Raw genomic sequence first — 144179 nt, 5'->3', positions numbered from 1 at the left:
TGAAATTGCTTCCATTGGTAAACCATTCTGCTTTGGGATTGGCCAGGGGCTCATCCTTGAGTTCGGGCCTACTTAGTAAACTTGTTCAGTAGTCTCCACACAGGAGTGAACAAGAACCCTTGGGGTAGGGTGTTTGGCATTAGAGTAGCTGGGTTCAGGACTTGGCAAACCTTAAGAGTTATACGTGGGGGGCTTCCCTGGTGGCACAGTGTTAAGAATCCGCCAGGGGCTTCCCTGGTGGCACAGTGGTTGAGAGTCCGCCTGCCGATGCAGGGAACACGGGTTCGTGCCCCGGTCTGGGAGGATCCCACATGCCGCGGAGCGCCTGGGCCCGTGAGCCATGGCCGCTGGGCCTGCGCGTCCGGAGCCTGCGCTCTGCAGCGGGAGAGGCCACAGCAGTGAGAGGCCCGTGTACCGCAAAAAAAAAAAAAAAAAAAAAAAAAAAAAAGAATCTGCCAGGCAGTGCAGGGGACACGGGTTCAAGCCCTGGTCCGGGAAGATCCCATATGCCGTGGGGCAACTAAGCCCGTGCGCCACAACTACTGAGCCTGCGCTCTAGGGCCCACGAGCTACAGCTACTGAGCCCACATGCTGCAACTACTGAAGCCCACACACCTAGAGCCTGTGATCCACAAGAGAAGCCACTGCAGTGAGAGCCTGCGCACTGCAACGAAGAGTAGCCCCCACTCGCTGCAACTAGAGAAAACCCGTGCGCAGCAACAAAGACCCAATGCAGCCAAAAATAAATAAATAAAAATTTTAAAAAGTTATGCATGGGATGTCAAGTAGGAGGGCTTGGTTTGTTTATTTATTTATTTTTATTGAAGTTTAGTTGATTTACAATGTTGTGTTAGTTTCTGGTGTACAGCAAAGTGATTCATATGTATAGTCATTTTATACATGTATATTTTTCATATTCTTTTCCATTATGATTTATTATAAGATATTGAATATAGTTCCCTGTGCTAACAACAGTAGGACCTTGTTGTTTGTTTTATATATGGTAGTTTGTATCTGCTAATCCCAAACTCCTAATTTATGTCCCCCCATGCCCCCTGCCTTTCCCCTTTGGTAACCATAAGTTTGTTTTCTATGTCTGTGAGTCTGTTTTATAAATAAGTTCATATGTATTGTATTTTAGATTTCACATATAAGGGATATCATATTTGTCTTTGTCTGACTTAATATGATAATCTCTAGGTCCATCCATGTTGCTGAAAATGGCATTATTTCATTTTTTTTATGGCTGAGTAGTATTCCATTGTGTATGTATGCCACATTTTCTTTATTTGTTCATCTGTTGATGGACATTTAGGTTGCTTCCAAGTCTTAGCTATTGTAAATAGTGCTGCTGTGAACATAGGGGTGCATGTATCTTTTTGAACTGTCATTTTCTCCAGATATATGCCCCAGGAGTGGGATTGCTGGATCATATGGCAACTCTATTTTGAGTTTTTTAAGGAACCTCCATACTGTTCTCTATACTGGCTGCAGCAATTTACATTCCTACCAACAGTGTAGGAGGGTTCCCTTTTCTCCACACTCTCTCCAGCATTTATTGTTTGTAGGCTTTTTAATGATGGCCATTCTGACTGGTGTGAGGTGATACCTCATTGTAGCTTTGATTTGCAGGAGGGCTTGGTATTTAAGGAGTCATCCATCTGCCAGCCACTGGTGTCCTTTTGCTCCTAGGACTCCTTGTGCCTGGTGAGGTAGCATTTCCAGTGATGGTCCCAGGGTGAACTTGTTGGCTTCTTCTACCAGCAGAGCAGTGGTAGCCACTGCCCTAAGACATCCTGGCCGTCCAGTGGCCACCTGATCAAATTGTTTTGAGAAATAAGCTATTGGTCTAGGGAGGTCCCCCAGTTTTTGGGTGAGGACACCTAGGGCTACCGTTGTCTCTCAGCTATATAGAGGGTAAAGGGTTTTTCTAAGTTTGGGAGACCTAACACAGGAGCAGTCCCTAATTTTTATTTTAGAGCTAGGAACACCTGTTGGCAGTTTTCATGCCAGTTGAGGGGTTTGTGTTCACCTCCTTTTAGGGCCTCATAGAGAAGCTTTGCTATGAGCCCAAATCCAGGTATCCAGATCCTGTAAAATCCTGCCATCCCCAAAAAGGCCCTCAGGTGCCTCTTAGTCTGGGAGAGTTGAGGGGTCATAAGGCTTCCTTTTGGTCCTGGGCTAGAGTCCCTGTCCCAGGGTTGAGCATGTGTCCCAGGTACTTAACTTGTTGGGTGGAATATGGGCCTTGTGAGGAGAGACTCAGTATTCTCATTCCCCTAGGAAGCTAAGGATCTGAATGATGTTTTTTTTTTAATAAATGTATTTATATTGTATTTATTTATTTTTGGCTGCATTGGGTCTTCATTGCTGTGCACGGGCTTTTTCTAGTTGTGGTGAGCAGGGGCTATTCTTCGTAGCAGTGTGCGGGCTTCTCATTGCAATGGCTTCTCTTGTTGTGGATCATGGGCTCTTGGCACGCAGGCTTCAGTAGTTGTGGCACACGAGCTCAGTAGTTGTGGCTTGCAGGCTCTAGAGCACAGGCTCAGTAGTTGTGGTGCATGGGCTTAGTTGCTCCACGGCATGTGGGATCTTCCTGGACCAGGGCTTGAACCCATGTCCCCTGCACTGGCAGGCGGATTCTTAACCACTGTGCCAACAGAGAAGTCCCTGAATTGATGTTTTTATCTGTCTTCCCTAGTGGGACTGGAAATTAGGAAGTCATCCACATACTGTAGGAGAGACCCATTCACCAACTGTAATTCTCTTAATTCCTTTGCTAATGCATTTCCAAACAGGTGGCGTCTACCCCTGAAGCCTTGGATCAGCACAGTCTGGGTTAGCTGGGAAGTGTTATGAGTGTCTGGATCTGTCCACTCAAAGGCAAAGAGATGTTGGGAGTCTGGCTGCAGGAGAGTGCAAAAGAAGGCGTCCTTTAGGTCTCGCACTGTGAACCAGTTTGCGTTTTTCTGGAACCTAGGTCAGTATGGTGTATGGATTAGGGACCATCGGGTGAACTGAGATCACTGCCTCATTAACTGCCCTCAGGTCTTGAACAAACCTGTGTTCTCCACTTTCCCTTTGTATGGGCAGAATGGGGGTATTACACACAGACTGGCAGGGTAGTAACAGCCCATGTTTTAAAAACTTGGTTATTAAAGGCTGGATACCTCACTGGGCCTTGGGCCTCAAGGGGTACTGTTTTTTCCACAGGTCATCAGCATTGGGTTTTAATGAAATCTGAACTGGGGGCACATTAGTAGCTTTGCCAGAACTTCAGCGTCCCAGGCAGAGGGGTTTACTTGAGAAACAGTATGGGGTAGAGGGGACACCTCCTCTGACTCGTGACTGAGGCAGGCTTCCATGGCCAAGAGCAATTGTTTCTCCTGGTGGGTGTCTTCTCTGAGGAGGGTCTCTGAATTGAACTGTTATATGGAATTTAGTGAGCACATCCCTTCCCAACAAGGGGACGGGGCACTCAGGCATGAGCAGGAACTGATGTGCAAAGGTAAAACTTCCTAGTAAGCAGCTAAGGGTGGGTTGTGAATTGTTTGGCTTTGGGCTGTCCATCGATCCCCATTGCTATACAGGATGGGGAGGAAGTAACTTTCCTACCTGCCACAACGGGGGTTACCTGAGGCTCCTTCAGGGAAATGACCGGGTGTCCTTTGGGAGCCAAAGGGTCCCGGGCCCCATAACTCTTCAGTCCTCTTGGCCATCCTCGGTTTGGGAGCCCCAGTTCCTCTTCAGGACGGGGGGCGGTCCCGCTTCCAGTGGTCCTCTCGTTTGCCTGTCAAGCAGGGTCTCGGTGGACTTTTCCTATACAGAGGGTATTCATCCTTCCAGTGGCCCTCCTGGCTGCATTGAAAACGGGACCCTTCTTGGCGAGGCAGTGACTCTGACCCAGATTTTCCGGATCCTGCCCCTGCCCTGGGCTTTTACAGGGAGGGGAACCCTGGTGGTGCAGGGGCCAGGGCTGCCACCAGTAATCGTGCCTTTTGTTGTTGTCCCTGAATCCTTTCTGCTTCCTCAACCCTATCTCTATTGTTAAATACTCCAAAGGTGAAGTTCATGAGCTGATTCATGGGGGTTTAGGGTCCCCTAGCTGCCTTCTGTAATTTTCTCCTTATGTCTGGGGCCGATTGAGTGATAAAATGGGTATTTACTAGGACCTGCCCTTTGGGGGTGTCAGGATTAATATTGGTATACTCTCTAATGGCTTTCATCAGACGGCCCTGGAAGAGGGCTGGATTCTCATCTTTTCTCTGTGTTAATTCTCTGACTTCATCATAATTAACAGGCTTAACAACACACCTTTTCATCCCTTCAGTGAGGCAATTTATCATGTGGTTCTTGTGTTCAAGCCCTCTACCTTCCTGTTGGTAATCCCAGTCGGGGTCCTGGTTGGGGATTGCATCCCCTCCTGTAAGGTAGGTTATAGGTCCTTAATTTGGGGCTGCCAGTTCATCAGCATGTGCCTGGGCTGCAACAGGGATCTGGCTTTTCTCTTCAAAGGTGCAGCAGGTAAACAGGAGGACCTGTAGGTCCCCCAAGTAAGTTCTTAAGACATTGTCAGCTTGGTGAATTCTTCCACGAACCGACTGGGGTCCTCAGAAAAATGTCCAGGTTTCTCTTTGCAAGTAGTTAGGTCACCCATAGGAAAAGGGACGTGGACTCTGTTCCTGGCACTTCCCTTAAGGGACAGAGTTTGATAGTAGGAGGCCGGTAGGTAACCCTGTTTCGTGTAGTATGGCACTGGTAACAGGTTATAGGACAGGGCTGGATAAGGTGGTGGGGTTTCCAGCAGCCCAGATGTGGCGCTAGGGGTAGACTCCAGAAGACTGTCCTTCCTCAGAATTGGGGGGGTGGTAGGAGTTCCTGGCTGTGGACCTCAAGGAGGTGAACTCATAAGGGGATCATCTAAAACACTGGGCTCCTGTGGGGGAAGAAGGCACTTTGAAGGGTTGTGAGCCCGGCACATTCAGGAAGAGTTTTTTAGATCTGGATCTTGGAATAGGGTCATGAACATTTGGACATATGGGACTTCCCCTCATTTACCTTCCCTTTTGCAAAAACAGGTCCAGCTGCAAGATGGTATTTTAATTCAGTAACCCATTTTCTGGCCAGATCTCTTGGTCCCCTAGTTTGTATTGGGGCCATGCAGTGTTGCAAAAGAAAATTAATTTCTTGTTTCTTAAGCCATCCTGTGTAAATTTACCCCAGTTAGCTAACATGCATCCTAACAGGGAGTCCTTTGGGGTGCTTGTAGTCACCCCCATTTTTGGTTTGGATGTCACAATGAGACGGGTCTGAAGTGTGAGGATTTTCCAGGAATTGGGCCACTGCCCACTTTTTGGCCTTTTATGATCTGTCTCAGAACTGTCATGGCATCAGGGGAAGTGATTTTTAGTATTACAATGAAGGTATAATGAGCTAACAGTCAATGACCCAGCTGTTCTTGAAGCCACCTTTGTCTCAGCTGGTTCCAGCCAGTCTTTATTGCATCCCAGCAGCTGCTCCCCCTCTTCATTTATCTAGCGTTTGTGTCCTGCCACTTTCCCTCCAGCCTCAGAATCTCTGCAATATATTCCCCAGCTTGTGGTTTGCCCGACGGAGTTGGGGAGGGAGTATGGGATTTGATTATATCTCGAGTCCACCCCTCCTCCTACCCGTCTCATTGTGGTTCCTTCTTTATGTCTTTAGTTGTAGAAGATCTTTCCTGGTAGGTTCCAGTCTTTTTCATCGATGTTTGTTCTGCAGATAGTTGTGATTTTGGTGTGCTTGTGAGAGGAGGTGAGCTCAGGGTCTTTCTACTCTGCCATCTTGGCCCAAAAAGTCTTCACTTTTGAGGACTGCATCGTATGGGCTCTCTCGGGTTGCCTCCAGGCCTTAAGCAACAGTGAGAACAGTGATGCCAGAGCAGGCCCATCCTCAGAATCACCTGGACATCGTGGGTGCCACCCAGGCTTCTGGCGTCAGAACCTAGGGTGTGGGACTGGAGAATCTGCATTTTTAAGAAGCCCCTTCAGGATCAGCATTTGGGAGGGGCTGTTTTGAAACCCTCTGGGCTGCCGTAAAGCACCTACATAGCTCCTTCTAGGAACTCACAGAGTTGAAATGTCACCTGTTAAGTCAGACAAAATAATGTCTACCTTGTAGAATCTCTGGGGAAGACAGATAGATTGCTGGTGGAGCTCAGGGTCTGGCATATTTTAGGTGCTCAAAAAATAGTAACTTCTAGTTCCCAGGGGAAGCCTTTGCACTATATCCTGACAGACGGACACTCTGTTTCTACACTTACCCCTGGGAAGGGCTTTCTGCCTTAGGACCCTGTTCCCCACATCCTGCTTTGCATAAATACAGAATTTATGTTCATCCTTTCAGGAACATGTCTGTTGTATGGCAGACATCAAAAACAGTCAGAACACATTTCCACGAGACAGGATATATATAATTAGGACTGTCCCAGAAAAACAGAGGCTATATGGCCATAGATGAGGACCAGGGGAAGCCAGGGGTGATGGTGGTTTCTAAGCACATGGTGAGCGGCTCTCAGAACCCCTTTGCCCATCCAGTCAAGGAGGTGGTAAGACTGTATGAAGGAAAAGAGGGAAATGACCGTTTATGGAGTGTCTGCACCAAGTGTAGTGTGTTGTCTGGTATAAACCATTTGTCACCAGCTGCTGATAAGTCCGGAAATTGAGATTAAACACACATTTTTAGAGCCATTTGATATCACTACAGTATTCAACAGTGTGATCATTTTTTTCTAGTAATTCATGTTTGTTGTACTTTATAAAAGTATTGGTCTGTGACTGACTGAATTTTTTCAAAATTGGTCACTTACAGAAAATTTCAGAGGCCTTGGTTTAGAGACTGATGTATGACCTCTTACTTAATCTTCACACAGCCTCTGCACAATCTTGGATTAGGGGTTCCTTTCTCTTCCCCTTATCCCCCCTCCCAGGAAGCCAGCATCCCCATGCTTGCCTGCTAAGCTTCAACCAGAGGAGGGCGGCTCTGTCTTTGAGTCTCCTGACCCACCCCAATCATGAGGCAGGGGCCAAGACTCCCCGGGAAGATCCCAGGGAGAGTCTAGGTGCTCCTGATTTGCCCAGGATATGGGGGTGTGAGATGCTCAGGGCAGACTGACTTGGGGACTGCCATGTTCCTGAGGCCTCAAAGGAAGGAAATTCCCCAGATAACCTCCGTCCTGCATTTGGAATCATGGGTCCATGTCAGAGAGCTTTCCCTCCTATCCGACCCCAGTCCTCAGTGCTGTAGCTAATCAACTAATTAGCGAGTTATACACTACTAAATACTGAGTCTGTGCTAGCTGCCCTGGGGTGCACCAAATGAAGATATTTTTGGTAAACACGTACTCTGATTAGCTCATTTAATTTTCACTGCGACCTTGTGAGATAGGTCCTATTTTTACCTTCATTGCACAAGAGAATCTCAAGGAGGTTAAGGGACAGGCTTAAAATCACACAGCTGATAAGTGGCAGGACTGGAGCCTCACCCCCCCCCCCCAACGAAGGCGCTGCCCTATGCCAGGCCCTGAGCTCTTAACATGTGTGAGGCTGTGGAGCTGCCACTGAGGCACTGACAGTCTAGTTGGGTCTGCGAGACCCTTGAAGAATCCTAGAAGGGTCAGATAGTCCTGACTATGGCCCAGGAACCTGGAGGAGGGAGGAAGACTGGGACAGAGGCCGTGGAGGACTTCAGGGAGGGAGGCTGCCGCTCTCAAGGCCCGCCTCCCCCGGGAGCTCGCTCACATCCTGTGTCTCTGCCCCCTCCCCAGATGTGATCTCACTCCTCCTTGTCCCTGGGGACTCAGAGAAGAGGCTATTGTTTCCTCCCACACACCAGCACTTGGGGACCTGAAAGACCCTTCTCCCCTGTCGGGGCAGCTCAGGCTCCCCACTGTGACCGGGATGGTAGGCTGTCACTACCGCATTCTCCTCGGCCCCTGACAGAGTACCCCCTCCTCAATTTCTCCCATGATCTCTCAGCCTCCAAATGGCATCTTCTGTGCATTTTCTTCCTTTGAGAAGGATATGCGTTAGGAATCCCGAGGGAAGAGCCCTGCTGGGAGACCTTCTGCCTTCCCACTCTCCTGGATTTCCCCTCTCTTATCTCTGGTGTTCTCTGCTCTCCGGGTGGGGCAGAATGGACCAGGCAATTGGTGTCAGGAGTTCCAAGCCAGTATCTGGCTGCCCAGATCTCTCAGTGGCCAGTCATTTAAAATGGGGGTGGTCATGAAGATTAAATGGGAAATGGCCGAGGAAGTTCTTTGCCAGCTCTCAGTGGCTCTCTACCTAGTTTAGCTTCCCTCCCACTCAGTTTATTCCAGTCTTGCTCAGCCTTCAAAATTCAGCTCCAGCCCCCTGCCTCCCAGAAGACCTCCTTGACTACACCATTGTGGACTGAGTCCTCAGACTGGAAGGGTCATCATCTGCACTTGGTGATCCGTTGTGTGTTCCTGCAGCCCCAGAGCGCAATGTGAACACCAGGCATCACTCTTATGACCATGTGTTGGACTCCACCATGCTGCCCTCACATCACCAGACCCAGTACAAGCTCAAGCTTGCTTTACTCATAACTTCCATGCCATAGAACTTCTCATTTTCCAAGTGCTTTTACCAAGATGGTCAGATGTAGGGGATCTCTTAGCAACCCAGGCAGATGGTTTGGGAGACATTTTTGGAATTCCCATTATACTGGTGAGGATGGTGATGCTGAGAATGCCCAAGAGACCCAGCCAAGGTCACAGGACTGGGTAGTCGATTGCCAGATCAGGATTCAAATCCAGGTTATGATGTTCTCATCACTCCCCAGGTGGCCACATTTGCTCAGGGCCCAAATAAAACCAACAAAGAACCAAAAGTGGGTGCACTTGGGGCTCATATGACCTCTTAAGTGGGCTCTTGCCTTTTTTTGGCTTCCCCCTGTTCCCTTCCCCGGTATCTCTGACCCCTTCCAGAAGCCACCCCTGAGCCCCACCAGAGAGCCAGTCCAGGCCTGGGCTGGCAAAGACAGCCCCAACAGAAGGCCATAGGGGCACAGAGCTGCAGGGGCCCCAGCCGCTAGAGCAGGTCCTGCACGCTATATGCGTCCAGATCTGGATCCATATCCGGAATGAGGCAGGCAGAGCTTTGCTCTTGGCAGGACAAACAGTCCCGGTTCCTCAGGGCCTCAGAGGCCAGGAGAGGGTTTTAAATAGCCAGGGACAGGCCGATTGTGAGGCCCGGTTTAAATTGATTGAATCAGGTTTAATTGTTGGTTGGTGCTGAAATGAGGAATGAGGTATGGCTTTAAATAGGAACCATAAGTGTTTTAGCCTCGCCCTGGCAAGAACTTCAAGCACAGATCTGGTCTCGTATTCAGAGCGGGGAAGCAGTAGAGAAGGCGGACCGAGTGGGGCTGGCCTGGGCTGGGGGCGCTCAGGAAGATGAGGTCTAGCGGATTCAATCCACCAATCCATCTGTCCCTTTCCTCACTGCCCTTTGACCGAGCGTACTTATTCCCACCTGCGTCTTTGCGGCTGTGCCCGGACCCGTCTTCCTAGAGTCGACAGAGGAAGAGGGGGGCACAGCAGAGCAGAAAAGGAGCTCGAGGTCCTGCATTCGGGCCTCTTGGGAAGGCATCTGAGTTCTCTGGGGCTCATCTTGCACATCTGGAAACCAAGATGAAGCTTGCCCTACCAGCCTCCTCCAACGAGCTCTGAAAGCTGTCAGCCGGGCCATTACTGCTGGCAGATCCGCATCTCCCCTACCTGGCCCTGGGCTAAGCTGGGTGTGTGGGGTGTGTGTGTGCCCTCTGGGACCCGAGGGCTCTCCCCCCACCACGGGTCACAGCCCACTCTGCGGTGCCTTCCTCGGTGTTTCTGAACATTTCCAATTCTCTGGGCCAGGGCAGGAGTCCCCATCCATTCCTCTCACCTGGGGCCTGCCTGGCAGGCTCACCTTCTTGCACCTTTCACTTCAAGCTTCCCTTAACTCCCACGCAGAGCCAGGTGGGGCAGTCAGAAGAGAAAGCCAGAGGAGGCCCACAGAGCCAGTGTTCTGATGGCCAGTCTCCTTGGGAGGGTTCCCAGCCCCACCCACGCCCAGTCCTGGGACAGGATGAGGGACCATCTGGAGCCATTTTCCCATCTCTGAAGAATGGGTATGGCCAAGGGCAGAGATCTGGATTTCCCCTTTTTTCCTGGAGTTAGATTTAGGACTTTGGGGACCTGTGAGAGAAAGTGACAAGAAGGCAGATTTTAGCTCACCTGAAAGACCGTTTAGATGAAGCTTTCTCAGGGAACACCAGAGGAGCTCAGCCAAAGCCTGGAGGGTTGCAGAAGGGACACCTCCTGGGCTGGGACAGCTGAGGCTGGTGTCCGAGTTGGAAGACCCCATCCTGGTTCGACCTCTGACCTACTTGCTCCATGACCTTCAGCCAGCTGCTTCACCTCCCTGAGCCACAGGCTCTGCTTTTGTGAAAACGGGGAAAGAAGGCTTTTCTGAAAAAGGGCAGTATGAGGGTTCTGAAATACGAACGCACAGATGCAAAAGTACTCCTCGCTTGGCCCAGGATTGGCATTGGATAAGTGCTGGCTGACTGTGAATCTAAGCCAGCTAGGGGTTTGGAGCAGGCGATCCCCCTGCAACTCTGAGTGTCGATGACTTTAATCAGCACAGGTAGTCAGATGCCCCGGTGAGGACACTGCCAGTTGAAGGGCCCACAGGGTTGAGATAAGAGCGGGATAGGATAAGAGTGGGTGGTTAACTGCAGCACCATGCCCTCAGCTTGACTTCTTTTTGGAGGGGGAACATGGAAGGGGTGGGCAAATCTTATCTGTATGAAGTGGAAATAAAGCTCTTATCTCATTTCCTTCTCCAAGCTGCATGTGATGGCTATGCCTGTGCCATGGACGTGCTGGGAGGATAATGGGAACTAACGGGGTCTGGGCCACGTTCTCTGGGTCCTCTTCCCACACAGCCATCCAGAGCAGGAGAATCGGACTCTCTTTGCGGTGCCAAAATAAACTTGCATTGTTTCCAGCAACACAAGAGGCCCTGAGTGAAGCAGCTTTTGCCAAACCCTATAAGGAAGCGGGGTGGGGGGGAGCCTGGAATGAGAGATCCCCCCTCGTCCCCCCACCTCCAGCTTTCTCCTGACTTCCAGATAACTCTGTGTAGGCAAGCCCAAAAGCAAGTCCCGGAGGGCACTGTGGGAATCTGGGCTTTGAGGGGAAAAAGAAGGGACTGGAACTCCCATTTCTTGAGTGTCTTCTGTGTGCTCAGTACTTTGCTTATAGTCATGTCAGTGGGCTGGGGGTGTACGCAGACCTTGGTTCAAAGGCTGATCCTGTCACTTGCTAACTCTATGGTCTGGGCAAGCAAGTAACTTCTCTGCGCTTTCGTTTCCTCATAGGTAAAATGGAGCTAATAAAAGTACACTTCAGAGGGTTGTATTGAAGGTTAACTCAGGTCGCATAGTAAAATGCTGTCTAGTGCGTGGCACAGAAAATGCCCTCAGTACATATCAGTTGTCATTACTATTAAATAGTTGCTGTTAATAATAATAATAATTTTCAGTACAATGCCCAGAGGCAGGTATTGTTATGTAACTATTGAAGCACTTTTTCAGGGTCTGACAGTTTCTGAGTGGCAGACTCAGGATTCAAACTCGGGTCTGCCTGGCTCCAAGGCCCACACTTGTACCTGCATCTGAGATGGGGCCCTGGCTGGGTTTCTTGATGCAGATGCCAAGCTGCTCCGAGGCTGGGGAATGGGCAAGCAGTGAAATCAGAGCCCGTCAGGCAACATTTTCATGGCCCCACTGTCCCCTAGACTTCATAGGCTTGGCCACTGTCCAGCTGGGCCTGGCTGAACACTAAAGCCCAGGATCCCTTCACCAGGACCCAGGGCCCCTTTGTCTTTGAGTGAGTGTCTGCAACTTGGGCCCTGCTCTGAGTGGCATCTGCACGATTAGACCCCAGGCCCTGCCCAGTAGCCTCCCATTCCTGCCTGGACAGCTTATTGAAGCTGAGCCAAAGCCTCGTGGGATGTAAATCTGACTCTGTCACTCCCTAGCTAGGTGACTTGGGTTTGTTACCTGCTCTCTCTGAGCCTCAGTTTTCTCCTTTCTAACACTAGAGCAATATTACCTAGCTTTCCGTGTCTCTGTGAGAGTTACAGGAGATAATGAATATGACAGTCAATGTTTGTGTTTTGAGACAAGTGCTCCGTGGGACCATGGGACCTATTTTTCATCCTTAGATATGGACTCTCTGCATGTCATCCTTAATGAAAAATGAATAACTCATGTGTTCATTTCATTAAATGCTGCCCCGCAGAAGTGTGGGCTTATGCAATTCTCCAGACTGTCAACTGGAAGATAGCTCAGAATTCCTTATAAATCAAAAGGTTTCATTTTGCTGCCAAGACAGTCAGCTTTCTCTGCCTTGAGTCAGGCGACGCTGGGCTGGGATTAGAGTCAGGAGACCTGCCGGCTGGTCCGGACTCTGCCAATTATCGATGTGGGAAAGGGTGGAAGCAGACTGCTTCTTGTCTCTGTGGCCTCGGTTTCCTCCTCTGCAGAATGGCTGGGGTGTGTGTTGGGACAGTCCTACTGGATGACCATCCTTCTCCTCCTCCAGTTCTAAAATTCTGGAATTTGATCTTTCTTTCTCTCTGCTTCTGTGTACTCTCTCCAGCCCCCTTCCCAGCCTCCTTCTTCCCCTCATCCCATGATCTCTCTCTCTCCTGTCAATCAGGCCAGATCAGCCCAGGGCAGAGACTGTGGAGAAAAAACATCTATGTGTTCCTGGCAGACAACAATTTTCTAATGCCCCTTATTGCAAAAACAGCTCTTCTTTAGGGTGAAGAGAAGGACAGCCAAAATCTGTTTCTATTATGGGGTCCAGAAACTGGGGCATTTGCTCCTGGAGCTGAGGATGGATACATTTAGAAGTAACAAATGGCCCCTTCTCTGGCTGTGGTTGGGAAGGGGTCCCAGGCCAGCCCAAGGGGGCTTCGTGGCCACCTGGTGGAGCAGATTCCAGGCCACCCAGAGGGGTCAATGGACTGTGGGCATGGATGGAGAGTAGATGGGGTGAAGGGCTCAGAGGGAATTCAGCCTCCTGAAAACCACAGGCAGTATTGTCCCTCGGGGAGGGGAGGGAAGGATAGGTAAAATGTTTGGGTTTCTTTACACTGGGTCCAGCTGACTGACAGTAGGAGAGAGAAATAGGGGACTGGAAAGAGTGCCGCGTGCAGGGGTGGGGAAGGAAAGGGGGAGTGAGAGAGAGACAGGGACAAGGGCAAGGACGGAGAGAGGCAGAGGGGACAAAGAGCATCAAGGAAGGGAAAGGGAAGAGAGAAAAAGAGAGAAGGACAGGAGGAGGGGAGAGAGGGAGGAAAGCAGGCAAGAAGGAAGGGAACAGGAAGGGGAGAGAGTGAAGAAGGAAGCTGTCTCCCTGCACTATGTCTTCTGAGTGCAGCCTCCAAGACTGAGGATGCATCAAGCAACCAACCTGCACATGGGGTGACTTTCCGATAACCCCCTTCCTGGGTCATCCCTGTGCCCCTTGCTCTATAGTTCCCCCAACAAAGGCAGGTTTTGAGAAGCTCCTCATTGCACAACTCAGGGAGTGCTATTTACATAAACACGAAGTGAGTAGGTGCCCTGCAGCTGTGCAAGGAAATAGCAGGCCCTGTGTGGCTGGCAAGTCGTAGAAGCAAGTCTTAGCGGCATAATTAGACAGGGGCATTGCTGAGTATTCAAAACACAGCGTGTGTTGTCCCAGTCACTAAATCATTAAATATAGTTCATACTATACTCCGTTTATACTATACTTTTACACATATAAAGCCACTCTATTCATAGTGTTTAGCTGTAAAACTCTCTTCACTAGTTCTGAAAATAAAATCCCCTATTCAATAAAGACCTGCAACCATTAAGCTGTCTATCCATCCATCTGTCCATCCATCCATTCCTCTGGAATTTATCCTCTCAGCCAATTTTTCATCGAGTATCTACAGTGTGCCAGGCACTCAGCTTCACTGGGCCATCCATGGAAACTTCTCAGTCCTTGCCTTCAATGGGCTCACCCTTTATTGGGGAAACACACATAACTAATTTAGTATATATGAGTATACCTTATAAGTGGGATAATAAAAGTATTACCAATCGTTATCTGGGATAAACAAAACAAGACAAATCAATGGTGCCAGGCAACTGTTGCAGGTAATCTGCAATGTGGGCCCCCTGGCTTCCACCGTAGAAGACTTGTTGGCTAGTGTGCCCTGAGTTCAGAATCGGCATCTATATTTTTCTTATGTTCCTTTTTAAAAATGCATAAAACTTATTTATAGCTTAAGGAAGGACTATAAAGCAAATATCTTTGTAAACACCCATGAGGTCAAGAAATAGTACCTGTGAAGTCCCCCCTCCCCCACCTCCACCTCTTTCAGTCAAATCTCCCTCCCTCCTCCCCAGAGGGGTAACACTATCCTGACCTTTCAGTTCATCATTACCTTGCGTTCCTTATGATTTTACCATCTGTGTATGCACCCTAAACAATACTAGGGTAAACTGTAGGAAGTTGCCATTTTGTCTTAACAAAAATGGTTGAATAACAGTATCTGATAAACACTCATCCCTCAGTATTGATTGGTTCCAGGAACCCCACAGATACCAAAATCCTAGGATGCTCAACTTCCTCATATAAAATAGTGTAATATTTGCAAATAACTTATGCAATCCTTCTATTATACTTTAAATCATCTCTAGATTACTTATAATACCTAATACAATGTAAACGCCATGTAAATAGTTGCCGAAGCACAGCCAGTTCAAGTTTTGCTTTTTAGAACTTTCTGGAATTTTTTTCCCTGAATAGTTTTGATATCCAATTTGTTGAATCCACGGATGCAGAACATATGGATACAGAGGGCCAACTGTAGTTTAAGGTAGTAATTTAGTCTATTTTTAGGCTTGGTAAATAAGTAATATACTATATGCATTCTTTTTTTTTCCTTTGGCTGCGTTGGGTCTTCGTTGCTGTGCGCAGGCTTTCTCTAGTTGTGGCGAGTGGGGGCTACTCTTCGTTGCAGTGCGTGGGCTTCTCGTTGTGGTGGCTTCTCTTGTTGCAGAGCACAGGCTCTAGGTGTGTGGGCTTCAGTAGTTGCAGCACGCGGGCTCAGTAGTTGCTACATGTGGGCCCTAGAGTGCTTGGGCTTCAGTAGTTGCAGTGCGTGGGCTCAGTAGTTGTGGCTCGCGGGCTCTAGAGCACAGGCTTGGTAGTTGTGGTGCACGGGCTTAGTTGCTCCACAGCATGTGGGATCTTCCCGGACCAGGGATCGAATCCATGTCCCCGGCATTGGCAGGCAGATTCTTAACCACCGTGCCACCAGGGAAGTCCCTGCATTATTTTTTTTTAAATTGAGATATAACTGACCTTGCGTAGCCTGCCATGCCTCCCTCTTCTAGGACCTGTGAGTATAATAAATCCTTTCATTTCATATGCCTCTCTAAGTGTAATTTATGTTGGAGTGATCCTTAAAGATCCTACAAGGGACTTACTCCTCCCTTTCAACACATTTCCCCATAACTCATTTTTCAGTATCTTTTTTTTTTTTTTTTGCGGTACGTGGGCCTCTCACTGCCGTGGCCTCTCCCGTCGTGGAGGACAGGCTCCGGACGCACAGGCTCAGCAGCCATGGCTCACGAGCCCAGCCGCTCCGTGGCATGTGGGATCCTCCCAGACGAGGGCACGAACCCACGTCCCCTGCATCGGCAGGCGGACTCCCAACCACTGCGCCACCAGGGAAGCCCCAGTATCATTTTTAAACTCTTTTCTTTCCCACTGCTCTGTAATCCTACCTCTATCATATATCAAGTATCCATATATGTGTGGATCTGTTCATGGGCTCTTTATTCTCTTTCATTGATCTATTTCTCTATGTCTGTGCCAATGCCACACTGTCCTAATTACTATGGCTTTGTAGTAAGTCATGATACCTGATAGGACAATTCCTTCACCTTGTTTTTCTTCTTATTATACTTTCATATGAATTTTACAATAAGCTTGCCAGATTCCACATGTAATAATATGTTGGGATTTTAATTGAGATGTACTGAATCTATATATAAATTTGGGGAAAATGACATCTTTACAATACCAACTCATCCATCCATGAATATAGTATACCTCTGCATTTCTTAGCACATCCTTTAAAATGTCTCTTAATAAAGTTTAATAATGTTTTATAGAAGTTCAGCATAAAGTTTGTTAGACTCATTCATAAATACTTCATTTTTGTGGTAAATGTAAGTGATCACTTTAAAAATTTTTCTTCTTTTCATGTTTATTGTTATATATTGAAATAGAATCATTTTTTTGAGTGTTAATTTTATACCCAGCAATCTTGCTAAACTTTCTTACTAGGCCTAATACTATTTGTAGACTCTTGGATGTTCTATTTACACAATAATATTATCTGTACATATTTAAAGTTTTATTTCTTCTTTTCTCAATTTTAGCTGTTACATTTTTTCTTTCTTTATTGAAATGAGTAGGATTTCCAGTACTATGTTGATAGAAGTAGTGATAGTGACCATCCTTGCCTTGTTCTCCATCTCGAAGGCAGTGATTGGGCAAGTTGATCTCTTGAGTCCCTTCCAGTGCAAAGATCTTGATTTTCCTCATGATATATTCTTTCTGGCTAAGGCAGGTACTCACTGTCTTCTAGAGCAGGGGTCCCCAACCCCTGGGCCATGGACCTGTGCCAGTCCGTGGCCTGTTAGGAACCAGACCACACAGCAGGAGGTGAGCAGTGGGTGAGCGAGCGAAGCCTCCTCTGTATTTACAGCCGCTCCCCATTGCTTGCATTACCGCCTGAGCTCTGCTTCCTGTCAGATCAGTGGCGGCATTAGATTCTCATAGGAGCATGAACCCTACTGTGAACTGTGCATGCAAGGGATCTAGGCTGCAGGCTTCTTATGAGAATCTAATGCCTGATAATCTGAGGTGGAGCTGAGGCGGTGATGCTAGCGCTGGGGAGCAACTGCAGATACAGATAATCATTAGCAGAGAGGTTTGACTGCACAGAGACCATAATAAATCAATTGCTTGCAGACTCATATCAGAACCCTATCCGTGAGTGGCAAGTGACAATTAAACTGCATCTGGTGGCAGGCTTTATAGTGGCAAGTGAGTTGATGTACTTCAGTTGTACAGCTGCATCTGGTGGCAGGCTTTAAGTCAGAATCCGACACTTATTTCAGTCCGTGCATGGCCTGCTCATTATTTTATTTACTACTTCTGTCTGGGCCTCTTTCCCTCACTGCTCACTTGTCTCAGTCACAGTTTTGGTAAGCCCACAAGTTAACCCTAACCAAAATGAGTAAAAAACAAACGTCCCTGGAGCTTCTTTGAAAAGAGGGAAAGACCCAATGATGAGACAGCAGAAGACTGTACGACTGCCAACAAAAAGAAAGCTGCATTTACAAGAAAATTCCAAGAGTCGTACTTAAATTATGGGTTCATCGCAACAGGTGATTCACGTTCTCCAAGCCCGCTTTGTATAACATGTGGCGACGGACTATCCAGCGAAGCTATGAAACCTTCAAAACTGCTTCATCACATGGAGACGAAGCACCCTGCATTAAAAGACAAGGCTTTGGAATTTTTCAAAAGAAAAAAACGTGAACACGAAGAACAGAAGCAGTTATTGAAGGCCACCACTTCATCAAATGTGTCTGCACTGAGAGCATCATTCCTAGTGGCTAACCACATTGCTAAGGCTAAGAAGCCCTTTACTGTTGGTGAAGAGTTGATCCTGCTGCTGCTAAGGACATTTGTCATGAACTTTTAGGAGAGGCTGCAGTTCAAAAGGTGGCACGCGTCCCTCTTTCGGCAGCACCATAACTAGACGAACTGATGAAATAGCAGAGGATATTGAGGCATAATTGTTAGAGTGGATTAGTGAGTCACCGTGGTATGCAATCCAGGTTGACAAGTCTACTGATGTTGACAACAAGGCAACAATGCTTGTTTTTGTGCGATATATTTTTCAGGAGGATGTGCATGCGGATATGTTATGTGCACTTCTGTTGGCAATCAACGCCACAGCTGCAGAACTATTCAAGTCTTTGTGTGATTACATATCAAGAAAACTGAATTGGTCATTTTGTGTTGGTATATGAACAGATGGAGTGGCTGCCATGATTGGATGGCTTTCTGGTTTTACTGCTCTGGTCAAAGAGGTCGTTTCTGAATGTGAGTCTACACACTGTGTCATCCATAGAGCAATACTGGCTAGCCAAAAAGTGTCACCTGAACTTAACAATGTTTTGCAGGATGTGATTAAAATTATCAACCACATTAAAGTACATGCCCTTAACTCACGTCTTTTTGTGCAGCTCTGTGAGGATGCAGAACACACACGTCTTCTCTTACACACAGAAGTGAGGTGGCTTTCTAAAGGTAGATGACTGCCCAGGGTTTCTGAGATATGAGAGCTGCTCCAGAGATTACTTTTAGAAAAACAGTTACCACTGGCAGCACATTTCAGTGACACAGAATGGGTCACAAAACTTCCTTACTTTTGTGACATATTCAACCTGCTCAGCGAACTCAATCTTTCACTTCAGGGGAGAACGACAACTGTGTTCAAGTCGGCAAATAAAGTGGCTGCATTCAAAGCCAAATGAATTATGGGGGTGACGAGTGAACATTGGGATTTTTGACATGCCTCAAACAGTAGCAGAGATTTTGAAAGAGACTGAGCCAGGGCCTTCTTTCTCCCAGCCGGTGCATGATCACCTATCTCAGCTTTCAAAAGAGTTTGAGCATTACTTCCCAACCACAAAAGACCCCCAGACAGGGAAGGAATGGATCCGCGACCTGTTTGTGAATAAGCCAGGTGAATCGACTTTGTCCATGCTAGAAGAGGATCAACTGCTTGAGATCACAAATGACGGTGGCCTTAAAACTATGTTTGAGACAACTTCAAATCTCCATACATTTTGGATTAAAGTCAAGGCGGAATATCCTGAGATTGCCACAAAAGCACTGTAAAGCCTGCTTCCATTTCCAGCGTCCTGTCTTTGTGAAGCAGGGTTTTCTGCAGTGACAGCAACCAAAACGAGATTACAGAGTAGACTGGACGTAAGCCACACACTTCGGCTGTCACTGTCTCGCATCACCCCCAGATGGGACCATCTAGTTGCAGGAAAACAAGTTCAGGGCTCCCACCGATTCTGCATTATGGTGAGTTGTATAATTATTTCATTATATATTACAATGTATTGGGTGGGCCAAAAGGTTCTTCCGTTTTTTTCTGTAAGATGGCTCTAGTAGCACTTAGTTGTCTCTAACTTCATTTGAAACAATTTTGTTAAATTGCATGTGACAGCTGTCATATCAGCGTGCATTTAAAACAAGACTTATCAAAATTGGTGAATTTTTGTGTGGCCATTTTAATATTGAAGATGGAAGAAAAAGCAACATTTTCTGCATATTATGCTTTATTATTTCAAGAAAGGTAAAAACGCAACTGAAACGCACAAAAAGATTTGTGCAATGTATGGAGAAGGTGCCGTCGAACATGTCAAAAGTGGTTTGCAAAGTTTCGTGCTGGAGATTTCTTGCTGGACGATGCTCCACAGTTGGGTAGACCAGTTGAAGTTGATAGAAATCAAATCAAAACAATAATTGAGAACAATCAACATTATACCATGTGGGAGATAGCCGACATACTGAAAATATCCAAATCAAGCGCTGAAAATCGTTTGCACCAGCTGGGTTATGTGTGTCGCTTTGAGTTCCACATAAGTTAAGTGAAGAAAACCTTCTTGGCCATATTTCCACATGTGATTCTCTACTGAAACATAATGAAAACGTTTCGTTTTTAAAACAAATTGTGACGGGCGATGAAAAGCGGATACTGTACAACAACGTGATGGAAGAGATCGTGGGGCAAGCGAAATGAACCACCACCAACCACACCAAAGGCCGGTCTTCATCCAAAGATGGTGATGTTGTGTATATGGTGGGATTGGAAGGGAGTCCTCTATTATGAGCTCCTTCCAGAAAATCAAATGATTAATTCCAACAGGTACTGCTCCCAATTAGACCAACTTGACGAAAAGCGTTCAGAATTAGTCAACAGAAAACACATGGTCTTCCATCAGGATAACGCAAGACCACATGTTTCTTTGATGACCAGGCAAAAACTGTTACAGCTTGGCTGGGAAGTTCTGATTCACCCGCTGTATTCACCAGGCACTGCACCTTCGGATTTCCATTTATTTCGGTATTTACAAGATTCTCTTAGTGGAAAAAATTTCAATTCCCTGGAAGACTGTAAAAGGCACCTGGTACAGGTCTTTGCTCAAAAAGATAAAAAGTTTTGGGAAGATAGAATTATGAAGTTGCCTGAAAAATGGCAGAAGGTAGTGGAACAAAAGGGTGAATACGTTGTTCAATAAAGTTCTTGCTGAAAATGAAATATGTGTCTTTTATTTTTACTTAAAACACCAGGACTTCCCTGGTGGCACAGTGGTTAAGAGTCCATCTGCCCGTGCAGGGGACACAGATTCGATCCCTGGTCCAGGAAGATCCTACATGCCGTGGACAACTAAGCCCACGCGCCGCAACTACTGAAGCCCGCGCTCTAGGGCCCTCATGCCGCAACTAATGAGCCCGCGTGCTGCAACTACTGAAGCCCGCGTGCCTAGAGCTCGTCCTCAGCAACAAGGGAAGCCACCGCAGTGAGAAGCCCGTGCACCGCAAAGAAGTGTAGCCCCTGCTCGCCACAACTAGAGAAAGTCCCCAGGCACTTTTTGGCCCACCCAGTAATAATAATAGAAATAAAGTGCACAGTAAATGTAATGTGCTTGAATCATCCCCAAACCATCCCCCCGCCTCCCTGGTCCATGGAAAAATTGTCTTCCATGAAACCAGTCCCTGGTCCGAAGAGGTTGGGGACCGCTGTTCTAGAGTCTTTCTCCTGATCCAGAATAAGAGTCATATTTGTATTGGGTGACCTTTAGTAGTTGCATATCTCTAGCCTGAATCTAAAAGATCCTGGAGTCTGATCTCTTATTCTCCAAAATTTCATACTTGTAGGGTCATTTCCTCCCCAAACTCAGTTCCTATTGGAACTCTCAAACCACTTCTGGCTCACATTTTGAATCATGACTAATCTTAAAAATACTGTCATGGCTGAGAGGTTGGTTTTTTGAAACTCTCCCTGATCTCCTTCAAGTTGGGAGGGAAGGGCAGTGACTGTGCTCCCCCATCTAAACCCTGCCTGAAAGACCTAGGCGTGCTGTGCTGTGCTGTCTTCTCTGGGTGTTTAAGCTGCATCCAGCTGTAAGAACACCAGGTATAGCACAACTGAACTCACCTAATGAGCTCCCTTTTATAGAGAAATGCCTAAGGTTCTAGTACTTTTTTGGACAGTTGATATAACAAATATCTATTGGAAGAAGGTTTGTAAAACAAGCATTGAAGTTCCCACCCCTGTCCTCTGTGGAGGAGAGAGGGCTGGAGGTTGAATCAGTTGCCTCTGACCAGTGATTTAATTGATCGTGTCTGTGTGATGAAGCCTCCATAAACACCCTTTTGGGACAGGGTTCAGAGAGCTTCTGGGTTGGTAAGCACAGGCAGATGTGGGGAGCGTGGTGTGCCTGGAGAGGGCATGGAAGCTCCCTGTCCTTTCCGCATACCTTACCCTATGCATCTCTTCCATCTGGCTGTTTTGAGTTATATCCTTTTATAATAAACGTGTGATGTAGTAGGTTAAAAAAAAAAGCATTGAAGATGGTTTTCACTATGTTGTTCAATATTCCTTGTATAAGGACCCAGAGAATACATTTCTTTGGGGGTTTAATACAGCATAGTTGGTTTCTCCTGTTGAACTAACATGTTTCTGCAACAGGGTTAACAGTCTTTGAAATTATTTTTAAATGAATTTTCACATCCTATAAATCTTATTGTTCTGGGATTTCTTGTCCACTGAAGCAATGTTTGGAGCAGGAGGTGAGGGGAAGGCAGATAGAATATTAGATCAGTATGTTCCGATTAGATTTTTCCTGGGTCTGTAGCAAGATTTGTGGATGGAATGTAATCATTGTTAAGAGAAAAGGTTTTCTGAATTCCTTTAACTCTCATAGAACGTATCAAGAGTTAGGCCTGCCTGACTAGTTCTTAGAAAATGAAGAGAGGAAATCCTCTTTCTTCTCCTCTGATAGATAGTGGGAAGGAAAAGGGGGATGGAGAGAGAACAGGTAGATCAGGCACCAGGGTTTTTCTCTGCCACTTTCTTTATTGCCTCCTCCTCTTTCCCTACCAATATGTCAGGGCACAACCTATTGGAGTGTTTGAGGCATCTAGAACATGTGAAGGAGAAAGTGAGTGTCTGGGCTAGTATTCTATCTGCCCCCAGGCACATGGGGAAGATGACAAGTCCAGGAGCACCCACAGGATGTGCAACAGGAGTGGTAGGTGGGGAAGCCTGAGACAGCACCCAAGGAGGTGCTGGGAGAGCCAGCAGGCGGCAGAGGACAGGAGCAAGTGCTCATTTGGGAAGCTGGTGGGGACCACAGACTTCACCGATGCATCCCAACACAGCACCCTGCAGAGCAAGATGGGGCCTGTCCCACCGCAGTGGTCCATCAGTTCAGGGAGAAGGCTGGTCCAGCCTCTGGCAGTGGAGAGCAGTGGGGATCCGGGCACGACCCAGGAGCCCAAAGACCTTCTCCTGGGCTGCCACGAGGATCTTGTCAGAACCATTTGCCACACTGGGTTCAGGAGGCAGAGAAAAGAGTCTCCCATAGGTTGAGATTCAACGGAGTCATCCATTACTTAGAAAGACAATTTTAGTACTGAATCAGATTGGAAGTTTATCAAATTGGACAAAATTTAGTCAACCCCCCCCACCCCAGCCAAGTAGGAGTCAGCTCCCTGGTGGAACTGATAAGAAATTGTTGATTCATTACAAAGAAAATGAGAAGACTACATTTTTTTCCCCACAATCGCATTGTAAAATAAGGACACGTGCCCCACTACACATCCTTCTTATGAAACTGAGAATTATTTATCTCATCATGCTCTCTCTCTAGTTTCAGAGCTGACTTGCCCTTGATACTCAATAACAACAAATATTCTCACTCACAGGTTTGGAGCTAGGCAGGTCAAAGTCTGGGGCTGCATGATGACTTTTGGGGCACTTTTACATTTGTAGGCCCCTTCCTCCATTAAAAAATAGTAAAAATTATATTTTATGATTATGTTGGTATAAAAAATATATTTTATGATTATGTTGGTATATATTAACATTATATATTAAAACATTTTCTTCGACCTAAACTTTTTTTTTCTTATTCTGATTTTGAAAGAACCTTTAATACATTTTTTCACGGGCTCCTAAAGCATCACGGCCCCGAGCCCATCGTGGCTTGTACTTGCACTTGGCCTGGGCCCGCCTCTTTGCTCTTGCCTTTCTCATCTGTAAAATGGGCTCGTTGGATTAAATGACTGATGGCACTCAAGAATTTGGCCCATGGTGATCATCAGTGTTGGTTTCCTTTCTTCATTTCCATGGATTTGATTTTCAATTTTAGTGATCGTGTTGCCTATGTGGTTTTCACTGTGAGTCACCTTCAAATTCTTTGGGGAAGTAGGTGGAGTATAACTTATAAATAAAAATTCCTTTTTACTTCCTCAGCACTCAGCACAATGCCTTGCTTTATAGTCTCAGTCCTTGTTTGTTGACTGTGCCGGTAAACAGCTCGTTCCTTTCCCAGCCTCCACCCACCACCCTGTCCCACCCCAGGCCTGACAGACCCTAAAAGCGTCCTTCTTTCCTTTCTTCTCCCTCCTCTCTCTCCCTCGAAATTCTTTGCGTAGTAGCCTGTACTAGGTGGGCTCTTAGAGTGAGGAAGGCACCCACTAAACGGTAGATCTTTGAACGGGGTGATCTCCCCACAGCCCCAAGGGGTAGCCCGCGAGTTGTGCTCCTTCACTGAGGAAGCTGTGGTTCAGAGGGCATCAGGAATTTGCTCAAAAAATGACAGGACAAGGATGTGAACCCAAGCCTATCTGACCGTGACTTGGCGTCATGTGTGAAGCCTCCATGATTTGCAATTTCTAGAGAGTTACTTGGAAAACTAATGCAAGGGAATGTCTTTCCATTGCTGAGGGAGATGTTTTTTTGATAATTTGAGGGGTTTTCTTGGTGCTTCTCAAATCAAACCCTGTAGGAAAACATCTGTCCCTTTAGGTGTGTGCTCACCTGTCACTCTCACCTGGGCCACTCATCAAGTTGAAAGTTTGCACTGAAACCCCCTCCCTAAATGTTAGAGAGGAGTGAGGCCAGAAGTAAGGGGGGACAGTAATGAGTCACCAAGACCGAGTTGGAGTTTAAAATGGTGTGCCCATTAGGAGGGTAGAAACTAAACACGATTCCTTGCTAGCCAGATGTCAGAGTGCTTATTATCTGCCAGGCGTGGGGACATGAAGATGGTATCAGAACGTCAGTGAGGGAGTGTGTGAGATCCTGAGAACAAACAGCACCTGACATAAACATTGGCCCTCACAGAACCAAGTGCATAATGCGCTGGGCACCTCCTGTGCTGCGTGCTGGGGAGATGGGCATGAATAAAACATCCTCCCACCGATTCAAGAGAAGACAAAGCAAAGATTGCCCCGTGATGGGATAAAATCTGCAAGTAAAACAGAGAAGCATGTGCAAGTTTATTTATGTCCTATTACACAAGCGCCTCCGTTCTCCGCCTACACCCCACCCCCTCAATCTGTCACAGTCAGGGATCTGCAAATCTGAGCATTAAAATGAATTAAACAGATTCAATGGCAAGTCGTGAGTAGAAGGAGGAGAAAAGCAGAAGGTGGAAGAATGAGCTGGAGGGAGATGTCAAAAAGACAGCAGATATTGGAAGTCAGTACATGGACCCCCTGGAGAAGGGACTACGGATCAGGCAGGGACTTGGAATGTTCCATTGGAACACTCATATTATTCATGATAGTGACAGAGGCTCACATTTACTGAGTGTGTCTGTTCTAAGCCTGTTACATGTATTAGCACGTTTTCCCTCTAGTTACCCTGTGAGGTAGCTTTTCTCACAACCCTGTATTACTGATGAGAAAGTGGAGGCTCCGGGAGGGGCATTGACTTGACCCGGAGAACTAGCCCCTGAGCCGGCACGGTGCTGTGGGTTCTGTGGCCTCTGCACAGGTGCCTGTGCCTGCGGGACAGGTGAGGTCGGGGTGGTGGTGCAGCACTGCTACGGCCTCACTGGGGTTTGGCGCGACCGTGCGGTCTGCGTCCTGCTCGCCATGACTGCCTCTGTGGCCATGGACCAGTTCCCTGCCCTCTTTGTGTCTCAGGTTCCTCGTATATGAAATGAAGATGATGATGATGATGGTGATGCTGACACACCTCATAGGGTGTTGTAAAGATTTAAAGCAATTCTGCACGTATAGGTTTCAGCACAGTGGCTGGCCTGACAAGTGCTTGATCGTGGCAGGCGTCTTCAAGATTAGGGTATGCTTCCTGGGAGAGCTCCCTGCCAGCCCCTCGCAGGACTCCCTGTGGACTCAGCATCAGCATCCGGCCTTCAGCGCTCTCACACGCAGGGGCTGGAGGACGTGGGGAGGAGGCCTGCCCAAGACACACAGTGGTGACCACGGAGAAGAGCCTGGCCCCAAACTGATGGCCGTGCTGGGAAATGAGGATGGCCGCACCTGAGCCCCCTTGGACGTGGGACATGAGAGGCCTGTGCCTGGCCACAGGGCTGCTGAAGGACCTGGCCTGGTCTCCACCTCCCAGTGGGGCACAGTCTGGCTGGGGGCTCACAACTCTCCTATGTGAACCAGTTAGTGGACCAGGTGGCGTCTTTCCAAGGACCCCACAGTCCTGGCCATCAGAGAGCAGGTGTGGGTGGAACAGACGTGAAGAAGGCCTTGGGGCTGCAGAAGGCGTGCGTGCGTGTGCGTGCGTGCGCGTGTGTGTGTGTGTGTGTGTGTGAGTGTGTGAGTGAGTGAGTGATGCTGACTCAGAAATCCCAAGGGCTAGCGTCGGGTCTTTCCTCCCCACCTGTGGTTGGATCTCTCTCATTGCCCGCCAGCAACTCTGTGGCCACAGGTGAGGCCCAGCCAAGGCTGAGGTCCTCCTTCCCAGAGCTGCTCTAGGCTGGGCTCACGATGCAGTCTGAATGTACAGGGCTCATTCTGCAGGATGCCAAAAAACGCGCCGCTACAAGACTTTTCGAGATGTGTTGGTGCAGATGATTCTATCCCACCTGTCACAAAGGGAGGCCTGGCAGCCATCTGTTAGAGTCTTTATTCCCACTCCTCCCCTTTCATTTTTAGCCATAGATTTTCACAGTTTGCATTACTTATTTAAATCTGTTCTTTAAAAAGACACGTATGTTGCTAAGTAAGGCAATAGCAGCTTTTGCCCATTGAAGCCTGTTCTTTCATTCTCTGTAGCTGGCCGTGGCCCCAGGGGAGACCCTCCTGTGCCAGCATGGTTCCCTCGACCAGGCTGGATTTAGGACTGTGTCTACCCTGGACTACCCACTCTGGCTGGATTTGGGATTTAGGACTTAGGACATGATGCTCAGTACTTGAGTGGGGAGTGGGGGGTGGAAAGCCAGATTTCAGCCTTGGGGCTTGGTGGTCGGTTCTGCTTGTCACCTACTATGAAATTTAACGTGACACATATTTAAGACTAAGAATATGACCCTGGTTTCTTGATCTCTACTATGGAGGATACGGATCCCCACTGTAACCCATGGACGATACTGCAGGTTTAAATGTAATGCCTTTCAAGTCATGCTTTACCGTCAGGCCATTGATTCAGTTATTCAGCACCTACTATGCACCAGACACTGTGTGCCAGGTTCCAGCGACAGCTCTGGACAAGAGACAAAGTCCCCACCCTCACAGAACTGACACTTTAGTGGGGAGACACCTACGAGAAAGCCAAGGACCAATTGTGTTAAGTGCCGTGAAAGGAACAATGGGGGCGCCGTGATAGAGACAGAAGGGCCCTGGGGGAGTGACATGGAAGCTGGGAGTTGGAGGGTGAGAGCCGTTAACAACACTCCATGCAAAGGGAGAGCCTGTGCAGAGGCACAGAGGTGAGAAGAGTTTTACACATTTGAGAAGCAGGAGAGTAATCTGGCCTGCCTGCCCCTGGAGCTCTTAAGAGAAGGAAGGACCAGACACTGTGCTTCTGCCCATCCGCTCGGAGCTCCCCGGAGGGCCAGGCCTCCCTGCACACCCGGTAGTTCCAGGCCCTACCTGTGCCTGCACCTGCCCAGAGTCGCAGAGGGGTTCTGCAACCTCCTCCCCCGACACCACCACCATGCTCTACCCGACTCCGCCAGAGTCGGAGCTCACCAGCCCTGCCGCCTTCCCAGCGTCTCTGCTGTAGCCACAAGGCACCATTCATGCTCCCGTCCGCGCCCACTGTCAGGCTCGAGCTACTGCCTCTCCCTGCTTCTTCCTGGTGACATCTGAGGACTCTCCAAGGCCTCTTCAAATGCCACTCTGTCTGCACCCCCATATGCGTTCCTTCCCCCTTTCCTGTAATGCTTATCCTGTAGTTAGTATTTTGAGTCTCTCTCCCCAGCTTCCCACGGGCAAGGTCTGAAGCACCTTTATATTTGCATTATTAGTATCTGATGCAGAGTAGATTCTCACTAAGGTGTGTTGAATGAATCCCTCACGAGCCCCCGAGAATAATAATCTCCCTCATTTATACAGCATTTACCAAAGCTCTTTCAAAACTCTGCCCCATTTTCTGCTCACAACACTCTATACAAGTGGTGGTGACCCACTGCACAGGTAGGAACGTGGAGAAAGGTTATATGACTTACTCTTAATCACACACAAATTGGTGGCAGGGCGGGCACACCGGCCTAATCCAGCCCGCCTCACCAGCCTCAGGGCACTCAGAGCTGGAGCCCGAGAAACCCCAAGTTTCTCAGGAATAAGCCTTAAGGTGTAAGTTGAGTGTACACACCTGTTATGACCCAAACTTTTTAGAATTGCATCTTATGTTATGAGGTAATGCAACCTTTCAGTCATCCATTCAAGAAGCATTTATTGAGCACCTACTGTACACTGAGTTCTGTATTCTAGGAGACACAAAAGAATTACAAGTCTCTCCTTTGTAGCAGTCAGTTATTCAGGGAAAGGATCCAGAGAGACAAAACAAATGGAGAATGGGTGTCAGTGAAAGGTAGAATACAGCCAGGTGAGTGCAGAAGTCTGGCTGGCACAGGGTTATTCCAGAAAGGCCTGTGGGGAAGAATCCAGGCCCATGGGGGAAGAGGAGTGAGAGCAGAGGGACGGGAAGGCACAGTGGGAATGGAGGCAGCCCAGGAGATTTGTGGGGATACCTGCCGGAGACTTGCTTCTGGGGACTTAAGATGGTTTTCCTGGTGTCTTGTCCATAAGTAAAGCATTTCTCTTCTTCATTTGCCAGAAGCAGTTCTGAGGAAAACAAACCCAATCTCTGCACAGAATGGATGCCTCAGCCCAGGGGAGCCTATGAGGGCAGGATCTGTCTTTCCAACTCCACTTAACTCAGCTCAGCCCAGTTTAACTTGGGCTTCGCACTACCTGCCAGTCTTAGGTCAGCCCTCCCTATCTTCAACTGCCACAAACAGAGCTAGTGAAGTAGGTAAGACACACAAGCAGAGAAGTTTTCTGTCTCTTCTCTGCCCCAAACTCACTCACAACAAGCCCTTCCCCTGTACTCCACCTACCCCCATCCCAGTCTCTCCTACCGAGACCAAGGGCCCAGCTCCTTTCGTGAAGTGGCCCTGGGTGATGGTTGGCAGTCTCCAGCACTGACGGAAGAGCCTCTGGAGGACACTGAGCTCAGCCTAGAGCGTGACTCCTCTTTTCCCCTTACAAACCGAGCCCACAGGGAAATGGGCAGAAGGAGAGAAGGGGTCATTGTAGGCCCATGACCCCACCTGACCTGGCCTTGACGTTGTGCTAGAATCCCAGTGAGGCTCCAAAGTGCCCTAGATTGGCTTTAAAGGTTGCGAGGAGGTTCTTGAAAGACCCAGCACATGTGAGTTTCATGGGAAAGGAGGTCTAGTGAGGCCCTTCTCTATTCCCTCTTTCAGAGTCAGGCATCAGGGCTGGTTGGGTGCCAGGCAGGGCTCTACTTCTTCTCATTTTGTCGTGGGTAGCACTGATGCATCTCAGCAGCTCTGTAAACTCATAGACCTGTGGGTTGCTGTGGAGTACATCACACACAGAGCATCTCTGGCTGAGCCCACTGGTCTCATCACATGTCCTTGAGCTGTTCATGGCTTGTAGAGGCCATCAAGTAAAAGGTCATATAGTCCCACATGGCTCCTCGTGGGTCAACACAGGAGCCAGTCACTGATGAAAACATCTATATATTCCAACAGATTTCCTGGGGAAAGTTTCCCCATCTCTTTTCATAACTTCTCTCAATATCTGACACCCCTTGTTCAGCTCTAACTTGAATCTAATCTCTTACTACAACACAAGTCAGTTCTTTTGGTCAGGTCCTCAGAGACAGACCATTTAGTGAGAAAATGCAGGCTCTGTGCCATTATACTGGGAGTGGAAGGGTGGGGGAAAAAGAGACAAGAGAGGAAATTCCTACAGCCATTTCAAAAAGTAACAAGCAGAATTGTGGTAGATGCAACAATAACCATGATAGCTATCATTTAGTGAGCACCCTCTCTGTATTAGGCACTCTTTATTTATTTATTTGGTTGCACTGGGTCTTAGTTGTGGCAGGTGGGTTCCTTAGTTGCAGCTTGCTGGCTCCTTAGTTGTGGCTCGCAGCCTTCTTAGTTGTGGCATGTGAACTCTTACTTGCAGCATGCATGTGGGATCTAGTTCCCTGGCCAGGGATCAAACCTGGGCCCTCTGCATTAGGAGCGCGGAGTCTTAACCACTGCGCCACCAGGGAAGTCCCTAGGCATTCTTTATGGGTTTTACGAACATTTCATTTGACCATTTCTACCTTGAAAATAAAACAATCACTTATTTTACTAGCAAAATGGGTTTATTTGGGAATAGCAGAGGAATTGCAATCCTGGACACGCAAGCTGTGGCAAATCATGGGCAGGTCTGGAGAATAAAGGAGAGGAATGTAACTTCATAGAGAAAAAGGAGGAAGTTGGGAGGGACTTCTTTGAATGAAAGTCCATCGGAGTAAAGTGAGGGTTCTGGGTGGTAAGTTGTGGTACTTACTCATTGGCTGGGCTTTTGCTGGGTGAAGAGAAAACCTTCCTTCCTCTTACTGGGTTAGTAAGATAAGCATCTTCCTGCCCAGAATTGTAAAATAAAATGCAACGGGTGGTGTGTACATGAAAGCTCCCCCTTCCAGGCTTCTCAGTTCCATTTAAAATGAGGCTTTCCTTTATTAATTTTCACAATCATCACGTGTAGGCCTATTGTCTATTCTACAAATGAGGAAACTGGAGCTCAGGGATGAAGTTACTTGCTTAATGTCATAGTAGTCGAAGGCAAAGTGCATATCTAAATAGAGGCTTACAGTTTCAACCTTATAACATTCATCTATTCAGAAAACATTTGTGGAGTATCTGCTACATGCCAGGCACTGTAATAGGCACTGAGAACATGGACAAATACAAACACACAGACTCATTCATACAAACACCCCCTGCCTCATTCATTTCAGAGACATTCACAGAATCACAGCTGCAGTGGAGACATAAGCAGCTATGTACAGATGGGTAGGAGAGGCCCATAGACACTGAGCGGCATGCTCTTGGTCACTCAGGAAATCTAAAGGCAGAGCCAGGTGTCCTGTCTCTTGACCTCTCCTTGCTGTCCTTCCCATCTTTGGAGGTAAACCTTTACTAGGCAGTCAAAAGAACCTCTTATTTTCTGGATTCCTTGCCCTGGAAGTCCTCCTCACTGCTTTGGAAGGGTTTTCCTAGCCTTGGACCACTAGGTTCAAGTCCTGGGGACCCTGGTGTGTCAACCTCTGTTGTACAGAGCTGTCCAGGTGCCTGCTGCTTACAGAGGGCTATGTTCTTTGTCCTAGACCTTCCTCTTTTGGAAGGATGTAAATGCACGGCATTAATTTTTTTAATGCATGGTATTTATGAGGTTTTTTTTCCCCTGGGGCTGCACCGTGTTCTGAAATGTGAAAATGGCAAGCAGGATGGATACATTTTTAGATCAGTAAGTGCAACCAGATGTGTGGATGGGGCTGAAGAAACACAGTAAGCCTTTGAGAGGGATGCAGAGCCCTTAGACACAGCCTGGGGAAATGAGTTCATAACTGGCAAAAACTCCACGAGGTGTTCTCTGAATAAGAGTACCAGCTCCATGTACTGCCTGCCACGCTGGGGCCCTACGCTGCATTCATTAACCCATCTCTCATAACTGCAGATAGCAACCGGGTGCTGACACAATTCTCTCGCTCCAACAATCACACGCATGACACTGAGGAGGAAGCTGAGGCTCAGTTTAGCTAAGTAACTTGGCCAGAGTCATACAGGTGGGAAGCAGACAGGGCTGAGATTCAGACCAGGATGGTTGGGCTCCAAAGTCCCTTTTCCTTCAGACCACCACGTTGTCACTCTAGAGCAGTTTCTTTCCTCCGGGAGCTGGCTGACCAGGGGCAGGAGACCTCTGGGGCTCCAGGATGCTTGGGAGGCCCTATCCCAGGTGATGGATGATGGGAAATGCCTCTTGGCGGTGTCGGAGCAGGTAGTGACGAGGTTGCAGGGGGATAAAGTAGTACTCATCCCTGAGGAGTTCACAACCAAAGGGGAGGCAAGACACAGATGCACCCATACATTATGAAGGACACATGTCAATATATGATAATGCTCATTTCTGGGGAAACATACAGTGAGAGCTTAGATCTGAACTGTGACCTGGAGTAACCTGGAAAATGTTCAGGATGGAGGGATTCAAGCTGCACCTTGAAGGATGAGAGGAATTTGGAGAGGCAGAGGGGTGTGAGAAGTGAAAGAGGCTGAGTGTGTAAAGAGGGTAAAAAGAGCAGGAGCATAGAGGGAAATTCAAGAGGTGAGGTTGGGGAGACGAAAATAACATTTATTAAGCACCTGTTGTGTGCCATGAATGGTGCTGGGGGGCTTTTATATATTATCTCATTGATTTAAATCAACTATATTTAGTTTTAATTTGCATATAAAAATGTACACATTTTAAGTGCACAGCACTGTCCCAATCACCCATGCAATAATAACAAGCAGTCTAGTGTCCATGAAATTGGACTTCCAGAAAGATGGAAGAGAGGAGGAAACAGAAAAAATGTTTGAAGAAATTATGGCCAAAATTTTTTGCCAAATTTAATGAGAACTATAAATCTACAGGTCAAAATGTCTTACACCATGACACAATATGATCATGTTTCTGAAAAACAGTGACAAAGAGAATATTTTTAAAGCATCCAGAGAAGAAGACACATTTTGTACAGATGAACAAAAATAAAACTTATCACAGATTTATTATAAAAAACAGTGCAACCCAGAAGACAGTGGAATGCATCTTAAAGTGTTGAAAGAAAGAAAAAAAAGTCAGCCCAGAATTTTAAATCTAGCAAAAAAGTAACTTAAAAGTGAAGGTGAAATGATGACTTTTTCAGACAGACAAAAGATGAGAGCATTTACAGGCTTGAACTTAAAAAAGTATTAGAGTTCTTCGGGCAGTAGGAAAATGATGCCAGATGGAAACTTGGATCAACACAAAGGCCTGGAGAGATTGGGAAATGGTAAATAATGTAGGTAAAAATAAAAGACCTTTTTCCCCCCTTATAAAACAATTTAAAAAGAATAATGATTTAAATCCAAAGAATGTATTGTGGTGTTACTAGCATATACAATAGGAAAATATATGACAGCAAGAGCACAAAGTACAGAGTGGAAACATGGGAGCATATACTGTTGGAAAGGTTTTATATTATATATGATGCAGTAGTATAATATTGGAAGGTACACTGTGATACGTCAACTATGCATATTTTATTTATTTATTTATTATATTGGCAACCTTTTTTTTTTTTTTTTTGGTTGTGCAGTGCAGCATGTGGTATCTTAGTTCCCCAAACAGGGATCAAACTGGTGCCCCCCGCAGTAGAAGCACAGAGTCTGGACCGCCAGGGAAGTCCATATGCGTATTTTAAATCCTAGAGCAACTACTAAAATATAAGACAAGGTGATATAGTTAGCCAATAGTGGAGATAAAATGGAATACTAAAAATTGCACAATTAATGTAAAAGAAGACGAAAAGAATAAAAAAGGAACAGGGGCAAGTAGAAAATAAGTAGCAAGATGGTAGATATAAACCTGACTCTATCAATAATTACATTAAGTGTAAAAGATCTGAACCCCTTCCCTTGATGAGCAGATGTGTTTCAGAAATAGACCTCCCCACTCTCCTTGAACTGGCTCAGGGAAGAGGGGTTTACTGCAAGGATCTGTGAGGAAGGGATGGTGACCCCTAGAACGGGAGCCTTGACTCAGCTAGCTCTCCAGGGAGCTGGGACTGAGATGGGAAAGCCATCCCAAGCTAAGGCCACATTCCCCATCTTGCCAAGAACCCGTGGCCTCTAGTTGTTGCTATTGTCAGGGTCTCCTCCGTGCCCTCATCTCGTGTGTGACCATAATGACGATCACCTGCTTCTCTCCCCTTTCTGCACCACAACCTTCTGGTTTGGTTCCCATTTCCAAAATGTCAACAGCCTCTCAGTCTCCCCTACTTATGGCCTGAAGGAGGAATCTTAGTGGCTCAGATCATCTTTTTCACCGGGCCACAACTCAGCAGGCTGCGGAGAGGTACCCTAGGTCAGAGGTCCACCTGGTCTAGGCAGTTGTACCTGAGATGGGCAGAGCGTCAGCTTCTCATGGGGGTGAGGCTGTGAAGGATGAAAGAAGATTGGCCAGCTGACATCTTTTCCCTTAGTGGAAGAAAGGAGGAGACAAAAGCCATTCTTTTGCGTTCAGAGATGGGCTTCTTACAATACTCTCCAAAGAGAAGAAAAATGTCATCTCTAAAATCCAGGTTAATTTCATGGCAATTGGAATGTTAGAGCATGCACAGAGAAAATGTTTCCGTGAGGCAACAGCTAGACTCAGAACTTGAAGGTTTGAAAAGGAGCTAAGAGAACATTAGTTCTCATTGTCATCTTTGCCATCTTGGAGAACTAGGCCTAACAGTGTAACATTCATAATTGATTCTCTTATTAAAGATCTTCCTTTTTGTCTGATTCCAGCAGAGGAGTTTCCTAATTTGCTTTGTTAAATCCTCACTTTCCTGGGAGGAAACTGAGAAGGTTAGAGTGAAATGCTGGTCAAGACAGGCTGTAATTCCCGGAAGGTGGTGGGCATGAGAAAGAGGCAGGAGTTCGAGCAGACAGGGCATTGGGGGACTTCCCTGGAGGTCCAGTGGTTAGGACTCCGTGCTTCCACTGCAGGGGGCGCGGATTCTATCCCTGGTCGGGGAAATAAGTTCCCACATGCCACGCAGCATGGCCAAAAAATGAAAAAAAAAAGGGGGGGGGGTTGGTCAACCCCTACCCCCTGACCTTTGCCCCCTAAAGCGGGAGACCTCAGGGCATCTCTGGGATTCTGAGTTCTCCCGTCCATAAGGCAGGCCCCACTCCACATGGCCAGGCCCGGGAGGATTTGGAGTCAGTGGGGATGGGCCAGGGCCCCTGCTTCCAGCTCCACAGCCAGCCCTGCCAGCCCTTAGAGATACTCCCTGGCCTGGGACCACCCCTGGGAATCAACAGGCTGAGGGCTCTGATCCAGGGCATCAGAACTGCTGGAAGGGTCACAGGATTCTGCCAGAGCTGAAGTTGACTTGGCCACAGAGCAGCTCACCTCGCCCAAGGTCAGGAGAGCAGGAAGCCCAGTCCTGTTCACAGACCCTCTGAGAGACTGAGCACACTTTATTATTATTGCTTTCATCCTATTAACACAAGGAATAACAAGCATTTTCAACATCCTACACATATATTTGGAAGCTGCAGCAGGCCATAAAGATACAAAACCTACAAAGAGTTGGCCATTTGTCTGTGCTTTGGGAGGTTCAGATGGACCTGAGACCGGTCACACTTGATCCTGAGCTGGGCCCCAAGTCACCAGGTTGCCCGCCCTTGGCAAGGCCAGACACTGGCCAAGTGCTAATGTTCTGTCCAAATGCTGCCATCTCCAGAACCACTTGCAAGAACTAGGCTTGGAAATCTTCCTGGTAAAGAGAGCTTTCTTTTAGAAAGTTCAGCTAGCTGCAGTAGGGGCCTGAGAGGACAGGTGTGGTGGAATCAGTGTGAACAACACTGCCTGGGCCTCTGACGTCTGCATCCAGGCGCTGGTTCTCTGCCCCCAGGGGGCCAGCCCTGCCCACTATTGTCATAGTGCTGACTGGCCCCCTGGAGGGGCCGCACCCCCAGGCATCCTGCTGAACTCCCCACTCTGTCTTGCTGCAGGAGTGAAGCCACACGCCAGGCTCTGGGAGCCCCCTCTCACCTTTGTTGGTGTTTGCCACTTATAGCCGGGTCACCTTGGGCACATTAGCCAACATCTCAGAAATGGAAATACTAGCCCTGCCTTTCTGACTGCAAAGGGCTATTTTATCAGCACAAAATGAAAGAGCTATGTAAATGGTCAGGCACTGAAAAATGTAATGATGGCATTTGTTGAAATGACATTTAACCTGGAGGACATATTTTACTACCCACAGAAGTCTAGTCTCCTCTAAGGAGTAAGGACAATGGAAATTCCAGAGGAAAAATGTAAAACAAGAAATACTGGGCCAACAGCAAGCCAGAAAATGGCATTTCCAATTCCATCCCTTAAAAGCCTTGACTGAGCTGAGAGGGTGACTGTGGCCTCTGGCATCTGCTCTGAGGCCCGTCGGCACAGTCCCCTTTGCTGGCCGAGGCAGGGTCTCACCCCTGATTCCCTTCCCACCACCCTGCAGACTCCCACTGCCCCCCAGCCTCCCACTTCAACCCACACATCCTCCAGACTAGGCTCATGCCAGGCCCCCTGCCTGAAATGCCATCCTCTGACCTCACAGCCCCATCCTGTCCCTCCTTGAGCACCCCCCCACCAAGGGTCTCCCAACTAGTCCGGGCAGAGGGGTCCACTGGCTCAGACACCTGGTGCCTTTGGACAGGATTGCTATCTGTCCCAGTGTGGGTGCCCCCCAAAGCAGGCTCTAGACAAGAATTTGGGTACAAGTCGTTTATTGGGAGATGATACCCAGAAGCATGGTAAAGACCTGAGGGAAAGAGGGAAGGGAGGACACCACTCAGGGTTACGTCACTGAGCTCTGGGCTGGAGCTCAGGCAACTGAGAGGCAATGCTGCCGAGGACCCACAGAGGGTGAGTGTACAACTCACCGTGGAGTCACCCCACTGAGGATGAGGAGGCTGGAACAGCGAGGAAGCTGGGGTATCTCCACCCACTCTGGTCCTTTGTGGGTTTTGTTTCGTTTTCTTTGTTTTTTCTTTTTTTTTTAACATCTTTTTTGGAGTATAATTGCGTTACAATGATGTGTTAGTTTCTGCTTTATAACAAAGTGAATCAGTTATACATATACATATGTTCCCATATCTCTTCTCTCTTACGTCTCCCTCCCTCCCACCCTCCCTATCCCACCCCTCTAGGTGGTCACAGAGCACCAATCTGATCTCCCTGTGCTATGCGGCTGCTTCTCACTAGCTATCTATTTTACGTTTGGTAGTGTATATATGTCCATGCCACTCTCTCACTCTGTCACAGCTTACCCTTCCCCCTCCCCATATCCTCAAGTCCATTCTCTAGTAGGTCTGTGTCTTTGTTCCCATCTTACCCCTAGGTTCTTCATGACATGTTTTTTCTTAGATTCCATATATATGTGTTAGCATATGGTATTTGTCTTTCTCTTTCTGACTTAGTTCACTCTGTATGACAGACTCTAGGTCCATCCACCTCACTACAAATAATTCAATTTCGTTTCTTTTTATGGCTGAGTAATATTCCATTGTATATATGTGCCACATCTTCTTTATCCATTCATCCAATGATGGACACTTAGGTTGTTTCCAGCTCCGGGCTATTGTAAATAGGGCTGCTATGAACATTTTGGTACATGACTCTTTTTGAATTATGGTTTTCTCAGGGTATATGCCCAGTAGTGGGATTGCTGGGTTATATGGTAGTTCTATTTGTAGTTTTTTAAGGAACCTCCATACCGTTCTCCATAGCGGCTGTACCAATTCACGTTCCCACCAGCAGTGCAAGAGTGTTCCCTTTTCTCCACACCCTCTCCAGCATTTATTGTTTCTAGATTTTTTGATGATGGCCATTCTGACTGGTGTGAGATGATAGCTCATTGTAGTTTTGATTTGCATTTCTCTAATGATTAATGATGTTGAGCATTCTTTCATGTGTTTGTTGGCAATCTGTATATCTTCTTTGGAGAAATGTCTATTTAGGTCTTCTGCCCATTTTTGGATTGGGTTGTTTGTTTTTTTGTTATTGAGCTGCATGAGCTGCTTATAAATTTTGGAGATTAATCTGTTGTCAGTTGCTTCATTTGCAAATATTTTCTCCCATTCTGAGGGTTGTCTTTTGGTCTTGTTTATGGTTTCCTTTGCTGTGCAAAAGCTTTGAAGTTTCATTAGGTCCCGTTTGTTTATTTTTGTTTTTATTTCCATTACTCTAGGAGGTGGGTCAGAAAGGATCTTGCTGTGATTTATGTCATAGAGTGTTCTGCCTATGTTTTCCTCTAAGAGTTTAATAGTGTCTAGCCTTAAATTTAGGTCTTTAATCCATTTTGAGCTTATTTTTGTGTATGGTGTTAGGGAGTGTTCTAATCTCATACTTTTACATGTACCTGCCCAGTTTTCCCAGCACCACTTATTGAAGAGGCTGTCCTTTCTCCACTGTACATTCCTGCCTCCTTTATCAAAGATAAGGTGACCATATGTGCATGGGTTTATCTCTGGGCTTTCTATCCTGTTCCATTGATCTATCTTTCTGTTTTTGTGCCAGTACCATACTGTCTTGATTACTGTAGCTTTGTAGTATAGTCTGAAGTCAGGGAGCCTGATTCCTCCAACTCCGTTTTTCATTCTCAAGATTGCTTTGGCTATTCGGGGTCTTTCGTGTTTCCATACAAATTGTGAATTTTTTTGTTCTAGTTCTGCAAAAAATGCCAGTGGTAGTTTGATAGGGATTGCATTGAATCTGTAGATTGCTTTGGGTAGTGGAGTCATTTTCACAATGTTGATTCTTCCAATCCAAGAACATGGTATATCTCTCCATCTATTTGTATCATCTTTAATTTCTTTCATCAGTGTCTTATAATTTTCTGCATACAGGTCTTTTGTCTCCTTAGGTAGGTTTATTCCTAGGTATTTTATTCTTTTTGTTGCAATGGTAAATGGGAGTGTTTCCTTAATTTCTCTTTCAGATTTTTCATCATTAGTGTACAGGAATGCCAGAGATTTCTGTGCATTAATTTTGTATCCTGCTACTTTACCAAATTCATTGATTAGCTCTAGTAGTTTTCTGGTAGCATCTTTAGGATTCTCTATGTATAGTATCATGTCATCTGCAAACAGTGACAGCTTTACTTCTTCTTTTCCGACTTGGATTCCTTTTATTCCCTTTTCTTCTCTGATTGCTGTGGCTAAAACTTCCAAAACTATGTTGAATAAGAGTGGTGAGGGGCTTCCCTGGTGGTGCAGTGGTTGAGAGTCTGCCTGCCGATGCAGGGGACACGGGTTCGTGCCCCCGTCTGGGAAGATCCCACATGCCGCGGAGCGGCTGGGCCCGTGAGCCATGGCTGCTGGGCCTGCGCGTCTGGAGCCTGTGCTCCCCAACGGGAGAGGCCACAACAGTGAGAGGCCTGCGTACTGCAAAAAAAAAAAAAAAAAAAAAGAGTGGTGAGAGTGGGCAACCTTGTCTTGTTCCTGATCTTAGTGGAAATGGTTTCAGTTTTTCACCATTGAGGACGATGTTGGCTGTGGGTTTGTCATATATGGCCTTTATTATGTTGAGGAAAGTTCCCTCTATGCCTACTTTCTGCAAGGTTTTTATCATAAATGGGTGTTGAATTTTGTCGAAAGCTTTCTCTGCATCTATTGAGATGATCATATGGTTTTTCTCCTTCAGTTTGTTAATATGGTGTATCATGTTGATTGATTTGCGTATATTGAAGAATTCTTTTTTTTTTTTTTTTTTTTTTTTGCGGTATGTGGGCCTCTCACTGTTGTGGCCTCCCCCGTTGCGGAGCACAGGCTCCGGACGCGCAGGCTCAGCGGCCATGGCTCACGGGCCCAGCCGCTCCGCGGCATATGGGATCCTCCCAGACCGGGGCACGAACCCGTATCCCCTGCATCGGCAGGCGGACTCTCAACCACTTGCGCCACCAGGGAAGCCCTATTGAAGAATTCTTGCATTCCTGGAATAAACCCCACTTGGTTATGGTGTATGTTCCTTTTAATGTGCTGTTGGATTCTGTTTCCTAGTATTTTGTTGAGGATTTTTGCATCTATGTTCATCAATGATATTGGCCTGTAGTTTTCTTTCTTTGTAACATCTTTGTCTGGTTTTGGTATCAGGGTGATGGTGGCCTCGTAGAATGAGTTTGGGAGTGTTCCTCCCTCTGCTATATTTTGGAAGAGTTTGAGGATAGGTGTTAGCTCTTCTCTAAATGTTTGATAGAATTCGCCTGTGAAGGCATCTGGTCCTGGGCTTTTGTTTGTTGGAAGATTTTTAATCACAGTTTCAATTTCAGTGCTTGTGATTGGTCTATTCATATTTTCTATTTCTTCCTGATTCAGCCTTGGCAGGTTGTGCATATCTAAGAATTTGTCCATTTCTTCCAGGTTGTCCACTTCATTGGCATAGAGTTGCTTGTAGTAATCTCTCATGATCCTTTGTATTTCTGCAGTGTCAGTTGCTACTTCTCCTTTTTCATTTCTAATTCTATTGATTTGAGTCTTCTCCCTTTTTTTCTTGATGAGTCTGGCTAATGGTTTATCAATTTTGTTTATCTTCTCAAAGAACCAGCTTTTAGGGCTTCCCTGGTGGCGCAGTGGTTGAGAGTCCGCCTGCCGATGCAGGGGACACGGGTTCGTGCCCCGATCCAGGAAGATCCCACATGCCATGGAGTGGCTGGGCCTGTGAGCCATGGCCACTGAGCCTGCGCGTCCGGAGCCTGTGCTCCACAATGGGAGAGGCCACAACAGTGAGAGGCCCGCGTACCAGAAAAAACAAACAAACAAAGAACCAGCTTTTAGTTTTATTGATCTTTGCTATCGTTTCTTTCATTTCCTTTTCATTTATTTCTGATCTGATCTTTATGATTTCTTTCCTCCTGCTAACTTTGGGGGTTTTTTGTTCTTCTTTCTCTAATTGCTTTAGGTGCAAGGTTAGGTTGTTTATTCGAGATGTTTCCTGTTTCTTAAGGTAGGATTGTATTGCTATAACTTCCCTCTTAGAACTGCTTTTGCTGCATCCCATAGGTTTTGGGTCGTCGTGTCTCCATTGTCATTTGTTTCTAGGTATTTTTTTATTTCCTCTTTGATTTCGTCAGCGATCACTTCATTATTAAGCAGTGTATTGTTTAGTCTCCATGTGTTTGTATTTTTTACAGATCTTTTCCTGTAATTGATATCTAGTCTCATGGTGTTGTGGTTGGAAAAGATACTTGATACAATTTCAGTTTTCTTAAATTTACCAAGGGTTGATTTGTGACCCAAGATATGATCTATCTTGGAGAATGTTCCATGAGCACTTGAGAAAAATGTGTATTCTGTTGTTTTTGGATGGAATGTCCTATAAATATCAATTAAGTCCATCTTGTTTAATGTATCATTTAAAGCTTGTGTTTCCTTATTTATTTTCATTTTGGATGATCTGTCCATTGGTGAAAGTGGGGTGTTAAAGTTCCCTACTATGAATGTATTACTGTTGATTTTCCCTTTTATGGCTGTTAGTGTTTGCCTTATGTATTGAGGTGCTCCTATGTTGGGTGCATAAATATTTACAATTGTTATATCTTCTTCTTGGATCAATCCCTTGATCATTATGTAGTGTCCTTCTTTGTCTCTTGTAATAGTCTTTACTTTAAAGTCTATTTTGTCTGATATGAGAATTGCTACTCCAGCTTTCTTTTGATTTCCATTTGCATGGAATATCTTTTTCCATCCCCTCACTTTCAGTCTGTATGAGTCCCTAGGTCTGAAGTGGGTGTCTTGTAAACAGCATATATATGGGTCTTGTTTTTGTATCCATTCAGCCAGTCTGTGTCTTTTGGTGGGAGCATTTAATCCATTTACATTTAAGGTAATTATCGATATGTATGTTCCTATTCCCATTTTCTTTATTGTTTTGGGTTTGTTATTGTAGGTCTTTTCCTTCTCTTGTGTTTCTTGCCTAGAGAAGTTCCTTTAGCATTTGTTGTAAAGCTGGTTTGGTGGTGCTGAACTCTCTCAGCTTTTGCTTGTCTGTAAAGGTTTTAATTTCTCCATCAAATCTGAATGAGATCCTTGCTGGGTAGAGTAATCTTGGTTGTAGGTTTTTCTCCTTCATCACTTTAAATATGTCCTGCCAGTCCCTTCTGGCTTGCAGAGTTTCTGCTGAGAGATCAGCTTTTAACCTGATGGGGATTCCCTTGTATGTTATTTGTTGTTTTTCCTTTGCTGCTTTTAATATGTTTTCTTTGTATTTAATTTTTGACTGTTTGATTAATATGTGTCTTGGCGTGTTTCTTCTTGGATTTATCCTGTATGGGACTCTCTGTGCTTCCTGGACTTGATTAACTATTTCCTTTCCCATATTAGGGAAGTTTTCAACTATAATCTCTTCAAATATTTTCTCAGTCCCTTTCTTTTTCTCTTCTTCTGAGACCCCTATAATTCGAATGTTGGTGCATTTAATGTTGTCCCAGAGGTCTCTGAGACTGTCCTCAGTTCTTTTCATTCTTTTTTCTTTGTTCTGCTCTGCAGTAGTTATTTCCACTATTTTATCTTCCAGGTCACTTATCCGTTCTTATGCCTCAGTTATTCTGCTATTGATCCCTTCTAGGTATTTTTAATTTCATTTATTGTGTTGTTCATCATTGCTTGTTTCCTCTTTAGTTCTTCGAGGTCCTTGTTAAATGTTTCTTGCATTTTCTCTATTCTGTTTCCAAGATTTTGGATCATCTTTACTATCATTATTCTGAATTCTTTTTCAGGTAGACTGCCTATTTCCTCTTCATTTGTTAAGTCTGGTGGGTTTTTATCTTGCTCCTTCATCTGCTGTGTGTTTTTCTGTCTTCTCATTTTTCTTATCTTACTGAGGTTGGGGTCTCCTTTTTGCAGGCTGCAGGTTCTTAGTTCCCATTGTTTTTGGTGTCTGCCCCCAGTGGCTAAAGGTGGTTCAGTGTGTTCTGTACGCTTCCTGGTGGAGGGGACTAGTGCCTGTGTTCTGGTGGATGAGGCTGGATCTTGTCTTTCTGGTGGGTAGGTCCACGTCTGGTGGTGTGTTTTGGGGTGTCTGTGGCCTTATTATGATTTTAGGCAGCCTCTCTGCTAATGGGTGGGGTTGTGTTCTTGTCTTGCTAGTTGTTTGGCATAGGGTGTCCAGCACTGTAGCTTGCTGGTCATTGAGTGAAGCTGGGTGTTGGTGTTGAGATGGAGATCTCTGGGAGATTTTCGCCGTTTGATATTATGTGGAGCTGGGAGGTCTCTTGTGAACCAGTGAACTGAAGTTGGCTCTCCAACGTCAGAGGCACAGCACTGACTCCTGGCTGCAGCACCAAGAGCCTTTCATCCACACGGCTGTTTTTACTGTTTGCCAGCCCAGGGAGAAGGGGCTGCAAGCCTGCAAGTTGTATGAGGAGATTGGGCTGTGGTTGTCAGTGGCTGGGCTCCAGGAAAGTGTGGCTGTGCTCTCAGTGATTTCCTCAACGATCACTATCCCTGGTGGGCCTGGGGGACCTGCTAGTGTTGCAGGGTCTCCTGCAGAGGCGGGGGATGGCTTGGTTTCACCGTAGGGACAAGGACACTGGCAGCAGAAGTTCTGGGAAGTACCATCCTTTGTGGTTTGAGGGGTGGCCCTGAAAAGAACTAACTCCCCCAAACCTTCAGTCTGACCTGCCCACAGGCAAAGTGTGCTCAGGCCCAGACAGAGCCCTTGGGCAGAGTCTCAGGTGCTTGAAGCAGGAAGTCATATGCACATACTGCCCTCTGAGCCCGCAGAGGACTTCCCAGTGGGCCAAGGCGGGGGCACAATGCCACCGTGACCAAGGCCCCCAGGCAGGCTCTCACAGCAGGCACTGATGTCATCGCTGGTGACTTGAAAGCTGGCTCTGCCCCCAGAGCCAACCCTGAACAGCTACCCCTACCTCTAAGCCTCGCCCTCCGCTTCAGTTGAAATGGAGGTACTCATAGTCCCGCTCAAGAACGTTGCGAGTCCTGAAGGAGGAAATGGATGAGAATACTGGAGAGGGCTCTAGGAAAGTAAATGATCATGGACAATAAGCAAGTCCCCAACATCTGAAATAAACAGCAGGATGTCTGCCACCCTCCAAGCGGTACTCCTCCCCTCAGCTCTGAACTCCACTGCCCAAACCAGACAAATATTCTGAAATGGCATTGCTGTGTGGTTTTTGAGATAAATGCCACGTGCCAAAATGTGTATCATTCATTTACCACATGATGCAGTTACTATTACACTCGTGAGCAACCATCATGGACGTTTCAATATTAACAAGAACTCGTGTGGCTACACCTGCATATTCCTGCTGATTATCCCCGCCAACATCTCACATGCCTGATTTCAAATGTTTTTCTGGTCTCCAGCTCCTCCTGTTCCTTCTCTTTTCCCCCTTACTAGCACATCCTGCGCCCTTCCAATAAGGAGACTTTCCTAAGATGTAGTTTCACCCTAGCATTTGCCTGCTGGAACATCAAGAGAGTTTTCTTCTTTCTTTTCTTACTGTACTAGACACCAAATGAGCTGCCATCCTGCTCACTTTGTAGAAAAGGCCTCCTACCAACTCATTTGGTAAAAGCAGTTGGTACTGGTAGCCCTTTTATGCAATAATGCATGGTTATGGTTAATTGTTTCAGGAGTGGGCCAACTGGCTAGAAATTTAGAATATGGACTTAGCAAGAGAGAAGTCAGACTGTTTCTAAGTAGTTAGATGTGTAACATAAACTCAAGAGCTGGAGAGCAGCCAGAGGCCCATGTTTTCCATCTGCTCCCCATTCTACATTGGGGCATTAGACCATCAAGGCAGAACCTGCAGAGGGGGTGGACCAAATGTGCTCCACCAGCATAGTCTCCTCTTTTCTTTTATTCCCCCCAGCAATGTTTTGTAGTTTTTAATTTTCCTTGAACATTTTTTGTTAGATTTATTCCTAGGTGCTTGATGTTTTTTATCCTGTTGTAAATAGTACAATATTGTAAATGGTATTTATCAATAGTTTTAACAAAATGACATGGATTGTATGGAAACCTGGCAGTCTTATCTCTGACTTTTGGGCTAGCAGAGGGGTTTGGGCCAAAAAAGAGGAAGCAGGTTCTAATGCTGCCTAGTCACTCCTTTTACTTCATTCCTTTCTGATGATTTGAATTTCACTCTGATATCATTTCCTTTTGCCTGAAAAACTTCCATTAGCATTTCTTTGTGAAGGTCTGATGGTGTCAAATTCTCTTAGTTTTCTTTTATCTGAAAATGTCCTTATTTTACCTTCATTCTTAAAGGATTTTTTTTTTTTGCTATATATAGAATTCGGGGCTGACAGATTTCCTTTTAGCACTTTGGAAATATTGTTCCACTCTCTCCTGGCCTTCATAATTTCCGATAAGAAGTCAGCCATTTATTGAATTGTTTTTCCTTGAACACAATATGCTATTCTTTTCTTGCTACCTCTGCAACGTTTGCCCTTTGTATTCAACTTTCAATATTTTGACTATAATGTGCTTTAGCACAGCCTGCTTGGTGTTCTTTGAATACTTTGAATCTATAGCTTTATGTTTTAAACAAATAGAGGAAATTTCCAGTCATTATTTCTTCAAGTATTTTTTTTTCTGCCCTATTTTTTTTCCCATTCTGGAATTTCAATTACACACATTTTAGACTAATATTATCTAAGAGATGCCTGAGGCTTTTATTTATTTATTTATTTATTTTCAGTCTTTAAAAAAAAACACAAAAAATTATGTTCTCCATATTGGATAGTTTCTATTGCTCTATCTTCAAGTTCACTTACTTTTCCTCTGTTATCTCCATTCTGCTTTTAAATGTATCCAGTAGATTTTCTAAAAATTCAGCCATTATATATTTACATATAATTTTTTAAGAATATCATTTTTTCTATTTTTCTGCTGAAATTTTCTGTCTTCATTGTGAGCATATTTTCTATTACTTCACTGAGGATAGTTATGATAGCTGCTTTAAAATTTTCAGCTAATTCCATATCCCATTCACCTCAGGTTTTTTCCTCAGTTGATATTCTTTTCTCTTGAGAATGTGTTCCATTTTTTTTGTATCTTTTTATTCTGAGTAATTTTGGACTGTATCCCAGGCATTATGAACATTAATTTATGGAGACTCTGGATTATGGATTATGTTATTTTACCCTGATAAGCACTCTTTCTTTTCTTTTCATTTCTTAAACATTTTTTCTTTCTTTCTTTCTTTCTTTTTTTCTTTTCTTTTTAAAGCAGACAGTTATCTTTGTTGGACTCAAACTGCAGCAAATCCTTTTTTTGCCCACTACCTCCAATCTCAATTCAGATCTTTTGTCCTCAACAGAGCTGCTTTGAGTTTGTTCTGCGTAAGTGTGATTCAGGGGTCAGTAGAGATGTGGGCAGGCAGAATTTGGAGATCCCTTCTCCAGCTCTCTCTCTTCTGGGAGTCCCTTCCAGCAGCTGTGGTTCCCCCGTGTTTAGTCTTCTGGTTCCCCAGAAAGACAGCAGTTGTTCCACCAGCAGTCCCACTGTCCCATGTGCCACACTGACTGTCTGGCTCTAGACTAAAAGCTGTGGAAATGGCAACTCATTCCATACAACTCCCCTCCTCCAAGCATGGAGTCCTCACCAGAATCTGCCTGCTTTTGTTCACTCACCAGTGCCTTCAGATAGCTGTGTTCTACTTTAGTTATCATCTGCATTCTGTTCAGAGTTTATAGTTATTATCTGCAGGAGGGCTGGTCTGGTAGGATCGTTCTCAAGCAATACCAGAAGTGAAAGTTCTTGAGTTAAAATTTACCCTCACTAGTCTCTAGCTTTGTGACCTCACACTAGCTGATTAACTTCTCCAAGCCTCAGTGTACACATCCCTAAACTGGATAATAAGAGCACTTTCCATACAGGGTAGTTGATGAGGATTAAAAGGGATAACAGGCATAGCTGGTGCAGAGCAATAAAGGGAGCTATTTTTGGACTCTCCATGCTGCCACATGGTGGCAGTTCACCCTTGGCAATGTTAACATCTTCCAGTCTAATTAGATGCTCATCTATTGAGCCACTGCTGTGTGCCCAGCGTAAGAGAGGAAGATGATAGTAAAGACCTTGTTCTCAAGGAGCTCAAATCCTAGTTGAAACTCATGGAGCAGAGAGCAGCACAGGGTCTTAGGAAACACAGATACTAAGTACTGAGGAGAGGAGGAGGCAGGGACTCACACCTGAGCACCTGACACTCCCTCAAGAGGTGCACAAAGCTCTCTTTTCTGCTTCAGCAGGCAATTTTACCACAAGGTGTTAAATAACAGGCTAGTGGCATGGAGTTACCAGTTTCATAGTTTGGCAGCAAATATGTTTGTGCTGGGTGAGCTTCTCAGACACATTTTCCCACACCTTCTCTGTTTCCTAGTCCTAGTGAAAGGGCTGCCTTGGAACCTCCCCGCAGCCCCACTTGATAAGAGTCAAACATCAATCATATCCATGAAACCTGTAGATGAGGGAGACTTCCCAACTTCAGCTTCACACCAGCACTCAACCCCAGTTTCCCAAGGCTTACTATATCTTTTTGCTTCAGTTTACTAAGCTAATACTAATACCCTCAGAGCCCAGGAAAAGGGTTGAAGTAATCTCATTTTTACCCTCTGGGAGCCATATTTAACCAGGTGTATGAGCAGGTGGCCCCCTGCCTTAGTTCATTCAGGCTGCTCTAGCAAGGTGCCTGAGACTGGGTAGCTTAAAAACAGCAGAAATGCATTGCTCGCTGTTCTGGAGGCTGGAAGTCTGAGATCAGGGTGCCAGCATAGTCAGGTAAGGGCCCTCTTTTGGGTTGCAGACTTACTGTTATATCCTCACCTGATGGAAGGTGCCAGGGCTCTCTCTGGAGTCCCTTTTATAAGGGCATGAATCCCATTCATGAGGATTCCACTCTCATCACTTAAGCACATCCTAAAGGCCCCACCTCCTAATACCATCAACTTGCGGGTTAGATCTCAACAGTAGGAATTTGCCAGGGGAGGGAGGGGACACAAAACATTTAGACTACAGTAACCCCCATATGCCATGACTTGAGGGCATTGAGAGGCCTACTTCTCCCTCCGCCATATCTCTTCCCGCTAGCCTGAAATTGAGTTACCACTGGGTTAGAAAAGAAAGGTATAACGTTGCCTATTGATGGGGGCTCTAGTCATTAATTTAGTGACGTTTTAGTACTTGCTTATTAGATGCTGGGCATTGGAGTTGGCATATGATTTGTCTGAAAGTCACTCTCTAGACTTCTCCCATTTGTTGGAGATGCTTTGGCCAGAAGGAAAGAATTAATATAAGCAAACAAAACAAGACAAAAACAGTTCCCTCAGCAGAGCTGGGCGGGGGCTGTGGTGGCAGGAGGGCATTCACTCCATTTTCTACATGCAGCAGTGACTGAGGCCCGCTGTGTACCAGGCGCCGTGGCAGCGCCGGTGATCAAAGGTGAACCAGGTCCTGCTCTTGCTCCTCAGGCATCACATTCACGTGAGGTGTCTGGTGTGAAAAATGGATGGTCTCTAATGCACAAAACCTGGTTGTAATGGAGTTACGAACAGAGTAGAAAGGAAATCCAGAGCAGGTGGGAGGAGTCAGAGGAAAAAACAGAGGGAGGTAATGGGGCAGGGGGTTAGGCAGGGCTTTGCCAGGCAGGTGGGGGTGGGTGGACAGAGGGAAGGGCGGTGTGAGGACAAAGAGGAACAGCGGGCACAAAGGCAGAGCTGAGAGAGTGAGTGATGTGTTCGTGGCTGTGAGCGTTCCAGAGCAGCTAGAGACAGAGTGCGTAGGTGGGAGAGGGGCTCAGGGGCAGTTAGAAAGGTGGCCAGTGCTCAGACCACAGAGGTCCTGTATGCCAGCCTGTGGGATCTGGATTGCATTCTGTGGTCCTGGGGAGTCAGTGGAGCAGCAACTGTAGAAGATATTCAGGAGCTGTGGTGAGAGCGGCAGGATGGTGAGAGGCAGGCCTGAGTCACCAGGCAGGGCACAGAGAGGAGACGTGGGAAGAACGCTGAAGGTGCCTCTGCAGGGCTTCCAGTCCAGCCCAGGGCTGCCCTCCCACCTGGGCTTCACGAAAGGAACACCTATTTCTCATGACAAATTTTTGGGGTGTCACATTTGCTTGTCCTTGTTTTATATAAAAAGCCTTGCCTAAAATAAACATTTCAAATCATAGTTTAATCTACTTCTCGGGACTCAAAATAACCCATGTGTCAATATAACACAGAACTTGGGACCTGGGATGTTAGAAAAAGAACAACCTTAGGGATCCTCTAGTCTAACTCCTTTGATGGAAGGTCTTTCAGAAAAGGCTTGACCTTGCTTGAGTTTCCTGCAAACAGATCCAGTTCAATCAGACCCTGGTCCTCTGCACTGCACACGAGTGTAAAGGACGGAGTGTGCTACTAAATAGAGGCGTCAAAACTAAGGCTTACACCAGGCACTGCTGAGAAAGTGACTTTCAGTCTTCCAGATATCATATTTTTGAAGTTACAACTGGAATATTTTCCATTCTTACCAAGAATTACTCTTACTTATGATTAATATTACTGAGGCCAAAACAGTAACGCTAGGTGCAGGGATCTGAAGCTGAGTATAACTGCTGGACGTCCTGTTCTAAATAAACATTATCTCTTGAGAATTCCCTGGTGGTCCAGTGGTTAGGACTCCATGCTTTCACTGCCAAGGGTGCAGGTTCGATCCTTGGTCAGGGAACTAAGATCCCACGAGGCGAGAAGCGTGGCCGAACATAAAAAGTAAAATAAAAAATAAACATTATCCCATCTCCCAGTCAAGTTTTGAGAGCCTGGTACCAACATTCATAGCTGTGTCATATGTAAGTTACAGCTAATGCCTACAATTACCAGTAAACTAGTTGATTGTATATGTTTATATCTTGCCCTACTGTTCTGAACAAATGGTGCATATTTAGGATCTTAGTATCTCCAAAATGGTCAAAAATTACATAGGGATTAGTGGGAAAAATAAATAATTTTGCCATTATAAAAATTTTTTGGCAACAAAGGTTTGCATTAGGGGGAAATAACAGCTATATTTAGAATATAGGTTGAAAACACAATTTGGTGATAATTTGTAGGCAGTGTACTTTTGAATGGAGAAAGTAATTAATAAATATATGTATACATGGGCATATGTACATATACATAAATGTGTACACATATACATAAACATGCATATATATATATATATATTCTGCTCTGGATGAGAGAATGTCACAGGTTAGACTCTCCACCATCAGATACTGGGGCAGAATTTGGAGTGCAAGATATTCTTAGGGATCCCACCTGTGAGAAGAAGCAGAAAGAAGCATGGGTCAGAAGGAGAAGTTGAATTGCGTCAAGGCCTCAGCCAATCCAGCAGGGAGCTTTGGAGCAAATACCATTCTGCAGAGTCATCTAGGATGGCTATGCCTTTACATCCCTGCCTCTCTGTTAAGGATGCAAACTGCCCTGGGAAGGGTATGACCTTGAGCATGGTAGCTTTTTGCAGTGAAGTGGCTCTTTGTGGCTGAGGCCGAACCTGAAGGAGCTGACAGTTGGAGGCTGACTGCCAGTGCTTCCTGTAGATGGGTAGCAGGTCCCTTCTGGGATGGAGATCTAAGCAGTGCATCTGGTCTACCACAGACAATGGTGTCCTGATGCTCTTGGTCATTTTATTTTGACAACCTCTTTTGGCTATGACTCACTCTGGAGTTGCCTCCCCCATGTCCCTTGGTTTACTTTCTATCCTCCTGGCTCAACTAAAGGCAATTGGAGGGTAGGAGGGAGAAGAAGAAAGAACTATTCCAGTCCTTTCCCTTCACCTCTCCAGCTCTGGATGTGGCTGTGTGCAAATATTTACAGTCCCAATGACCTCCAATCCCTCAGGCTTGGCTCCAGCTTCCAGCTTCAGTTCCTTAGTCCAAACCATGAATCCCCTGGAATGAGCCTCCACCCTGTCTCTATACATCACCTTCTCTGTGAAACCCCCAAATCTCTATTCTTATTGCTCATAACCTACATCTGAGGCAACATTTAACTATACGTCCTTTGTTTCTTGCAGTAAGTATTTGCAAAAATTAATTGAGAAGGAGGAGTATGCACCTGTTTTATTCCCTGAAGTACCTAGTTAGTATTGGGTGCATGGTACTCATGTATTTTGTATTGAATTGAAGGAAATTTCTTTCAGAAGGAATGTTCAAAATATAAAGTGATTAAATTCCAACCATATACAAACATTTCTAGCTGCTTCAGTTTCCTATTTGAAGGAAAATTAGTGATTATGAAGGGATCTGGAGGATTAGCATGTGGGAATTTAAATTCATAAATTTATCAAATAGCTATTTCTAGCTTCTTTACCAGAACTGACTAGGCTTCCAGATTCATACTGCAAAGGTGGAAGGAGTTGCTGGATCTAAGTTTGAATCCGTGGCTCTTGGACTGTTAACCTTGGGAACCACTGATTATTTCATTCAAGGCATCAGTAAATCCTAAAATCTAATTTAGGCTTTTTAAGGTGCATCAAATAAAGAAAAAGTATTATACCTCACCCCCTTGGCATATTTAAGATAATTTAAATGCATTAAAAACTGATGGCTCCCTAGAGTGTAGTCTGGGGGGTCCTGAGGGCTCTGAGATCTTCTAGGAGGTCTGTGAGGTCAAAAGTAATTTATAGGGCCTCCCTGGTGGCGCAAGTGGTTGAGAGTCCGCCTGCCGATGCAGGGGATACGGGTTCGTGCCCCGGTCTGGGAGGATCCCATATGCCGCGGAGTGGCTGGGCCCGTGAGCCATGGCCGCTGAGCCTGCGCGTCCGGAGCCTGCACGTCCGGAGCCTGTGCTCTGCAACGGGGGAGGCCACAGCAGTGAGAGGCCCGCATACCGCAAAAAAAAAAAAAAAAAAAAAAGTAATTTATAATAATGCTAAGACATTATTTGCTTTTTTCACTTTCATTCTCTCACAAGTATATAGTGGAGTTTTCCAGAGGCCACATGGTGTATGATGACATCATTGTTCTGGCAAATAATGGAAGATGTGCTTTGTGTATTCTTGTGTTTTCCAGAATTTTCTAAGGTGTTAGGTTTAGCGTATATGTGCATTTTCAGAGATTAACTCAGTTTGTTCATAATATTTGGACAATGTTCTTACTATCTTTCCTTACACCTGCTATAATTTGTATATCTTATTGTCCAATGTATTGTTTTGAAATCCTGAAGTTTTCCTTGCATACATTTGGAGGCTCAACAAGAAATAAGTATACTTTGTTGTTGTTGCAATAATATTTAAAATTTTTTCAAAAACTTCAAATTAAGAAATTTAAGTCTCAGGCTTCCCTGGTGGCACAGTGGTTGAGAGTCCACCTGCCGATGCAGGGGACGCGGGTTCGTGCCCTGGTCCAGGAAGATCCCACATGCCACGGAGCGGCTGGGCCCGTGAGCCATGGCCGCTGAGCCTGCGCGTCCGGAGCCTGTACTCCGCAACGGGAGAGGCCACAACGGTGAGAGGCCCGCGTACCGCAAAAAAAAAAAAAAAAAAAGAAAAAGAAAAAGAAATTTAAGTCTCATATGGTTTCTTTAGAATTCATTATTTTATTCTAAATAAAAAGAAATAGGGAATTCCATGGTGGTCCTGTGGTTAGGACTTGGCGCTTTCACTGCCATGGCCCGGGTCCAGTCCCTGGTCGAGGAAACTAAGATCCCGTAAGCCATGTAGCATGGCAATCAATTAATCAATCAATCAATAGAAATATCTATAGGACACTTTTATTATCTTTAAGGATGGATTGTTGGCTTAAAAACAAGAGATGACTCACTTTCTCAATCCACTTATGTAGCATCTATGTCCAAAGATGCTGAAGAGGATGAAAGTGAAATATCAGAGTTCTCTGACACATGGAAGAGAGAATCAACTTCAAAGAAGCTGGATGAAACCATTAATAAGAAGTGAAAATACAAGGAAAGATACCTTCTCTCTCACCTGTATATGGATGCTAATAATTCACCTTATTATGTCTTATGCAACAAAACAATTTCAAATTGTCATTTTGAGACTGATCAGAGTTTAAAGAAAAAGGAATAGTTTACATGTAGACATGATATGCTCTTTAAAAGCTAATATTGTTTGTTTCAGGTTTTCAAACTAGCCACAGAAAAGATGCCGAATCATCTCCCAGGGTGAGTTACATGTCTAGCATTGGCTAGAGAAGTATACACAGTAGTTGAAAGAATAATAAAGTCCTGCAAATTGACATTGCTGAATGCCTGCTGGATGAAAAATCAGTAAAAGCATCCAGTGCCACTTCCCAAAGACACAAGAACTTATCAAATTACAGATTTCACTGCAAACAAGAAGATTAATATCTCATCTACAGAATTGCACCTGTGCCTTAAAAATGGACAGATCTGCAGATGTGACTGGATTTGCTGTTTTGCTTATATTTGTCCATATCAGCCCTGATTAGTCATTGAAGATCTTTTATTATATAAATAGTTGTGCTGAAATGGTCAAAGTGTTCAATAACTTTTTCACATCTCATGGTTTATTCTATACAACTGTGTCAAAATTTGCACTGATGGTGCAAAAGCCATGGTGGGCAAAAACGGTGCCCTTACATCAATCAAGGAGGTGATACTAAACTGTACTAGGAGTTACTGTATTCTTTACTGCTGTGCACTGGCAAAACAGAAAGAGCCAGCTCCCCCTAAGAAAGTCCTTGATGAAGCCGTAGAAAGGACGTTTTATTCAATTTCAACTCTTGAGTACACATCTTTTTAATATTATGCGTGACAAAATAGGAAGTGCACAAAAGCATTCTGCTGTGTCTCGAAGTAAATTGTTTCCATGAAAAGCACTTGTGTGACTGAATTTCAAGCTGAACTAGCCACTTTTTTTTTTTTTTTTTTTTGTGGTACGCGGGCCTCTCACTGTGGTGGCCTCTCCCGTTGCGGAGCACAGGCTCCGGACGCACAGGCTCAGCGGCCATGGCTCACGGGCCCAGCCGCTCCACGGCATGTGGGATCCTCCCGGGCCGGGGCACGAACCCGCGTCCCCTGCATCGGCAGGCGGACCCCCAACCACTGCGCCACCAGGGAAGCCCCAAGCCACTTTTTAATGGAACACCATTTTTACTTGAAAGAATGACTGACAAGCTGTGGTTATTCAGACTTTATCTCTTTTTTAAAAATATTTATTTATTTATTTATGGCTGTGTTGGGTCTTCGTTGCTGTGCGCAGGCTTTCTCTAGTTGCGGTGAGCGGGGGCTACTCTTCGTTGCGATGCATGGGCTTCTCATTGCGGTGGCTTCTCTTGTTGTGGAGCACAGGCTCTAGGCACACGGGCTTCAGCAGTTGTGGCACGCAGGTTCAGTAGTTGTGGCTGGCAGGCTCTAGAGCGCAGGCTCAGTAGTTGTGGCACACGGGCTTAGTTGCTCCACGGCATGTGGGATCTTTCCAGACCAGGGCCTGAACCCGTGTTCCCTGCATTGGCAGGCGGATTCTTAACCACTGTGCCACCAGGGAAGCCCCAGACTTTATCCTTTAGATGTTTTCTTGAAAATGTCACTTCAAGGTAAGTAATTGAAAGTATTTGTTGCTAATGATAAAATTTGAGCTTTCAATCAAAAATTAGAATTTTGGAGAACTTGTATCAAATATTATGAGTTGTCCAATACTTACAGATGAGATTGGGGTGCTTTTATCAAATGCGATTTTTTGGGATATTATATATTAAAATGAGTAAATGTTTGGAAGAACTTCATAAATCAGTGAACTAATATTTTTTAAATAACCAATGCATGATGCTACAAAACTCATTCAGAGTGCACGATAGACCACTGGACCATTGGTTTTGTTTGGTTTTGCTTTTTGGCTGCATTGGGACTTGGTTGCTGTGCACGGGCTTTCTCTAGTTGCGGCGAGCAGGGGCTACTCTTTCCTGTGGTGTGTAGGCTTATCACCGCAGTGGCTTCTCTTGTTGTGGAGCATGAGCTCTAGGAGTGTGGGCTTCAGTAGTTGTGGCACACGGGCTCAGTAGTTGTGGCTCACGGGCTCTAAGAGTGCAGGCTCAGTAGTTGTGGTGCACTGGCTTAGTTGCTCCGCGGCATATGGGATCTTCCCAGACCAGGGATCAAACCCGTGTCCCCTGCATTGGCAGGAGGATTCTTAACCACTGCACCACCAGGGAAGTCCAGACCATTGGATTTTAATGTAATAAATTTTTAAAGTTCATTGATACAGTTTCAGACTCTGCTTTGTAACCAGCCTTTAAGAAACTATGATCTGCTGAGTTTTACTCTAGTATTATTGAAGAATAGCCACAATTATTTGAAAAGGCTATTAAAATACTCCTTTCCTATTCCAACTACATATCTATGTGAGGCCAGAGTTTCTTCATATTCTTTAACCAGAGCAACATATTGCAACAGATTGGATGCAGAGGCAGATAAGAATATTTTCTATTAAGCCAGATGTTAAAGAGACTTTCAAAAATTAAAATTATACTGCTCTTCTTACTAAATTTCTTCAAAATATGTTATTTTTCAAAAAATGTTAAAGTTAATGTATAATGGATTTTTAAAAAGAAATAAATACATATTTTAATTTCTGTTTTAATTTCTAAAATGGTAAAAATTGATAGATAAATCAACAAATAAAAGTTTTGAGGAGCCATCAATAGTTTTATAGAGTGTAATGGAGTCTTGAGACCGAAAAGTTTGAGAACTGCTGCCCTAAACTGATGGGAACCTAGGATTATCAGGGCAATGGGCTCAAGTGACATGAGGTGTGCATCAGTTAGAGGAAGGAAGTGGTTCTAATTCCAGAAAGAGACAAAAGAACATAGACACAAGTAAAAGGCCACACAACTGCCACTCCTGAGGGTCTGGTAGGGACTAGAGCAGACCTATTGTGTGGGTGGGGGCCATATCATTTCTTGAAGGAGTCATTTATTGGACAGAGAGACTCATGGTAGGCATGGAGATATTCTTTTTCCAAGATGTGAGTTTGGGAGATCCAGACAGTTACTTTTTTTTTTTAACATCTTTATTGGGGTATAATTGCTTTACATTGTTGTATTAGTTTCTGCTGTATAACAAAGTGAATCAGCTATATGTATACTTATATCCCCATAATGTCCCCTCCCTCTTGCATCTCCCTCCCACCCTCTCTATCCCACCCCTCTAGGTGGTCACAAAGCACTGAGCTGATCTCCCTGTGCTATGTGGCTGCTTCCCACTAGCTATCTATTTTACATTTGGTAGTGTATATGTCCATGCCACTCTCTCACTTTGTCCCAGCTTACCCTTCTCCCTCCCCGTGTCCTCAAGTCCATTCTCTACGTCTGCATCTTTATTCCTGCCAGACAGTTACTATTTTTAAACACTTAATATATTTAACCAAAACTTTCAAATTAAATATATTTGGGGTCATTCAATATTATCCTCTCATTTAATAACATAATAAAATAATCACAGGATCAGATAATATCAAGTTTTTAACCTGAAGGTACTAGAATCACCCAAAGAGATTGGAACTATTCTCTCCTCAAAATTTTTCTGGTATGATTACGGTATCATTAGCTTTCTTGAACTCAAAGAAGAATCAAATGACTTAAGGTAGAACTGGGCTTCAGTTGAATGGTATGGTCCAAGTGGTTTGTTTCAGGACACCCTTCCTTCACCCTGACCTTCCTTCCCATATGCTGACAGACCTGGAGAAACACAGGCCTCTGCAGTGAAGAGCACACACAGTATCACAGCGGCCAGGACCCAAGGACAGGACACGCACTAGAAGTCACAAACCATTAAAATCAAAACAGTGCTTTCTTTGGCTTGATCTGTATAGTGGCATTCAGAGACATTACTTAAAGCAGGAGTCCCCAACCCCCGGGCCACGGAGCGGTACCCAGCCGGGCACCAGGCCGCACAGCAGTAGGTGAGTGGCGGGGGAGCGAGCGAAGCTTCCTCTGCCGCCCCCCATCGCTCGCATGACCGCCTGAACCATCCACCACTGCCCCCCTGCACCACGGAAGAATTGTCTTCCACAAAACCAGTCCCTGCTGCCAAAAAGATTGCAGACTGCTGCCTTAAAGTGTCATATAGTTTTGAGAACGTTCCAGTAGAAACTGCTCCAGCGTCGGTCCCAAGAGTCTAAGCATTTTGCCTTAGAGAATGAAAGTACCACTCTGATATCCATCCAGCGTAGATAGACACATTCAGGAGGGACAGCTCTGTGGCCTTTACCTATGTCCCACTATCTCTTTTCTCTCTCTCAGGAAATACTTGCTGTTGATTAGGTAGAAGCACTTTCCTCCTTTAACTGATACACTGCAGGTCCTCTGAGCCTCACTTCTCAACGAATGGTCGGCTCTGCAGCCTCAAGGCAAAACTGACATCTTCTAAACCTCCAGCAGTTCTAGAATCAAAAGATGTGAATGCAATCTCTTTAGGGTTTAAAGGAGTTATATAACCAGCAGAAAGATGCAATAGGCCCAAAAAGATTGTCTCAATTTCAAAATTAAGAGACTTTTAACTATAAGGCAGTCAGCTAATTAAGTCATACGGTTAGACTAAAGTACAATGACTTTTATTAACATTTCTGACATAAGACAAGGTAAAGCTAGCAGATACACAATGCTATCTTGTTCTTTAATTCCTTCAAATTGAAGAGATTTAAGTGTTAGGGCAAAACATAGTGTTTTATGCTTTTTAAATGTAGGCAAAATAGATACTTAAATTCCTTAATATTTAAAGATTAATCTACTCTTTGAACAAATATTTACTGAGTGCCTGCCATGAGCCATGAAGTGGGCTGGGCACTAGGAATACACCTGGGAATGTGGTAGTGCGCTCTCTGCCCTCACAAAGCCCACAGGAACGAATAGCAATGATTCAGCATGTAAAGTGGGGAGGGGACAAACAAATTAGATGAAAAGTGAAACTAGGGGATTTTCCCAGAAATCTCAATCATGAAAGGAGCCACATTGGTTTTCAAAGTCTCAGGCAGCAATTGATAGCAATGTGGATTTCTCACAGGATGACACAGTTGTAATCTGTATTGGTGGTACAAGATGGCTACAACAGATCTTATGGCTTCCTGTAGCCATGCCTATGCCGTGTGTGTGTGTGTGTGTGTGTGTGTGTTTCCTTGTCCTATAGTCATAGCCAAGGTTATAAAATAAAATGGTGCATTTGGAGAAAAATAATTCTTGAAACTTTTCTATGTGTATTGCCACATTTCTACTGGGATGTAAAAACATGAACCAAATTCATAATAACTATATTTCTGTCGATTCCAAAAATCTTTTGCTTTATGGAAAACAAAAACATCTTACATCTTATAAGCAATGAAATAAAAATTTGGGTAGAATTATGGTTTGCTTTATCCTACCTGCTCCCCAGTAATTTTCTGAGATTTAGAGATAATGTTTCAACATTTTGATTATGTCCTTCAATAAAACTCCATATTTAACCATATTAAACCAGTATATAAGAGAACTACTGGCTGAATTTACATTTTAGTCAAGGCTTTAACAGAAAAGGTCTAGATCAGAAGGTCTAGATTGCAATTCTGCATGTCTGCTAATGAAATCAATGACGGATGGAAGGATAAAAAAACAGTAACAATATTTACTGAGCACTTACTATGTGCCAGGCAGTGTGATATGTACTTCTCAAGGATTATTGAATATATTTCCACACCACAATAGGGTAGATAGATGAGCCCGAGATGAAGAAACTGAGCCTGAGAAGGGTTAAGAAACTTACCAGTTAGTAGGTAGCTGAGTGGAAGCACAACCCCAGCAGTCCGAGAACAGCTACACAGCTATGAAATGAACTTGAGCTCTTCAGAAGAAAAACGTTATATAAAGAACTTCTTTCTTAGTTAAAAAATTATTTTAGGTAAATCTCTGTCTTACATTAAGCCACATATTACGAAATGTTCATTTTCCCAAAGGCCAGCATTCTGAAAATTAATGGTTGGTGCTTTTTTTTTTTTTTCTTTTTGCGGTATGCGGGCCTCTCACTGTTGTGGCCTCTCCCATCGCGGAGCACAGACTCCGGATGCGCACGCCCAGCGGCCATGGCTCACGGGCCCAGCCGCTCCGCGGCATACGGGATCCTCCCAGACCGGGGCACGAACCCGTATCCCCTGCATCGGCAGGCGGACTCTCAACCACTGCGCCACCAGGGAGGCCCAGGTTGGTGCTTTTTCTGTCATTTCTTATTTGAGATAATTTCCAAAATGTGATTCTGTGAAATGCACAGATATTTCCTTCACCATGAGAAGAAAGAAAAGCCAAGAGAAACTGTGATTTGACCAAGGTGACATGAGTGGTGGCCTCCAAACCTGAACCCAAGTATTCTAACCCCATCACATCCCAACTCCCTAAAATCTCATAAAATCTCATACAATGTTTCTTCAAGGGCATTGTCTTCCATTTTTTTAAAAAGATAACTTTCAGTAACATATAACTTAGGGCCTGTAGTTTCACAGGTATAGTTGCCTCCAACTACTTAAGACTATTGCCTTAGTGTTTGCAGCATTCATTTATTCTGTGTATTATTCATGGGTTTCCCCATTCACCACAGAAGGGCCATCATATTAGTTACCTCCTTGTCTCTCTCTCTCTCTCTCTTTTTTTTTTTTTTGTATTTTTTAATTGAAGTATAGTTGATTTACAATGTTTCCGGTGTACAGCAAAGTGATTCAGTTATACATCTGTATCTATATCTATTCTTTTTCAGATTCTTTTCCATTATAGGTTGTTACAAGATATTGAATATAGTTCCCTATGCTATACAATAGGTCTTTGTTTTCTATCTATTTAATACATAATAGTGTTAGTAGTGTGTATCTTAATCCCAAATTCCTAATTTATCCCTACCCTCCCTTTCCCCTTTGGTAACCACAAATCTGTTCTCTATGTCTGTGAGTCTATTTCTGTTTTGTAAGTAGGTTCATTTGTATCATTTTTTAAAAATTCCACATATAAGTGGTATCATATGATATCTGTCTTTCTCTGACTTACTTTACTTAGTATGATCATCTCTAGGTCCATCCATGTTGCTCCAAATGGCATTATTTCATTCTTTTTAAGGCTAAGTAATATTCCATTATATATATATATATATATATCACATATTCTTTATCCAGTCATCTGTTGATGGACATTTAGGTTGCTTCCATCTCTTGGCTATTGTAAATAGTGCTGCTATGAACAATGGGATACATTTATCTTTTCAAGTTAGATTTTTCTTCTTTTCCAGATATACACCCAGGCTGGATCATATGGTAACTCTATTTTTAGTTTTTTAAGGAACCTCCATACTGTTCTCCATAGTGGCTGCACCCATTTACATTCCCACCAACAGTGCAAGAGTGTTCCCTTTTCTCCACACCCTCTCCAACATTTGTTATTTATAGACTTTTTGATGATACCCATTCTGCCTGATGTGAGGTGATACCTCATTGTAATTTTGATTTGTATTTCTCTAATAATTAACAGTGATGAGCATCTTTTCATGTGCCTATTGGCCATCTGTATATCTTCTTTAGAAAAATGTCTCTTCAGGTCTTCTTCCATTTTTTGATTGAGTTGTATGTTTTTTTTGACATTGAGCTGTATGAGCTGTTTGCATATTTTGGAAATTAATCTCGGTCACATCATTTGCAAATATTTTCTCCCATTCTGTAGGTTGTCTTTTCATTTTGTTTATGGTTCTCTTTGTTGTGCAAAAGCTTTTAAGTTTAATAAGATCCCATTTGTTTATTTTTGCTTTTTTTTTTTTTGCGGTACGCGGGCTTCTCACTGTTGTGGCCTCCCCCATTGCGAAGCACAGGCTCCGGACGCACAGACCCAGTGACCATGGCTCATGGGCCCAGCCACTCCGCGGCATGTGGGTCCTCCCGGACCGGGGCACGAACCCGTGTCGCCTGCATCGGCAAGCGGACTGTCAACCACTACGCCACCAGGGAAGCCCTATTTTTGCTTTTGTTTCCATTACTCTAGGAGACAGATCCAAAAAAAATATTGCTGCGATTTATGTCAGAGTGTTCTGCCTATGTTTTCCTCTAGGAGTTTTATAGTATCTGGGCTTACATTTAGGTCTTTAATGCATTTTGAGTTTATTTTTTGTATATAGTATTAGAGAATGTTTAAATTTCATTCTGTTACATGTAGCTGTTCCGTTTTCCCAGTAGCACTTATACAAGAGACTGTCTTTTCTCCATTGTATATTCTTGCTCCCTTTGTCCTAGATTAATTAACCATAAGTGTGTAGGTTTATTTCTGAGCTTTCCATCCAGATCCACTGATCTATGTGTCTGTTTTTGTGTCAGTACCATACTGCTTTGATTACTATAGCTTTTTAGTATAGTCTGAAGTCAGGAAGTGTGATTCTTCCATCTCCATTTTTCTTTCTCAAGATGGTTTTGTCTATTCGGGGTCTTTTGTGTTTCCATACAAATTTAGAAATTTTTCGTTCTGGTTCTGTGAAAAATACCATTGTTAATTTGATAGGGATTGCATTGAATCTGTAGATTGCCTTGGACAGTATGATCATTTTAACAATATTGATTGTTCCAATCCAAGAACACAATATATCTTTCCAACTGTTTGTGTTGTCTTCAGTTTCTTTCATCAGCATCTTAAAGTTTTCAGAGTATGGTCTTTTGCCTCCTTAGGTAAGTTTATTCCTAGGTATTTTATCCGTTTTGATGTGGTGGTAAATAGGCTTGTTTCCTTAATTTCACTTTCTGATCTTTTGTTGTTAGTGTATAGAAATGCAAGAGATTTCTGTGTATTAATTTTGTATCCTGCAACTTTACCGAATTCATTAATGAGCTCTAGTAGTCTTCTGGTAGCATCTTTAGGATTTTCTATGTATAGTATCATGTCATCTGCAAACAATGACAGTTTTACTTCTTCCTTTCCAATTTGGATTTCTTTTATTTCTTTTTTTTCTCTGATTGCTGTGGCTAGGACTTCCAAAACTATGTTGAATAGAAGTGGTGAGAGTGGGTGTCCTTGTCTTATTCCTGATCTTAAAGGGAATACTTTCAGTTTTTCTATCATTGAGTATGATGTTAGCTGTGGGTTTGTGGCCTTTATTATGTTGAGGTATGTTCCCTCTATGCCCACTTTCTGGAGAGCTTTTTATCATAAATGGATGTTGAATTTTATCAAAAGCTTTTTTCTGCATCTATTGAGATAATCCTATGGTTGTTTTTTTTACATGCTTTTTTTCATGCTGTTTTTTAAATTCAATTTTTATTTTGGAGTATAGTTGATTTACAATGTAGTGTTAATTTCAGGTGTACAACAAAGTGATTCAGTTATATACATATGCATATATCCATTCTTTTTCAGGTTTTTTCCCCCATGTAGGTTATTACAGAATATTGAGTAGAGCTCCTTGTGCTATAAAGAAGGTCCTTGTTGATTATTTTATATATAGTAATGTGTATATGTTAATCCCAAACTCCTGATTTATCCCTCCCTCCCACCTTTCCCCTTTGATAACCATAAGTTTGTTTTCTAAGTCTGTGAGTTTGTTTTTGTTTTTTAAATAAGTTCATGTGTATCCTTTTTTTAAGATTCCACTTATAAGTGATATCATATAATATTTGTCTTTGTCTAACTTACTTCACTTAGTATGATAATTTCTAGGTCCATCCATGTTGCTGCAAATGGCATTATTTCATTCTTTTTTTATGGCTGAGTAATATTCCATTGTATAAAGGTACCACATCTTATTTATCCATTCTTCTGTTGATGGACATTTAGGTTGCTTCTATGTCTTAGCTATTGTAAATAGTGCTGTAATGAACATTGGGGTGCATGTATCTTTTCAAAGTATGGTTTTCTCTCGATATATGCCCAGGAGTGGGATTGCTGGATAATGTGGTAGTTCTATTTCTAGTTTTTTAAGGAACACCCATACTGTCCTCCATAGTGGTTGTACCAATTTATATTCCCACCAACAGTGCAAGAGGGTTCCCTTTTCCCCACACCCTCTCCAGAATTTATTGTTTGTAGACTTTTTGACAATGGTCATTCTGACTGGTGTAAAGTGATACCTCACTGTAGTTTTGGTTTGCATTTCTCTAATAATTAGTGATGTTGAACATCTTTTAATGTGCTTTTTGGCCATCTGTATGTCTTCTTTGGAGAAATGTCTATTTAGATATTCTGCCCATTTTTTGATTGGGTTGTTTTTTGATATTGAGCTGCATGAGCTATTTGTATATTTTGTAGATTAATTTCTTGTCAGTCTCATCATTTGCAAATATTTTCTCCCATTCTGTGGGTTGTCTTTTTGCTTTGTTTATGCTTTCCTTTGCTGTGCAAAAGCTTTTAAGTTTAATTAGATCCCATTTGTTTATTTTTGTTTTTATTTTCATTACTCTAGGAGGTGGATCCAAAAAGATATTGCTGTGATTTATGTCACAGAGTGTTCTGCCTATGTTTTCCTCTAAGAGTTTTATAGTATCTCATCTTACATTTAGGTCTTTAACCTATTTTGAGTCTATTTTTATGTATGGTGTTAGAGAACGTTCTAATTTCATTCTTTTACATGTAGCTGTCCAGTGTCCCCAGCAGCACTTATAGAAGAGACTGTCTTTTCTCCATTGTATATTCTTGTCTCCTTTGTCATAGAATAATTGACCATAGGCACATGGGTTTATTTCTGGGCTTTCTACACTGTTCCATTGATCTGTATTTCTGTTTTTGTGCCAGTACCATACTGCTTTGATTACTGTAGCTTTGTAGTGTAGTCTGAAGTCAGGGAGCCTGATTCCTCCAGCTCTGGTTTTCTTTCTTAGCATTGCTTTAGCTATTCAGGGTCTTTTGTGTTTCCATATAAATTTAGAAAATTTTTGTTCTGGTTCTGTGAAAAATGCCATTATTAATTTGTTAGGGATTGCACTGAATCTGTAGATTGCCTTGGGTAGTATAGTCATTTTGACAATATTGATTCTTCCAATCCAAGAACATGGTATATCTTTCTGTTTGTGTTATCTTTGATTTCTTTCATCAGCATCTTATAGTTTTCAGAGTACAGGTGTTTTGTCTCTTGTGCCTTTTTGTCTTTTGTGCCTTTACCAGTGAGCTTTCCCATTCATAATTTTCTTGTTTCTAGTTGTGGCCTTTTCTTTTCCATATAGAGAAGTTCCTTTAGCGTTTGTTGTATAGCTGGTTTAGTGGTGCTGAATTCTCTTAGCTTTTGCTTGTCTGTAAAGCTTTTGATTTCTCCATTGAATCTGAACGAGAGCCTTGCTGGGAAGAGTATTCTTGGTTGTAGGTTTTTCCCTTTCATCCTTTAAATATATCGTGCCACTCCCTTCTGGCCTGCAGAATTTGAGCTGAAAAATCAGCTGATAACCTTATGGGGATCCCCTTGTATGTTTTTGTTGCTTTTCTATTGTTGCCTTTAATATTCTTTGTCTTTAATTTTTGTCAGTTTGATTAATATGTGTCTCACCATGTCCCTCCTTGGGTTTATCCTGTATGGGACTCTCTGTGCTTCCTGGACTTGAGTGTTTCCTTTCTCATGTTAGGGAAGTTTTCAGCTATTATCTCTTCAAATATTTTCTCAGGCCCCTTCTCTCTCTCATCTCCTTCTGGGACCCCTAGAATGCAAATGTTGGTGCATTTAGTGTTGTCTAAGAGGTCTATGAGGCTGTCCTCATTTCTTTTATTTTTTTAATTTAATTTTTTATTTTTGGCTGCGTTGGGTCTTCATTGCTGCATGCAGGCTTTCTCTAGTTGCAGTGAGAAGCGGCTACTCTACATTGCGGTGCACTGGCTTCTCATTGCAGTGGCTTCTCTTGTTGCAGAGTAAGGGCTCTAGGCATGCAGGCTTCAGTAGTTGCGGCATGTGGGCTCAGTAGTTGTGGCTTGCAGGCTCTAGAGTGCAGGGTCAGTAGCTGTGGTGCACCGGCTTAGTTGCTCCACAGCATGTGGGACCTTCCAAGACCAGGGATAGAACCCGTGTCCCCTGCAATGGCAGGCAGATTCTTAACCACTGAGCCATGAGGGAAGTCCCTGTCCTCATGTCTTTTCATTCTTTTTTCTTTATTCTGTTCTGCAGCAGTGATTTCCACCAGCCTGTCTTCCAGCTCACTTATTCATTCTTCTGCCCCATTTATCCTGCTAGTGATTCCTTCTAGTGCATTTTTCACTTCAATTATTGTATTGTTCATCTCTGTTGTTCTTTAAATCTTCTAGCTCTTTGTTAAACATGTCATATATCATCTTGGTTTGTGCCTCCATTCTTTTTCCAAGATCTTGGATCATCTTTACTATCATTACTCTGAATTATTTTTCAGGAAGATTGCCTATCTCCACTTCACTTAGTTATTCTTCTGGAGTTTTATCTTGTTCCTTCGTCTGGAACATATCATTTATCTGCCATCTCATTTTGTCTAACTTTCTGTGTTTGTGGCCTCCAGTCCTCAGGCTGCTGGATTGTATCTCCTCTCATTTCTGCTGTCTGTCCCCCTGGTAGGTGAGGTTGGTCCAGGGGCTTGTGCAGGCTTCCTGGTGGGAGCAACTGGCACCTGCCCACTTCTGGGTGGAGCTGGGTCTTGTCCCTCTGGTAGGCAGGGCCATGTCAAAGGGTGTGTTTAGAGGTGGTTGTGGGATTTCTCTTGTTTGAGATTTCTCTTGTTTCCTGAGGTAAGCTTTGTATCACTATAAACTTCCCTCTTAGAAATCTAGATTTTAGGAGGACATGCAATAAGATTTTCATGATATATTTGTCAGTAAAGTGGATAAATATATATAAGAGGATGATTAATTCATTCACTCACTTAACAAATATTAATAATCTACCCTGGGTTAGTACTCTGCTAGGCATTGAGGATAAAATAGCAAACAAGGTAGAGGTGGTCTCTTTTCTGAGTTTCTCAAGAGGTAAAGTCAAAACCCAAACCCAAACGAATAACATATTTGCAAGTTTTTTGTAATAAAGTCTATGAAGAAAACAAAAGCAGGGCAGAGACAGAGACTAATATGGGGGAGATCTCCTTTAAATGGCATAATCAGGTCTCTCTGAGGAGGTGACATTTAAGCTTAAGAGACAAAGAATGAAAACCTATCTTGCTATGTGGAAGAGAGGAAAGGTTGAGAATTTCAGGAGGGAGCAACAGGTGCAAAAGCTCTGAGGTGGGAACGGTATTGGAGTGTTGGAGCCATCATATGAAGGCCAGCGTGACAGCAGAGAAGTGAGCAAGGGGAAGAGCAGTGCTAGAAAAAGTTGGAGAAATATGTGGGTGACTCCCTAGATAATGAACTGGAGAATATGAATTAAGGAAACTCTAGAGGTCTGTTGTTTCAACACTTTTATCAGTGGTTTAGAATCTATTTTTATCAGTTGTTGAAAATCTATTGTCCCCTTGAGGTGAAAATAAGGGACAGAGCATTGGAAGAGATATGAACTTGGCTAAAAAAGTTAGGATCCAAAAATTAAAGTATCATTGATAAGAGCTTAGGTTCTGGCCTCAACCCATGTTTAAAACCTAGCTCCAACATTCACTCTTCCTGTGACCTTGGACAAGTACTTAACACCTCTAAGTCACATATCAAAGACAAGTAGAGGATTAGAACACAGCAGCTCAGGTAGTTCTTATGTATTACATAATAATCCGTCTGCTGCATCAGGTTATATATGGTTTGTTTGCTGGGCCAGGAAGCTATTCTGGCAGCTTTCCCTCTAGGATTATTTTAGGTACATCACTCGGCCTCTGGCAGAATTCATAGATCAAATGTAGGCCCTTAACGTTTATTTTGTTCACTTCACCAATAAACTATACTGCCTCTAAGATTATCTATTTGAAAGATGAGAAACTTAGCATAGCCAAATTTTAGAAATTAATTTTAGTTTTCTAATCCTATTATTATTAGTTGGATAAAAATTGCTAAAAGACAGTATTTTAAAAATATAATTTACAGATTTTATCATTCAGTGTTGTAACTACTACTGTATACCAAAATTTTTCTCTATTCCTATAATGTCATTAAAATTCCATACTGCCTGTATTACACCCAAGGATACCTAAAAAATATTTATAAAATTAGATGACAAAATCTTTAAATTATTCCAGTTCAATTTTTAAAAATATATTAAAGTGTTTACAAAAAACACTGTAAATTTAAAATAATTCATCTTAAAAATAGAAGCAAATAAAAAGTAGGATTAAGTGCATAATTGTATGTATTTTAAGACAGATGAGAAAGTATTAAACCATTCAATGTAATGATAAAGTTATATTAAGTTTAAAAAAATACCCTAAAATCTTGGGTTTCCAGTTATAGAGGGATGCTTAGTAAATACTTAAGAGGAAGAAATATCAGGCAGTAATACTATACATTTCTAAATGTAAGACTGACTACTAAATAAAAACTCAGTGCAGGCTTCACTCACTCAAATTAAGAATGAGAAAAAAATACATCAATCACATTAGTATTTGGGTGGTTAAATTCAGTAACACCCTCTTAAATCTTATTTTGCCACCTGTTCTCAACATTTTTGTCAGGTTGAAAAAAAGTTTTGATGTTTAGATTTTACAGTTTTCCTAATTTCTCTATGTAAGTATAGCTAAGAGTGATGAATTTTCCTTATTTAAATATTACTTTTTTGCATTAAAAATGTGCCTTTCAAAAATATACTATACATATTTAGTTTTATTTAAAAACAGAGAGGATATTCATATTAAATGGGAGATACTAGCTTGGCTTTCTTATAATTTGCTTGGATTTGGAGAAATTATGACATAGTTAACTAACAATCTTCTAGGCAAGCAAACTGCTTGTTTTCCTTACCCCAAATTTTTGGTGCTATTTTTTTTTTCCCTTGTGTGGTTTCTTTCTGATGTGCTCCTCAGCTTAATTCCAGTGCTATCAATCTGACCCAGGCAAATTTCACAGGGCGTCCTTTCTCCAATCTCTCCTGGTCATAATCCATTTTACAGCTGCTGGCAGAATTTCTAATTCTACCTTGCTTATGAACCTAGATAAATTCAGACTCTTCAGTCTAGTATACTCAAATGCTACACTCAACAAATTCTTCTACCACACCCTGCCCTCATCAGTTGCTACTTACCACTACACTTCCACACCTGACTGCTCCACCATCCACTAAGTCAATTTCTTAGACATTCTTGCGATGAAACAAATCTAAGGCACTAAATCACCCTGCCTCCATGTGGGTCACTTTTGTGTTTTTCCTTATCAAGCATGCAACCAGTTTTTCCTCAAGTACTTTTTGCTTATTTTCATGTATTCTCGTCATTACACATTTATATATTTGCCTCTGTCCCCATTGGTTTAAAAGTTCTATGAGATGAGGGTTCTCATCTTCTACTGAAATTTTATTTCAAGAAACCTTCAGTGACTGGGCCTTAGCAGTGTCAGTTACTCTATCCATTGAATGACCTGTCTCAAAACTCTCAAGAAACCTAGGTCCACACTGAATTAGGTAAAAAGTAAATTTGGAGCACATCTGAGTATACTCTCTAAAAGTGATTCAAGGCCTATAACTCTCTTCCTCCCTTGGTATGTTATCATCTATCTGTATCCATATTGCATAAACTTTCATCCTCTAATTGTTAGAAATGCATTAAAAATAGTGGAAGGGAATATAATAAATGTTAATAGCAGTTACCTCTGGAAGATTACAAAATGGGAGTTGAGAGGGTCAGGGTCGGGGTTGGTGATGGTAGAGAAAATGATAATATGGACTTTTCCGTGGTTCTGATTCTTTATAATCTTCAGTATTTTTCTAAATATTCCATAATAAATTTGCATTTCTCATATAAAAATTTGTACTAAAAAAGATATACAAGTCAACTTGACATAGAAAACATGACAACCAACTTGACATGGATGAAGTTTTAAAACTGAGTGCAGGGCTTATGATTCCAGTATTTAAAAACTCTTTGAATGGCAAGTCCTCTATTGAAAGTAGATGGCTTTCAGTGATACAGAATCTTGAATCGACAAACTAAGATAAATGCTGCCATAATTACTTCCCCCGAAGAAATACTTAACCCCCTGCAAAATCCCTAGCTGTTACCATCCTGTCCTATAGTTTTAAATATTATCCATATAGCAACTCCCCATATTTTACTTTTTTCCCTTAACTCTACATTCATACATCTGTCTACCCAACGTCTGTCTCCATTGAGATAATTAATAGGAATCTCAAATCTCAACATATCCAAGGCAAGATTTGATTTAAACCCTCCAATTTGCTCCTCCACTGTTGTTCTGAAATCTCAGCATCACCATCCTTTGCTTAAAATCGGACTCATCTTTGATTTCTTCTTTCTTCTTCACATCTAACCCATCACCAAATCCTGTCAGGTTTTTCCATAAAAAAACTCCTCCCTATGACTACCACTCCAGTCCAGGCTCTCACCATCTCGCACTTAGGAAACTGCAACAGTCACCTGAATTTTGCCCCACTATAGCTTGTTCTCCATCTATTAAAGGGATATAAAGCAGACCATGTCACTCCCTTACTTACCATCAGACTCAGAATAAAATTTAGATTCCTTACTTTGGGCCCATAGTCCCAAATGATCAGGCCCTTGCCAATCTCTACAAACTTATCACCCACCATTCCTCACCACACTCACTGGACTTGTCTTACTGGCATTCTTTCAGTATAAAAGCTCATTCCTGCTTTGAGATCTTTAGTTTTGTTTCTTTCATTAAAATACTCTTTTCTTTGATCTTGGTGATCTTCTTCTCATCACTCAAGGTCACTGTTCTCCAGTGACCCTATAACTTTGTCTTGTAACCCAGTATATACCCATCACCTAAAATGGTGACTGGCACATGGGTCTTCAATGAGTATTTGTTGAATGAATGGCTGAAATGAGTCTAAATATTCAACAAGCTTCCTGGGCATGGAAACAGTTGTTCCAACTGATCCCTACTTTGAAAGGACAATCCCTCCACGCCCCACCCTCCAAAACAACAACCAACCACCTCCCACAGAAATCCTACCCCAAATCTCCTTAGAAATATACCACATTATAAAAGACTATGCTCTCTATTGGCTGTTGCAAAAATATGAAACAAAACCTGAGCCTCATAGATATGTAGGTTTTATGCACCAAGCAGCATTGCCCCCTTTGGAAACGTTTCTCACCTTTAAGTCAGCCCTTAGTGTGCATGTTTACCTAATTTCATCTAGGTAAAACTGTTATGTGTTGCGGTACAGAATAAATGAAGGAACTAGTGTGATTTGTGGTAGTAACACACTCCCAGAGATGGATATAGGCTCTGCATCTTTCCTAGGAGAGTTCTGACTCACTCGAGACTCTTTGCCTCTACCAAAAAGGAACTTTATAACTTTCTTTGCTACAAAAATAAGGGATCTAACATCAATCTCAATAAAACTTACCAAACTAGTAATTAGGGCCATGGAGCAAAGGAAGCTTAGGATGGAAAATGAATAGCAACCAGGTCAAAATGTCAAATAAAAATGTTCATAAACTTTGCATTTTGTCAAAATGAAGCTTAGAATTCAAGTATCAATTTTTATAGTTCAAGCCACTATAAATCTTATATAAACCTTCTCATGGACCATAGGAACACAGATCAGTTTGTGGAGTATGATTACTTGGGTTCAATTTTTGTCTAAAAAATATAAATTTAATTATGACTCTTAGTAACTATATTTAAACAAAGCTGTTTCTTCAAATTTTTTTTTTACTGTGTTTAGCCAGTAAAGAAAATACTAATGAATGCTTTCTCTTTTTAAGGTAACGGTATTACAAACAAGATTATAGTTGTAAGACTAAACTTCAGGTGCAGATAATCAAATTTGAATGGTACAAGGATAGTATATATATAGAATAAGGCCTTTATATGATTTTGAATCAGATGGCAATATTAATGTTGAAATTAATAACAGCATAAATATATATATGTATATATATGCATATGTATATAGGGAGTGTGAATGAATGAATAAGTGAATGTAAGAATGAGAATGGATATGAATCAGGGCAATCTTTCCTTGGGTTAAATTATAATTACTTCACTATGAAGTGTCTAAACTTCTAAAGAATTTCCTAGTTCTCATTAAAATGCACTTCAAAAAGACCATGAAAACACAAATTTAGTTGACAGGCTACAACAGGATTCAGAAAAAGACACAGTGAATATAGACTTAGGTGCAGTTTCATGCTGGTGATTTTTCTTTTTTAAAATGTAAGCCACTAATTGTTTAAGAAAAAATTTTAAACCAAAAGTTGCATATTAATATTAAACACGAACCAAAACATAAGTGACTTTTAGCACAGTACATACATGCTTACATAAACTCAAATATTTACACATTTAAAACAATTTCCATTTAACATGAAATTTCTGAAATACATAAAAGCATTAATACTTTCTATAAAACTACAGTTAAAACATCAATTTGCTAGAAGCATACAAAACATCAAGTGCTTTCTTGGAGTTTCAAGTTACCTCTTTAAAATAAGATCTTGCTTGCATATATAGTCTTTCTCCAATAATCAGTAAGAACTTTTTTTTCCCCAAGAGGTTTATTTTCCAGGTACATTATAAGCTCAAGAAAACGGACCCAACAATTATGCAATGTAATTATGTCATAACAACTTAATTGCACATAATGCTTTAAAGTAGGTTTGGATGAAGTTCTCAAACACTTTGGTATATGTTCTTCAGGGACTTCTATTAGAAACAACAGGAATTGTAAGTCCCTTCAATCCCCATTTTGCTTTAAAATGGACAAGTCTTTGGTTAAAGTTCTACATTTTGGGCATTTATTATTAATTAAAATGGTCCCCAAACCAATAAATGGTGCTGATGTATTATTAGTTTACAAGACTTCATTTAACTTGTTTCTGATGCAGTGGGAGGCTATAGATATTCATTTATTATAACATGTCATTGATAGTTTCAATCTTTCACTTATAAGCAGAGAAATCAATAGGTTTAGTCAGTATTTCTCTGTTCATTTTCTGTTATAATCTAAACTATACAGTAATTTGCAGTAACTATAGATACTGTTCCACAGTATATGTGATTATGATTGGAAAGATGTATAGAATTAAATTTAGAGTTAGCTTAGTAGGAATAAGTCAGTATTAGACTGTTCAGTAATTCTGCATTAACTATAGTAGGTATTGTCAGGTAATGCTTATTTAAAAACCCCAAACCATTCCATTTACAAGAGAAATTGTTGCAAATGTATAAAACAGCAGATATACAAGGAGAACACCAAACGTACTTTATTAGCACAAAAAAGCAGCCGTAACAAGGCACAGCAAGCGGAAACATACATTAGCAGTCAAAGGGTTAGTGTTGCATACAAATATAGCTTTTCTTTTTTGTGGCCTTGGCAATAGCCATTGGGATGTAAAAGAACTTTCTGTAGCAGCAGGTAAGGAAACTAAGGAGCACTCACCAGTGGTACAGAGCACGTTAACAAAAAGACAGAAGAATGGATTCGACTACTTTAGTGCAAAATGTCCAGGACGGAACTGTAAATTCAGTCCAATACTAAGAAGCAAACACTAGAACTTGGTATTACTTCCAAAATAGCTCACTCAAGTAGTATTGCATACTATTCTAAGTGACAAAAAGGTGCTAAGTAAAGTTATTTACAGATACAATGGTTGTACAGTACCTTTTAAATCAGCAATTTAGGTTTAAGATTTTCCATTAAAAATTAAGTGCACTGAAATTCTATAACTTGTACTTAAGCAATTCAGCTATGAGAGTTTACAACAAAGAGATAAATACTGCCATCTAAATTATGAATTACAGTTTAACAATAATCTCAACAATCAGCAACCACTGTAGTATTATCTGACTTGTTTGGGTATCTTTTAGTCTCATTTTCTTCATGGTTCACAAACTCATCACGGGCATAGAAAAAGATCCAACTTTAATGAATCAGCGATTTGACTGCACATGTCAACTTAAAAAAATCACACGCAGGCCTGCTTTGCAGCAGCTATTCCCAATGTGTTATGTTAAAGCACTCATTTAAAAATGAATACTTAAGGCCTTAAATAAAATTCTAAATAAAATTCTACTACCAACTTTTCATAAGTTTGAAATTTTAAGAACTACTACTTAGAAAACTGGTTTACTTAACAGTACCTTTTGCAGAAGAGAAAAGAGACTGACTATAAACTATATCAACACTTAAGTGAACTGCACTATGCCCTTGTGGCCAGAAAATTGCATTTTTTTCTAAAAGGAAGGCAGTCTTTATTTTTTGGACTTCCAAAGCTTGATTTATAGTAACTACAAACATCACTACTTTTGGAAGGTTATAGAAAAATTCTTAGAAAAAATAATAATTTCAAACATTAGTCACACTGTTGAAATACTCATCCAATATTAATAATTTGTTCTTCAGTAAGAAATAGAATTCTTCATAGCAAATGCCCCAGAGTTGCTTCACTCAGTTAACTACAGCCATTAAAAACCAAACTGTCAGCTAAATCGGCAGAATGTTTTTGTAGCCTTACTGAACACCTGTAGCTGTATCCTCTGTTGTCTCAATAGGCACCACGTTTATCTGAGTAAGTAACAGCAGATTGCACCTGACAAATACTAACACTAAGCTTACATACTGTACTGAAAAAACCTAACACTGATATGTGTGCTTGCTAGAGGTGTACTGCCCGATGCACATAAAAGCAGATCTAGTTAATGCCCTTTGGGGACAGGAGGGTTTACTTTGCCTTGACTGGTTCTCGTTCTAGCCAGCGAACTCTAACTTTTTGTTTATAATGATACTCTTTTAAAAAATCCTGTAACATTGACGGTAAAGGGAGCCCATCAATTCCATCATATGTAGTGCATCTGCAGATGACTGCACGGCAGATGTACTGCAGGCTAAAAGGGAAAGTCCTATTTAGTGATATCGTAAGCAATGGTTCAAAAAACATGCAAGAACTGGGGTCTTTGTAATGTTCCAAAAGTCCTGTTACAGTGGAGGAGTGAAACACACACGGGTCGTGAGCATCAAAACTAAAGTTGTGATTCCACTGTTCAATTCGGGCATGCAGGGATCTGTTGTAGCGACGGAAGCTCACAGAGAAGAGGTAGTCCTCCTGTGCAGAGTCCCTGAGCAAAAATGTACCTTCAGGTTTCCCTTCCAGAAGGGCTTCTGCTTCGTAACGGTCCATCACTCCCCAGTAACAGGGATTACCTGTGATCTGAAGCAAATCCGGCACGAGGCAGTGTATGTAATCAATCTGTGTATGGACTTTCCAAGCTCCCTGTCTGCTAACGTGGGCATGGCTGTCTCCGGATACCTGACGTTGCTTCTGCCTCCGTGACTGCAAACACAGCGTGGTTGTGTCCTCTTCAGAGTCACAATTAGCTTGTGGAATTGCAGAATTGTCCCCATTTATTTCAGTCATTCCAGGAGCTAACTTTGGTCCCAGTTTATATAACGGGTTAACCTGTGCAGTGGCTTCAAACGTATGTATTTGTGCGTTGGGAGGGGGGTCAACCCCTTCTTCAATACTAAGCCGCCTTCTCTCTCGAAGCCTATCTTCTTCATCTTCTGTAGAAACCAAGGATGGATCAAATGTATCAAAAAATGTTGAATGTGGGCTCACAGGGGCTGTATGCTGTTTAATCAAATGCCATTTTTGGGCCAAATCCGAGCCAGCAGGAAAAGGGCATTTCTCAAGCATTAACTCAGAAAGGTGTATTTTTCTTTTATTAGAAAAGAGGGGCTTTGACTGCTTGTTGTAAGTTCTCATGGGAAAACACAAGCCCACAGTATCCTGCAACCTCTGTCTCAGAGAGCGACTTCCTACGGCTCTGCTGGAAACACTGTCCATGTCGTGCACAGAGCTTACACCATATCGCCTCTCTCTCCTTTGAAGTCCACTTCGAGTTCTACCAAACTTTTTATCAGAATCCAGTGAACTCTGTGTCTTTGTAGAACAGGAATGTTTCTTCTTCCCACCCCAAGGAGCATGTCGAGAGTAGGAATCTCTTCTTGCAAGTCTTGTTCCTGGGGTGACACATGAGTCATTATCCTTTTCAATGCTTATTTCAACAATCTGAGGAATTTCAGTGGCACAGTTTTGGTTTCTCCTTGAAGAATTCTTTGAAGGGCTTAACCCCAGTTGTAAGGCAACATTTTCTCTTAAGGGACTGCTTTGTTGCTGAGGAGCTGAGTCTCCTATACTGATGTTTTTGTCTTTGACAGACAAACATCTGTTGGAGTTCATATCCACATTTTCACTACGGCTTCCTCCCTCATGACTGAAGAGATTCTGACACCTGTATTTGAAGTTATTCCACATTTTCCCCACTTTATCCATTGATTATAAGACCTAAAGACAAAAACAGGAAAAGGAGAAAATAAGTTAATCAAAGTAGTGTGTAAAAACAGAAAAGGCAGTAAGTACCCACCCCCCTTCTTCTCATTGGAAATTTCAGGGGTTCTGGTCAGAAATTCACCTTACATTGCCCTGCTAAGGTGATGAGGCTCTTACAGTGTTTGGCAGCTGTAAGGCCATCAGGCCCTTCTGTGGCACCATTATTCAAGCTAGTCCTCACTATCCACTTCCTTTCAGATAGAATACTCAGAACTCAGGGGAAAGGAAACAAACCCTTACACTCTGGTTGTTTTTTTCCTATGCATCGACCTAATTTCATTATGACATTGATTTCTGTCTCCTTTCTTTGATAATTTAGGTTCTGCCTCAAGTATTACAAAGGGGAAGTATGCTCTGTATTGTTGAAAGGTATCTGCATTCAGCTTCTCAAAAGTGATAAATCAGGGCCACATTTCTGTAATACATTAAAATTAGTTTAAAAACCTTTAAGCAGTAATCTTACCAATTTCACTTACCAACTAACTGCCGCTCTACTCATCTGGCAGTCTAAACCTTACAGGTCAATCACCTGTAAAAATTCCATATCTGCCCTCCTCGCCCTATGACATAAATTTTATCCATGATTTTGAAGAAGCAGTTTGAGTATAATGGAAAATAGGAAAAAAGAAAGAGAATATAAAATTTGGGTTTAAATGGAAGATGTCTTTAAGCTTCCCAATTCTTAACCCTGGAAGAGCTTGAAAGTAACAGAGTAATAGAAAAAAAGTTATGATACTTTAGTAAATAAAAAACAAAAACAAAAAATATGCAATTTGGCATCTTTATTCTTACTCCTTTAAAAAAAAATCTAAAGCAGCTTATGGCACTTTACAAGTGAGTTATTTTAAGACTACAACATTTATAGGCACACTCATTCAGTAACCTAAAAGTAAACATTAGATGAAATGGAAAAGCCTAAACTTAAAATTCAACTAGTTTTGTCACAACATGACAGCAAGAAGTTTTTAAAAAGTGTTCTGTTTCTATTTTGCCATTTAGTAAGTATGGCATTTTTTCCTCTGAATTTTTTGTTCATGTTTACTATGTCATTATGTACTATTCTGCACAGTTTAGAATCAGTATCGGAAAACTACCTGAGTTGTTTCTTACAGTGGTGAGAGTCATTAGAGCTGATCCTTCCATAACTAACTAATCCTCTTTGTCAGAAATACCTGCATTTTTCAAGAAGCTGAGTAGGATCAAGAGAAATAAAGAATAAACTTTCTTAAGATGAGTTACATATCTTCCCTTTAGTTTCTTACAGAAAGGGCTCTTGGGCTAACAGTGCTCTTGGACTAGTGACAATGCCAACATAGAGAATTTATGTCTACAAAATCATAAATTGTACTTTCAGATTCTTCTTTATTAAAAGCATACTGTTAAGTGGTATATATTCTAATAAAATCTATTAGATGGAACTGTTAAATCTTATTAAACTCTGTCAGAACATTCTGTCTCTTCCTCGCAAAAAAAATTTTTTTGTAAGCCTTTTTTGAGGCTTACACCATTTGAACTTAACATGCCTGTTGTTATCACTTACTGTTTTTTATATTAAGATTTCACTTATAGTCCTGTTATTTTTAGGACTAATTCCTGCTACATTCCTGTTGACTCCAAAATTTGTAGATCTACTCTTCTGATACCCTAGTCCCTTCTAGCCTGGCTTCCTTCTCATTTCTTTGAGTTGCTTTTTATTTTTACCTAATTCATACATTTATAATTCCAAAGGTGAAATGCTACTACGAGGCTTATAACAAAAAAGAGCATTGCCTGCAACATCCTCTCCATTCTTGATTCCCACTCCCAGGGAATCAAGGAAAATTACTTTGAATTCTGTTAGTTGTTTCTTGCTGCTATTTTCCTCATTGTTTCTAGATAACATGTTCATATTGCTATTGGTTGATAACATTCTATTGGGTGATGGAAATAATTACCCCCCAAATTTTGAGGGCATTATTCCACTGTTCTAGTGGCTTCAACATGGCTGTTGAAAAGTCTAATATCACACCAATTCCCAGTCTTCTGTATGTGACCTGTTTTTATTTCGTGAAAAATTGTACCTCTTCTTTTTCTCCTTAGTGTGGGGCCTTTTCTGCACTCGTTGTGCCAGGCCCTTTCAGTGTCTTTTTATTCCCCCACCTTCCCTCCCTCTCTCCTGACAAGTCCTTTTCATTAGATGCTTGACAACTTAGATTCATCTTTTGATTATCATATATCTTCAAGATTGCATTTCTTTTCATTTTCTATTGGTAGATTTCTTTGGCATCACTTTCTAACAGTTCTCTTGCAGTTACAATTCTTCCTATCACAGTTTTAATTTCCAAGACCATTTTCTTGTTCTCGGAATGTTCTTTTTTAAAAAAATAGATTTATTTATTTATTTACTTTTGGCTGTGTTGGGTCTTTGTTTCCGCGTGCAGGCTTTCTCTAGTTGCGGTGAGCGGGGACTTCTCTTTGTTGCGGTGCGTGGGCTTCTCATTGTGGTGGCTTCTCTTGTTGCGGAGCACGGGCTCTAGGCGTGCGGGCTTCAGTAGTTGTGGTACGCAGGCTCAGCAGTTGCGGCTCATGGGCTTAGTTACTCAGCATGTGGGATCTTCCTGGACCAGGGCTCGAACCCGTGTCCCCTGCATTGGCAGGCAGATTCTTAACCACTGCGCCACCAGGGAAGTCCTGAATGTTCTTTTTAATAGCATCCTATTCTAGCTTCTTGGATATAATATCTCATTTCTCTACGGATACAAAGTTTTAAAATGTTTTCTTTTTTTAACATTTTAAATATTTTTATCTCTTTCTTCTTAGTACCTTATTTTTTTCTCCTTAAATCTTTAGGTCTCTGTTTTTTTACTTCAGAGCCTTCAGTGTCTGATGATGCATCACCACTGACATGCTGATCAGAAGTTCTGTCCACTTGGGGAGGTGGGGGTGATGAGACAATGAGTTGGTTTTTTATTAGGGAATCCTCAGAAGTTAGCATCTGTAAACCTTGTCTCCTGGCTGCTCATCCCAGAGAGAAATGCTCCAATCTCCTGTCTGGGGCATAGACACCTGACTGCCACGTTCTAAGAACAGGGAAAAGGGAATGGTGAGGTCTTAACCTCAATATTCAGACTTTGGCTTAGTCCCTGTTTCTCAAAAGTTGTCCTTATTTTCACAAGATATCCCAACTTCAGTTACGAATAACTTCTTAGATTAAAATTCTCCAGCTCTAACCTGTTGTTTTATCCAAGGTAAAGGAACAGTCGTTTCCAGGCTGCTCAGGGTGAAGGACACATGGGAGACTGATACACAGACTTCCCACCGTTCCTGTTTTCAGCTCCATACTCCATCCTTACCTTCTGAGGTAACTGGTTCCTTGAATTTGGGCCAGCAGCATAAACTGGGTTGCTTCTTTTTAACATCAGGTTTTTAGATCAGCTTTCTCAGTTCTGCTAATTTCTACAAACCTGCTTCTATCAAAAACTTGTTGACCAATCAGGCCTGCTTCTGTCTCCTCTCACTTGCTTTCTATCTATTTGTTTTATTCCTTTCATTTCAGTGGGGTTCTAGGAGGGCGTAAAGATAAAATGCCAAAGTTCAATCTGACATATTTAACCAGAAAGTCCCCCTTTCACTGTTAAAAGAGAGTGAATGGTCCCACATAGAAAATCCCCCACCCAGATTAATGATTTCTTCCAAACAGAGAAAGAGCAGATTTTTCTGGGATGAGGGAATCCATACAATAATGCTGGCTGTAAAACATAATCACCTGGATGTAACTGGAAAAATAGACAGCTTTTTAAACTGTACACAGGTCCCCTCCCAAGAAATTCTGATTCAACTGGCTTGGAGTTGGGCCTGGACACGGCTAGTTTTTATAAGCTCTTTGAGTGATTCTAGAGCAGTGTAAAAAAGCCACTGGCCTAGGGTAGCCTGGTCAGAGGCTCCAATGGTAGTTCTGAAAGGGACAAGTAAAAGGACACTGCTCTGTAGTGGTTGGTGGCATGTGAATAGTACTAAAGAAACTACCTACCACAATCTTATCACTGTTTCTTTTTTTACTTTTGCCATGTATACAAGAGGCCTGCAGAATCTTAGGAGGAACTGTCTAGAACAGTGCCTCTTAAATTATCTGTAGTGAAGAGCCAGTTTCTTTTTAACTTCACAGACTGATTCTTTTGTAAGATATAATAATAAATTGCTTAAAACATGAAATGTAAAAATGAAATGTAAAAAAAGATATATGAAATACAAGTGCCAAGTTTCTTATTAGATTGAACAGATATAAAGTAACTGTTAAATTGCTATAAAGTATTTTAAATTCTTGCTTTAATTTCTATACTTAACCTGTCATAAACTGGTAACAAACTGTAGGCCGGCACCAGTTCATGGTCCATACTTTAAATAGCTCTGGTCTAGAGCTGTGCTGTCTGATATAATGTGGTTACTGAGTCCTTGAAATGTGGCTGGTGCCACATATTGAAATAACAATAGTTTGCATACAACTGGTAAAATATAGTATTAAAATTAATTTCATCTGCTTTTTGCTTTTTAAATGTGGCCACTAGAAAATTTTAAATTACATATATGGTTCAAATTATATTTCTATTGGACAGTACTGATCTAGAGAAGGGGTCAGCAGGCTATAAACCAAGAAGCAAATCTGGCCTGTGGCCTATTTCTGTATAGACTCAGCTAAGAATGGTTTTTACATTTTTAAAAGGGATTAAAAAAACAAAAACAAAAAACCCACAAAGAACATTCGACAGAGACCACATGTAGCCTACAAAGCCTAAAGTATTTTCTATCTGGCTCTTTACAGAAAAAGCTTGTTGACCTTGGTCTAGTGTATGTAAGATTATAAACCACACCACTGCAGAAACTAAAAGAGCAATATTCAAAAAGTACAGAAATCTCTCTTCTCCATGTTTATAAGATAAATTCTGTAGCTATCTAAAGATATTTCTTTGACAAGCAAATTATACCTAAAAAAATGACTGTCCATTTTAGAAAGAGACCAAACTTAAAACCACTTATTCCATATACAGTTCTTTGTAAGCTGTATAAACAAGTGGGACATGCAGAAAACATCTGTACTTGCCAGGTGACAGTAGGCAGTTTCTAACACTAAGCCTTTGGTTCAGTTTCACAGACAGAGCATGAAATTTAGTGGTTTCTCTATTCCTAATGTGGAGACTGCTGCTAGATTGCATCGTGACAAAATACCCTAATTTAAAGAAAGACTATTATGCTTCCACACCCCTTTGGGGACAGAACGTAGATTTTTCCTAAGACGGGGAATGCTATGTGGGCGGCTGTAATACTGGGAAGAAAATCACTGATAGTGATTCATAGAAGAGTCCATGTAAGCATCAGGAAGGCATTTCAACTATCTTACTATTTACAATGTCAGTTCTGAGGTTCTTTTGTTTTCTTGTTAAATTTTTGGAAATGTGTTTGGCTGAAACCCTTTGAGAACTAAATCAAAACTCTATTACTTTATGGTTTTATATAAAGTTACACAGGGCTATAAAAAAGTGTTAAATTTCAATTGTATTGACTCTAGATTGAAAGTTCATCATCTTTCACATTTCTGTACCTGCAGAGTTATCCTTAAAACTATCCAAAGCAAAGTTCTAAAAAGTCATTCCTTCCTTGAAGGACAATCATAATTTGAAATTGGTTTTATAATAATGTAGTAAGTAAAATAGCTTTTGCTGAAAAATGATAGTTAACAGGATAAGCTATAAATCAGAATTATGAAATATCAGAGGTCAAAATTCCATTACTACAAAAATTTACATACATTAAAAAAGTAAAGACCATAGTCAATGGCCCTCTTAATACCAAGTAGTATCTATTACAAAATTTCCACAAAACAAAATAATTGAAATAGTTCCCAGGAGTTCATTTCAATGGGACTTGATCCACACTTTATTAGAAACAAATTAAATTCAACAAGTTTTAAGACGACGTGGCATGCCACAGTGAGCAAAGAGGAAGAATGTGACCCAACTAAAATCCCTCCTCTACTGTTTAGTCTACGTAGACTACTTAAGTCATGGTAATACCTTTCCAATAGAAAGCTCTTCAGTTACAGTACAAAAACTGGGACACATGGCTGATTAAGGTATTTCTGTGCTAAAGTCAGGTACAAGAGGCAGTTTAGGAGATTCCATTTTTGATTGATATTTTGGTGACGTTTCAATAATTTTTAGAAAAAATAATAAAATGTTGAATATTAAAGACTGACCCAGAAATCCAGGGATGCATGGCTATCATAGCTATAGTCCCTTAAAAGAGTCTGAGAACCACTGGAGTTTTTTTAGAAAATTATTTATTTTAAAAATATTTACATACTTTACTGTGACTTGATTTATATTATCCAACTGGATGCCTGTTTATCTTTTATACTGTTATTTAATATTATATTCAACCATATAAAATTGCTGTTTTGTGGGTAATAAATGGCCACATAATTCAACCTCAGAGTTACAGTATTGCACTATAGATAATATATCAATACAGTAGACCATGTACATGTGCACTCAAAAACTGTGGAGTCCACCGACCTACTACACTTGCAGACTTCTTCCCATCTGCTAAGTTATACTTTTACTGAGTTCACTTCCAGACCTGTTCATGCCATTTATACTTATTATTGTAATTAGGTGATTTGTTAATTAACTTAACAGAATGCGGGGGAGTAGGGAAGACTGGGTTGAATGATTTTGAAATACTCAGTAAAAGTGAGATACTTATGTTGCTGAATTAGGTACAGGCAAGAAAATAGTTTTTAAAATTGGAAAAAATATTGCAGAAATACGTAAGGATTCTAAACTCAGAATGTATCAGAAGAGTCTAAATTCTTGTTCTACTTAAAAAACCCAAACTGGAAATCTGAGATGATATATTATGGGTATGGTTTCTGAAAGATAAACAATATGGAACTGGCAGCTAATGGACCTACTCCCAAAGAAAAGGCCTTTGTCCCTCAATAAAAAGACTGACAAACGAACATGCAGTCATGTTCTTAGAGTAAAAATTTTAAGGCATGCATCCCTTTTTATGATTTCTTGCTTTATTAGACTCTGTAGACTACTGTCACTGACTGAATCAAAGGAGAGGTCTTCCTTAATAATCATTTAATTAATTTTATAGTAGTGCCAGGTGGGGGTAGTACAAAGTCCTAATGATAACAGGGAGTCAGGGATGGTGAGCAACGAAGACTTCTCTCTGAGGAGGTGGTATTTCAAAATTTTGTCCTAAAGGATGAGTAAGAATGAATTAGGGACAGTGTTCCACAGGTAGAGGCAGCAGCATTTGCAAAGGTCCTGAAGCAGGAATAAGCATGGCATGAACAATGGCTGAAGCTAACATAGACTAGCAAGTGAAGGGAAGAGTGCCAAGATGAAGTGGAAGAGGTAGGCAGGCCTATAATCCATGGTAAGAGAATAAGAAAGGATGTTGATACTGCACAAAGACTACTACAGAGGTCCACGTAAGAACTCGACTAGGGTGGTGATAGTGGAGATAGATTTGAAATGTTTAGAAGATAAACCTGCAGGATTAAAGATTGCCTTGAAATGGGGGATGAGGAAGAGGTGTCAAAAACGAGTTTCCGGCTTGGGCAAATGGGTGGAAAGAGATGCTATTTCAGAGACAGAAAACACAATAGATAGAGCAGTTTTGGCAAGTGAGGGGTTGAAGAGAGTTAATAAATTCAACTTAGGAAACATTGCAGTTGAGACTGTCATTGAGACATCCCAGTGAAACCTCATCAGTCTGAGTGTATATTCAAATAATGTATTACTATACAGCAGGGGTGATAAACTACTGTTACTTGCATCTATACATATGAATCTCAAAGATATAATGTTTAGAGAAAGATACGAAATTAAGATATACACACTATGAATCAATTTATCTTATAAACAGGCAAAGTCCAAAATATGTTGTTGAGATATGTATACATATATAGTAAGAATATAAAAAGCAGGTAAATGGTTACCTTTGTGGGGAGGGATATAGAATTAGTGAGAGGCACTCAGAAGGCTTCTAAAACACTGTTAATTTCCTATTTGTTTGGCTGGGTAATGGCTATATGGTTTTTACTTATTAAATATTCTTTAGACTTCACTTACAATTTTACACATTCTTTTCTGTACACGATACATTGCACAATAAAATTTTAAAAATTATACAGCCACATTTTGACCATAATGGGAATTAATAACCAAATATTAAACAAACAAAAAAACCCACTAGGAAAGTAAAAGGCTCTCATAACTCTTAAGTAAAAGAAGAATTCAAAACTGAAAATTAGACTATTTAGAAAATAGCATATTAATATTTGGGGGATTTTTTTTCTGTATGGCAATTTGGTGGTTTATCGAAATGTTCCATTAAAGGAGGGAACTGATATTACAATTTGACAAACCTAGCACGTGCACACTCAAGAGAAAACTATTGGCTTGCTCCATTTTAATTGCAATGTGTGAAACATTACTCTGACCAAAAGAACCCAGAGCAAAAGGTATATTCACAGGCCTATTGTGAATGTTTTGGTGTCTATATTCTATGCCTATCTACTATGAAAGTCATAACTCTTTCTGTAGGCTTGTATACCACTCAAAAATGTTCTGATATTATTATAACTAATGGATCTATATGACTAAATTTCGCTTCTTTTCTAGAATACTACTTTCAACTATATGGTCAATTAAGAATACGTTTGGGGCCTCCCTGGTGGCGCAAGTGGTTGAGAGTCCGCCTGCCGATGCAGGGGATACGGGTTCGTGCCCCGGTCTGGGAGGATCCCATATGCCGCGGAGCGGCTGGGCCCGTGAGCCATGGCCGCTGAGCCTGCGCGTCCGGAGCCTGTACTCCGCAACGGGGGAGGCCACAACAGTGAGAGGCCCGCATACCGGAAAAAAAAAAAAAAAAAAAAAAAAAAGAATACGTTTGCTCCAATAAAGATGTTAAAAAATAAAATAAGTAAAAATAAATAAAAACAATAAAATTATCAAAAAAAAAGAATACGTTTGAAACCACATGCTAATTTCAAGGGATGAAAGAAGTTTAAGAAGTTGTTATATTTCTTTCTTTATATTAAGGGAAATACAGTAGTACATCTTAAAAAAGAAGAAAAAGGACAAATTAAGAGTAACAGTGTTATATAGACTCTACATTAATACCGACCCCCCAAAAAAGACAATTTAAGAGCTATTTCTTTTTCTGATTTTAAAAAAAAAAGTATCTAAAATTTGCATCTCTGCTTCTTCAATTTTACTCACACAATTCTAATTTCCAGTGTCATACAGGAGGGCTCTCCGAACCATCAAAATCCCAGATTCTTAAACCCTGTAGTGATTCTGCCTGAACTTTGCTTAGGGCAACAAACATAATGAAAAGGGCATAGGCAAGAGACAGTCAGTTGAGGGGGTGTGGTAGGGAGGAGGCTGAATTCCAACTTCACCACTTAAGAATGCTGTGAACTTTGATGTAGTCCTTCATATTTCTGAACCTCAGTGTGCCTCTTGATAAAATGAGGATAACAATATCTACCTCATGGGTTGGATGTGAGGATTAGAAACCATATCTATAAAGCCTTTGGCTCCCAGGAGACACTCAGAAGACAGGAACTTTTAAAATGTTACCAGTACTATCTAGCATAAAGCTTTAGCTTCTCTTTCTTTTTAAAAATAATTCTCCCTTTCATTTCTTCTAGAACATGCCACAAATGTCAGTATTTTCCTATGTACAACACATGCGGGATCGCAAGTTCTATTATTAATCATTTAAACCTCTATACTATTCCCTAGGAAACATTACAGGGATTTCAGTGTTCCTTAGCAGTTGAAGCTATAGCTCATCTACAACCTGAACTAAGCATAGCCAATCTGTGTAGTACTGGGCAAGGCCCAGGAACATAATCCTTATTCATTTTTTTGCTTCAAAATTCCTTTTTAGTCTTTAACACCACCACAATTTAAATTTTACCATATAGATACTGCACACCAGGGAGACATAAAATCCTAAGTTATGCTTCCTTTTCTATGGAGAAAGTATCTTATGTAATATACTAACAAACATACTATTCATTGAAATGTTTCTTATCTGGCCAGCATTACTGGCAGACTGTGGTGGAACACAAAGAACATGTGCTTTCGCTTCAGAGAGCCCTAAAAGCAAATTCAAGCACTCACTAGCTGTGTGAAATCTAAGCCTCAGCCTTTCCATCTAAAAACAGGAACAACTACCCCTCTCTTACAAGGGTTTTTAAGAGGATAACATGACATAAAGGTATGTACAGCTGAGTCTGTAACAGGGGCTCAAAAATGGTAGCTTCTGTTAGACAACCAATCCACGGGGCAGCAGAAGCTACATGTTGGTGATAGCAGCAAAAAGCAAAACTGTTTCTACTAAGCATCATAACGGTATGTGATTAGTGCTGTCTTGGCAATGCCTGTAACGTTCCCTAGAGCACAGGGCATCAACCCCACCCCTACCCCACAACACACAGGCACACAAATCTCCCTTACGGCCAAAAGGTGAACTAGAAAGAAATGGAGACCAACAAAGCAAAACAACTCTCAGTTGAGAAACCTAGTGGATCAAGCTACCACACTGGTTAGCCTTAACCCAGAAAAGAATCTCTGATTTGGGACTGCTTAACAATGAGCTCACTGTGATCCTGCTAATAATTTACAAAGTATACTCAATAACCAATGGTAAGTGAGCAGCTGTAATCTGGACCATTTCCTTCTCTTGGAAGGATAACCATTTTGTAACTCTAGTAGTTTAGTATCACAAGAAATACAAAGACTCTAAGGACTAAAATGATTTTTTTTAAAAATAGTAACACTTTCCTTCTATTGTTTACCTAAGACTACTTAGAATACAGTTATCATTCCTTTACAAACTAAAGAAGTATACTACTCTCTTCTACGCCAGATTATAGGCCTGAAGAAACCAGGGTCTTCAAATAATTTGACAGCTTGTAATGAATCCAAGAAAGAAAGAAAGAAAGAAAAAAAAAAACCATAATCAGGACAACTTCCTTTGTTTTTTAATCTAGATCTTCAAACTGGCCTAAGTAAAAAGAAATTTTAAACATCTTGAAATTAGTCTATGCTTTAGAAAGATATTTGGGAGGAGTACTGGGAGAGGTAAAGACAAACAGGATACCTTTTAACCATTTAAGAAAACTAATTCCAAGAGAAGCACTCTGACCAAAATTATAGACCAGAAATTCCAAGCAGTATACCCCAGTTTTATGTTGTGTATTTTATTTTTTAAAAATAAGACAATGAGGGACTTCCCTGGTGGTCCAGTGGTTAAGAATCCGCCTTCCAATGCAGGGGACGCAGGTTCGAGCCCTGGTCCGGGAAGCTCCCACATGCCGTGGGGCAACTAAGCGTGCGTGCTCTAAAGCCTACACCACAGCTAGAGTAAAGCCCACACGCCGCAACGAAGATCCCGCGTGCCACAACTAAGACCCGACGCAGCCAAATTAATTAATTAATTAATTAATTAATTTTTAAAAGTCAACTACCCTTTAAAAAAAAATAGGACAATCAAAAAACCTTTAGTTTGTTAACAGAAATGAAATAAAACCTCACCTATCAAAAGTTGAAAAACAGGTAATCTGAAAAGATGATAAAAATATATATTCATTTTAACATTTACTGATACTACATGCAGAAGTGCTTAGCAGTTTGGAAACTGCAAATGAGAAAAGGGCAGTGGGGGCAGGGGCTTTAGAGAGAAGAGAAGTGCTTTGAGCCAGTACACAGACCAGAGCAAGAGACTAAAAAACCTTAGAAAGCATAATAGCCTGGGGTCACAAACTACATGGATAAACGATGTAAGACATTAAAAAAGGAGCAAACATTTAAAAGGAACCATGATGAAGAACTTCAAGCCAATAAATTAAAAAGCTTTTTAAAAAGGGATGGCTAGATTTTCAGAAAAACATAAAATTTCAAAACTGACTAAAAAACAAATGAAAAAGCAAAGCACATAACTCTAAAAGATTTTGAATCAGTAATTAAAAATCTCTGCATAAGAAAAGCACCAACCCAGGCAACCCTGACTTCTGTTCCAGGCAAAAGTCAATCTGTCTAACAACTATGATTTCTAATCACTTGTGGCCAGAGCAAGAGGTTAGGGTCAAAAGAGAAGCGAGAGCCAGCACAGTAAGGCAAGAAAAAAAAAAAAAAAAAAGCAAAACTGATAGGAAAGGAAGAAACAAAACTACCCATTTTCAGATGACATGATTGTCCACATAGAAAACCCTAAGGAATCTTAAAAAAAATTTAAAAAAAAAAAAGGAAAAGAAAACCCAGCAGGGTTACAGGATACAAGATCTATATGCTAAAAACAGACATAAGGAAACTGAAATTAAAATGGATGCAACAGGGCCTCCCTGGTGGCGCAAGTGGTTGAGAGTCCGCCTGCCGATGCAGGGGATACGGGTTCGTGCCCCGGTCTGGGAGGATCCCATATGCCGCGGAGCGGCTGGGCCCGTGAGCCATGGCCGCTGAGCCTGCGCGTCCGGAGCCTGCACGTCCGGAGCCTGTGCTCCGCAACGGGGGAGGCCACAACAGTGAGAGGCCCGCATACCGCAAAAAAAAAAAAAAAATGGATGCAACAAAGAACATGACCTAAAAGAGTAAGGAAACAGGCTGATGGGACATTTCTTTAAAATAATGCCTTTAGGGCCTCCCTGGTGGCGCAAGTGGTTGAGAGTCCGCCTGCCGATGCAGGGGATACGGGTTCGTGCCCCGGTCTGGGAGGATCCCATATGCCGCGGAGTGGCTGGGCCCGTGAGCCATGGCCGCGGAGCCTGCGCGTCTGGAGCCTGCGCGTCCGGAGCCTGTGCTCCGCAACGGGGGAGGCCACAACAGTGAGAGGCCCGCGTACCGCAAAAAAAATAAATAAATAAATAAAAAATAAAATAATGCCTTTAGCCAAAGCCCTAACTTCTGTATGTTCCAGAAGGATGAGGAGATTCAAACTGCAGGGGGAGAAATATGCTAGATATCCTAGAGTTACCACTGCCTTTATACTTCCCAGAGGCAGTGGTGAACTGGAAAAATGGGGTCTACAGTCCACTCCAGAGCCCTATCAGGTCCTCCCCTCCTCTCTATCTCCACTGCCCTTCTCCCAGGTTCAGTCTTCATCATCATTTGCATGTATTACTTGAAACAGCTGTTTAAATAGTGCACCTTCCTCCACTCTCACTCCCCTCTAGAACATCTGCCATAAAATTGATCCCAGAATTTCAAGCAGCTAAGAAAAGTCAAGGGACTCGATGTCTGGCTGCTTCCTCTACATCTTAAGAACTCAGCACAAAAGGAGCAACAAAACAACAGTTATCAGTATTATAATTTAGGAATGTAAAGATACAGCTAAAATCATCTCACCTGGAAAAATAACATAACCAATGGGTTGTTTTTAATGTATATAAAGAGTCTCTAAAAAGGAGAATTCTGAGTGGTCACTCTTCAATCCTTCTGAAGATTAAAAACAAAGAAACTCTTAGAAAAAAACTAATATTTCAAATAGTTAAAAATGTAAATAAACAACCAAAAGAGAGTTGTGAGGAGTCTTTCATGGGAGATGTTAAAGAGGATAAGCAACCCTCTGTCTCTAGCAAGCCCAGGTAGTCCTTCCTCTACAAGCAACTGAATTAACTAACCTCAACGATCTGTGACTTTTTTAAATATTAGAATTTAAAATATAAGCATAGCATTCCAAAACTAGACTCAAGTTATTTCAGGTCTAGCGGTAGCACATCAGATACAACTCTGATTCCTAATCATACTACTGTCTGATTAAAGTACAATCCCCTAACGTCCAACATAATGAGTTATCTAGATAGTCTTGAACTCTCTAGCTAGTCATGTTCCAGTCAGGTGCTGATTTAATGTTCAATATAAACACTGCAAGTTTAGTGTCAGCTGCAAAAAAAAAAAAAAAAAAAAAAAAAACCACTAATAAAAGCAATACTGTTCTGTCAACACAAACTTTCCCCTTCCTGTTTTCCCTTAAAAAAACCTTCCTACACAGTTTAAGATATATTTACTTCCCTTACACACAGCTTAAAAATGAGGGTTATTTCACAGATAAAGTAAGTTTAAAAGTTTCAAAGATGAATTGAGCAGCTTAAAGTACACTAATTCTCAATATTCTTTGATAATGAAGGAAGCAGTACTTCATGAAAAACAAAAAATTCTTAGACATTCTGTCAGATCTGAAATGAAGTAAGATTTACTATTTACTTAAACTGTCCACATTATAACTGTTTGAAGTGTAGCAAGTAAAAATTGTAATTGATTGCAGGTAGTTCTGGAAACCCACTTATATAATTCTCCACCTTCTCAAATAATAGGCTAATTCTCACAATAAAATGTCAAACTTTCCAGTTAAACACTTGGACCTAATGTGTATGAATCATTCCACAATTGCTATTTCTAACCAGAAATCACAAATATACATGAATCAAAATCTGAGTTTTAAAAATCTCAACTATTATGTTGAAAGAGCTAGTTTAAGAAATATCTAACCAGAGATTGTCTAAGCTCTACCCCTTATCAAGTTACTTCACCAGAAAGACACATATGTGGTTTGTATTATTTTGACTGCCTGCAGACATAGTACTTTACCATAATTAGAACTTAATATTATGCCCTTAACTTTTATTAAGAGTTTATAAAATAAACTGCCTTGTATTATTCTATGTTCTATAAAAATGGTATCAAGACATCATTCCTCACATAAACACCCACACAAAAAATTCATCTTTGACTTTACTGCCAAGATTTCTCTTTTAAGAAAACTGATATGTTTCCTTTAAGCAGACAATGAGAAACATGTAACTCATTGTTCCTCCTCCTTTCTGCTATTACTAACAGGAAACCCAAATGGAAGGCCTTAGTTTATAAATTTCTGACAGACTTTCAGATATCCCTCGCATGCCCCTGCATAAGTCTAAATCAATTATCATCATATTAAATGTCCAAGTGTAGGTTTATTGTTAATTAATTTTTTTCCTTCTTTTTGGAAGTAGATGGGAGTAAAAATAAAGTTAACAGATTTTCTGAAACTAGAAAACTCTATACATCTGGATCTAAGAGTTTGTAATCTCAAATGTTCCAATATTAGAAGAATGGGTGAGCATTTCAATGAATTGTAAAAACAGACTCAACATAAATAAAGAAGTAAATATAAGAAACCATTTAACCTCTCAAAGAAGAGGTGGGAAAGTCTATTTAAACAAAATGCTGAAGAGACCAAAATGAAATTATCAAAATACTTAATGACTGAACATTTTAAACTTTTACATGTCAAAAAATGCCATAAACAAAATTAAAGGACAAGTGATAAGCTGGAAAAAATTTTCAACATATGACAAAGTGTTAATACATTTATAAGAAGAAGATAAAACACACCACCTCAAATAGAAAATAGCAAAGGACATGTCCAGAAAAATCACAAAATCAGATATACACTTGGCCAATAAATATATGAAAAAGGTCATTCTTAGTATTGATCAGACATCTAAATTAAAGTGTGATATAAGATTTTTCCCTTATCAACTTGGCAAAGTTTGTTTTTATTTCTTTTACATTTTAATGGTAGTATCTAAGCATCGTATTGCGAAGCTAGTATTTTTACACATTGATGTGAGGATATAAATCCACATGGCATTTCAAGAAGGAAATTTTATATAGTATTATCTATCAAAACTTTAAAAAGATGTATATACCTTTTGACTCAAGGTTTCACAATAGAAGTGTATTCCAAGAAAATAATCAGATAAAGACACAAAGGTTTATATACAAGAGATATTCACCATGGCATAATATTAGCAAAAAAATTGGCAATAACTGTATTGTTCAGTTAACAGAGGATTGGTTAAATAAATTGTAGTGCTTTCATTTACTGAAATAATAGACATTAAAACCATGTTTCTAGAGCATTTAATGTTCTGGAAATATTCATGATATAAAATAAATATGGTTACAAAACAGTATATAAATTGACCTCAACACATACATATAAACATATTTTAATAAAAAGATTATGGATAGGAAATACTACTGTGGTTATTTGGGGTGGTTTTTGATTATTGTAATTTCATTTTTTCTTTTTTCTTTTCTGTACTTTCCAAGACATTACATTCAAATGTACGAATTTCCTGGCTGGAAAAAATGTTATTTAAAAAGGAAGTAGATCTTCAAAAAGACCAATCTAATTTCATATTATAAACCCAAAATTATGTGTAAAATGCAGAAGAAATAAATAATGAAGTATTAAGAAAACTTTTCAAAGAAAAGGTGGGGGAAGAGTGTGGAGGAAAAAGACACAAAGAAATGGAGGTTAGAGGGGCAGATGAACACAATCAGTGGAGAAAGGAATAACAAATACGGAGATCTCCACTAAAGCCAGCGTGATTCTCAAACAGTATTGGGGATCGGCAGCAAATAACATTGGATTGGGAAGTAGGAAATATTCTTTGCCAAAGAGTACCAAGAGTAAGTAATGTGCATTCTTTTGTATATGGAGGTACTATTTATAGCAGCAGTCCCTAACCTTTCTGGCACCAGGGACTGGTTTCGTGGAAGACAATTTTTCCACGGAGGGGGTTGGGGGGTGGTGGTTCAGGCGGTCATGCGAGAGATGGGGAGCAGCAGAGGAAGCTTGGCTCGCTCCCCCGCCGCTCACCTCCTGCTGTGCAGCCTGGTTCCTAACAAGCCACGGACCGGTATTGGGCCGCGGACTGGGGGTTGGGGACCCCTGATTTATAGGATAACCAACAGAAATAGATTATGTGATGCAATACAACATTAACACTGCTAGCACAGCTGAGCTTAGAAGATGAGTTTCCAAAATGTAATAAAAAGAGAAGATAAAAAGCAGGGGTAGGCATGGTGGGTATTCCATTGTTATAAAAATGTTAATCAAAAAAGCAACACTGATATGAATTCAACTCATACATCAGTCTTATGAATCCAACTCTTAAGTATCAGTCACTGACACTCAGGTTGGCAGATGTAGGTGTGTGTGGTGGGGGAGGAGAACCGATTATAAGTATGAATTTGATGATAAGGGAAACAAGAATTCATACAAAACCCCAAGAACAAAATCAGTAACAAGTGGGCCTAGGCCCTAAGGATACTGGAACTGAGAACCTGGTCCAGTCCCAACGTTGCCCTAGAGGACCAAGCCTCAGGAGTTGGTGGGTCCTTATTTTAGTGCTCCTGCCATTCTTGCGGCTCAGCAACTCCCTGGATACCAGGCTTTTGGTATCTGATTTGCCTCTAACCACAAGCTGGTCTCTGTGCTTCTCCACTTGATTCTTTTTCTATCTCATAGTTGCCACCCTGCCATACCTTTGGCTAATTCTTGGTCCATCATAGGTCCCTTCTATCTCTTTCTCTTGACTTTTCAAATTCTGCTTCTTCCACTGCTTAACTGCCAAATATATTTCTTTGTGTGAGTTTTGTGATCCGCATCATCAGATGTATCCTTACAGAAACCACCACTCTCCCTTACTTGTCAATCCGGAGTACATCTAGACATAAAGTTGAAAGCAGGAGCTCTATTTCTTTAACCAACCAATGAGATCTGTGAGAACTTAATTCAGCACTTTCTACACTTTCTCTGGTTGGCCAGTGACTGACCTATGTCTGGCATCTTTGATTTGGGTACCCATGCTAGTCTAACTACCCACGGCCAAGTAAGGAAAGTCATTCAGAATGCAGAGCACAGCTGCCTTGGTTTACTCCCTCAGCAGATGTTCCCCTTAAACATGACTATGGGAAAGCAGAAGTTGAAACTGCTGTGACAACATGTAAATAATATAGAGATGTTTAATACATTAGTCCTACTCCAACATTTCATAAATCATGTCCCCTGGAATTCTAGTATGCTAATAAGATATTAAGAGGTATTCTACAAATAAAGGTTTCAGTTCAAATACGTTAGTGCCTTAGCTCTCTAAGAGAGGATATCCTCCTGGGCATTATTTCTCAAATTTACTTGACAATGGCAACCTTACTAGGATTTCACAGGTCATCAATGCTCTGCGAATCAGTGTGGAAAATGCTGTCCAATGGTGCTGCAACTTTCCCCACAATCCAGAATCCACTACAGTGTTATTAGCTTCAAGAAAGCAAGGACTTTGTTTTGTGCCATGCTTGATACATATTAGATGCTCAATATATGAATGTTTGTGAAACTAAGTCATTAACATGGAGGCTGACGTCAACAAAAGAAATAGAAGACTAAGTGGGGAAAAAAATTAAGAGGAACTACAATTTCTAGTAATGACAGACTAGGATTTTTTAGATCAACCCTCCTACTGAAAACAATTAAAAACCCTTAGATACAAAAAAACCCAAAAACACCTTAAAATAAAAAGCTGACAAGATGGTGGGAAACTGCCAGACAAACTAGGAGCAACTAGAACCTAGAGAGGTAATAGGACTCCCTGAAGATACTCTGGCCCTGAGGGCAATTGTAGATAGAGCTCAGTAAATTAAGTCTTTGGTTTTCACTGGTCTCATAGGATGAGGGCAACAAATTTCTCAAACACAGATTCTTCAAAAGGTAGACAGTGCAAGGGAACTCTTCCCCACATTAAACTGGGATCCTAAAAGGCTATAACCTCAGGTAAAGGTAAACTACAACTGAATCTAAAGCCTAATCCCACCCTCAGGAGATTGCAGGGAAGATTGCTTTAGCTCAGAGAGAAGCACGAGAAAAAGAGAATGGTGGATAGAACATCCAGGATGTAGGTCCCTAAGAAGTTTGAGCAGCCTGGGCAGGGGTTTGCAGTCTGTGTCTGCATGGACTCCTAATCCAGGGAACTTCAAACTGTGAAATTCTTTTAAAATGTTCCTGGGCTAATGATACCTACACACATCTTAGCAGAAGGAAACATAAACCCTCTCTGGAGGAAGACAACTTCATTCTAGGCCTCAAAGAATACCCACAATGGGCTTCCCTGGTGGCGCAGTGGTTGAGAGTCCGCCTGCCGATGCAGGGGAAGCTGGTTCGTGCCCCAGTCCGGGAAGATCCCACATGCCGCGGAGCGGCTGGGCCCGTGAGCCATGCATGGCTGCTGAGCCTGTGCTCCGGAACAGGAGAGGCCACAACAGTGAGAGGCCCGCGTACCACAAAAAGAAAAAAAAAAAAAAAGAATACCCACAAGTAATTTTAAAAACAAAAAGCATTAGACACAGTCAAATATAAGCATACAGAAGACATCATAAGTGAGAACAAGAGTCCACAGGAAATAAAATATAATAATATTAAAGTATCTGTAGTCAGATTCTTTCCAAAAAGAAAATCCCAAGGCCTAGATAACTTCATTGGTGAATTCTATCATTATTTAAGGAAAAAAAAATTCCAATCTTACACAAGCTCTTTCAGAGATAAGAACAGGGAAACATTCCCCAACTTATTTTATTAGGCTAATATACCTGATACCAAAGCCTAACAAGGACACTATGAGAAGAAAGAATACAGGCTAATCTCAGTCATGAATATAAATACAAGTTTTTAAAAACAAAATATTAGCGAGCTGAATCCAATAGTATATAAAAATGATCAAGTTAGGTACAGCCTAGGAATGCAAGGTTGAATTAACATTAGAAAATTAATGTAATTTATCACACTGATAGTTTGAGAACAAAAAATACATGATAATCTCATTAGATGTAGAAAAAGTATTTCATAAAAATAAAAAATAAAATGAAAAAAAAAGTATTTCATAAAATTCAACATGCATTTCTAATGAAAATTTTTAGTAAACTAAGACTGAAAAGTAACCTTACCTAACTTAAATAAAGAGCATTTCCAGGGCTTCCCTGGTGGCGCAGTGGTTGAAAATCCGCCTGCCGATGCAGGGGATACGGGTTCGTGCCCCGGTCCGTGAAGATCCCACATGCTGCGGAGCGGCTAGGCCCGTGAGCCATGGCCGCTGAGCCTGCGCGTCCGGAGCCTGTGCTCCGCAGCGGGAGAGGCCACAACAGTGAGAGGCCGGCGTACCACCGCCCCCCCCCCAAAAAAGAGCATTTCCAAAAAACGACAGCTAACCTTATCCTTGAAGAAATGCTGAGAATGGAAGAAGAAAAGGATACCTATTATCATCCTTCCTATTCCTACATTGTGGTAGAGGTCCTAATCAGCAGAAAAAGGCAAGTTAAGGAATAAAAGGAATTGTTTAAATTCATCTCTATAGATCTGAAAAAAAACAGTTATCATTATTCTCAGATGAAATAATTGTGTATTTTAAAAGATTCAAAATTATCTAAAAAATTGTTAGAATTAACAAAAATGTGGAAGCATTGGTAGATACAAATCAGTATATAAAATATCTATTGTGGTCCTACCTGTCAGCAACAAACAAAACAAAATGTAAAATTACATACCACTTGCAATAGCATCAGTGATATGAAGTACTTAGGACAAATCTAAGAAAATATCTGCAAGTTTTTACAGGAAAAAAAAGTATAATCTGTAAGGAAAAGAATATGACATTAAAATTAAAGGCTTCTCTAATCATCAGAAGCACAGGGAAGGAAACAAAATTCTCAATACACAAACTTGTTTAGAGACTAAAAGACTAATATCCAGAAAATATAAAGAACTTCTAAAAATCAGTAGGAAAAACTGATAACCAAATAGAAAAGGGGATAAAAGACCTTTTTAACAGGCACTTCACAAAAAGAAATTCAAATATGAAAAGGGGCTCATCCTCCTTAATAAAATCATAAGAGACACAGTTTTCCTGCCCAAAACACTTAAGTGTGTCAATACCAAGTGATGGCGAGAATGGAGAACAACAGGAATGCTCATATCCTGCTTGGGTGAGTATAAATAACCACTTTAGAAAACACTTTGGTACTATCCAGTGAATTGGAAGATGTGAATTCCCTATGATCCAGCAATTCCATTCCTAAGTATAAACTCTTGAAATACTGGTGCCCATGTGCCCCAAGAAAAATATACAAGAATGGTCACAGGCTGAGTTTTTCAATATTAGGAAACGGAACAGAATACACATATTATGGCATATTCATACAGTGGAACAGTATGCAAATAATAGATCAGAGAAATGAAAATGTTATACACACACACCACATGGATAAATGGCACAAAAATAAGTCAGATACAAAAGACTATGTATTGACATATAAACATGTCTGTATATATGTATACAAAAGAGGCAAAAGTAAACTACATCATTTAGGGACACATACTTGGTGATAAACTTCAAAGAGAAGGAAGAAATGATTATCACCGAAGTGAGACTGCTTACTTCTGGAGGATAGGATGGGATGCATACAAGTGGGGTTTGACTGGCAAGGGACACGTAGCAGGCTTCTGGTATACTTGCAATGTACTGTTTCTTGATCTGGGTGGTGAATACGCTTTATAGTTACTCATTAAACTGTACCTTTCTATTTTATTCACTGTGCTATATATATGTTATATTTCACCATAAAAAGAAGGAATAAAGAGCAAAAAAAGAGGTGTACACGAGAGAGAAGAGGGACTTCCCTGGCGGCCCAGTGGTTAAGACTCCGCGATTCCACTGCAGGGGGCGCGGGTTCGAGCGAGAAGAAAGCAGTAAGCAGTATTTGTTGCAGGTACTAGGGCACTAGGGAAACGCTACCCCCTTAGGTATCTTCAGCGAAATGCCAGTCATCTCTACACTAAGCTATTATTTATCTAATATATTAGCTTTATCATTGCTGTAACATATTGTATCTTAAGACAATTTCTAATTACAAGAGAAATACTCTTTTGCCAAGTTTTTTTTTCTACTTTACTCCACAGGGTTCTAAATGTTTTGCTACATATACGAAGAGCCGCTCCGAGAGAGAAAGCCATAAAGAAACACTGGGCACAGCAGCTCCAACTAAAGGCTCCACTAAAGAAAAACACAAAACGTCCAATTCCACACTAGATTACTCAAATGTTACAAATTACACTACAGGTTAAATACAGTTAACTCAATAACTTAACTTATAATATTTAAGAACATAATGCTCCTTGGTATGCCATTATTCTGCCACAATATCTATGTATTCTAAGATGTTGTTCTTTATGAAAGAATCTAAGTTCTTGCCCCTGTTCTGCATCTTCCTATGTAAGGCAATCTAGATTCTACTTTCTTATTTAATAGTATGGGAGAAGAACTTCAGTGTCCTGGATGTAATTTATGAATTAAACCTATTTAACTAACCTAATCCTTTCAGTTGAAATAAAGCTAAAGGGGGGGAAAAGAAAACTTATTTGATTTTAAGAGCTTTTCAGGTATGCAGAAGCTGTGAGAACATATGTTCTTGCCTTTACTGTTACAATCAGGTATTTTCTAGGACCAATTCTTACCTCCTTGAGTACAGCTAGATTTGTACCAGAAGCACAAGTCTAGTCCACACATTCCACCCACTTTTCAGTCCACTAATAGCCTAAAAAATCTGTCTTATTTTGGCTACTCCCCATCGCACCTCAAATTCACCATACTTAAAGCTAATTCAAGAGTTCTCCCCAAAATGGGATATCAGTACACCACGGAATTTCTTAGAATTTTTAAAATTTTACTCTTCTTCCATGTGACACAATTATAGTTTCTTTCTCCAGAATGGCTCTAAAATTTACCTTTTTTCCTGCCCTTTCACTGCCAATAACCTTGTCCAGATTTCTATTGCCACTTTCCTAGATTTCTGCAACACCTTAGTCTCTCCTCTCTTCCTAACTCCTAACACCGCCAGACTCATTTCCTTTCAGGAACATTCAACAGTCACACACACCTTCTCGTGGCTGACCTTCACTCACTGCCATCCATAATTAGGTCTCATTTTATCCAAACTTAATTCTTGCTCTAAAACACCTCCACTACTTTGTCCTTCACCATTCAATTCTATTTTTAGTGTCTACATCAAGTTCTAATTTCCCTAAAAGAGTTTACAGCTAACACCACAATGTGTTCTGTTCTTCTCAGATCCTTTCAGGCATGTCAATTTTATTTCTACAACAGTACTAAAAGATTTAAAAGACAAAGAACTCTTAGACTGCTTCTTGTAACTCAAAACACCTAGGGGAAAGATGGAAATTTACATCCAGACTTTTAGGAAAAAGATAAAACGGTATCAGAGCCAAGGTGCTCTATTCTATTCTGGTGCTTCGGTCTTGGCTCAAGTAACTGAGTAAATCAACAGCTGGTCTGTGGCTGGCTAGAGAAGTATGACTCACCATTTTGCCAAACTGACCAAACAATGAGCTGCAATGGGAGAGTATCTGTGAGATCCAGTTTAAACCACTGGACATGCATTTTATTTAAGTAACTATTTGAAAGCTTACTCAGAATTTTAGTAAGAATTTAACTACCAATTTAGACTATGTATACAGTGGGATAGAGGCCAAAACCCAGAATTTTCTAGGCATCAGTCACATTACTGGCAATCAAACATCCAATAATTATTGTCACTAAACTAACTCCCATCTGATAACAAAGGAGGTGAGGTGAGAGAAATGGAGCTACTTTTCCTTACTCCACCCATTTATAACCCTTTTCTCTTCAATGCTGGAAAAATATCATAAAAGCAAATCCAGCAGGCTACAGCTATAACCACTTCCTTCTCACTGTCCACTGGTAAAATTTCCATATTTCAAAAGAATTAGGGATTCATAGGTTGCACTCTCCTTTGTGTCTCTATCATATCATCAAGAGACTTAAATAAAACAAAATTTAATATTTTCTTGTGAAAAACTATATTTCTTTCTAATTCCACTCTTGTACCTATTTTCCAGATTTGACACCAGGATAATGTTTTTCATAACTTAATTTTATTTTTTAGTTTATACTTCAGAAACTGTGATTGGGAGGGGGGATTACTTCCTATAAAAATAAATTTCTAATATAGGTGATTGTTTTTATCTTCTTTGCATTTTTGTTAAATTTCCTTTTAAAAAGATATGTTATTATGTGGTTTGTGTCTGGGGGTAGTTGTGGTGAAATTATAATAAGACATTATTTGTGTGGAGAATATCTTTAGAAAACAAAAATCTTACCAAAAAAACCAGTGTAACACAGCAATCCAAGTGTCCACTGATAGATGAAAGGACAAATAAAATGTGGTACATATATATAACAATATATTTAGCCTTAAAAAGGAAAGAAATTCTGACACATGCTACAACACAATGAACCTTGAAGACCTTCTAAGTGAAATAAGCCAGTCACAAAAGAACAAATACAGATTCCTCTTATATAAAATTCCTAGAGTCGTCAAATTCATAGACAGAAAGTAGAATGGTGGTTGCCAGGGGCTTGGGGGAGGGGGTAACAGGGAGTTAGTGTTTAATGGGTTCTGAATCTCAGGGAAGATAGAAAAGTTCTGGTGATGGATGGTGGTGATGGTTGCACAACAGTGTGAATGAACTTAATGCCACAGAACAGTACACTTAAAAATGGTTACAATGGGGCCTCCCTGGTGGCACAGTGGTTGAGAGTCCACCTGCCGATGCAGGGGACACGGGTTCGTGCCCCGATCCGGGAAGATCCCACATGCCGTGGAGCGGCTGGGCCCGTGAGCCATGGCTGCTAAGCCTGCGCGTCCAGAGCCTGTGCTCCACAACAGGAGAGGCCACGACAGTGAAAGGCCCGCATACCGCAAAAAAACAAAAACAAAGAAAAATGGTTACAATGGTAACTTTCATGTATATTTTACCACAATTAAAAAAAAACAGTATAATACAGAGAATATATCACCTTTTAAATAACTGTTCTCTCTGTGTGACCAGTTTTGAGGCATTACTGAAAAGAAGCCATGCCCTCTACTATTGGCAGTGTCCACTTCCCTCTACAAAATGGAGAAAATAGAAAAAAAATGTAAGTCTAAGAAATCAGCTCTATATAAGCAATTCCCTTGTTCACATGGGTATTTAAACATCATTCCCTGCCTTTGTCTCTGATACTTTTGCTATAATTTTCCTGAATGCCTTTAGAAGTCCACAATCTGGTGAAGAAGACAAATGAATTCTAATACAACTTAAATACTAATTAATTAGAGTGCTGTCGGGAACACAAAGCACAAAGAAACTACCTCTAGCTGGGGAAGTGTGGCACACTACTAGCTGTACTCCATACCTGTTCTCCCTTTCTTCCATAATAATACGATTAGCTGGTACAGAGCCACCAAGAATAAAGACTATTTCCAGGCCTTCCTTGAGGCCAATGAGATTCAAGTAGATACATAATTTGGGAGCTTTAGGGAAATGTTGAGAGATAGCTCTCAAATGCCCTTAGTGCCTTTTTTGTTCCTTGTACATCATAGAGCATAAGACAGATAGCTCCATTTTGGATGGTGAGGACAAGGGTTAAATGTGAGAGATTCTGAAGCCATGAGGTAGACATTACTTCCCTAATGACATCATGAAACAGAGCTGTCATTTCAGCCCCACACTGCAAAGTCCACTGTTATAGGAGAGATATAAATTCTCTCTTGTTTTTAGACCATTGTTATTTTGGAGGTTCTGTTACTTGCCACTGTACCTAATCCTAATTAATGCAGAGGGTCGGGGAAGGTTTCACAGAAAAGGTGATTTTGAGCTAGGTTTTAAAGAATGAATTAGTTGCCTGCTGAGTGGAGAAAGGCATTTTAGGCAGAGAGAGAGGACAGGATCTGGCTTTCCAAAGGTGAGGAGTGGTTTAGATGGCTGAAGTACAGGATAGGTGGAGTGAAGTAAAAGAAAAAGCAACCTGAAAAGCCGGGAAGAAAGACTCTAAAGGGTCTTACATGCCATGCTTAAAAAGGGTGATTTATTCCTGTACTTGGTTGTATTAAATGACTATGACTTCACTGGTAATTCTCTGCATATTCTAGAAGAGCCAAATGGCTCAGTCAGAAAACAAAGCAATACAGATTAAGGTATGGTGAGGACAGGGTCAGGAAGAAAAAGAAAGCCTTATTTCTATTAGAGAAGGGCACACTATTATTTCTGTAAATGCTGAGGACTAGAAGAAATACCTGGCACAAAGAAAAGATTACGAGTCCTGTGAGTTATGGGAGAGGAATATGGACAATACAGAAAAGAGGAAGCATACACATAATTTGGTAATCTCTGGATTAGGTAAAGATTAGAATCTGCCTTTTAAGGCAAATGAGGTCCATGAACTACAGTATAACTATGACCATCTGATTATAACACATTTTTATTATATGCTTACATCCATGGTTTCTTTTCACAAGTGGCTATCATAGTAATAACGGAACAGCATCTAGTCTATGGTAAGAACTTGGTATTTGATGATCAAACACCTTTCCCTATCAAAGAAGAGTTATAAAAATGATGAGGGAGGAAAAAAAATCAATACTCTTTAAGGTTATTAAGAGTTTTAATTATTATTCATGCAAGTAGTATTCTTTTATTTTTCTGCAAAAATCATGTATCATTTTTGTAAATTTTTAGTTTTATAATTAAGGAAACAACCAACCACCAATGCCCCATCAAAAAAAATTAAAAAACAGCAGCAACTATTTCCTCATAAAAGTATCAGAGGCAAACTACTGAGAGGGTATATGGCCTCTATAAATCCATAATCCATTAATTGTGTGCATCAAAGTTTCAAAGATCAGAAAATTCTTTTTAAAAAGTCTCTCAATGTTTCCATTATTTTTGTCTCTAGCTCTCCCTAAACTTAAGTACAGCATTTTAGCCTCCTAACAAATATTTATTACATGCTGATCAGACCATAAGTACTGTGTGGAATACTGGATAGAAAACTGTAGGACATGTTTTTTTCTGTTTTATCCTGATATTCCTGTTTTCAATTAGTTTTAGAGGATCTTTGGTATCTTCAACCAGATTATGAGGTTTTATCAGTACTCTCCTCTGGTAACAGGCATCAAAATATGCTAAGGAACCCTGTGATAAAAGATTTTAATTTTTTAGAGTGGGCTAGATGGCTTTCTTAATTTAGACTTGTAATTAAAATCATCTGCATCTAAATTTTGCTTGGAAGACTCTAGTTATATCATTTTTTTTTTTTTTTTTTTTGCAGTATGCGGACCTCCCACTGCTGTGGCCTCCCATTGTGGAGCACAGGCTCCGGGCGCGCAGGCTCAGCGGCCATGGCTCACGGGCCCAGCCACTCCACGGCATGTGGGATCTTCTCGGACCAGGGCACGAACCCGTGTCCCCTGCATCGGCAGGCGGACTCCCAACCACTGTGCCACCAGGGAAGTCCTATATCATTTTCTTATCCCCTGAACTTCATCCGATAATTACTTATCCCTTACAATGGTTATTTATTATAAAATAATTTGGGCAAAAATAGGAATCCGATGGGCAAAGAGACCTTTGGCCCATGTAGTTATTTCTCAATGAATGTACATTACAATGATAAAACTTCAAGAATGATTCACCACATCATTTTTTTTTTTTTTTTTTGGTGTACATGTGCTTTCATTTTTTTTTTTTTTTTTTGCTTCCGGTTTTAAACATTGTATAAATAAAGCTAAGTGTGAAACTAGGTATTGTGAAAGCTGGTTATAAATTCACCTGACTTATTACCATATAGAAGACTAACTCTCATGGCCCTAGCCCTTAAAACCAAGAAACAGGGTTACAGAAGCAGTAGCTTCTAAAAACACAGAAAGGACACAGTTGCTAATAAGCATCTACAGCTTTTATAATACTCTCAAAGGGGTCAAGCCTATGAAAGATCCACACTAGTTCCTCCTTATCCCACTAGATTCCCAGACTCCAGTTGAGTCTCCTTCAGTCTACCTTCCATACTGTCACAGTGAGTGCTATATAAATTAGTGTTAGAAAATACAATTCACTGTGGAAAAATTTTCAGTGTTCTCTACCCCCTGAGGGATAAAATGTAAATTCTTTCACGTGGCATACAGGGTTATTGAGACTTTGGCCCCTGCCTAACCATTATGTTTTATTTACAATGTTTCCTTTTCCTTCCTTCCAAGTTCTAACCTTAACACTGAACTTCTCTTTTAACACTGAACTATGTAAGAGGTTCCTGAACATACCAGGCTTACATCTGCATGTTTTTTCAGATGCTGCTGTCCCCCTGCCTGGAATGCCCTCCTTCTACCTATGCAATACCTGGCAGAACACTGTACTTATTTGCCAAGTCTCAGTTCAAGTGCCATCTTCTCTGTCAAGTCTTCCAAGACTCCTCCAGGCTGACCGAAGAGTTCCATTTCCAGAGGTGTGCTGGTCAATCAGTTCTCAGAAGGGGAAAAAAAGCCCTGTTACAGTCAGTTTTGCTCTAACATTTGTCTGGAAAACTCAAATTTGTTCCAATGTGCTTGTTACACTAGGGAACAACAAGATCACTGAGTAACTGTTATTTGCTTACGTGCCATTAAACACTAGATGAATGCAGAAAACTACGCCCAGCTGCACTGAGCCCAATGCCTGGGAATACACAGTACACACACCTACCTCAAACATCTCCCAGCTACCTCAGCCCACCTCCTGTCAGGAGCCTCACCCATCCACATAAGATGTTACCTTTTCCTCAGATTTCAGACACCTTCCCTCCACCATTCCACAATAATTCACAAGAGGCAACCTCTCCCACGCCCACTTCTCAAGCAAACCTCTCGTCTTTTTCAAGGTAAAGCACCATATTTACTTTTTTCTTAACCATTTCCATTTTAACATGCAAAACTGTGTTACTATTTTAATTTGGTTCTCCTTTTTTTTTTTTTTTAATGTGTTGCTAAGGAAGTTTTTAAGTATTGTGCCCAATCCCATTTTTCCCTACACTTAGTGATTTTTAGGAATGCATCCCATTACAGCAGAACTGGCTGTATGTATGTAGCATCTGCTGACTTGTGTGGTATACATACCACCACAGATGATTTCAAATACTAACAGCTAGGTTCACGGGTCCAGCCTGTCTCCAACACACCATACCCACAGTACTTTACATACCTTTGTCACAGTAATTATTTTTTTGAATAACTGTTTCTCTGTTTATTTCAATAGGCAGCAAGCTCCTTGAGGGTAGAGCCCTTTTTGCTGACATTCCCTCAAGAATACTCAGTGATTATTATGTGTCTTGCTAATGCAGATACCAGAGGGTAACAGACTTAAAATCTAATATAAATAATGATAACTATAAAACCTATTTCTACAATAGAAAATATCTTCTCTGCCCCAACCGCCAGCTACTCTATTAGTAAGAGGAGAGATTATAACAAAAGAAAATGCTCCATAACTAATCTACATATACCTACTAATCTAATCTACTAATCTGCATACCTCAAAGTATATGTGGATTGTAAGCTAATTAAAAAAAAAAACAGATTCTGAAGATGTGCTCTAACAGACTTTTTTTCCTGATTGGTAAATTTATTTAAAATGTCTTATCATACAGATAGCCAAAAGGCGCATGAAAAGATGCTCAACATTGCTAATTATTAGAGAAATGCAAATCAAAACTACAATGAGATATCACCTCACACCGGTCAGAATGTCCATGATTAAAAAGTCTACAAATAATAAATGCTGGAGAGGGTGTGGAGAAAAAGGAACCCTCCTACACTGTTGGTGGGAATGTAAATTGGTGCAGCCACTATGGAAAACAGTATGGAGGTTCCCTAAAAACCTAAAAATAGAGTTGCCATATGATCCAGCAGTTCCACTCCTGGGGCATATATCCAGAGAAAACTACAATTCAAAAAGATATATGCACCCCTATGTTCACAGCAGCACTATTCACAATAGCCAAGACATGGAAGCCACCTAAATGTCCATCAACAGATAAATGGATAAAGATGATGAAGCATGCATACACACACACACACACACACACACACACACACACACACACGGAATACTAATTAGCCATAAAAAAGAATGAAACAATGCCATTTGCAGCAACATGGATGGACCTAGAGATTATCATACTAAGTGAAATCAGACAAAGACATACCATATGATATCACTTACATGTGGAATCTAAAATATGATACAAATGAACTTATTTATAAAACAGAAACAGACTTACATACATAGGAAAGAAACTTATGGTTACCAAAGGGGAAAGGAGGTGGGGAGGGATAAATTAGGAGTTTGCGATTAGCAAATACAAATTACTATATATAAAAACAGGTAAACAACAAGGTCCTACTGTAGAGCACAGGAAACTATATTCAATATCTTGTAATAAACCATAATAGAAAAGAATGTGAAAAAGAATATATATGGCTATGTATACCTGAATCATTTTGCTGTATACCAGAAACTAACACAACATTTTAAATCAACTATACTTCAATCAAAAAAAAGTCTTACAAGAATATGCAAATTAAATTTAGTTATAATAATACATTTAATCTTTTGTGAAAAAAAATAAAATTACACAAAATAGGACCTATCCCAAATATGGGCCATTTTTTCCAACCCAATATTATTCTAAACCTGTATCAAAAGCTACCCTGAAATTGAGGGAGATCAGTAATAATATCCTAAAATTTAAAATACAGAGCATTATATAACATAGTAATTACCAGAGGCTAAGTGATTTATTGGTCAAAAACCACATCTAAATTGATTTCTTTGCATACACACACATTAAAATTTTTAAAATTCATAGTATTTATATTTTAACTACCATAAGCTTGAATAATATAGAAAAGTGTGATTTTAAAGCTATATGTTAGTGACATGAGTAAGAAAATTAGTTCTCACTCAACATACTACCATATGTCTCAAACAAGGGTGAAAAGCTACTTCTGTTTCTTATATTAAAGTTCTGCTAAGAAACTAAAACATAGTATTGTTAAGTCCTACAGCATAGAGAACTGGTGCTCAAATTTAGCATATATCAGATTAACAGAGGCTCATCAAAACAAATTACTGGGCCCCATTCCCAGAATTCTGATTTAGTAGATCTGAGGCGGGGTTAGAGATTTTGCATTTCTAGCAAGTTCTCATGTGGGTCTGATGATGCTGGTCCTGGGAACACACCTTGGGTCCTGTGTTCAAATCCCAGCATGTCACTATCTGTGCCTCTGGACCTAGTTTAAGAGTTTACTCCTCAATTTCCTCATGTCTAAAAGGGGGACAGTTGTCAGAGAATTAAACAAATAATATATTTAAAGTGTCCAGCACATGGTGAGGACTCAAATGATAAGGACATATGTTGGTTGAATAAATAATGCCCTTCTTAAAAGTACACAATACAGGGTTCTTTCTAGTGCCAGCTAAGATAAAGTAAAAACACTCCACCCTGTCCCTCCTATTGAATACAGCTATCAAATCTAAACAAAATGTATGGAGCAGTTATTTAAAGACTGTAAAAAGTAAATGGTAGCAGGTAGATTGGGGAAGAAGACCAGAATTCAAAGGGCCATGGAACCAAGGGTGGGTTTACTTTCTTCCCTCTTGTATCCTGCCACGTGGACTGGGGGAAACCTGGAAGTGGGCAGCAATGTAGACAGTGTTTCATGTGAAGTGCTTTAGTTCAGGCTTGGGCAGGAAAAGGGAGGCGGTAACAACAGGGGGCCCACAGGTACCTATAGGTCTGAGGGAGGGAAATCCTCTCCAATCCCAGAAGCTGTGGTTTCAAGAGGGTGGGGCAAAACCCTCTCCTAACCCTTTTTTCCCCCTCTCTGTGCTCCTACCCCTGGTCCCTCCATGTGGGCACAATCACAGGAAGTGAGCACAGTAGACAAAGCTTTCTGGCTGGAGGACTAAAAAGGGCAGTTCCCGGGGAAATAGAAAGTATAGGGGAAATAGCTGAGTGGGAGGAATTCAGAAAAGCGACTCCATAAGGTTGCTTATGAACGCCTGGGCTCACTCCAGAGCTGAAAATGGCATCGAATTTATCCTAAAGAGCAAACCAGAAAGTTTTGAGAATTGAACAAAGAAAAAATAGTCACCTACCTCAAACTGGCCAATGGGCAGTGCACACACAGGACAGATCCAAATAGCAAAGCACTACAGGCTTTGAAAACCAAATTGATATTGAAATCACAACTCACAGAAAGCTAGCTGCAACTTGCAGCCTAAACCAACAGGGTCCACTGCCTGCTAAAACGCAAAAAAGAACATTCACCACTGAATTTAAGCAAGACCCAGGGTCTCATAACACTTCAGTATGCAATCCAAAATTATTTGGCATATGAAGAACCAGGAAAATCTCAACTTGCATGGTACAATAAAGAGATATCAATAATTGAGATGACACAGTTGTTGGAAGTATCTGACAGACTTCAAAGCAGCTACTGTAAAAATGCTCCGAATACTTGTAAAAAAAAAAAAATGCTCCAAGAGGGGCAAACACTTTTGAAATGAATAGAAGGTCTCTGCATATTGCTAATACTCTCTTGTTCTTTGGTAGTGGAAACACAAAGGCTTTATTCCTGAGCTTAAATTCCATAGTTACAAGTGTCAATCAACCAAGTCTTTGGAACATCAATTTACAAATTACCAAAAACTTTAAGCATGTTCATAACCTTTAATCAACTAATTCTAGTTCTGGGAAGCCTTTTTTTTTTTTTTTTTTTTTTTTTTTTTGGCGGTACGTGGGCCTCTCACTGTTGTGGCCTCTTCCGTTGTGGAGCACAGGCTCCAGATGTGCAGGCACCGGACGCACAGGCTCAGCGGCCATGGCTCACAGGCCTAGCCGCTCTGCGGCATGTGGGATCTTCCCGGACCGGGGCATGAACCCGTGTCCCCTGCATCGGCAGGCGGACTCTCAACCACTGTGCCACCAGGGAAGCCCTGGGAAGCCATTTTACTGAACTAATCTAAAACATAAGAAAAGCTTTTCTGATCAAAAAAAATTTTTTTTCCAAGAATTTATGCTAGTGCAAAACAAGAAATAACCTTCACACTACACCTCAATGGGGAAAGGTTATGTGGACTATTTTGTGGGTATTCAAAATGATGCCTACCCAGAATTCTACTTCTAAAATTTACTCTATAGACATACAGGTGGGAGTGTGTGCACACAAATATACACGTATAAACTTGCATGTTGGTGTGCAATAGACAAAAAGTAAAAACAATTTATACGGCCATTATTAGTAACAGCCACACAATGAGATTTTAAAACTTCATATACTTCTACATATATCTTTATTTTACAACAAGCATGTACTAATTTTTATAATTAATCTAATACTTTAAAAGACTTTTAAAAAGTCTCAGCAAAGAAATAGAACCAAATGTAAATTTTAGATATAAAAAATACAGCTGAAGTAATTCACTTGATGAGCTCAATAAGCAAAATGGAGATGACAAAACAAAGTCAGTGAACTTGAAGACAGATGGATAGAAATTATCAAGTCTGAAAAACAAGGAGAAAAAAAAATGAACAAAGCCTCAAGGACCTCTGGGATACCAAAAGGTCTAACACTGGAGTCACTGGCATCCTAAAAGGAAAGTGAAAGAGTGCAGTGCAGAAAAGTATTTGAGGAAATAATGGCTGAAAACTTTCCAAACTTGGTAAAAGACACAATGTATATATAGATTTGAGAAGTTCAGAGAACTCAAACAGAATAAACCCCTAAGAAATCCATGCCCATTTATGTGGAACCTAGACAAATGGTACAGATGAACCAGTTTGCAGGGCAGAAATAGAGACACACTGACCGCCTGGAGGGGTGGGATGGGGAGGGTGGGAGGGAGGGAGATGCATGAGGGAGGGGATGTGGGAACAGATGTATATGTATGACTGATTCACTTTGTTATAAAGCAGAAACTAATAAAAAAAAAAAAGAAAATAGAAACTAGATACAGCCAGGCATTGGCAAATATTCTTCCATATTATTGTTAAGAAATTAAAATAACTGCCTCTTCATGGTGAAAAAAAAAAAAAAAGAAAGAAATAGAGACACAGATGTAGAGAACAAACGTATGGACACTAAGGGGCGAAAAGTGGCGGGGGTGGTGGGGGGTGGTGGGATGAATTGGGAGATTGGGATTGACATATATACACTAATATGTATAAAATAGATGACGAATAAGAACCTACTGTATAAAAAAATAAGTCAAATAAAATTCAAAAAAAAAAAAAGAAATCCATGCCCAGACACATAAAAGTCAAACTGATAAAAACTAAAAACAAAGAAAAAATTTGAAAGTAGACAGAAAAAGAAAAGTGATTCAGTGTTTATAAGGGAAGAGCAATTTGAATGGATGTGAATTTCTCACCAGGAACCATTAAGTTCAGAAGGAAATGGCATATTTTTAAAAGACTGAAAGAAGAGAACCATCAACACAGAATTTCTATATCCAGTGAAAATATCCTCCAGGAATGAAGGCAAAATAAAGACACTCTCAGGTGAAGGTAAAACCAAGAAAATTGACTACAAGCAAATCAGCTCTAACAGAATTACTAAACGGCAGAAGGGATATGATGCCAAGGGAAAAATGGAATGAAAAAGAATTATGAAAAAGAAGAATTAATAACCATATGGGTAAATACAATAAACTATTTTTCTATTCTTGAATTCTTGAAAATGTTTGGTGGTTAAAAGTAAAAGCTGTAACACTGTCTGATGGAGTTTTCTCTGTATGTAGACATTATATGACAACACAACAAAAAAAGAGGGGGGTAAAGAGATATATAGTATTAAGATTTCTACATCCCACTTAAGTGGGAAAATATTTATCCTAAGTAGATTATAAGAATTTAGATATGTATATTACAATCCCTAGAGCAACCACACACACCCACACCAACACCAGATTGAGATATAGTAAAAAAAAGAAAAAACAAATAATAAACTTAAATGGAACTCCAAAAGCTGTTCAAATAACCAAAAAGAAGGCAGAAAGGGGAAAAAGAGAATAAAAACCAAAAAGAACAAACAGAGAGCAAACAATAAAATGGTAGCACTCAATCCAAATATATAAACAGTTACATTAAATGTAAAGTACCTAAACATACGAATTAAAAGACAAAGATTATGAAAATGGATTAAAAAAATAAGATCCAGGGGCTTCCCTGGTGGCGCAGTGGTTGAGGGTCCGCCTGCCAATGCAGGGGACGCGGGTTTGTGCCCGGGTCTGGGAAGATCTCACATGCCGCGGAGCGGCTGGGCCTGTGAGCCATGGCCGCTAAGCCTGCGCGTCCGGAGCCTGTGCTCCACAACGGGAGGGCCCAACAACAGTGAGAGGCCCGCGTACCGCAAAAAAAAAAAAAAAAAAAAAAAAGATCCAATTACATGCCACTTACAAGAAATTTATTTCAACTATGATAATATAAGTAGGTTAGAAGTAAAAGGATGGGGAAAGATATATCATAGAAATACTAATCAAGAGAAAGGTGGAGTAGCTATATTAATACCAAATAAAGTAAACTTCAAAGCAAAGAAAATTACCAGGCATAAAAAGTGACATTATATGATGATAAAAGGGTCAATTCACCAAGAAGATTATAATAATCCTAAATGTGTGTGCACCTAACAGAGCTTCAAAATACATGAAGTGAAATCTGACAGAACTGGAAGGAAAAATATAGAAATCTCTAACTATAGCTGGAGACTTCAACATGCTTATCTCAGTAATCTATCTAATTAGTACACAAAAAATCAACAAGGATAGAGAACTGAACAAAACTGTCAACCAACTGGATCTGACATTTGTAGAACACTCCACCCAACAACCTTCTCTTCAAGTCCACAGAGAATGTTCATCAAGGCAGACCTTATCCTGGGTCATAAAACAATCTTAGCAAATTTAAAAGAACTTAAGTAACAAAATATGTTCTCTGACCACAATGAATTTAAGCTAGAAATCAATAACAGAAAGATAACAGAAAAATCTCTAAAAATTGGGAAATTAAATGATGCCCTTACAAATAATCGACAGGTCAGAGAGGAAATCTCAAGGAAAATTAGAAAATATTTTTAATTGAAAGAAAATTAAAACACATCAGAATTTGTACAATGCAGTTAAGCAATGCTCAGGGGACAATTTATAGCATTAAATACTTACATTATCAAAGAAGAAAATTCTCAAATCAATAATCTTAAGTGTCCACCTTAAATTAGAAAAAAAGAAGAGCAAAGTAAACCCAAATCAAGTAGAAGGAAGGACATGCTTACAGCTAACATCATACTTAATGGTGAAAGACTGAATACATTCCCCCTATGATTGGGAACAAGTCAGTGATACCTACTCTCACCACTTCTATTCAACACTGTATTCAAAGTCCTAGCAAATATGAGAAGGCAAGGGGGAAAAAAAAGCATACAGATTACAAAGAAAAAAATAAGTCCTATTTGCAGACAACATGATTGTCTACATAAAAGTCTCAAAGAATCTACACAAAATCTCCCAGAACTAGTAAGTAAAATTACAAAGTCATAAAGTATAAGGTCAACACACAAAAATCAATCACGTATATAATACTAGCAATGAAAAAGTGGAAACCAAAATTTTTAAATGTCATTATAATAGCTCCCCAAAATTTGAAATACAGAGGTATAAATCTAATAGAACAGGTAAAAGAGCTGTATGTCAAAGCTACACCACTATTAAAGAAATCAAAGAAGATCTAAATAAATGGAAAGCTGTATCACATTCATGAATTGGAAGCTCAGCATAGTAAAGGTGTCAATTCTTCCCATTTAATCTGTAGAGAAACACAGTTCTGATCAAACTGCCACCCCCCAGGATATTTTTTGTATATACAGACAAATTTGTTCTAAAAACAGCAGCAAAGGAACTAAAAAAGCCAAACAATTCTTAAAAAGAATAAAAATGAAAGAATCATACTAATTGATGTTAAAACTTACTCTAAAGCTACAGTAATTAAGAGGGTACAGTATTGGGTTAAACAACAGACACATAAATCAATGGACTATAGTTGAGAAACAGATCCACACAAATATGTTAACTGATTTTGGACAAAGATGTCTGCAAAGGCAATTTAACGGAAGAAGGATAGTCCTTTCCAAAAATAGTGTTGTAACAACTGGACATCCATAGGCAAAAATATAACCTAAACCTCACAACTTATACAGAAATTAACTAAAAATGGATCACAGATCTTAATGTAAAATACAAAGCTATAAAACTTTTAGAATCTACAGGATAAAACTGTAGTGACATGGGTTAGGCAAAGTTTTACACATGACACCAAAAGCATGATCCATAAAAGAAAAAAAATTATAAATTGGACTTCAAAATTAAAAACGTTTGCTTTGTGAAAGACACTGTCAAGAAAATGAATACCAAGCTACAAGACTGGGAGAAAATATTTACAAATGGCATATGTGACAGAGGATTTGAATTCTGAATATGTAAAGAACTCTCAAAGCTCAACAGTAAGAAAACATAGAGCCCAATTAAAAACTGGGTAAAAGACTTGAACAAAAAGTGCACCAAAGAGCTAGATGGAGGGCAACTGACTACATTAAAAGGTGGTCAATATTTTTAGCTATTAGGGAAATCTAAATTAAAGGCATAACGATATTATAACAGCTAAAATTGTTTTTTAAAAGTGTAACGCCAAATGCTGGAGAAGATGCAGAGCAACTACAACTTGCATACATTCTAAGTAGGAAGGCAAAATGGGACATAAATTATGAAAAAGTTTGGCAAGTTCCTTATGAAGTTAAATATACACTTACCATATGACCCAGCAATCCCACTCCTTGGTATTTATCTTACAGAAATGAAAATCTGTGCTCACCCAAAAACCTGTACATACGTGTTTATAACAGTTCTTTCATAATCGCCCCAAACTGAAAATAACCCAAATGTTTTTCAATAGGTGAACAGATAAACTGTAGTAGAGTTTATCAATGGAATACTACTGAGCAACAAAACAGAATTATTGATATATGCAATAGCTTGGATGAATTTCAAGAGTATTACTGCAAATATAAGAATCCAGTCTCAAAAGTATACATACTGTATATGATTCCATTTATATGACCATCAGTGATTGTCCAGGGTTAAGAGGGGATAGCCAGGGGTTTGGGGTGTGATACAAAAGGACAGCATGAGGGAGTTCTGGGGCATGATGGAACTGTTTTGTATCCTGACTGTGGTGGTGGTTACATGGATCTATATACGAGGTAAAATTTAAATAACCATATGCCCTCCCCACCAAAAAAGTCAATTTTACTGTATGTTAATCAAAGGTTTTTAAAGCTTTTAAAAATACGTAGAGACTTCCCTGGTGGCGCAGTGGTTAAGAATCCGCCTGCCAATGCAGGGGACATGGGTTTGAGCCCTGGTCCGGGAAGATCCCACATGCTGCAGAGCAACTAAGCCCGTGCGCCACAACTACTGAGCCCACGTGCTGCAACTACTGAAGTCCGCGTGCCTAGAGCCCGTGCTCCGCAACAAGAAAAGCCACTGTAACGAAGAGTAGCCCCTGCTCGCCACAACTAGAGAAAGCTTGCATGCAGCAACAAAGATCCAGCACAGTCAAAAAAAAAAAAAAACCAAAAATTGTTCTGAGTATGAAAACTTGTTTAAAAAGAAATACGTAGTATAAATTATCCTAGAACTTTCTAGTTGTTTACAAATTAAGGCTCAAAATAAATGGGAACACCAGTGAAATGGGAGCATGCAGAGACAGCAGACAGGAGACTTAAATTTTAAAAAATTATACAAAGATATGGCATAAGTATAAATTCTAGACTCAGAAACAATTACATCCCTCAACCAACCATAGAGGTTGTTAACACCTAGTAACAACTAAAGGTAAATATTTAACATCATCATGTAAGAAAGATAATTTGAGACAAAACAAATAATATCAAGTCAAAAGAAAGATTCCACATTCATACTAGATATTCATTTGGTCCTTGAATAAAAATGACATTATTATCCATTATTAGTATGGTATGTCCCTTATTTTTTCTAATAGCAATTATAGATTTACAACAGTTTATCCAGATTTTTCTCATCTGATTCTCCTTGATATAAAAAACATACACTTTAAAGAATGCTGACAGGATGGATAAAGAAAAGATGAGATATATAAAAACAGAGTAGAATGGTGGTTGCCAGGGGCCTGGGGGTGGGGGAAATAGGGAGATGTTGGTCAAAGGGCACAAACTTTCAGTTATAAGATGAATAATTTATGGGGATCTAATGTATGGCATGGTGACTACAGTTAATACTACTGTATCGTATACTTGAAATCTGCAAAAAGGGTATATCCTGAATGTTTTCAGCCCCCCCGCAAAAGAGGGTAACTATGTGAGATGATGCATATATAAATTAGCTTGATTGCAGTAATCATTTCATAATGTATATCATATCGTCACACTGTATCCCTTAAATATAATTTTTACTTACTAATTATACCTCAATAAAGCTGGGCGGGGGGAAAGACTGCTGACTGGGACCAGGTGCTAAGACTGGTCATAACTGCATCCCTCTGTAAACCATCCTAAGGAGGCATGAAATTTTTTTTTTCTTCTCAAGAAATAAACCCATAGCAAATTAGTCCACCAAAACACAGAGAGGATTATAATTCAAGACAGCTATTCTCTATAACCATATATATTTTTTGATGGCTGCCAAAAAAGTTAGATCTTAGACTGTGATTTTAAAAAACAAAAACACACCAGATGACCACAAGTCATTTATTTAAATAAGTGACCAACCTCACCGCCCCTAGCTTTTCCTAGATCCTAAAGCATTTGAAGTTAGTTATCTGTGAGAGCACTCAATTTCTTTCAAATGACAACAGCACTTTTATAACTCTTTTCAATCTTAAATATTCTGAGATTACAAGCTTTAAGTAGCAAATCCAGATTCTCCTCTTGTTGAAAGTATGTTAAAATGTAAAGTCTGGTGCAATTAAAAAATTGATAACAAATATTTACTTATTGATCAACAATTTACTGAATGCTTAAAATATTCCAAGCCCTAAGGGTCACAGGAAAGAGATCAAAATGGTATAGGTCCACAAGGATTTAGCTGAGGACATAATACACACCCATGAGATAATGAGAAACCAGAACTGTAAATAAGAAAGTACTACGTAGGACAATTAGAGAATAACATCTAAACAGATGTCAAAATATTCTTTAACAAGTCTCCCATATAAGTCAAACAGTAATTCAGAAGAGAAAAAAAAAATTCATCTGATGTAAAGAGGACAGGGATATGGCAAAAAGAAGAGTGTGCTGGAGTCTAGAGACCTGTCTCAGCTCTGCCATTAAAAACTCCCAGGTAGGGACTTCACTGGTGGCGCAGTGGTTAAGAATCCGCCTGCCAATGCAGGGGACATGGGTTCGAGCCCTGGTCTGGGAAGATCCCACATGCCACGGAGCAACTAAGCCCATGTGCCACAACTACTGATGCCTGCACGCCTAGATCCCATGCTCTACAACAAGAGAAGCCACCACAATGAGAAGCCGGTGCACTGCAATGAAGAGTAGCCCCTGCTCGACACAACTAGAGAAAGCCCACGTGCAGCACGAAGACCCAACGCAGCCAAAAATAAATAAATTAAAAATAAAAAACTTCCCAGGTAAGTCCCAACTGCTCCACAGTGCCTAGTTAGTAGACGTGGTACCTGACACAAAAAGGACATTTGTTCATTCACTCTGATTTGGATTTGGCTAAGCAACGAAGGAGGGGCAAGCAGGGCCTCCTTCTAGAAGGGACTCACTTAGTATGTCTGCCACTCAGGACTATGGCAAGCTCACTGCTTGAATTCAATACCGCCTTCTCACAACCATGTGAAAGAAAGGATGCTGACATGGAGCTGGCCGCTCTCCTTGCCTCCTCCAGAGTACAAACTCTTATATCAAGGGCCTCACTGTCCTGGGCCCAGCTGCACTGGCACCTCACAGTCCCAGGACCCGCTATGATGCATCAGCTGTCTGGCTTAGTTTCAGGCTGGTTCTCTGGGCCTCAGTAAGCTCATCTGAAGGAAAGGGAAAGGGATTTGGTCCTTCACAACATTACAATCTATGAATATAATAAATTAGAAATATTAACTACAGAGCACGAACGTTACTAAGTTGTCAGCAACGGGTAAAAACAGCTTATTAGTTATCTGGAATTTACTTGTTTTGCAAGAAATAGCAAGCTGTTTTACAAATGTCAAATTGGAAAAGCAACACTACCGAATTCCTTAAAAGAATGATTCTTACCTTAGTCTCAAGATATTAAAATGGCTAGATCTCACAGTGAAACATAACCTATGCAAAGATTCATTACAGTTCTTCACTAGATTAAGTTAAACTTTATCACTCAGAACAACAATATTCTTGTAAATCAAGTAGTGTTAGTACCTCAACACCACTTAGCCCAGTAGAGTTCCCAGCAATGCCTGCACAGGGAAAGAAAAGAACAAGAGTGCCTTTCTTAACCCCCAGACCTCAAATCTAGAAGTAGAAGACAACAAATCATCTGAACAATTACTGAATGGCAACTGTCTGATAGACACTAGGTTACTCACTTTTCATAGATTATCTTATTTAGTTCTCACAACAAGCCTAGGAAGTAGCTAGTTATTATCACAATTTTAATGATGAGACGATTGAGACTCAGGAGGTTAAAAAATTTGCCCACAGCTATAGAGCCCTTCACAAAGACTAAAAATAAGGTAATCGAAGAAGAATGTACTGCCTTGGGCCTTCAGGAAAACACAGTCTGATTATTGGACCCCAACTGTTCACATCCCTTTGGTAGATGTAGCTCTACAATGAAGATGTAGCTATCAAAATATTATGGCTTGTTATTATTTCTTAATGTAAATTAAGAAATTAACTTTGTTTCCCATATGAGTCTTCAGTAAATTTGCTTAGCATGAAATCAGTTCCCCTGACCAAAATGAGTTTTCTGGATCTGTAACTGCTGAGGTATAGACACTAGACTATTCAAGTTAAGGTCATTCTCTGAGGTCTGGTATAAATCATACCTCCCTGGAGGACATGTCTATTTCTTTATTCATTAACCACAACATTCCTTTGTCTCTTCTTTAGAATATTAACTTTCTCCATTGGATTTCTAACAGGTTCAATATATAGCAAAAAATGTGAAGCTGAGTCACTAGAGTGAGTTCCTGAAGAGCACCAGGTCCATATGCCTAAGATGCTAGGGATTGAGACAGCAAATGTAATATTTTATTAAGAAAACTAAACACTACGACTTCTTTCTTTAACATAAGGGCATCCACATCTGCAAGGAGGTGGGCAGTAACACTGGCTGAGAAAGCAAGACAAAAACTTAGAAAAACAGCTCTGGAAAAAAATGGAAAAGGGAAAGAAAGCAATATTAAATCTCTTCAAGTGTACAAAGCAGGGCTTGATAGAAACCCACAATTTTAAACTGTGAAACATGGGAGATTGCCTTAAATTAGAAAAAGTTTAGGATATATATTACGTATACAGTATAAGAATAAATGCCTGTTTCACTAAATCTATACAGATAAAGTTCAAGCTAAAGTACCTGCAAAAGTGGAGAAGAGGCATGATTAAGATGAGAAAAACTACAATCACTTAAATCCTTCTTCCCTCATCCTCCCAATCATTCAATTTATCAGAATTTTAAAAATTAAGTTTTTTGTATGATTTTTAACATAGTACATGCTTATTGTAGAAAAATATTAAACAGTATATAATTGAAAAATAACCCACAATTTAACTACTCAAAGTCAGCATATTTTATTTTACATCCTATTTTTTAAATAAATATGTCCTTTTTAAGATACTCCAAAATATCATCTAACTTTTTTCATTTACTATATTTGAATATTTTCTTATACCTTATACCCTTAAACATCTTAAAGCTCATGATTTTTATCACCTGCCAATTATTTTTATTAGTAGTATACTAAACAAAATATTTAAAAAACAATTTATAATGTTTTTATGGTATTTGGTTATATGGCTGTATCATAATTTAATCATTTAACAGGCTTCTAATTTTTAAACATTATAAATAGCACTGAAATGAATAACACACACACACACTCATGTGTACACATAATGTACACATCTCTTATTTGCTTATAATAAATTCCTAAAAATGGAATTTGGGGCAAAGGATGTGAACATTTTTAAGGATTCTGAATATTGCCAAATTGCCATTGTAATGGACTGAATGTTTGTATCTCCCCAAAATTCATATATTGAAATCTAATCCCCAATGTGATGGTATTTGGAAGTGGGGCCTTTGGGAGGTAATTAGACCACGAGGATGGAGCCCTCATAAATGGGATTAGGGCCCTTATAAGAAGCAGTCAGAGAGCTAGCTAGCTCTCTTTCTGCCATTTGAGGATACAAGAAGTCTGCAGTCTGCAACCCTGATGAGGGCACTCACCAGAACCCAGCCATGCTGGCATCCCAATCTCGAACTTCAAGGCTCCAGAACTGTAAGAAATAAATTGTTGTTTATAAGCCACCTGTTGTTTATAATACCATAAGTTTACGGTATTTTGTTATAGCAGCTTGAGCTAAAATAGCCATTTAGAAATTTGTACCAATTTTTTCTCCTACCAACAGCAGGTATTTGCCAACACGTGATTCTTTTTTATATGAGAGACCTATTGAAGCATGCCAACTATGACATAATGATTCTAACCTTTTAGCCTTTTTCCATAATCTTATTTCATAACCTTAGAGAAAAATCTTTTAGGAAATATCTCTTGTAGTAAATAAATATTTATCTGTGGTTGAACCATTTTTCCAGTGTTGCTTCTGTTTAATAAATTTACCCCTTTAATTAAATTTAAGTGCTTTTAATTAAAAATAGCATGAACTGAATAAATCCATTTTAAAAATAAATTATTCTTCTATGTGCGTATTTGCAATATGAGATCTGAAATGATAAAGGTAACCATGGTAAACTCTGGGTTTTGGGATATTGAGCTTTCTTTCTTTCTTTCTTTTGAACTTCCTTCTTTGTAGCTCTCTGTATGGCTTGCAAATTAAAATATGAGCTGGCATTATTTTTTTAATGGAGCCATACTCTAAAAGGTATGATATACTGTAACAAAAATTTTAAAAGTTTTTAGGGAATTCCCCAGCGGTCCAGTGGTTAGGACTCTGCACTTTCACTGCCGAGGGCCTGGGTTCGATCCCTGGTCAGGAACTAAGATCCCACAAGCCGTGAGGCAAAAAAGTTTTTAAAAAGAAGAAAAATTAAAATGAAATTCTACACTTCCATTTCCAGTTATGACCTCCTGATATGAAAGGCAGTCCTATGTTGACTGTTGTCCAACATCTGAAAATAATACTTTATACATATTGCCCATCAAACGGGGCAATATATATTAAGTATAATTTTCAGATGCTGGACAACAGGCAGCATAGGACTGTGATTTCTGAGAGAAGGGAAACAAAGACTCACGAACACCCTGGCTTTCTGCTTGTGCCACAGGGAAGGGGAACCCCCAAAGAACACAGATATTTCACTGAGTTGAGAAAATTAGAGCTCCAAGTCTGAGGCTACTGAAGGTATGGAATTTAAGGAGCAGAATACAAGAAAGAAGGGAGCTGTGGAGAGAAAAAGTTTCAAAAACCTGTAGAGAGATCTCCTAATCCTTTGCCTAGGAACTAAGCTGAATATGCACAAGGCAAAACTGCATGAGGTGAGTCAAAGAACAAAATCTGGGGAAAGAACAACTATGGAGCATGAGCTGAACAACTACCTGGGAGTTGTTCAAATTCCTGGCAGCTAGAGTAGAGAGACCTCAATGAACATGACATGCATTTGATAGAGATCTCAGAAAGGCCATGTCTTGGTATTAGGGCTAATCTAGTCCTAGAATAAATAAAATTGCTGAAAACCAAAGATAAAGAGAAAATCTTTAAAGCAGCCGGGGGGGGGGGGGAGACGTATTACATCAAGTGAACAATGGTAAGAATGGCTACTAACTTCTCATCAGAAACAACTTAAACGAGAGAATATTGAAATGATGACTTTAAAGTGCTACAAGGAAAAAAAAAAAAAAAGAGCTGCCAACTTAAATTTTACATCCAGCATAAATACCCTTCAAAAATGAAGGCAAAAGGGACCAACAGGGGGCTTCCCTGGTGGCACAGTGGTTGAGGGTCCGCCTGCCGATGCAGGGGACACGGGTTCGCGCCCCGGTCCGGGAGGATCCCGCGTGCCGCGGAGCGGCTGGGCCCGTGAGCCATGGCTCCGGAGCCTGTGCTCCGCAATGGGAGAGGCCACAGCAGTGAGAGGCCCGCGTACCGCAAAAAAAAAAAAAAAAAAAAAAAAAAAAAAAAAAAAAAAAGGGACCAACAAAGTCCAGAATTGTCCTCCTCCAAACAAATAGAAAACGAGACAAAACATAAAACAATTATTTTCAGACATATTTCCATACTGCCTGTTATAGGTAACAGGCAGTATGGAAATATGATCTCTGAAAAAAGGGAAAGAAATGAGGTGAACCCAAAGATCGCCCCACCTTTCTGTTTGGAACTACAACAAAAGGAGGGGGAACCCAAACAAAGCCAACGGTCTCACTGAGTTAAGGTGACAGAGCTCAGAATTTGTGGAGTCTGAGACAACTAGAATTTGCACGGCATATTACCATAAAGGAAGAAACTAAACAGAAACACTCAACAATCTACAGAAGAGGTCTCCCTGAGTTTCTGGCTAAACACCAATCTGCGTATGTGTGTTATGTAAATCTATGAGGCTAGACAAAGAAAAACTTCAAGAAAATAACAAATACCAGGGAGCTCTAAGCCTAACAACTTCCAGAGTTCATACAGGGCCAGGATCATTCAGTTTCCACCAGCTGGGATGAATAAACCTTGATGAACACATGGGGCAATCAAGTGAGACACAAGAAGGGGCATGCCTCAGTAATGGGCCCAAACTAGCCCTAAACTGAAAGCCATTCTAGAACTGCCCAAAACCAAAACCCAAAAAACCCTGAAAACAAAACTCAAAAGATCAATCTGATCCACAAAGCAACTGCCTGCCAGAATAAAACTTAATACTCAAAAGAAAGACAAAAAAAAAAAAAAAAATCAAGGCAAATATTCAACACCATAACCCCAAAAGAAATTACCAGATGTATGAAAAAATAAGAAATGGTAACCTATAATCAGGATCCAGGAGTGGTAGGGATAAAGAGAATTTTAATACAAGGACTTCAAAATAGCTATTAGAAAAGAGTTCAAAGGCTTAAAGGAAAACATGGACATAATGAAAAAAAGAAAAAATCTTAACAGAGAAGTGGAAGTTATTTTTTTTAATCAATGGTAATTCTAGAACTAAAAAAAAAACAAAAAAAACACCTGATATAAAAATTTAACTTGATGGGTATAACAGCATATTAGACAAAGGAGAATTTTTTTAAGTTAGTGTGTTTGAAGACTGGGAAACAAACTTTTCACGTTGAAAGAAAAAAACGGATTAGAAGAAAAATGGAGAGAACTTCAGTGACCTGTGAACTAATATTAAGTGGCTGAACGAACATATGCAGGACTGGAGCCTGAGGAGAAAAATACTTGGGAATTCAAAAATTTGAAGTTAGATGGCTAAAAATTTTACAAGTATGATGAAAACAATACACCCACAGATCTAAGAAGCTCAATAAATCACAAGAATAAACACAAATAAAACCATACCAAGGAGCATCATAATAAAGTTGCTGAAAACCAGTGATAAAGAGAAAAATCATAAAAGCAGCCAAAGGGAAAACACATATTACATATGGGGAAGCAAATATAAAAATCACCACAGAGTTCTTGTCAGAAGCTATGCAAATGAGAAGATGGAGAATAACATTTTAAGGTGCTCAAAGCGGGAAAAAAACCTGAAAACCTAGAATTCTGTAACTACTAAAAATAACTTCCAAAACTGAAGGCAAAATGAGGGACAAAGTGGGGAGAGAGGGAAAGAGAGAGAAAGCTGCACTAAAGAAATATAAAAGGAAGTTTTTCAAGCAAAAGGAATATGATATTAGACACAAAATTGACTCTACACAAAGAAATGAAGATCTAAAGAAGTGATTAAAATGAGACAAATAAGAAAGACATTTTTCTCATTTTTAATTGTTCTAAAAGGTAACTGCCTGACAAAAGCAAAAAGATCAGCAACAGGGTTAAAACACACATATCAAAATGTATGACAAAAAAGCACGAAAGATGGGAAGGAGAAACTGTAACATGTACAATTCTTGCATTACTCATGAAGTGGTATAATATTATTTGATAGCAGACTGTTATTAATTAACTAGAAGGACTACCACTAAAAAAATTTTTAAGAGAAATATGTTATAAACCAACAGAAAAAATAATATGGAACCATAAAGAATAATCCATCCAAAAGAAGACAAGGAAACCAAGGAAAAAAGAACAAATAGTAAACAAATAGTAAGATAGTACATTTTAATCCAACCTTAATTACATTAAGTGTAAATGGTCTAAGCTAGTGGTAGGCAACCTTTTTCTATAAAGAACCAGAAAATATTTCACGCTTTGGTCTCTGTCCCAGCTACTTAACCTTGCCACCTGTAGCACAAAACAGTCTTAGACCTATTCTTTTAAAAACTGAATCCTTAATTAAGAACCTTTCCACGAAGAAAACTCCAGGTCCAGATGGCTTCATTGGTGAAGTCTACAAACATTTAAGGAAGAACATCAATTGCACCCAAACTCCTCCCTAAAAGAAAGGAAGAGGGAACACTGCTGGTAGGAGTGTAAAATGGTAAACCCACCTTGGAAATTGTTCTGTTAATTTCTCATGTTAAACACACCTATCTCATATACCCAGCAATTCCACTTCTAGGTATTCACCCACAAGTAAAGAATACATGTGTCACAAAAAGCCTATACAGGAATGATCATAGCAGCTTTCCTCATAACAGTTGAAAACTAGAACAACCCTTTCCACAATAATAATAAACAAACTATAGTATATCCATACAATGGAACACTAGTCAGCAACTGAAAGGAACTAAACACTGTTACATGTAACATGGATGAATCTATATTTCAAACAAGAGCTTCATATAATTTTTATGCCCAGGAAAGTTTGAGAACTACGGGTATAGAAGTACATAATAAGAAAACAGAAAGAGAAAATATAAGGGATTTGGGTGGTATATAAATTAATCAGTACCATATACATCATAACCTATATATAACAGTTGTCATCTTCCATAATTGCTTAATTGCTATTTAAATCATGTTACAATACTCTTCTGTTCATGTTCAGTTTTCTACTATGTGTTCAAGGAGTACTAACTCCAAATTTGTCTTCAATCATTTAACAACCCTAATTTCTCATTAACTCCATCCCAAACCATGCATTTTAGATAAAGAGTCCTGTTCGCCATTTCCTTTGTTTTTTCTTAATGTTCTACTTCCTTGGTACATACTGTTTTCCCTCCCTCTTTAATAATGTTATTGTTACCTTTTGCTGCACAGCCTTGTCTTTCTACCTCCTTTAAAACTGAACCAAAAACTCATCTTTTCCACTAAGTGCTAAACCACCTCAGATTCTTTCCAAATTCCCTCAGCACTTGAAGACCTTGCTCCCAATAGATGTATTTATTTTACTGAATTTGGACATCACTTCTTAATGACTCACCAACTCCATCCCCTGGCTTACAGAGTAGAACCTTTGGGGGAGAACTGAAAAGATTACAGTCCCCTTCAAGGTTCTTTCTCTTGTGCTGTTTTTACTTTTCTTTCCTGGAGTGCCATTTTATTTGCCAGAGCCTTGAGCTCCATAGGGCTGTAGGAGTAGGAGAGAAAGAGAGGCAAAGAGATGGTTGAATAGGGCTGATCTGGGTTAGATTTTAAAGAAGGTGAAAAAACCCTTCAGGCTTCAAAATCTGTTCAGACTACCTCACCAGCTCAAGGAAGCAAAGAGAATTCCAAAAAGAGACTAAAGTGAAGAATAAGGAAGTGCATTTGTCTACAAATTCCCTGTTACGCTGATGGCCAAACAGGATGTGGTACACTATTTCAAGGACACTAAAATATTTCTGGCAGCAAATACTTCTATATATTCTTTATAAAGCTACGCGGTGGGGGTTTGACTGGAGGTGGGCAAAATTTAAAATACATATTTTAAAACGTCTACACTCTCGAACTTAGGGCCAGCACTGGCAGTTACTTTTTGTTCTGCATGCATTATTATTTAGGAATTATGGTCATTACTTGTCTAATTTCAAAACTTTCAACTATAAACTTTATGCCTTCCAAATCACATCTATAAACTTAACCATGTTCCTGAGCTAGACCCGTTATTTCCAACTGATATCTTGTTATTACTTATCTAAAAAGTATAACGACTTATCTGAAAGCAAACTCAGTATTCCCCTTCTCTCAAACTTGCACATATTATTCTCCTGCCAAGTCAGGAACCTTAGACTCGTCTTCAACTTCTATCACCTCCAAACACTAACCAAGTCTGGAGGACTTAAACTCCTAAGTATCTCTGAAATCAGTGGTCTCGTTTCTATCCCTACTACAAATTCCTTAATTCAGACCATCATAATCTCGTTCCTGAACTAGGGCAGAGCCTTAAATGGCATCCTTGACTGTGATTTGTCTACCAGAGGCCACAGAAAATGCCTCATTCACTCACCCTGCCATACATATTCCTTGGTGAATAAATGTCTCAATTCTCTGTCCCTCCAGCCTGTATTCTTCATTACAGCTATAATCAGTTTTTAAAGGACCAAACTATTCGTATCACTTCCTCATCTATAAAACAAAATAAAAATACTAACTCCGTGCTTCCCTGGTGGCGCAGTGGTTGAGAGTCTGCCTGCTGATGCAGGGGACACGGGTTCGTGACCCGGTCTGGGAAGATCCCACATGCCGCGGAGCGGCTGGGCCCGTGAGCCATGGCCGCTAAGCCTGCGCGTCCAGAGCCTGTGCTCCGCAACGGGAGAGGCCACAACAGTAAGAGGCCCGCGTACCGCAAAAAACAAAAACAAAAACAAAAAACTAACTCCTACTATATGGCATTTTGTTCCCATTCTACCTTGGTTCTAGTCTGATTTCCTAATTTTCTTTTGCACTCATTTTGACAGATCAAACTTCACCCTTTTCCTTAAACACACTATGCCCTTTTATTTTCAATAAAGCTAGAATAAACAGTAACTCAGGGCTTCCCTGGTGGCGCAGTGGTTGAGAGTCCGCCTGCCGATGCAGGGAACACGGGTTCGTGCCCCGGTCCGGGAGGATCCCGCATGCTGCGGAGCGGCTGGGCCCGTGAGCCATGGCCACTGAGCCTGCGCGTCCGGAGCCTGTGCTCCACAACGGGAGAGGCCACAACAGTGAGAGGCCCGCGTATCACACACACAAAAAAAACCCCCAAAAAAACAGTAACTCAGTGCAGCTTATTTTATTTTTATGAGCACCCTTATACAATTTAAAGCCATTAGCTAAACCTATACAGAAGTGAGGAAACAATCAGACAATACAGCCAATTCTCAATTAGCCTATTTTCATAGCCTTGTTAACATGGTCAGTGTAGACTAAACGGAGAAGTGAATAAAATGTTTCAACTACCTGCTGAGCTTTTTCCTGACCATAAATTAATGTTAAAAGTCTTCAGTTACAGACTTATAACCCTCCTTTTGATTGACAGGCACAAAGAGAACTACAACTCAATCTTCTTCACATCTATTCACTTCCTTTCTTTCATCTTTTAACACCTCCCTTCTCCACTTCTGCTGTTTCTCCTCTTGTACTTTTCTCTTTCTGCTACCTAAGTTTTCACAGCATCCTCTTTGTCCATCCTTCACAAGAATATCAGTATTCCTCTATCCCTCTTACTGGTAGAACACTTAAAAATTTACAAAGCACTTTCACATTTACTTGGTTCTTAGAACCTCATTTTTGGGGGATTCCAAAATCAACAAATACAAAATATGTGTAACAGTTTCTATACAATACGTTACCCTTATAAGTAAAATATAAAATATTTTCTTATATTTTAACTCACATTTGAAGAAATTACAGTTCAAAAAAATACAGCTCAGTGATTCATCTAACACACTGGTACTTCCTCTGCTTACAACTCTACAACCTCTCCTCACCTGCTCATCTCTTAAGACACAGCTCAGGCCTTCCCTACTCCCAGAGCAAGAACGTTAAGCCTGTTTCAATGCTATCCTAATGTTTTCACACCAGTCTTTGAGACCAGTAGAAGAACCCAGGTCGCTGGACGCCTACTCTGTAGGCTTTTCCACCAAAAACTATTTTCTTTGTTAATGTTACCCTTATTAATGCACATTAATGATCCAGCATTTTATAAAGGCAACAGGAGAAACACTTTATGGGCAGCCAGAACTGCAGATAAGACTGTCCACCAAAACATCCCTAGATTTCCTTAACAATCAAGAATTTAAGGAATGTCTCTAAATCCTCTCAAAATATCTAGATACTACCTCTTGTGGTAATGACATCCAAAGTTGCCACAGCAAAGAAGTAAAACAACATTTCATAAACTCTAAATTAAACAATTACAAGTTTTAAGAGCTGCCTCCTAATATCCTGGACATGTTTAGGGTTAACAATCAAAAGACCAGGGCCCTAGTCCCAATTGTACCACATATTGGCCAACTTGGGAAAGTCACTTAACCTCCCTGAATCAAATTTCCTCTTTGATAAAACTGGATAATGCCACCCACCTTTCAGAACTGTTAAGAGAATTAAATCAAAGAATGATTGCAAATCACTTGGCCTGGAACATAACAGTCAAAAAATGGTAACCCCTTTTATAATTATTTTCATGTACAACATCATTCTTGTTTTCAGAACCATGTCCCACAACACTCAACATGTTCTTCCTCGGACTTTGTAGCCAGCCAGTAACTACAATAAATGCCTTCAAGGAAGTTATCTCCAGGACTTCTGATCCCCTTCCTGGGTCACAACTCAGCCTCTAAATATAATTTAGACTATCTCACTCTCTAACATCTCTAACTCTCACTCTCTAACATCTACATTGAAGCTAAGAAAGTAGTTTGCATGGTCTGTATCTACTCAGTCCATGTACCCATGAATTTTCAATATGACTAACAGGCAATTCATAAGCCATAATTATTTTTTTAACATCTTTATTGGAATATAATTGCTTTACAATGGTGTGTTACTTTCTGCTTTGTAACAAAGTGAATCAGCTATACATATACATATATCCCCATATCTCCTCCCTCTTGCATCTTCCTCCCTCCCACCCTCCCTATCCCACCCCTCTAGGTGGTCACAAAGCACTGAGCTGATCTCCCTGTGCTATGCGGCTGCTTCCCACTAGCTATCTATTTTACATTTGGTGGTGTATATATGTCCATGCCACTCTCTCACTTCGTCCCAGCTTACCCTTCCCCCTCCCCGTGTCCTCAAGTCCATTCTCTACGTCTGCGACTTCATTCCTGTCCTGCCCCTAGGTTCTTCAGAACCATTTTTTTTAGACTCCATATATATGTGTTTATTATTTTTAAATATATAAAGAAAATAAACTTAATGAAAAACTGAGCAATGGTTGGTTGTTTTTTATTATAGCATGGTATTACGGTATTTTTTGAAACCATATTTAATTAGATATTTTATTCACGTAATTAGATTATGCAATAGACGTGAAGAAAAGGTCTGCATGTCTAAGTTCTACAAAATCCCTAAAAGCATGTCATGAGGCCAAAAACGGCCAACAAATTGTAATAATTTCATAATCTTTATTAAAACTATTTATCAGAAGAAGATTAGGAGCTGGTCACTCTCAAACATTAAAATTCTGTATCAATGAAAGAAAAAAAATGACTGGAAGCTTTTGATGGCTCCATGTAACTCTCTTAGCCCTGATGGTTAGCATTACTTCAGAGTAAAGGGATGTATTTATCATCTGAAGTACCACCAACAGAACTTCTGCCTGAGATCTAAAACAAAATAGGAAAAATCAACTACTGGCATAATAAAGATGCTTTTGAGCTATAACCTGTTTCTGATTTTAATCTCAAACCTGTAAAATGGGCTCAATTCAATGAAACTCTAAAAATAAGGGCAATTTTTAAATATTATGTGATATACATTTTAAAAATAACTGAAATTAATGTTAAAAAAAAGAGGTCTAAAAAAAAGTAAGCTCACGTGTGACAGCTGGTAAGAAGCTACGTGGAGGTACAGATGGTAAAGATGTTGTGAGAAGGAAAGACCACAAACATGTGGGAGAATAAAAGTTAAGAGGACTGTAAACGGAAGACGAGCTGCTATAAAATCAACTGCAGAACCTGATAAGGAAGAACTCCAGAATATCCAGGAGAAGAAATCCACCACTGTCACCATAAAGCACATTTGCTAAACCACATGTTCTTGAGACTAACTAGGCCTGGACTATAGCAAATCAAAAAGAACGAAACGTTACAAAATTGGAGCTAAGCAAATTTTATCACTAAAACCTAACAGTTTAATGAATGAAGTCATCAAAATATTCATTTAACAGAAAACAAGGTTCAGTGATTTTCTCAAGGTTCCATTGGGAGAAGGGGATTGCAAATAATAATAGACCTTATAAAGCCCTGGTTTCCTCAGCTAAGTTTAACCAGTAGGACTCCAGAACTCACTGTATTTTCAGTAGAATATCTGCAAATCAATTACTAACATTTTAATTCTAGAATAATGAAACTGCAACAGGGTCTCCCAATGACATTCAGAAAAACAGTCACCTTCACTCTAACTTGATAGGTACACCTAATTCAAGGTCCAAGGTGAGCAGAGTAAGGACTAAAAAAAATAAATAAATGAGGGCATCATTTGCACTAAGTGCCCCTTAAAGCAGACTGTTATTTATAAAATAAATATGATAAATACTGATCATGTATTTATCTGGAATTTTCTGTAGCCACAAAGTGACTTCGTTAACAGCAAGGAAACAAATGAGCATACAAGTACCTGTACATACCTAATGAACATTACAAATAATATCTAATATTTGTTGCACCCTTTCTCTGTGCTAAGGAAACACTTTTAATCCTCACCAATACCCTATTGAGGTGGGTACTTTTACTAACCTCACTTTACAAGTGAGGAAACCTAGGTACATAATGGTTAAATAACTTGCCAAGGATCGTAATGTTAATTATACAAATCCAGTCACAACTATGATCAAAATCATGTTTTCATAAGTATTATGTAATTCTACTACTGCTCTTTGCAAAGGTATCAAAATCCATTTTAACATAACAAAACCCCCACACTTCCTTAAAATAATAATTGTTTGTATAATTTATCTTGAAAATACTAGAGCCTTTTGAATTCTGAGAAATTTTTAAGCAATTAATTTTTAGCATAAAAGTTAAAGCACACTAGCCTACTCTAAGAAGTTCATCTAATACTTCAATCTAGATGACAGTTTGTCTCTTCCCAATGAGAGGGGAACATCAGCACTTCCACTAACACTGCAGCATACTGTTTTAAACTTTGCAATAAAAGGTCATCTTGTTTTATGTCACTTCATGCATAAAAGTAGTCAACCCAAACTTCCCCATCCTTAGAAGGGAGCAACATCACCCATAATCCTAAAACCACTTACAGTTGGCACTAGAATGCTTTAGAAATAAACAATGTGAATGTCATAAAGTAGAAAAACCCTGGACTACAGTTCAGAGACCTGCCCACCAATCCTGGCTCATCTCTAGCTAGAATTTTAGTCCCTTCCACTGGTCTGGGTCTCGGTCTCCTGATCTGCAACATAATCATATCCATGGTCTACTCTTCCAGCTCTAAAAGAAATGTGACTCATACACATACATCTTTTTTCCAAGCTTCCCATTCTCATTCTGTTTAGTTATTACCACTACTTTGCAGGCATTAAGGGTTATTTTTCCTTAGTTTTACAATGGGAGAAAACAGCCCATTCTAAACAAAGGTGACCACTGGTTTGCCATAGATGAGTCTGAAGGTGCATAATGTAAAAGCTATTCTAATGTTAAAAGGTGTTAGGTTTCAATATTTTAGGCTACTATTTTGTGTGCCAGTACATTCTCCCTAAAGACGGATAGTAAAATTCAAGGACAATAGGGAGAAAAAATTTAATTATCCATTATTTATTCAATAACTAAGAAGGTGCCAACTGAATATATTAACACCTTTTTGCAGAAATGTTTTCTCTGATGAATTACATTTTACAGCAAAGGGAAAATATAATCTACAAAATTTTCTCATACATGTTTAAGTGCTCCCTTTAAAAAAAAGCTTTTATTTTGTAAATTGTGAGGAATTAGTAAGATAACATATATGATTAAGAAAAGATTAAAAAGCTAGCTGTGCACTTCTTAGCTTCCTCTTCTCAGTGACATGAAGAACCTCCGTGGGCTGCCACAGAGGTGGATTCTGTGGACCAACCCTGGTATACATTTTCTATGTTCTTAACTCTCAAGAGCGTTATGCAAATACAAGATTATTAAAATTAAACTAAGCATCTGACATTAAGATTCCCAAATTTGCCTACTGCTTTCTAGAGCTGCTAGCTTACCAACATCTTCCCAGTCCAACACTTAAAAAAGTTAAAATTGCATGACCTTGTAAAGAAACAATTAAAAGCAAGGGAAAGAGAGCATGTGAATTACTTATTAATCTTCTAGAATAAAAGCCAGTAGCAAACTGTAATAATAGAGTCCAGTCTAAATGTTAAGTTGGAAGTAAGCTACTGCTATGGATGGAGAGACCTGAAGAAAGGATCTTCAGCAGATGGAGAAGCTGCTACAAGAATTTCAAGGTGCAGTTTGAGAATTTCCAGCAAAACTAGTAACTGGTAAAACACCATCGAACGCATACATACCTTTTAAAATAAAAGATAACTGCCAAGGTCCACCTTTTGGTTGGAATCACCTCGTGATTCCAATACCCCGACCTCTCAAAGTTCAGAACCAAGCAAGTTGTGTGCTTAAACTGTTTCTGAGCATCCTTTTTTAAATGCAACTCCCTCTCCAGAAAGTCACTTCGCTTCTGCTGCTTGAATCCCCAAATCCCAGCACCAAAGAATGTTAGGACCCCAAGTAGTTGCAAGAGGGTCTTCCAGCGCCCGCCTGCGCATCCCTTTCCACCTCGGGTTAAACTCCGGAGGTGCTCCAGTCACTTCCCCCATCCAAGCTCCCCAGTTCCCTCTCTCATCTCCGGATGAACCTATCTTGTCGTCGACCTTGAGGACCCCCGGATCGGAGCCTTAGAGCCCCAAGTGACTTGGCGGGTGCCCCCTCCCCTGCAGCGCGCGCAAATACCCCCCAGTCTCCGGTGACCTCCCCCCCGATTCACCACGACCCAGATCACGAACGCCCTCCGGCTAGCCCGGAGCGACCCCCTTCCTCTCAGGGGCCCTACGTTCCTCCAACCAGAAAAACAATTCAACGAAATGCATCAAGAGCCCACTGAGCGCAAGCTCCCACTACGCGCCGCACGGTCTGCACGGGGCTCGCGGCCCGGGTCCGCCGTCCCCTGCCCGTCGTCCTCTTCTCGGCCAGAGGGCGGGCGCTGCCTCCGCCCGGGGTGTGGAGGCGCCGGCCGGAGGCGGACTGCGCCGGGCGCGAGCACCGGGGGCCGGAGAGGCGGCCGCTAACGGCTGTGCGGGGGCCAGGGAGCACTCAAGGGCCGGGCCACCGGGGACACTCACCGGTCCGGGCGCGCGGGGCGGCCTCATCCAGGGGCACCTGCAGCCAGGCAGGACGGGCCCGGACGGCGTAGTCACCGAGAGGGCGAGTCCGCCCGCCCGCCGGTCCCGTCCCGTTCCCTCCGACTGCCCGAACGGGCGCAGTCTCGCTTCCTCCGGACGGAGTCCGGAGACCCCAGCTCCGCCGGATGCCCCCGCCAAGCCCCCACCCCTTTCCCCGGCCACCTCCCCCTCTTCACCCTTTTCCCCTCCCCCCTCCCCCCAACCCCCACCGGAATGGAAAATACCTCCCGGGGCGGGGGGCGGCGGGGGCACGCCTCTCTGAAGGGCAGCCTACCGTGACCAATAGCAGGCGGAGCTCTGGAGGGGCGGGATTCCTAACGGCCAATCCGAAGGCGTGTAGGTGAAGGCCGAAGGAGGGAGGCAGGGAGCGAGAGCGGGGAGGCCCGGGAGTCAGGGAGGTCCGGCCGCTCGGGTGCGCGCTGTGCGCGGCTGCCATTTTGGAGTCGGGCCGCTGCGACGGCGGCCGGGTCCGGCCCGGGGGAAAGGGAGGAGCCAGTCAGGTGGGAGAGAGGGGGTCACGTGGGCTTGAGAGGCGGGATAAGGCGGGCTGCGGCCGGAGGGGAGGGGTTGGCGGCGACGAGTCACGGGGGCTGAAGAGGGTCACGTGGTCGGAGAAGGTCCAGAGGTGGGCTTGGGGGCGGAAGGTCAACCTTGAGGTGGGAGAAACCGGCAAGCTTTGTGCCTGGTTTCAACTCTGTTAGGGAAAAGGAAAGGAAAAATGTTGAATGGAGGGCGTGAGTGCCCGGTCGGAAAATGTGAATGAGTCTCCCTAGCTCCCTCCAGCAAGGAGCCTCCCTGTTACTAAAGTCCAAGATCCACGGGAACCAGGGCACTTCGTTTAATTCAAGCATTCCCATCCCCACTCCCAGCTGTCACAAACGTGACTCAATGATCAGATGGAGGAGTGTCTCCCACTTTTTGCTTGCACTCTGTATGGAAGGGCCCCCGCCCTAGAAATGGCTGAAAGAATAAAAGCTTAGTTGAGGCATTGTGCCGACGCCAGGACAGGCCATCTGGCCTTATAGAAGCCTTGTCGTCATTCACAAACTTACCCGCTACTTCGGTGTTAGACATACCCCTGATCGTATTACAACGCCTCCAGACAGAACAAAACAAAGTTGACTATGAGACCCTGTCTAGTTCTCATCCTTATTTAAATTCATGCTTCCAGTACAGGCTAAATTATACTCCTTACTAACCCACTGTAAGTGCTTCTCTTAAGGCTACCAGTGACAACCATATGATCGAGTTCAAGGATCACTTTTTCGTTCTTATATGATCTCTTTTGCAGTTGATTATATGGACTACATCCTTTTTCTCCTCCCCAAAGTATCCCTCACCCCAGTTTACCTAAGACCATAAACCCTCAGATTGTATTTCTCTTCAGTTAACCTTTATAAATCGGTTCTGGTTGGCTTTTTAAGAGTCCCAGGATCTGATCCTCAGTTGGTGCATAGTCATTCTACTGCACATTAGGTGGTCTCACCATTTTGATGGCTGAGTGTACCTTTAATGAGATCCCGATCTGCATACCTAAGTGCTTTTGGGTATCTCCACCTGAATCTAATCTTGACATATCCAAATCAGAACTCAAATACCTATTAAGAAGACCACAAACCTGCTCCTTCCCATCTGTTCTTTATCTTCTTTGATAACATTACCATTCATTCACTTAAGCAAACCAGAATCTTTGAGCAGTCCTCCAGGCTACTCCCTCACTGCTGTAACACTTCCCTACCCCTTTGAACTTTGTCATGCTGATTATATTTACTAAATGCCCTTTTGTCTCAATTTCTACAGCCACTGCCTCACCTGGGCCATTTATTCATTAACCCAGTATTTACTAAGCATTTTACAATGTTCCAGGCATTTTTTGAGGTGCTCAGGATATAGTGGTAAACAAAACGGACAAAGTTCCTGAGTAGGGTGAGACAAAGCATATATGAGTAAAGTAGCAAATAAATAATTCAGGGGTGATACCCAACGTTCATAGCAGCACTATTTACAATAGCCAGGACATGAAAGCAACCCAAATGTCCATCAACAGAGGAATGGATAAAGAGGATGTGGTACTATATACAACGGATATTACTCAGCCATAAAGAGGAATGAAATTGGGTCATTTGTAGAGACGTGGAGGGACCTAGAGAATGTGGTACAGAGTGAACTCAGAAAGAGAAAAACAAATATCATATATTAACACATATTTGTGGAATCTAGAAAAATGGTACAGGTGATCTTATTTGCAAAGCAGAAATAAAGACACAGATATAGAGAACAAATGTATGGATACCAAGGGGGTAAGGGGGTGGTGGTGGGAGGAATCGGGAGATTGGGATTGACACATACCCATTATTGATATTATATATAAAATAGATAACTAATGAGAACATAGTGTATAGCACAGGGAACTCTACTTAGTGCACTGTAGTGACCTAAATGGTAAGGAAATCCAAAAAAGAGGGGATATATGTATATGTACAGCTGATTCACTTTGCTGCACAGAAAAAACTAACACAACATTGTAAAGCAACTATACTTCAATAAAAATTTTAAAAATAAAATAAATAAGCTATATCTCTTAAGGATAAAAAATAATTCAGGGGTGATATGTGCTATAAAGATCTCCCCCCGCCCCAGAAAAACAGGGAAAACTGCAAGAATCTCCCAAAGTTGTTGCCCAGCTCTTTGCCTCAATCTCCCCCACCCCGCTCCCCCATGCCCCTCGGCATCCCCACCCTGCTCAACACCTTCTCATCCTTTCCTCTTATTCTCAAAGAAAAGATAGCCCTGATCCTTTCAACTGGAGTGATTTTCTTTCCTTTCATCTGCCAGGACTTCCCTCTATCTTTATGTTACAGCTGCCTTAATACAAATCCCCCAACTAGGAGATAGCTACTTTGAGGGCAGGGATCACACCTTATACATTTTTATGCCTCCACAGGGCCTTGGCTCAGAATAGGTGCTCACAAAATGCGTGTTGAAATGAACTGGTGAATCCCCTGACCCCTGAATCAGGCTGCCACAGAAGCATCTCCAGCTCAGTCAGAGTGATAGGTCAGTGAGCTCATCTATTGGAGTGTAGAGGCAGTTATGCCTCATGGCAGGGGGCAGGGTAATAATGAATGAGATTATGTCTGTTGGTCCCTTCCAGGCCTGGAATTCCATGATGCTGTGCCCCATGTCATGCAGGAGTTGCATCATAAGCACTACTTTACTTGACAGTGCCTAGTACATGTGGGCAATTTAGAAGTATTCTTTGTTTCTGATGACGAGCTTCATTCAAACCCAGAGCACTCTGGGTGAATTGCCAGGAGAGCTCTGCAGGAGAAGAATTGCAGTTGCCACTTGACTCTATTTCCGGGCCCTTGGGTATTGCACCCCAACAGGGAGTGAGATGTTGCCAGTTCCGTCATAGTCATTGTAATTAAACCCAAGTTCTGGCAAAGGGCGGTGCGTAATTATGAAGTATTATTATGGTTTTTATCATTATTAGGCACCCAGCTGCCCAGCCCAGAAAACCACAGTAGTAAAACACAGAGAAGCCAAGCTCCTCTCCCAGCTGGCATGAATCAATACCAGGTGTATTGGCACACAGTCCTGCAGCTCCACTCATCAAAATGAAACCTTCTGTCCCCTCTTTTTGGCAAGATAAAATTTTAAATGAATGAAAAGAGGAAATGTAAAGAAAGACCTTGCCACCACCTCTAAATGGAGTTCCTTTTTCCCATGTCCCCTGAATGACCTCTTCTCATCTACATATTTATTGTGTAAATCTTTTTCAACTTTATCCTTGACCTGCCAGCTTTCTAAACATCATTCTACAATGTCTCCAGAGGATGTATTAGTTAGGGTGGGAGTACAGAGTGCAGAAAAGAGTGCTTTTACTTTCAAGAAACTTATAATACAGACTAAATAATTCAGCAAATATAGTCAGGCTTGACAAGGCATCTGCCTTTTATTGAGCGCCTACTCAATGCCATACTTGGCATTTTCACATATGCTAACTGACTTGATCCACACCACCCTGCAAGGTGGGTTTTATTATCCTTATTTTCTTCAAGGTCTCAAAGACTTAGTGACAGAACTGAGATTCTAACATAAATATACAAATTTGGTGACTGTATACTCATGGTAGGTGTGTCCACACTGGGAGATGAATATAGGTATCAGACACCACCTCCTTCTGTCAAATTAAAAATGGTTTTTTGAACAAAATAGATTTTAAGCTGAGCATTGAAAGGACAATTCAGAAGTGATGCTGAGGGAATGGTGCCAAACAAGGAGGCCAAATTGGCCATAAGCCTAAAATCAATCAATAAGGAGAAAGATTTCTTGTTCAGCGATGAGTCATATTATATTCTTCAAGTACCTTTATTATCTCAGTTCTTCCAAATGAGGAAGTCAACCCAGGTGGTACAAGGGTGGGCTGAGGATGGAGGAGGGTGGTTTGGGGAGGGAATAAGTTTTTATATGGAGGACTCCCAAATCGCCCATAAACTGGCACATTGGGCACTGGCTTCTGAAACAACTGGAACCATGGCAGCTTTCTCTGATGCCTATCAGTTGTTTTTAACTGATGTATGTAGAACAATTCCTCATTCTCTTATTTCTTCTAAAACAATTGATTAATAATTTTTAAAAAACTATTTAGCACTATGTTGTACAAGGCAGTTCACTTCTATTTTTAGTGGGGTTTTTTTCAAGGAGTTTAAGATTCAATAAAATGAACCTGTTTAAAGTGTACAGTTTGATCTGTTTTGAGACACGTATACCCTTGTAACCACTATTGTAATCATGAAATAGAACATTTACATCACCCCCAAAAAGTTCCCTTGTGCCCCTTTTGCAGTTGGAATTTTAATACAACTTATATTTTGGTTACTCTAAACCTAGATCGCCAGCTTCAACCTTGCTTTCAAATTCTAGGCCCATACTTTTAGCTACCTACTTAACATATCCACCTGGATACTACACACAGGTACCTCAAATCAAACAGGATGAAAAGATAAAGCAAGTGCTTTATCTTAGCTACAAGAAAACCCCCATCTCCTACTTCCAATTCCCTTCTCAAATCATTTTTCTGTATTCTTCAATTTGGCTGAGGTAGTCGTCATCCACTGAGTCATATAAGCTAGAAAATTAAAAAAATAATCTTCACTCTTCCCTCTCTTCAACCTCCCAAAAAAGTGATTCTACGTCACACAAACATTTTGTCATCAGTCCTTTCCATTTCCAGTATCCTCATTCAGACACATCTCCCTCGCATGATCACAAAAAAACTCCTGACTAGTTTCTTCATGATCCAATTCATCCACCAGTCTGCCACTCTAATTTTCTTTTGAAAACCCAGATCTGACTGTTTAAAACCTCTACATTCAGAGACTGCCCAACTGCATACAATGTGGCACTGAAAATCTTTCACCGTATGGTCCCAACCTCCCCTCCTGGATTCCTCTGCTCCCTGCCACATACAGCATGCTATACATTTTCATCTTTCTGTGCATTTTCTCAGATCTCTGTCTGAAATGTGCCTCTTCCTCCACCGGGAAACTCCTCCAACTTTCACAGCCCCATTTATATGACTTTCCTCGGTAAAGTCTTCCCAGACTTCTCCAGATAAAAAGTCTTTCTGTCTGTTACACTTGACCTCCCATAGCATGCTGCATATACATTTATCACACTGAACAGACAAAGTGGTTAAATAGAACAGGAGAGCTGAGTCAGAAGATCTAGGTCTAACTTAAAAATCTCATTCACCACTTGCTGTGCATTTGAGGCAAGTCACATAACCTCTCTGAACCTCAGTTATTTAATCTATAAAATTGTGATAACACATAATAATAACCCCCTCATAAGACTCTTCTGATGATTAAATGAAATAATTATAAATGTGAATGTGATTTGTACTATACAGATATTAGAGCTATAATAACAAAGCTGTATCTTCTGATATATTGTGAGCTCCTTGAGTGCAAAACCAGCATCTGGTTATCTTTATATCCCTTCTACCTAACATAATGCTCAGACCTGCCTGTTGCCTAGACTGGTTTATGACATAAGTTACCATTTCTTGCAGAATCATATTCTCTCCGTTTATTCTCTTAGCCTACTTTGTACAATATAAAAGCCGATCATGACATCCTCATTTCTTTTTATAATTGTTTATTGCCTTTATAATTAAATAGTTTCATCAAAAGGTCTCTGAGGAAATGGAATATATAATCTATCCATGATTAATTTTAAATGCCTTTATTTTTATTCAACAAAAACTTTTTAGAGCCATTAAATGTCAGCCCTGTTCTAGGCACTGGTCATCCAGAGGCTAACAAGAGCCTTCACAGAACTTACATTAGAGTGGGGACAGTAAGCACAAACCAACAAATAAAGATGTTAATCTGTAGGGTCAAAGGTGCTACAAATAGAACAATGTTGAGAGTGGGGCTGATGGAACAGGAGTGGTCAGAGAAAGCCTCCCTGAGAAAGTGGCCTTTGAGCATCAGTAATGAGGAGACAATCCTACAGAAGGAAGGAGGAATAGCCTTCCAGGCAGAGGGAAGAGCACAGACAGAGGCCCTGAGACAGGAGAAGGCAGAGTAGATGTGAGGAACTGAAAGAAGGCCGACATGGTGTGGAGGAAGGGAGGGATAGTGGTAGGAGGTGAAGTCAAATAAGCAGACAGGGCTTGGAAGGGCAGGGTAAAGAGTTTAAATTGTATTCTAATTGTAATAGAAACCTCTGAAGGATTTTAAGCAGGAGTATGATATGATTTGATTGTTTTTTAAGAAGATCTCCCTAACTACATTTGGAGAATGCGTTCTGGGGGCGATGGGAGAGAGGATCAGAAAGCAGACTAGTGATTTTGGTCCAGACTAGAGATGGTGGTGGTCTGGATTAGGGTGGTAGCCTGAAGATTGTAAAGAGTAGTAGGTTTGGGTGTATGTTTGGCAGATAGAATTGACCAGTCTAACTGATGGATTTAGTGACAGTGAGTGAGGGAAAGACATTAAAGATGACCCTTAGGATTAGGAGCTAAGTAGTGAGGTGGATAAAAGTTCAGTTTACTGAGTTGACACAGTGCCTACAGAGGCGCTGTGTTAGGCTCTGAGAATACAAAGCCCACTAAGACACAGTACTTGCTCTCAAAAAACCCAGGCTAGTGGGGAGGTCTGCCTCCTACCCCGGTGATTTCTGTGGGATGTTTTAAGCACAATGTCAGAGCTCTGCATAGAGTACCCTGAGAGTGTCAGGAAGGAGCCCCTAGTCTAGTCCAGCTAAGTGAACCAGGAGGCCTACTCTCTTGGGAAGATAACTAGGGCACTTTCTTGGCTTTTGTGAATATGTGCAGCAATCCACATTCTAGATAAAGCTTTAATTTAACTCTTTATGAATAACTTTCCATAGTTGTCAGCAGCATCTTCCAGGATCTTGGATTTTTTTTTTAAGAGAAGAGGAAGGAAGGATATGGAAAAACAGCCAGTAGGTTAAAGATGCTGGACAGAGGCAAGGTGCTCAGCTAACAGGAATGGGAATCAGTATGGTCTGAGCTTCTGCTGTACCCGCCTACTCGTACCAGGCCAACAGTATGCCTTTGGTTGAGGATGAATTCAGATTTCTTCTTCTTTTTATTGTAATTGTAACTGGAACTTTTATGAAGTTACCATATGACTTCTGAATGACTGTTCTCAAGCTTTTTTCTTTCTGGTATTTATTTAATTTTTAATATTTGACCAGCTGATATATTCACATGTTTCAAAAATCAAAACAAAATTAAAAGGTATATGGTGAAAAATGTCCCTCCCACCCTGCTTCTTCCACCCCATTCTCCATGCCCACCCACCCTCATAGGTAGAGATAACTATTTATATTGTTTTCCCATGTGTCCTTACAGTGTTTCTTCACACAAATACAAGCAATTCTTCTTTCTTCTCTTCCTCCCTTCTTACACAAGAGGTGGCATATTATATCTCCTGATCTGCATCTTGCTTTCCCTCTGACAACCTCTCTTGGAGATCTTTCATATCAGTACTAAGAGAGCGTCCTCATTCTTTTAAACAGCTGCATAGCATTACACTATAGTTTATTTAACCATTCCCCTATTGATGAACATTTGGGCTGTTTACAATCTTTGTTATTTGTTACAAACAATGCTATGATGAATAACCTGACACGTATGTCTGCAGGTTTATCCATAGGATAAATCCCCAGAAGTCTCCGAAACACTTTAATAAAATCTTCTAAAGGAATATTCTAAGGTGGTATGACTAGATTTCCAAAGTAGAACCTTAGCTTTCCAAGGATTAACTCTCACGTTCCATTAAGAATAGTTCCTCATTCGTTGGCCTGTAAATTATATCTTTGTATTTTTTCCAAAAAGGAATTTTTAAAAATATTTATTTATTTATTTTTGGCTGCATTGGGTCTTCATTGCTGTGCACAGGCTTTCTCTAATTGCGGCGAGCGGGGACTACTCTTTGTTGCGGTGCAGGGGCTTCTCACTGCAGTGGTTTCTTGTTGCGGAGCACAGGCTCTAGGTGCGTGGGCTTCAGTAGTTGTGGCTTGCAGGCTTTAGAGCGCAGGCTCAATAGTTGTGGTGCACGGGCTTAGCTGCTCCGTGGCATGTGGGATCTTCCCAGACCAGGGCTCGAACCCGTGTCCCCTGCATTGTCGGGTGGATTCTTAACCACTGCGCCACTAGGGAAGCCCCAAAAAGCAAATTTAAAAAATATTTAATCTGTTTCTCCTGCAACCAGTAATAGCTGGCATAATGTTTTAAAAAAGAAGAAAAAAGAGAATAAAATTCTGCTTGATTATGCCCCAGTTAATGAATTTTAAGCTCTAGAAAATACTTGAGTTTTCTTAATTCAACCTATAGAAGCATCTCTAGAATGAAGTCTCAGATGGGACTGATGGGTTTGGAGTTGAGAACCTGTAAGGTATACACCGCCCCAAACAGCTCTAGTGCTACCCTAGCCCCAGGGTCAAATATCCTTCAGCCATTTTTTATTAGCACCCCTTTACATTTCTCTTTGTAATTCTTCAGTTTTCCATGGTTGCTTTTGGAAAATAGGTTTAATGGCTTGGTGAAATGGGTAGACTTCGGTAAATGTGCTTTATAACTGAGCCATATAAAGTAAGTATCCTGTCTTTACACTAGCCACCACCCATACTTTTTCTTATTTATTAGATTCCAGATACATGAGACCAGGATGGAAGAATCCTAGGGCACTTAATTTACATGAAATATTTAGGAGAGCATATACAGATGTAGAAATATGTACAAGTAACGTGTCAGTGAGAGCTGCCATTTAAAAAATATATGTATACATCTTAAGAAGATAGTCCGTCCATATTACTATCATTATTAGAAAATAAAATTATCTTTCCACATAGAACTTCTCTTTGGTTCCATTTTATGTGTGGGGAGGTTTGTTTATTTGCTTGTTCATTTTAATTGTAGCATGAAAGGAGGTATTTAAAAACAAACCATGAGGGACTTCCCTGGTGGCGCAGTGGTTAAGAATCTGCCTGCCAATGCAGGTGACATGGGTTCGAGCCCTCGTCCAGGAAGATCCCACATGCCACGGAGCAACTAAGCCCGTGGGCCACGACTACTGAGCCTGCACTCTAGAGCCTGCGAGCCACAACTACTGAGCCCACGTGCCACAACTACTGAAGCCTGCACACCTAGAGCCCATGCTCCGCGACAAGAGAAGCCACCTCAATGAGAAGCCCGCGTACCGCAATGAAGAGTAGCCCCCACTCGCCGCAACTAGAGAAAGGGTGTAGCAACTAGAGAAAGCGTGTAGCAACAAAGACCCAACACAGCCAAAAATAAATAAATAAATAAATTGATTAAAAGGAAAAAAAACCCATGAAATTGACAAGTTTTAGCCAACAGCCATCTAGAAAGCTTTCCTTAGCTCTAAAGCTCTCTTCCTCAGAAATCACAAAATCTACAAATTGTAGAACTAGAACTGTACAATATCTCTGAAGAGTATTTAGTCCCAGCTCTAACTGAAACTATCTTCAATTTTTTAAATGTCTCACATGAGGATTCTACAGTCTTTCTTTTGGCCATTACGCATCCCCCCCCTTTTTGTTTTTAAATTAATTTTTAAATTCCTTCCATATATTTTGGTTTCTCTATTTGCGATATTTATCCTTCAAGTTTTCATTAAGCACTAACTCTTCTATGTGAACATTAGGAAATGTCAATTATACATTCTCCTTTTTTCTCTTCAGTTGGTAAGACTTGGACTCTGTCTTTAGGAGATAGCCAGAATTCCTGCTTAAGTGAGGAATAATATTTGATAAAATTATTTGTGCATCTGGTCCCTGAGTATTTGTAGAGAACATCAGTTCTACTGACCACACTCTAATTTTGTTCTGGGGACTCTGGTCCTCCATACTCTCAGGGCTTGGGGAGAATAGCGATATCTCTACCCCCATGCCTCAGGGGTGAAACATGTGACCTAGGTCTAGGTCATCAGTATATCCTATTCCCCTGGTCACAGTGATCCATTCTAGATCTACTAGAAAAGTTGGCTCTGGATTTGAACCTAGAGGTAAGTAGCAGCTTGCATCCATATTGGGTACACGAGGTGAGAGCTTGCTCAAGAATGGAGCCAATGTTGAAGATGCTGAATTGAGAAATGGAGAGAGAAACCAAGTCCTAGGTCATACTGTTTGAGCCCTGGATCAAGCTTCACCTGAACCAAATACTCTAAATTATTCAGTTACATGAGCCAGTAAATTTACCTTTTTGACTAAGCTACTTTGGATTATGTTTTTCACCTCTGGAGAGCAAAGGATTTTTAGTTGATGCAACATCTTCAAACAAAATTAGACAAATTAAACTCACGTTGTTCCCACGGTTTGCCAAATTACATGATTTCCCCAGCTAATACACAGACTCCTTTCTTCTTGCATCTAGAGTGAATCTACCCTTGCAGCATACCTGTCTAGACACCAAACCAGAATTCTCTTCCCCTTCCCCTAAAGACTCCTCCAGTTCTATGTTTAAACCCAGCCCACTGGTGAAGTTAAAGAAAGAAGGGAACAGATGGCAACCTGATTCATATTCCTCTTATAGGGAATTAAGCCAATTTATTTTGGGGGTCAGTTCCAGTTCAGTTTCAGCAGTGAATGAGAGTTGTTTGAATCCATTTCTGGTTTAGGCCTGTAATCATCTGCAGTAATCCAAAGTCCTTCACAAGGAGAAAATATTTGGGGGAGTTAAAATTTTGTTCCAGTTTGACAGAACTATGTAACGTAGAATCAGGTTGCACCTGCCTTATTAGGCATTTTGTGCTAAAAGAGGTAGCATATGGGCAGGAGAGGGAGGTGATTAATAGTATACTTAATACTAAAATAATCAGCCTAGACTGCATCCATAATAAGCTGTGTCATAAAATCTAGTCTTTGGATTTGCTTTTAATATTTCTAATCCACATGAGAGCATATGTTGAAATATCATATAGTATCCACCAAATCACTAAAAGATAGGTTGAAACATACTTTGAAAATTTTGCCTCTTTTAGAGGAGCAAGTGTGAAAATTTTGCCTATTTTAGAGGAGCAAGTGTCTTGTAGATGAAACATTTATGGCCTGAGTTTGAAAATTTTTTCTAATTAAAGTGATAGTCTGTCAATATCTCAAGGCACTAAGACTTAGTGAACAATTTGGGGACATTGATTATCCTCTAAAATAAAAAGTAAAAATCTAGGTTTAGAATATCAACTGGACCTTTATATATATATATATATATATATATATATAATTATTATATACTTATAATATAAATAATTTCAAGACACTAACAGAATGTTCAGCTTGTTCCAGGATATTTTTTGTTAGTGGGTGGTATACAAACAAGAGATAGAAAGACAGATGCCATCTATATATTTTACAAAAACACCTCTTGCTGGTGCATGTGTAAGCAGGGAGTCAGATTTGACAAAATATAAAGAGATGTCTTACAGATAGCACACATGAGCAGAACAGGTCTTCCCAAACTGATGAGGCTGTAAAAGCAGTTGTCATGAGTATGTGCAAGTCTGTCACACCTGTTCTACAAGGAAATTCCCACTCATAAATATGAACCTTCAGAATCAGAGCCCAAGGCTAGCTGAGCTTAGTTCAGTTTTCCATTAGTGCAAGAGAGACCAAAATGGATTGCGTATCTTTTTGTGACTCTTCTGAAACTTTTGTGTTTCCCCCGTCTCTGTGCTATTTGAGGTTAAAGTTTAAGATGAAAATCCTCTTACTTGGTCCTCGAAGAAATAACCGTAATTAATCTTATAGCATTAAATTCATTGGTGATGTGCTTTGAAGGGGATAAACTCCTGCAAAAATAAACTACAAAAAGGCTTGGATATACAGAATTTCAATGCTCCAAATGATGTAATTTTCTATAATATTTAGCATGCCAGTTTTAGTTTGGTATTTGTATAATAGGAGATTTCGAAGAAAAAGCTAAAGAGAGGCTAATTTGCTTGGTGGTGCTTCTGTTCTTTTGTTCTTTTAGAATCTAAAATTAACCAACATCTGCAGTGTCAACAGGGACTCCATATGGTATCCAAGTTTGTGCTTTTGCTAAATAATGCATTTGAGGCAATGTAATCTGAGAGGAATTCTGAGGTGATAATGAGTA

At 41.0% G+C, this 144179-nt stretch overlaps 1 protein-coding gene across 8 annotated transcripts; it reads right to left on the bottom strand.

The window, feature by feature from the left end:
* Window positions 1–70460: 70460 nt before the first annotated feature.
* On the bottom strand, window positions 70461–131987 carry SOCS5 (suppressor of cytokine signaling 5). Of its 8 annotated transcripts, none has more exons than XM_060117653.1 (3): window positions 131799–131987; window positions 118196–118245; window positions 70461–74857 (listed from the first exon to the last, which is right to left on the bottom strand). In XM_060117653.1, exon 3 carries the CDS (start codon window positions 74843–74845, stop codon window positions 73235–73237), a length of 1611 nt encoding a protein of 536 aa, XP_059973636.1. In that variant the 5' UTR covers window positions 74846–74857; window positions 118196–118245; window positions 131799–131987; the 3' UTR covers window positions 70461–73234. The 8 variants fall into 8 exon arrangements, with proteins under 8 accessions (XP_059973636.1, XP_059973635.1, XP_059973638.1 ...); XM_060117652.1 differs by lacking the exon at window positions 131799–131987 and adding an exon at window positions 131465–131651; XM_060117655.1 differs by lacking the exons at window positions 118196–118245; window positions 131799–131987 and adding exons at window positions 99675–99765; window positions 131465–131651.
* Window positions 131988–144179: the final 12192 nt, after the last annotated feature.

This window comes from Mesoplodon densirostris, chromosome 14 (genome assembly GCF_025265405.1).
Source record: "Mesoplodon densirostris isolate mMesDen1 chromosome 14, mMesDen1 primary haplotype, whole genome shotgun sequence".
In the NCBI taxonomy this organism is placed as follows: domain Eukaryota; kingdom Metazoa; phylum Chordata; class Mammalia; order Artiodactyla; family Ziphiidae; genus Mesoplodon; species Mesoplodon densirostris.
The sequence above is the reverse complement of the archived record's forward strand: the minus strand, read 5'-3'. Positions and strand labels throughout refer to the sequence as shown.

What these genes read in the sequence shown, in the direction of transcription:
- SOCS5 (XM_060117653.1), bottom strand. Translation starts at nt 74,845, where the DNA reads ATGGATAAAGTGGGGAAAATGTGGAATAACTTCAAATACAGGTGTCAG.